At 48.8% G+C, this 140,690-nt stretch overlaps 5 protein-coding genes across 16 annotated transcripts in view; 3 read left to right on the top strand and 2 right to left on the bottom strand.

Moving 5' to 3' along the window:
• Positions 1-2,082: 2,082 nt before the first annotated feature.
• NCOA6 (nuclear receptor coactivator 6) lies at positions 2,083-47,033 on the top strand. Of its 8 annotated transcripts, none has more exons than XR_004359982.1 (17): positions 2,083-2,129; positions 8,663-8,765; positions 13,899-14,050; positions 14,154-14,427; positions 17,266-17,421; positions 17,967-18,089; positions 19,484-19,612; positions 21,277-22,089; positions 24,947-25,093; positions 26,019-27,135; positions 32,874-32,995; positions 33,897-36,893; positions 38,450-38,518; positions 40,412-40,448; positions 43,310-43,458; positions 46,164-46,342; positions 46,436-46,582. XR_004359982.1 is itself a non-coding variant. In XM_032704617.1 (17 exons), the coding sequence occupies exons 5-17, from the start codon at positions 14,193-14,195 to the stop codon at positions 46,277-46,279; spliced, it is 6,210 nt and encodes a 2,069-aa protein (XP_032560508.1). In that variant the 5' UTR covers positions 2,083-2,129; positions 8,663-8,765; positions 11,891-11,999; positions 13,899-14,050; positions 14,154-14,192; the 3' UTR covers positions 46,280-47,033. The 8 variants fall into 8 exon arrangements, 7 of the variants coding, with proteins under 7 accessions (XP_032560508.1, XP_032560506.1, XP_032560509.1 ...); XM_032704617.1 differs by adding an exon at positions 11,891-11,999 and having other exon boundaries at positions 46,164-47,033; XM_032704615.1 differs by having other exon boundaries at positions 46,164-47,033.
• A 2,217-nt stretch (positions 47,034-49,250) lies between these two features.
• Positions 49,251-71,522, bottom strand: TP53INP2 (tumor protein p53 inducible nuclear protein 2). 3 transcript variants are annotated; one of them, XM_032704903.1, is made up of 5 exons: positions 71,305-71,522; positions 66,146-66,302; positions 62,045-62,378; positions 58,510-58,819; positions 49,251-57,022 (listed from the first exon to the last, which is right to left on the bottom strand). In XM_032704903.1, exons 3-5 carry the CDS (start codon positions 62,166-62,168, stop codon positions 56,770-56,772), a joined length of 687 nt encoding a protein of 228 aa, XP_032560794.1. In that variant the 5' UTR covers positions 62,169-62,378; positions 66,146-66,302; positions 71,305-71,522; the 3' UTR covers positions 49,251-56,769. The 3 variants fall into 3 exon arrangements, with proteins under 3 accessions (XP_032560794.1, XP_032560795.1, XP_032560793.1); XM_032704904.1 differs by lacking the exon at positions 66,146-66,302 and having other exon boundaries at positions 58,510-58,639; XM_032704902.1 differs by lacking the exon at positions 66,146-66,302.
• A 30,181-nt stretch (positions 71,523-101,703) lies between these two features.
• PIGU (phosphatidylinositol glycan anchor biosynthesis class U) lies at positions 101,704-123,142 on the top strand. Its single transcript, XM_032705164.1, has 12 exons — positions 101,704-101,851; positions 103,436-103,500; positions 104,780-104,839; positions 105,779-105,841; positions 107,120-107,229; positions 108,874-108,974; positions 110,640-110,737; positions 112,649-112,803; positions 113,277-113,420; positions 114,214-114,338; positions 116,210-116,352; positions 121,476-123,142. The coding sequence occupies exons 1-12, from the start codon at positions 101,722-101,724 to the stop codon at positions 121,587-121,589; spliced, it is 1,308 nt and encodes a 435-aa protein (XP_032561055.1). The 5' UTR covers positions 101,704-101,721; the 3' UTR covers positions 121,590-123,142.
• Positions 123,143-124,716: 1,574 nt separating this feature from the next.
• TLDC2 (TBC/LysM-associated domain containing 2) lies at positions 124,717-127,680 on the top strand. The gene is made up of 6 exons (XM_032704972.1): positions 124,717-124,749; positions 125,518-125,700; positions 126,134-126,286; positions 126,460-126,555; positions 127,119-127,192; positions 127,545-127,680. The coding sequence occupies exons 1-6, from the start codon at positions 124,717-124,719 to the stop codon at positions 127,678-127,680; spliced, it is 675 nt and encodes a 224-aa protein (XP_032560863.1).
• Positions 127,681-131,270: 3,590 nt separating this feature from the next.
• SAMHD1 (SAM and HD domain containing deoxynucleoside triphosphate triphosphohydrolase 1) overlaps positions 131,271-140,690 on the bottom strand; it is a 27,283-nt gene continuing 17,863 nt past the window's right edge. For all 3 annotated transcript variants that reach the window (XM_032704968.1, XM_032704970.1, XM_032704969.1), the window contains 6 exons: positions 139,742-139,857; positions 137,059-137,198; positions 136,171-136,260; positions 134,869-134,973; positions 134,374-134,511; positions 131,271-133,259 (listed from right to left, as the gene is read on the bottom strand). In XM_032704968.1, the coding sequence (XP_032560859.1) occupies positions 133,137-133,259; positions 134,374-134,511; positions 134,869-134,973; positions 136,171-136,260; positions 137,059-137,198; positions 139,742-139,857 (712 nt within the window). In that variant the 3' untranslated portion in view covers positions 131,271-133,136. The remainder of the gene's footprint in view (positions 133,260-134,373; positions 134,512-134,868; positions 134,974-136,170; positions 136,261-137,058; positions 137,199-139,741; positions 139,858-140,690) is intronic.

Raw genomic sequence — 140,690 nt, forward strand, 5'->3', positions numbered from 1 at the left:
GAAGCAGCAGGCTACAAATTGTGAAAGGGATGTCCAAGGCCCCATGCTGCAAACCCCATGAGTGATTAGGCACAGAGAGGTTATCCGTGTGGGACCTCTCAAGCCCAGATCAGAAAGTCACAGCACTTGGATGGCTTGAGCACGTGTTGGTGAGATACCTCAGTACTGCGCTTCCAGTGAAGTTGAGTTTTGGAAAAGAGCATTTTACTCGTTCTTGTTTGCTGTTGTATACAAGACATGCCCAGTATTAATGTACGTAATGCAGACAAAACCATGCAAACCAAGGATCCTGAAGGACAATCTTGTATGACAAGCACAGCAACAGCAGTGGAAAGCATGTGGTTTTTTTGGAAGCAGCACTGATCTCTGTGCCAGTGTGAGGAATGCCTTTGAGGGAAGATCAGGCCGTAGGAGGAAGTTTGGTGCAGCTGGGTTAAGAAGGGTCTCATGAAATAGAGGAAAACATGAAGACAAATGGGGAAGGAAGGTAATTCCTGGGTACCAAAGAAATCTTTTCTCAGTTTCTTTGTGTTTCCAGCTGACTCAGAAGCCAGGAGCAGGGTGAGGCAAAGCCCAGGAATCATCCCTGCTCCAGCAAACGGTTGATCAGAGGTATCAAACATTCTTCTTTATTACTCCTGTGACTGAGCCCCGTCTCCTCTTCTGACACCTCTGAGGGTTGTGGGGGGTTGGGGAAGGGCTTTGCCCTTGTCCCACCAGAGAGGTGCTAGAGGTGGGTCCCTGTCCCAGATACTGCAGAAGACATAAAAAGGCACGAGCAGAACAATCCTTGAGTAAAGGATTCCTCTCTGTCTAACAGCAGGGAGCTTTAGAGCTGCGCATGGGAAGGGAACAGGCAATCTGCCTGCAGCTCTGCCCACACCAACCAGATTTAATTATTAAGATAAGTCCTATACTAACCATGATGTTAATTATTTAGTTTTTGTGGGTTTTATGGAATGCATTTATACGTGAATTGATAAAAGTGTGGGTTTTTTCTGTGTTGCAAGTTATAGTGCCCAATGAGATGTGAATTTGTTGTATTTAGAAGATTTTCCAAAATAAAAAAAAAAGCACTTCCCCTTTTTCATGTCATTTATCTGTCAGTATTCCACATGAAGCCAAGGCTGGGGGGACTGAGAGGGCTGGCTCCAGTTGCACACCCTCTCCCGAAACTCCCTCTCAAGCCGCAAAACCTGCTCAAGTTACCGAACCATACATGGTTTTGCAGGTCCAAAGTCTTTATTTTTCTCATAAAGGCCTTTTGTTTGTTTTCCTACCCTGTAACAAGAATTGCCATGTTTCATTTCTTCCCCAGTGCCAGGCGAGAGCTTTCTGCTCCCAGCAATGACAGACAGCAAAACAGACGCTTCTGACTTTTTATATGAGTTGATCATGTCTCATAATAAAGGTTGTAGGATGAGACAAATGAGGGGGCTGTGTGTCCTGTGGGGATCCCCTCAGCTGTGAACCCTTGTGTGCTGAGGGGCCTTTGTAGGGATCAACCATCACCTACTGGGCACTACAGGCCCTTGGGCCTGTTCATTAATCACATAAATGGACTTTTAATTAAAATTCAGCTTTGTGGCCTTTGCTGAGTTCGTACCAGGTCCCTCTGGCTTTCTCCCCGTGGTAAAACGAAAGTATAATTCACTGATATTCACAGGGTGTAAAGCCTTGGGACGAAATGCTCTGAACTAAAATTCCTCCGAATTAAAAACCTCATTTCCTGGAAATTTCCTATGAAAGCCTTAATTATTATTTTTCCTTAAACATCATCTGGGAAAGACTGTCTCCGTTCCCAGAAGCAGCCGGCGCCCCCGGGGGCTCTCCCGGGGTGCGCGCAGTGCCGGTGCCGGGGGTCCCCTCGGGGCCGTCCTGGTGCCGGTCCTGGTGGCGGTGGAGGTTCCGTTTGCGGTCCCCGTGCCCGTCCCCGTGGCGGTGCCGGCGGTGCCGGTCCCGGTGCCCCCCCCCCGCCGGGCCCCGCGCGCTCGGGCGCAGGCGCGCGCGGGTCACGTGCGAGGCGCAGGCGGCGGAGCGGCGCTGGAGTCCCGGGCCGCGCGCGACCCCCGCCCCGCGCGCCCCCGCGGCCCCGCGCGCGCCCCCGGCGGCGGCGGCGGCGGGCCCAGGTGAGGGGAGGGGAGGGCGGGGCGGGGGTCGCGGCGCGGGCTGGGGTGCGGGGCCGGCGGGGCGGGGGCGGCGGTGTCGGGGCCGGCCCGGCCCGGCCCTGCCCGGGCGCAGCGCAGGCCGAGCCCGCGGCGCGGCAGCGCCTGGAGGGACGCGGAGCGGTGCTGGGCCCGCGCCGCCGCCGCCGGCGCAGTGCCCAGGCCGGGGGTGCCCCGTGTGCCGGGGATGCCCCGTGTGCCGGGGCCGTGCCGGGGCGCTCGGCAGGAGCCTGTCAGCGAGCGGTGGGGCCCGGCCCGGGGCGGCCCGCGGCCTGCAACCCGCCCGGCCGGGGCCGGCCCCGCTCCGCCGGTGCTCGGAGCCCACGGGCTCGGCTCGGCCCGCCGGCCCCGGGGCGGAGCGTGTCCGAGCCGGCAGCGCTGTCAGCCCCGGCAGCTGTGTCGATGCTGGTCGCTCAACCCCGGCCTTTGTGCGGTGTCAGCCGGGCCGCGTTGACGTTTCGCTTTTGTTCGAATTCCTCGGTACCTCTTAAAACAGTCAGAGGAAGACTCTTCACTCATCCCCCGTTTGGTGTCTGCGTTTCTCTAGAAGATCTCAGGATGCTCAGATTTCTTCCAGCTGCGTGGGGAATGGAAGGAGAGAGCTTTTCTGTGGGTCTGGAAGCTGGCAGCAGGTTGTAGCTTCATGAGCTTTGTTTTTCTATGACTCCTCAGCCTCCTGGTAGATACATTTGTGCTCATTCCCCTGATTGAAAACCTTACTAAAACTATTCTCACTGGAATTTTATTAGAGAAAAGACAGTGCCTCTTGTTGGGCTTATAATTATTGTGCGTTGTAGCCTTTCTGGGTTGTTCTTTAGCTAAAGCACCTTTCAGTATTTCCATTATATATATATGTTTATGTATATATTTATGTACATGTGTGCGAAAACAAATCTGACAGAGAACAGATCTGGCATTTTCCAGGAAGGTCACCAACTGTAATAACCACAACTTTTGGATTTAGCAACTCTTTTCCAGTTATAGCAAGTGGTCCCCAGCTTTTCTGTGCATCTTGTGGAGAACGAAACAAAGCTCTTGAGGCATGTTTCCAAAATGGCCAGGTCTGCTGGCCTGGGGACTGCACGCACTGCCTGCAGCAAGGCATCGAGGTGTCTGCTAGGGATTTGTATGCTCTTTAAATATCCTCTGAGCCATGTGGCCTCCTTGGAAAGTTAACCGGCTTTACGAGGAAATGTTTCACAGTAATACTGTGCCCAGATTCTCCTGTGAGAAAAAATGAGATCAGAACTGGAGAGGCTGCACACAGACCTGTCTTCCATTGAGAAATGACATTTTAGTGTTTTAAACCCACAGAAGGACATTCAGTTTGGATTTTGGCTGGAGGATCTCCCAGCAGCCGGTGTCTCCGGAAGACCTGTTCTTCTGTAGTTTTTTTACAACAGGTTTCCAAATGATGCAGTGATTTTACACTTTTCTAGTAAAAAAATAGGTGCTTCCTTAAAATAAGAAACAGCTGTGTGCAGGGAAGCCGGAGCAATCTAGCTTCACCTGTGCATCTCTAAGTGTTGGTGTTTCCATTTTTCAGTGGCTTAAGAAAATACAGACTGTGGAGGTAAATTCTGCTCGACAGCTGTAATACCACTCTTTGTACTGTTTGAGTATGATCCTGACAAAGGTTCCTGCCTTTATGGGAGATGTTAAATGTTTCAATATGATAACTAAACTTTTTAAACAGTTACAGTATATTTTTTCTAATACCATAGCCTAATTTTGTGTGGAAGCTGGCATTACAACCCAGTTACACAGACGCACTGAATTTAACAGGTTTATAGTGGCAAAGGGTTGGAAGAGTTAATGGGGCTGTAACAGTTTGATTGCTTTGGGAATGGTGAAATGGGAGTGTGTTTCAAAATTGTGTGGTCTCTGTTGAGAAACACAAATGCTGTGGTGCAGGGAGGGTGCGAGGGAGCAGGAGGCCTGGTGGTGTGTAGAGCACTGAGCAGCACCCTTGGTGCTGCAAAAGCTGGGTTCAAGCATAAACCTTTTCCTTAAAGTGCAGCTAGAGCAAAATAGATGAGAGAGAATGTGTAGGGCTGGAAAAAGGTAAGGGCCAGCAGTGGAAGGAGAAATAATCCCAGATGAGACAGAGCTGAGGCAGGGAAGACGCTTTTTCAGGCTCTAGGTGAGGGTTTTCCATGTCCAGGTGAGCCTCTCCTTTTCCGCCAGCCAGAGGAGCAACTCACCTTTGCTTTACTGGAGCCATGGATATTTTGTGTCTTGTTTTGACACTCTTACGGGCTCTGCTGTCCCCTCCAGAGTGGGTCACTGATATTCTTCAGCAGGAGCCACTCCTTGCAGGCAACTGAGCATTTCAGCCACATAGTCAGTGTTCCTAAGTTGTCCACATGAAGAGCTGGAGGTTTGGCTCGAGATGATGAAGGAAACTCAGATTGTCTTGTCTCCTGGCTAATTAGAGCGATGCTGCTGGAGTTGAAAGTTCATCTAGTCTTTGGATTGCATAGAAGGATAATAGTGGAAGTCTTCCAGAGGTCCAGGAGCCGGAGATTTTTCTCAGTCCATTGGGCATCCAGTGGAACAGCATCTAGCTGACTGGCACATGCAAAATTGCTGTTGTAATAATTGAAAATAGAAATAAGAACCGAATTTGTCATGTATATGTGGCAGCCCTGAGGTTGTGACATAGTAAATAACCCTTTTTATGCATTTGGGGAAAAAGAAAGGCAAGCAGTGTGTGTCAGAGTGCTGCTGGTTTGGGAGCGGGAGCGAAGGAGGGAGGCATGCAGGGGACTCCGTGGCCTGTGAGAGCCATCGTCTTCTTGGAACCGAGAGGCCAGTTGCCTGTTTCTGCAGCTTGAATGAGTGTCCTGAAGCATAGCCCAGCATAGGGCTTTGGATTGGATTTGTTCGAAAATGGAGAAGTACAGGAGATGAATGATTACTTGTCTAAATAAATTTGTCTTTGTGTAAACCTATAATTTGGGATGGGAAAGTTGCCTATGCTGAGTTACATATGTAGGAGCCCAGGCTTTAGGTTTGATGTATGAAAGGGAATCATCTAGTTATTCCCACCGAAAGATGCATGCTATTGAATTCTCCAAGTCCTATGCAGATCATTTTAATTTTACAATTTTTATTCTTTTAAAAATAAAATGACCTGCCAAGACCATGCAGCTGGTGTGAGATTGTGTTTCTCATCGTGATTTCTGTGTGGTGCTCACAGAGACTGAGTTAAGCCTTTGTGTTCTGCATTCATAGGATCCCAGAATGGTTTGGGTTGGAAGGGACCTTAAAGACCATCTTCTTCCAACCGCTTACCGTGCATGGCAAAGTGTCCTTAAAAGGGTTTTTTGGGAGTGCTCTTCCCATCCCTGGGAGAATGCATTGCTCTCCGGTTCTGTTGTACCTGCGTTTCGTGAGAAGCTGATTACATGGTTCTTAATAGCAGTAGTGACAATAAATAACACTTTTGAAATTTGATTCCTCCAAAAGCCCAGAACAGCACAAAATGAACTGCAAGTTTTTATACAGTCAGGAAACTTTCATCACAATCTTGACTTTAACCAAAGCTGCACCTGCTTCTGTTATATGAAGAGTAGTTTTTTGGAAGGGAAAAATCTCCTTGGTATTGAGTGTCTCATTATCAAAGGAATTATGTGTTTAAGCTCTTTGTTTTAGCCTCAATCCTTTCTTCATCCTTTATATAATTTCAGAATTTAAAAAACTTCAGTGAGATTTCCTAGACATTTATTAGATGTAAGAAGGAATAATGTTGCAGTAAACAGGAGGTGCAGTTTTCGGTCAAACCTTAGTCCAGTACTGGTGATCACAAGAATACCTGGGCTGGTTATGTTGGTGTTTATGGAGCTCAGCAAGAATTTGGTGATAAAGGAGCACCTATGGGGTATGTCAACCCAGAAAGATCTGGTAGGGGTTAAATTCAGCTTTAAATAAAAAGTGAACAGATTGCTACTTGAAAAGGCATTTTTTGTAACTTTGGAAGGCAAGATAAAATACAGTCTCTTGTCAAGGTGCTCCTGATTTTAATTATCATCTCATTTTGTGTGCTGATAGTGGTGATGGATCTTTGTGGAAAGTTAGGTACTGCAATATTCATCTGATGCAAGTGATGGTGTGTTTCTTCCAAATGGAAATATCCTCTAACGTGAGAAATTAGTAACTCCGCTAATGGGAATTCTTTGACCTGTGTAGACTGCAGCTTCCAAGAGAATAGCTAATTCCCACTTAGCTTGTGCCTTAGGAAAAGACTGGCAGCTACCTTGTTTGGTATCTTGGCTGCTGAAAGTGGGAATTTCTACGTGGATAACTTAGCTGTGTTTGAGGCTTGTTCTGGAGTTATCATCTTACTTTTGAGAGAAGTCCCGAGGATCTCAGTAGTCAAATTCTGTTGGAAGAAAAACTAATATCTCAGCTGAGACGTGTCCATTACAGCTTGGCTTGAGTCATGGGCTTTCAACAAACCTCATGAAACTTTAACAAACAGATGTTTCATTAAACCTGCTGTCAGAGTACATCAGGATATCACTGCAAAAGGTGATAAATGTTATAACAAGCTGTAATTTTCTCCTTGTGGAAAACATTTGGCTTTAGATGTTTTATGCTTGAGGGCTACAGGAGTACAGTACTGTGTCAGCATGAGTGAATGAAGCCTGCCTTCCTGGAGACTAACATGTTTTGTTTTCTTGGTGTTTGAGAAATCATTAACGCTAAACAAGTCTTTCTGTAACTGGAATGCTTCACAGGACTGTTTTTATGGATTCCTTGGGGTCTGCTAAGGTGTGCGCTCAGTCTCCAGGTCTCTTACTGTAAGTCAGTTAACTTACTGTAATGAAAGTTGGAGTTAATGAGCCAGTATTGATTGGGTGCTTTCCTTTTAGCAAATTTGGTTTCATCCCAAGTGCGCAGTGGGAATGGAGACAGCAGCAGTTAATTGTTTTTCTTCCCATAGCCCAGGCTGACCATCCTCAGTTTCTCACTGGATCTCGCTAAGGCAGCTGGTCTCTCCCAGTCCCTCTTCTCTGGAGCAGTTGGGTGTCCACAGAGCATCTCATGCCCTCCTCCTGTAATGAGCGCCAGTCAGAAGGGAGAACTGGAGGAACAAAAGCCCCTCAGTTCCTTGCACCAAGGAGTTCAGATGATTTTTCTTCCCTCCAGTTCCCCACCCTTCAGCCAAATGTCCACCTCACCCTACTGTGCTAAGGTGCGGGTGCTCTGCGTGGGGACTGGCTGCTGCACCTCAGAGGCCTCCTTAAAAACAAGGCCTGGCCTTTCTTGGCATGGCTTTGGAGCTAACCAGCCAGTTTGTTATGTGACTCAATTTTAGGCCATCTAAAATAATCCGTGGAACATTGTTTTATAAAAAGGGCGAAAAAATAGAACTAATGGAGTATCTGCTGTAGAATGTGAAAAGCTTTTTTAGTTTTGGATTACACAACGAATTATATTAAAATTTCCTGTTTCAGGTTTTGGTTTTGCTCATCAACTTGGTGTCCGATCACAGTGTTTGGGCAGGTGCATATAGCTGGAAACAGGTCACTGCTTGTGATTTAGTCACTCAGATCTTCAACTTGATGCTACACTTCTTGAATTACAGTGATTATTTAGAAATACAAGAAGATACTAGAGGTTGAAAAGTGTTAGATGACTATTCAAAGTGCTGCAAAGCATATATGATCTCATTTAATGTATTTAATGTAAATCCTCTTTCCTTCCCTCCAAGTTGCTGGGTTGGCAGAAGTGCAAAGGCTATGGCACAATAGGGCTTTTAAAGCAATTTTGCTTTGTTGTCTGGATAGAAGATGGCAAATTTCTGCTTTGTCTTTCTGAGTCGTCCCTCTTCTGCTTCCCCTGGTTGTTTTTGGGCAGTCCCCTTCCCCACTGATGAGCTGGCAGGCACGTAAGCAGAAAATGTGCTTGCAAACCAGCCCTGGACTGTCCCTATAGATCCCGTTGATTTGAGGGACAGGGTTTTGTTGTCGCTGGAGCCACTGGCTTTACTGCTGCGTTTTTATTACCCAGGGAGGCTTGAGTGCAGTTTAAGGAGCCTGTGAACAGGAGCAGGTTCCGGGGATGGATTCCCCTGCACTAACAGTGTCCGTCTGAGGTGGTCGTGTGGGCTCGGAACGTGTTTCTGGAATGAACTTAACCTGAGCCGGTTTAGGCACCTGCTTAGGATGTGCTGAGGGGCATTCTAGTTGTGCTGGTTTCTCTTTTCTGAAGATTAATTTAATCTAGATGTGTTTGTCTTAAGAAACAAATACCTTATTCTAGATAACCAGGCAATTCCATTTTCTGTCTATAATGAAAGGCTGATTTTTTGAGATCCTCAGTTTTGCTGTTAAAATCCAAACATAGTAACATGTGCTTTTTACATTACTAAGGAGAGAATTCGATTTGGTACAAAACTGCATATTAAAAACGGAGGTATTCACCATTATATTTGGTATTTTTTGTTGTTTTGCATCATTGTCTGATGAAATGTGGTGGTTTTCTTTCAGGATTGCGTTTTTGGGAGTTGCTGTTTAACCATGTTTGCCAGTCTGGAATTACCTGAAGACCTGTTTCACACCACAAAATACTAAAGTTGTGGAATTTGTTTTGGTAGGTAAAGTAAGCATATGATGCATCTAAATACTTCTTGTTCTTATACATTCTCCCTTACCTGTGCCACTGGTGGGCCCTTGTCTTCACTGCAGGGCTGCTTCCAGAGCTGCCTTCCCAGTCTGCCATGCAGGGTTAGGGACATTTACCATCAGGTTTGTGGCTCTTTCCAGACCTTCCTCCCAAAGAGAACAATTGAGGTGCATTTGTGGTGCTATACCTCTTTATTACCAGAGTTTGAAATTCCAAATTACTGGAACTACCCCTGGCTAAGTTGTTTCAGAGGAAATTTTACTGCATGTTTAATTATTTTTATTATTTTTAGGTATTCTTTCATGTTACACCAGTGATTCTTAGCCTTATTTAATCTCCTTGTGTGACAAAATTACATTTGCCTAGAATTTGTTTAAAAGTCTTTTTTTTTTGTTTAGAAGGCTATCTTTGCCAGAAACTATGTCATTTTAATCTTTGTGTCGTGGAAGGGTCATGGGTATCTAGGTTTATTACTTGTTCAGATTTAACAATTTAACAGATTGCTATGCTGGCAACAAATTAAACAGTTGTAGGAGGATAATGTGAACAAATCTCCAACAGAAACAGTGTTATGATCAGTGTTTCTGGGTCTTATAGGTACTTTAAATGTAGCCTGTGTGACTGTGTGGAAGTACATGTTATGGATTGAAAGCCGTTCTCTCAGCAGTATTCTGGCAATGCTGAACCTCCTCTGCCTCCATCATGAAAACCTTTACATATTTTTCCCACTGGCACCTAAAACAGAGGAACCAGAAAACATCAAGTGTATTATCCAAGACATGCTGTTTTCCTGATTTTTTTTTTTTCTAATAAGTTGCTTGAAAACCCTTTTCCAGTGAAGGCAGAAGCAAGGAAGGTTCTGTATCCTTTGGAGATTTTGTTGCTACTGCCGTCCAAGACTTTTTCTTCTCACTATCAGTTCTGGGTTCGCCAAGCGATTTGACTGTAACCTCATTTCTTCCTCTTCCTTGTTGCAGCTTTAAATAATGGTTATTGTGGGGATGAGGACTGTTCAGTGCTAACTTGTGCCATCTGCTAGTGAAGGGCTTTTGTCCATCCTTCCTTCTGCTCTCACCCGTCCCAATATCTTGTGTAATTTGGAAGAGTACAGTTAGAAGCGTAGAGCAGGATTTTAGTACTTTTTATTTAATTGGGGTCCCTGAATATTTTTTTGAGAGAGTGCATGTTCTGATATGATATCAGTTGTGAAAGTGTTTATTTTGAATACATATAAACAGCTTGTAAATCAGTAGACTGTGGGACAGGTGATCTTAGAAAGCATTAGTTTGGTTTGTGTGCTTTGTGTCATGTAATATGTAGGAGAAATCAAGGCAAGAGATTTCAAGTTCTGTTTAAGAGACAAATTGACATAAGTTTGGATCATTTGAGTGAATCTTGGGATGAGAATACCAATATATCAGTTGGGTTTTTTTTCCTTTGTGTTTTTTTCACCCTAGAGACCAGCACTTCCATCTGGTGGTGCTGGCACTCCAGAGCCTCCTGGCTTTCCAGTGCTCAGCTGCTCCCCAGTTAGTGACAACTGGCTGTTTCAGATTTTGCTCTAATCCCATCTCTCCCGGGGACTGGACGGGATTTTCCAAGCCTTGCCCAGCTGTGTGGTGCTGGGATTGTTGTGCAGGTGGCCTGTTGATGCCAGGCTGGTGGTGGGGGACAAACTACCTTCGGGGCTTCCCGTGGTGTGCATGGGACCCAGCTGTCCATCAGCCCAGGAGTTGACTGTGACATCTCTCTATCTTGCAGGAATTCTTCCTCTAGAGAGTCTCCGTTTTGCAGGTTTTAGTGGGTCAATTGTTTTATCCGTATGCTGAATGTACCTGGGAGCTCCAGGCTCTAGCAGCCCAAGCTGTGCTCTGCACTCTCAGGTTGGGCACTCTGGTCTTCATGGGCCACCCCCTACCCCCAAACAATACTGCAGGTGCACTTTGGCCATTTGTCTGTTATTTAGCTACTTATCCCCACCTCTCTTACTTCAGTTTAATAGTCAGGCTGTACTGAATAAGACCAACTTCATAATAAATGTCATAACACTTGTTATGCTGCAGTAGCTGGTCCTGGGCCAGGTTCCTGAGTAGATGGTTGCCGTGTGGTAGCACTGGACTTGCTCTGAGTTTCTAGAAACAATTGTATAATGAGAAATGCTGATTTGGAAACTCTGAAGGGGCAGGTGCAAGGACAGGAAGGAGGCCATGTGTGGTCTTTGAAGGGAGGATGATGATCAGAGACTTTTTTGTGCTGCCATGTAAGCATGAATACTTGAGTTCTAGCTTACAGGAACTGTTGAATGACCAGAGTTTTACCTGGGTGTGCTTATGCTGAAAGCATTTTGTATTTATGTGGAAAAGTGTTGAGGGAAGGTACGCACTAATTATGATCATGTACTGGCTCAGGATTTATGGATGTCAACTCTATAACCAGGAGATTACAGAATTTGTTAGGACAAGGGGTGCAGCTGGAATTTATTTGCCCCGAGATGGATGGCGTGCCATGTGCTACCTGAAGACATTGAAAATCATTGCTTTCTCCTGTCATACTTGAGATAAATGATACCTCATAGGAACAGACTAAATTGCATGTGTTTGAGAGGAAGAGAGGACAGATTGATGTAGCAGAGATCCTGAGGAGCATAATGTGAAGAAAAAATGCAAAAGGAGCTATAGCTACATGATCCAGAAGGTAAAATTTAAAGCTCAGTCTTGGTTTGTTTCCTTAACTCACAATATCCTTGCAGTCCTGTGATTCTCTGAGTCAATGAAACAAAGCCTGTGATCCTTCGGGATTTAGCAAACTCTATTCTAATAGTGTTTATGAAGGGCCGTAATTTCAACAAGTTGTGTCAGATTTTGGTACGTTGAGGTGAGGTTGATGAAATCTGGTCTAAGCTGCAGCATTTTCATGGATTCTGCAAAACCATGATTTAAGCAGTCTGGGAGTCTTCTGCTCTTTCACAGAGAAGATGGAGGCTTCAGACACTTCCATTCAAAAAAAGATTGGAAATGTTTATGCTCTTGTAGATAAACTCGTATTTCTTTGGTGTTAGGGATTGTCAGACGTACTCATGTTTCTTGCTGCAGGTGCAACACCCCATCACCTCCAAGTAACTGTGCTTTTTCAACACATAAGAGCCTGTATATTGAGCTGAGATTTCTCTTCCTGAAAAACTTACTCAAGATTTTCAGATAAGTAATGTTCTATGCACTTTTCTTAAAAACACAGTGCTTGTATTTCACAGGCTGCATTCCTTGCACAGAATGGCTGTACTTGATCATTAAAAGTCTGCTTGTGTAGGATTCCCAGCTCCTCTCTCCCTGGAGTCAGTGGATGTGGAATGAAAGATGTAGAAGTGCTCTCCTGCTTGGTGCAAAGCCTGCTTGGATAAGGAAGTTTCCTGTTCAAGAAATTTTGTGTGAAAATCAATTGAAACAGCTTTTCACAGATTCCTATTAATTGTGATTCTCATTTTCTGGGCACCTGACAGGAAACTGAGGGTTTGACTTAATGGAGGTGGCAGATACTCAGAGCTGTAATTTAGATACAGAGCTGACAGCAAGGAGTCTGGGGGAAAAAAAACCCACATTTGCCTGATAATGAATTTTTTTAAATTTATGTCTCTGTTGCCCATCTTTAAAATTTCTATGAGAATAATAGTGTGTGAAAGCAGTATGAAAATACATCAGTGACTGTGAAACATTTTAACTTAATTTCTGTTACAGGATTGCAAAAGAGTTCGTGAGACAAAATTAACTGTATTTTTAGTCTGAGGTTTTGAGTCCTGTAAGGATGAGGGCTGGTGCTGCAGGATGAGAGGGTAACTCTGTGTAAAATAAGGGATTATTCCTTAGTCCTGTTGGCCCATCTGGTGTGAGAGAGGGTTGCAAGGGAGAAAAACCACATATTTTGTAAAATCACAGTGAGTGTGTGCATAGAAACCTGACCAAAAGATGAGGGGATTTTGTGACTTCCAAGTCCTTGATTTTTCCTTTGTAATATTTTCCCTTCAGCCATATTATATGTGTGTGCCAACAGAATAGCGTTGAATCTGAACTTGTCTAACACTGTTAGATTTTTTTATTAGAAAAGGCTGTCAGTAGTATCTACATCTCACCTTTAATCTCCAAGTTGTGGTTTTAATTTGCGTTGGGAACTTGAACCTCTGCCAAAACCCCCGTCTGTATCCTATTCAAGGGTATGTTGTTCCAGACTAAACCTGCTGGGTTGTGCTGAATACCCACAGCTTTGGAATTATGAGGTCTTGACAGTCCTGGCTGGTAAATGGGTTCGGTTTTGACAGTGGTGGTCAGGAACAGGTCTGTTTTTTGGGTTTGGCATCAGCTTTGGCTCTTGGTGTCGATGGTTTGAATCTCTTAGCAGTACCTGCAGAGTGTTGAGTGTTAGAGCAGATGTCTCACCTGGAAAAGGAAGTGCCATAGCCCTTAGAATGGCCTGTGATGGAATGAGAGAATGTGCATCTTAACTAAACATTAGTGGTGTCCACTGTAGGTTTAGGGATAACTTACCATAATTGTACTTCTGTACACGTAACAGCTTAAGTTACTGTCATAATGTCAAAACTTATTGCAAAGTCTAGACATTTTATAAAGTAAAAACCATCAGGTGTGGGACTTGACTTACTGAATTCATTCTTATCCAAGCCTGATATGGCGGCATGGGGAGAGTTGTGTGCTGCCACGGGGGGAGCAGATTTCAGGTTGTAATGTGCAAAAACAGCTGAAAATACCTAAATCTTTACAAACTTCTAGAAAGTAGGCATAGTATGCCTGAGATTTCTCTCAATGTGAGTGAAGTATTTGTCAAATGCTACATTTCTCCTGGTAAAATGTGCTGTGACTGTCCTACAAACTTCGCAATTATTGCACCTTCAATCTCTAACTAAATTCGGTGGTTCTTCTTATCTTTTTATAATTAAACTATTGCTGTGAGTCTTACCATTCCCTGGAAGTTGGGCACTGCAGCATTGGTACTGGGTGCTTGCTTGTCCCCTCTATGAAATGGGGAGGAATGTAATTAATTTTCCTCTGATTTTTTTTCCTTTACCCTCCTTTCTACCTGACTGTCATTTAGATCAACTGGAATACTTCTCAAGTCACGTGCAGCAGGATTCTCTCAGGAAACACTTCTCTTTGTTCTTGTGGAGGAACAATTTGGATGCTGCCATGGCCACCATTTTCAACCTCGCTCAGTTTGTCTCAGAGAGCCCAGCATGGGGTCACCCGGTAGGTTTTTCTGTCAGTGATTGTGTGTGCCATTGAAAGCAGTTGTTAATGTCTTTACATGATTATTATTATACTTATTATAATTCTTTTTTTCCCTTCCAAGCATCATGTTGACAACTGACAGGCTCCCATTGTTGGAACAATGGTTTCGGATGATCTGCCTAACTTAAAAGATACATATGCCTCCTTGTACTCCTCAGCTATGGAAGACTTAGAGGTGGATTTTGATTCAGGACTGGAGGAAGATGAACTGAAACAGGAGGCTGCTCCTGGGGATTCCACGATCTTTGTAGCTTTTAAAGGAAATATAGATGACAGAGACTTTGAGCAGAAGCTGGATACCATACTGGAGAATGTGCCCGGCCTTTTACACATGGGTAATGTACCTTCTTGTCATTTTTCAGCTGTCCCCAAAATACTTATTTATGTAGTCATGGTGCTTGCACAAATAAATAGATTATATTGGGTTTGAGTTACTTAGTTTGTAATGAGATTTGTTGGGATTATTCTTGGTGAATTTGGGAGTTTTCTTCTCAGAAACGCAGACTACAAGTGTCTGCAGTTGTTTTGTTGTTCAGAACTGATCTGGTTAGCGCGTTCATTCATTCCTCTTCAGTTCCTGTATTTTACTTGGGTTTTTTCTCTTTCATTTCTCTCCATTACACATGACTGTGTTATATGAAAGGGAAACCAGACTTATCCACACAGGAGATGTGTTTTGCTGCCCAAACTACCCAATTTAAACCATTGCAGTTCATCTGAGAATGAGTTCACTCTCAGGTACTGTTGGTTGAGGATATAAGTGCCCTTTTGCTGCTACCCTGACCTACCCTGCCTGATTGATTTTTTTCCTGATGGGGGACATGCAATGCTCTCACATACCCCTGTGTGCCCCCCCAGCTCTGGAATCAGCTACGTAGCAAGTTAGTGATAACAGGCTTTTTGGGACATCTTTTACCAGCACATCTAGATCTGGCAAAAGACATTTGTCCACTGTCTGAGCATCTTTGCAAAGGGCTGTAAGCTGATTACTGATAGCTGCTCATTTAGGTAGTCTTGTGTTGTTTTCAACAATATCAAATACCTTTTCAGAAAAATAACCCATTACTTCTGAATAACCAAACTCAATTTCTTTGTCACTTTGTTCTTTCCATTCTGTCCATATAGTCAGCTGGCATCAGTTGTTGGGTCCTTGCTGTTGTTGCTCAGAAGATAGAAAAGCTGGGATAAGACAAAAATACTATGAAGAAATACCGCTGGTTTGAGCTGTATCTTTCAAAAAGTTGAAGTAGATATAAGCTACAGATAGCTACTGGTGTGAAGGGATGTGTGTTAATACTGTAGATGACTTGTGTAGTTTTTGAATGGAAATGACTTTAATTGGTAGCTGCATGGAGTCCTGTTGTTATATGGACCATCTTGCGTGCTGAGTTTGTTATGAATATTAGTGCCAGGATTAATAAACATGAGTCAGACCTCAGCTGAGAAAGCAAATTTTTAAAATCAATGTCAAATTAATTTGAAAATTACCCATGTGACAAGTTATTTAAACTGATTCAGAGCAAAATAGGATATTCTGAATGTGGAGTTAGTAAATAACATGAGGATAGTCTAGGCAGATGCAGTGTTTCAAAAATGAGAAACTAGGGTGCAAATACAAAGAAATACCAAAATTGATAATGCAATTTTTGTGTGTAAAATATTGGAACATTAATAACAGTAAATACAGGATTGTTCAAACCTCCACAAAAGGGGATTTTAAAACTCCTCCTGTCATGTTTCCAGCGAAAACCAGGTTTATAGCTAGAAAGAGGATGAATTTAATAATTCCATTACTGTAGCAGCAGAAGGGCTTGGTGAACTAGTGAAGATCAAGAGATTTCTAAATAGGAATGAGGTATTGGCATTCTTAACCAACATGTTCTTTGGTTAATCTAAAGGTTAGCAAACTTGATAAATCTGATGTTACAGTGGAAGAACTGGCTGCTGAAAATCTGGCCAATGCTTTTGGTTTTCAGAAAGCTTGAAACTGGAAGTTTATAATCCTTTATTAGGAGTATATTTTAATTTTCCTTAAATGCAGTTTGTAGCAATCATTTAGGTAGGTATCACTTTGGATAATACATCCAACATGACTGCCCAACCTTTTTGCTGTTACTTTGAAAACTACTGATCTATGTAGAAACACTCATATGTAGAACAGGTTTTCAGAAAACCTGCAACTACATATTTTGCATGACTTTAATATGCTTTTTGTCAGTGGATTTAACATACTCAGAAAACTAAATAATATAGTAGAAAGTAATGAAATATTGCTAGGACTCTGTTGGCACTGGTCTTGTAAAAAAAAAAAAGATGGTTGCACAAGCATTTGTAGAGCAAATATTTCAAGGATTTCATTCCTGTAGTCAGTTTTTTCCCACATCCATTTGGTTCACGAACAGATTTCCTGTGTCACTGGGCTGGAGCCCCTCTGCTCTGGAGCCAGACTGAGAGAGCTGGGGTGTTCACCTGAGGAAAAGAAGGCTCCAGGAGACCTTAGAGCCCCTTCCAGTGCCTAAAGGGGGGCTCCAGGAGAGCTGGAGAGGGACTTGGGACAAGGGATGGAGTGACAGGACAAGGGGGAATGGCTTCCCACTGCCAGAGGGCAGGGATAGATGGGATATTGGTAAGGAATTCTTTCCTGTGAGGGTGGTGAGGCCCTGGCACAGGTTGCCCAGAGAGGCTGTGCTGCCCCATCCCTGGAAGTGTCCAAGGCCAGGTTGGATGGAGCTTGGAGCAACCTGGGCTAGTGGAAGGTGTCCCTGCCTATGGCAGGTGATGGGACAAAATGAGCTTTAAGGTCCCTTTCAACCCAAACCTAATACGTGTAATTATATGAAGTCTGTTTTAGTGGATATTTTCTTATCTTTCCAAACTAGTATATCCACAGAATATTTCAATTTTTGAGTAATACTACCAAGTGGTTATGTTGGCTATTGCATTGGGTATTATTTGGTTAGGTTTTTTATTGCTAATATTTGGAAAATCCCTGAAGTGGTTTGTCAGCATTGATTGTGTATATCTGTGCAGGAGAAAATCTCCTCTACCTGAGACTAACCACTAACAATTTTCAAAGCCAGTGTTTCAATTTTTTCATCTCTTTTAGCCAAGTTATTTCATCATGCATATTTGAAAACTGCCTTTTCATTGACTCTGACTGTTTTTCTGTTAAGAATCCAACAAGTTAAAAGTGCAAAAAATAGAGCCTTGGAACAGCGTCCGTGTCACCTTCAATATTCCCCGGGAAGCTGCCGAGCGGCTGCGAATCCTGGCTCAGAATAACAACCAACAGCTTCGAGACCTGGGCATTCTCTCAGTTCAGATTGAAGGTACTTCACATGAATTTGCTTCCAAAGATAAAACTTAGGTAGACTCAACAAGCAATTTTGTGTACTTGATTAATGTTGCAAAACTTCCAAGTTCCTACTTTAGTGAAAAGATAGCTCAAGACTTCTTTTTTTTCAAGAAAAACTATAATAAAAATGGAAGCTGAAAATCCTCTGGGCATCAGGAAACCACCTGAAAAATGGTTTTTTGAGTGTTGGCTAGCAAAATGTGCACTGATTTTCTTTCCCTGTTGTTTCATATGAGGTTTTCTTTAAAACGAGTTTTCAGTGGATTTCACAGTTAAAATATCCATTCTGGGCAATTGTCCAAGAGCACCCTCGGAGTGAAACCAAGGACAGGTGTTGCTTGTCATGGCATTTGTTCTTCTTAAAACTGAAATCCAGAAGGGTAGTGTGATGTGTGTCCTAACATATAGGTGAAGTCTGTTCTTCCTTCTTTGGCATTTTTTAAATGTCTTTCTGCAAATGTCTGTTATTCTGCTTTTCTGTCTCTCATTCTGCTCACCCAACCTGCATGTTCCTTTTAGGGGAAGGTGCCATCAACTTGGCTCTGGCTCAGAGCAGAAGCCAGGATGTCCGGATCAACGGGCCACTGGGAGCAAGCAACGCCGTGCGGATGGAAACGGGCTTTCCCGTGCAAGGGGGGCAAGGTAAGCCCCTCAGGGTTTATCTGTGGAGCTTTATACACTTAGGAATTTGTTACTGAGCTAATCATGACATTTCACTGGCTATAGCGACTATTGTTTGCAGAATTCTACTTGCCATTTTAATTAATGTGTTTTGTGCTGTCAAACCATGACCTGCATTATGTAAACTAAATTGTTGGCTGCATTTTGTCCCACAAACATTGGAGTGATTTTGGTGGGGCCAACTGGTTTGTTTTGGGGTTGGTTTTTGTTTTTTTATGGTTTGGTGGTTTGGAGTTTTCTTGGTTTGGCTGGTTGGTCATTTTGTTTGCTACATAAGGCCTGTTAAAGCAGACGAGTCTAGTGTAGAGAATTCACTTGGAAATGGGCACAAAGTCTCACTGTTTGGCTCCCTTCATGGAAATGAGCAAAAGCATTTATTCAATGTACAATAATAAATCCATTAGAATTATGGGAAGGACAGGACACTGTCATTGCTACTCTCTCTTTATTTTCTGATAAACTTTCAAGATCTAGTCATAGAGAAGGAATTTTTGTGAAGAGATGTAGTTTCATTAAACTCTACATTTTATAGCATTGTATATACATAAGGAATTTTTAACTACAAAATTCAGATTTTACAAGGAGTTTTTACGAAGAAAGCTTCTGTATAATTTATTTTAATAGCTGAATCATAAAACTAATTAATTAATATTTTAGTTAATAGGATTTAAAGCAATTTTAAAAAAAAACAGGAGCATTTTTGGTCAGTTTATGTAAAATGCATTTGTGGCTGTTGATGAGAAGACATGGAAAGAACATTGCAACCCTGTAGAAACATGATTAAATGGTAGTGAAATTACTGTGCTTAACAAAGAATGTAAAACATTTAAAGAAGGACTCTACTCTCTGTGTCAATCATGACCTTCCTTTACTGTCTACAGGCCAAACAGTGTAAATATAACAGCAATAACAGGGCAACAGTATCAATCATTTTATAAAATAGCAGTCTGTGGAAGTGAAACATTGAAATTTTTTCTCTCTTGCAACATCTCAGTTACTTTCTAGTTTCAGATTTTGCAAAAATCTGAGTTACACCTATAACTTTGATACAGTCTTGTGACTTGATGACTTCAGTGGCAAGTCAAGCTCACATTATTTCAGTAGTGTTTCCTTTTATATCCTTTTTAAAGGTTTGATGTTTAAGCTTCAGCATGACCTGAACTTGTTTGTTTGATATCAGGGAATCTGAGCTTTTAGACAGAGGTGTGTCCTCAGGTTATTTCAGACAAACAATTCTTGAAGTCTAAATGTTTTATTGACAAATATATATTTTTTTTTTGTTAAAAGAAAAAATCTAAAATTCTCCTCTGTGTAAAAACTGCAAGACTTGATAATTTCTATGTTTATTTTTTAAGGTTTAATAAGAATGAGCAATGCTACAGCTGTCATGATGTCCCAGACTGGAAATGTGCCCTCCTCTATGGTGGCAAGTGGTGCTAGTGCTGAGCTGCAGCCACGAACACCTCGGCCTTCCTCACAGCCAGGTGATAAAACTTAGTCACAGTGCTGACCTGAAAATGTTCTTGTGTTTTTATTCTTCAGCACACAGACTTGAGCGTGTACTCATGTGAGCACTCCAGAATTGTCCTGGAGCATTTTCCCTGCCCTTCTGGGAGCTACTTTCTGAGGAACCCTCTTTGCCCCTATTAATTTGTGAAAACTTTTCAAATAATTTGGATGCCTAATAAGTCACCAGCTTGCTTGGTATTTTATGTTGAGCAGTGGCAGTGGTATTTTTCCATTTGAACCATTGTGACTGAGCTTTATCTTTAGCTAAAGGTAAGAGAAGGATTGGTTCAATGAGGCAGGAATGTTTCTGGTAAGAAGCAAATGCCCCAGACTGAGCACAAACGCTTTTCAGGAGGGACAGGTAGACTAGAAGTTTTAGGATTGGGGATCTGGAGGGTGTGAATATTTAGGGTTTGTTCTTCACAATTCTGATAGTGCAGCTTATTTGCATTTTGGAACTACAGAAAAAAGGGGCAGGTTATTACTTCTTCCTCCATAAAATGATGGCAGTACTTGCCAAGTTCTGTAGAGTTCTTTGTTATTTATTCTTACAGATAGCATAAATGTTTTAAGTATTCTGGGTATATTAGTGTATGATACTACCTTAATTTTTTAACTGTTAGGAATAGCCCTAACAAGTGAATTATACATACAAACTGGAGGATGAGGGGCTGGAGGGCTGCCCTGGGGAAGGGGATCGGGTGGTTTGGGCTGAGGGCAACTGGAACAGGAGCCAGCAGTACCCTGGCAGCCCCAAGGGCCAGCCCTGTCCTGGGGGGCATCAGGCCCAGCATCGCTGGGTGGATGAGGGGGGGTCTGTCCCGCTCTGCTCTGCTCTGGGGCAGCTTCACCTCAGGTCCTGGGGGCAATTTGGGCACCTCAGCACATGAAGAACATCAGAGGGCTCGAGTGTGTCCAGAGAAGGGGGACCAGGATAGGGAAAGGGTTTGAGGGCAGGACTTAGGAGGAGCAGCTGAGGCCACTTGGCCCATTGAGTTCAGAGAAGAGAAGCCGAGGGGTGACCCCGTCACAGTCTGCACCCTCCTCACAGGGGGGCAGCACAGGCAGGGGCTGAGCTCCTCTCTCTGGGGCCAGTGATGGGACACAAGGAGGTGGAATGCAGGTGCATTACGGAAAGTTCAGATGGGATATTAGGAAAAGGTTCCTCACTCAGAGAGTGGTTGGTCCCTGGAACAGGCTCACCAGGGAAGTGGTCACGGCAGCAAGGCTGCCAGAGCTCAAGGAGTGTCTGGACAATGCTCTTAGTCCTGTGGTTAATTCTAGGTGGTCAGCGGGAAGTTGGACTCAGTGGTCCTTATGAGTCCTTTCCAGCTTGAGATATTCTGTGATTCTACAGTTCTAAGTGTGTAGAAGGCTCACATTAAACTGTAGCAACAAGCACTGTGGAACTGTCGTGCTGTATTTTAGACGGTATAAGTTGATAAGACTTGTCTTCCCAGGACTCCCAGACATTTTAAAAACTTCTAAAGCATTGTCTGTTGGAGAAATTGGAAACTGGAGTGCGAGTTTTTATGCAGAGTAAGCAAATGCAAGCAAGCAATTTAGCCTTTCTTGTTTTGGGATGGGTTTTGTATACAGTAGGTTATTTTTTTTTTGCTTTTCTTTGCTATTTTAATAGATGCAATGGACCCACTCTTATCTGGGCTAAATATCCAGCAGCAAAATCATCCATCGGGATCTTTAGCTCCCCAGCTCCATTCAATGCAGTCAGTTCCTGTAAACAGGCAAATGAACTCAGCCAACTTTCAGCAGCTACAGCAGCAGCAGTTGCAGAATCGTCCTCCCCAGCCACATCAGCAGCCACAGCAGGGTATTCGACCTTCATTCACTTCACCAGCACAGGTTCCAGTTCCCCCTGGCTGGAACCAGCTTCCTTCTGGAGCACTTCAGCCTCCTCCAACCCAGGGAGCATTGGGTACATTGACAGTAAACCAGGGTTGGAAAAAGGCCCCGTTGCCTGGACAAATGCAGCAGCAACTTCAAGCAAGACCATCTCTAGCAACAGTACAAACTCCTACTCATCCTCCACCTCCATATCCTTTTGGAAGCCAGCAAGCTTCCCAGGCTCACTCAAACTTTCCCCAGATGAGCAATCCTGGCCAGTTTACTGCTCCTCAAATGAAAAGCCTTCAGGGAGGGCCCTCACGGGTTCCTACGCCACTACAACAACCCCACCTGACCAACAAGTCTCCTGCTTCCTCTCCCTCCTCCTTCCAGCAGGGATCTCCTGCCTCATCTCCAACCGTTAACCAGACGCAGCAGCAGCTGGGACCAAGGCCTCCCCAGAGTAGCACACTTCCCCAGGGATTCCAGCAGCCTGTCACTTCTCCTAGTCGTAATGCTATGGTGCAACAGGGGAATGTACCCCCCAACTTCATGGTGATGCAGCAGCAAAACCAAGGTCCACAAGGTTTACACCCTGGTTTAGGAGGTAAGAAATACTGAGACTTGTATTTTAAAAAGAAAAGAAAAGAAAAATAAAATGTCTAGAACAAAGGTTGCTGTTAGTTCTGAAAAGATCCTGTACAAGACAGAATATAGGCACAGATGGAGTATGAAGTGGGTATGGATGAATTAGCATCAGTATCACTTGGGTTCTCCTCCCTGTCTGTGTCCTGCAGTGTCACAGTGCTGACCTAAGGATAGGCTCTGGGCCCCTGCAGAGTGGAGTTGTTGTGTACAGTTGTTACTGGTCATTACTGACAGTCATCCTCTTGACAGTTCTTCTGTTGCCTTTAAGCAAGCCTGGGATGTTTCAGAGATGATGGAGGGGTTTTGTTTTGGTTTGGTTTGGTTTGTTTTTGTTTTGGTTTGGTTTGTTTTGGGGTTGTTCTTTTTTGGGGCAAGGGGAAGGATTTTTTTGAGAAAGAGTGTAATGGAATCAAACAAACATTTTCTTTCTCTCTTCAGCTTCCTCTGTCACCATTTACATTTTCTACTACAGAAATGAGGTGTTGTTTTGCACCTTCCTTTCTAAGCTGTGGATGTCTCTTCTTGACCCTGTCTTTATTTGTCAACAGTTTATTCCCATTTAAAGAGGAAAGAGCTATTATTACCATGCTGTTCTACTCTCTGCTCTGAAATTAAGAGGTTAAAGGATGTTTTAACTTCTCCTTTGGCTGCGTTGTCTTTAGTTTTCTCTTCAAACCAACGCACTCGCATCTTTTCCTTACTAATTCTAAAGTTCTTCTCTAACAGTGAAGGAATTTCTTTGGTCAGTCCTAAGATCTCTTTTGTGGGTTTTTTTCCCCTTCAACCTCTTGTAATTCTGTGCAGACTTGTCATGCTTCTCTCTGCTCACTCATTTGTTCACCTTTCTCTTGGATGCCTGCTCCCCGGCCCCATACACAAGCTCTTGCTTAAGCCATTGAAAAAATTTCTTTGTGTACTTATTCTTTGTCCACCTACGCATACATAAATATATTCTAGTGTCTTGCATTCTCATGCTGTACGTCTGAAATCTGCCCCAAACCTGTAAGGAACACCTGTTTCTTGTAAAGAACACCTGTTTCTTGGTGTGCTAATCAGGACAAGCTTCTTGTTTGCACTCTTTGTACCATGGGTCTCTTTTGAGTTCAGGTGAATTGTCTCAGTTTCAAGGTTCTCCTTTTAGGATCTGCCAGTGCCCTGTACTTTGTGTTTCTTATCTTGTCTCCATCTGGAAGAAGTTATTAATTGTTTATTATTGTCATATTTCCCTACAATTTTGCCTCACCAGCCATATGTCCCCATCAGGAATCACAGCCATGACCTCTAGGCAATATAATCTTTGCATTCTCCTTCCTTCCTAAGTAAACCTACTACAAACACAACCCTACTTTTTTTGAGTTAAAAATGACACTGCAAATAACTATTAAAATACATTATGTGACCTCACTGTAGATCTTATTGCTTAAATTAGCAATCCTGCTATGAGCTGTACCCTCAGCTGATATAAAAAGACAGGATTCTTTGGTTTCAACAAAGCTATGTTGCTCCCACTTGCTGAGATTTTTTGCCTCACTTCTGTGCATGCTCATTCTTTGCTGCAAGTTATATGTTAGTTAAGTTGTAATTATGGATCCATCTGTTTTTAAGCCATCTTGCATTATGTTAACTAAGTTGTAATTACAGATTTTTTCCTGCTTGCATTTAAAGGTTTGGTGTAGATGAATGCACTCAAACACTTTCCATTTCACACAGTTAATTTAGCAAATCAGAATTTATATCAGATTTTGAATAGACCAGGCTAACACTTTCTTTTTTTCTCAGTTCAAGCGTTCCTATGTGCAAAACTTCCCTAAAAGTTGAGCAGAACTAAAATTAGAGTCCAGTGATGGGGTGTTTCAAGAAGTCTATGTTCCATATTTGCACATGTATCTTATTATTTGACCTGTAGACTTGATTACCTTGAAATATTAATTACAAACCTAAGACCAGATTAATTAACACAAACAGCACAATTAAGTGTGCAAGAAAGCTGTGACTGTGGAAGGAACCAAAATCACATTCTGGCCCTGGGTCATAAGAATAAGGAGAGGGGCAGGGCTGGTTCTAAAAGTCTCAGGCGTTGTCTGTTTGACAGTGAGGTAAAAAGAAGTGGTTCTGTGGAATCCATCCATGCTGTTGCTGATGTTGGCAGGTAGAGGGAAGGTTTTCTCTCCGTCCGAGAGCAGCAGTGATGTTTTGCTGTGCCAGAGTGTGAGTGCTGTGCCAGAGACGGGCCTGACAGAATTCCTTGCTCTTGCAGCAGGAATATCAGGGTTACTTGAATGAGCAGCAGGTCTGGACATGCTGAACCTGGAGGTTCCTCAGCAACTCTGGGATGAGAAGATCTTTTGAATGTGTGTGCACACAGCAGCACTGATAAGGAATGTGTGCCTGGTGTGCTGCTGTCAGAGTTGTTGAGAGGAGCACACTACTGTAACAAAAATGCCGGTTGTTTGTGTATATGGAGTAAGTTAAAGACCTACTAAGAGTTGAGATGAAGTGCAGCAGAAACCAGCACAACTACATTACTTTAATTTCTAGTTTCTAAAAGTCAAACGTGGACTTTTCACCTCTATGTCGTAAGTTTTGTACTTAAATTACAGATTGAAATGAGTCATAGTAATTTGTTAGGCAGGATTATTGCGCAGATAATAACTATAAATGTCTTCAGTGGGTTTTGTATATTGGCAAAAAACACTTTCTGCCTAAACCTGTAACGTGACAGCACAGACTCAAAGGTATTCTCCAATTATAGATTTTCTCTTTTTTTATTTCTTCCTGTTTTCCATATTTACTAATAAGAAAATTCTCCCGTTCAGGAATGCCCAAGCGCCTTCCACCAGGGTTCCCTGCAGGCCAGGCTAACCAGAACTTCCTGCAAGGGCAGGTGCCTTCCACAGCTCCAGGAACACCAGGGAACAGTGGAGCACCACAGCTACAAACCAGCCAGAACGTGCAGCACACAGGTCTGACTGCAATGAGTGTTCCTCAGCTTTTTCCTTCCAGAGCACGGGATGCCTTTACCTGTGTTACACAGATCCCAAACCATAAACTCTTGCCATTAAGAGGGAGTTGCTGACTGGGGCTGCAGCAGCATTCTGTGTGTATTGCTGGATGAGGAAAAGCAAAGCATGAGGCTGCTGTATTTTCTCAAACAACCCAACTATTACTGATGAGGACTGTGGTCCTGGGCTCCAGAAGTAGCTGTTAAGAAACTGAATGAAAGGAGCAAATTTGAAGGCAAGGGGTAATAAAGATTCAACACAAAAGGAATTTCTTGTCCAGAAAAAAAAAAAAAGGAAAATTATCTTAGAAGCACAGTAACAAAATAATCTTGTTCTGCTTTGAAAAAGTTATTTATTAGTTCCTTAGTAAGCTTTGGAAGTCTCCTTACAGTGTGAAAATGAAATGTTTAGTTCACAAATGTCTCCATTTAACAATTCAGTTATTAGTCTTTTGTCTGGATTATGGAAACCCTGATAATGTAATTTCACCAGTATTCCATATGCATTTATTCTTTAACCCATTATAAAGTAACCTCAAGGTTTGAAGCTTATTTTGGTTAGGAATTACTCTACTGACATTATGGAAGATTTTCAAACTTAGGTACAGATAACAACTGAAATTAAGTTTCTATTCTGTCTCCTGCAGTGGGGTACAGGGGAAGGACTAGTCCAAGTTCTTATTTTGAGATGTATGATCTTCTGTTTTGGCAACTAACATGTATCTATAGCATCAAATATCACATTCCAGAACTGCAAATATGTGAGATATTTCAGTTCCTTGGAAAAGGGAGGAAAACAATTCTGGAGTAATTACTCAACATCAAAAGGTGTGAAAACTCTTACGCCAATTAGTCTCTTACTCGTGTTTTCTTTTTATTTTCCTAAGGTGGCCAAGGATCTGGACCTCCTCAAACTCAGATGCAAGCAGCACACGGCCCACCAAATATGATGCAGACCAATCTAATGGGACTTCATGGAAATATGAACAACCAGCAGGCTGGTGCTACTGGGGTACCACAGGTTAACATGGGCAACATGCAGGGACAGCCTCAGCAAGGACCACAGTCCCAGCTTATGGGTATGCATCAGCAAATTGTGTCCTCTCAAGGACAGATGGTGAACATTCAGGCTCAGGGATCACTGAACCCTCAAAACCAGATGATACTTTCGCGAACTCAGCTCATGCCACAAGGCCAAATGATGGTGACACCACAAAACCAAAATCTTGGTCCCTCTCCCCAAAGGATGACCCCACCTAAACAGATGATTCCCCAGCAGGGACAGCAGATGATGTCCACACACAGTCAGATGATGGGACCTCAGGGCCAGGTCTTGCTACAGCAAAACTCGATGATGGAACAGATGATGACCACTCAGATGCAAGGAAATAAACAGCCTTTTAGTACTCAGAACCAGTCCAATGTTATGACGGGGCCAGCTCAACTGATGAGAGGACCAACGCCAAACATGCAAGGAAATATGGTGCAGTTCACTGGGCAGATGATGGCACAGCAAGGCCCCGTGAATGGGAATCCTTCTCAGGTGATGGGAATTCAAGGACAAGTTTTAAGACCCACTGGACCTGGTCCTCACATATCTCAGCAGCTTGGGGACACTACTCCTACAACAAACAACGATGTGAACTTGACACAGATGTTACCTGAGGTTCCTGTGCAGCAGCCAAACATGGTGCCTTCTCATATGCAAGGAATGCAAGGAAACAATGCTTCAGGGAGTCATTTCTCTGGCCATGGGCTGCCTTTCAATCCAGGGTTTAGTGGAACGCCAAATGGGAATCAGGTTTCCTGTGGGCAGAATCCTGTGTTTCCTGTCAATAAAGATGTGACACTCACAAGTCCACTCTTGGTTAACCTTCTCCAAAGCGATATATCAGCAGGACACTTTGGTGTGAACAACAAACAAAATAATCAGAATCCCAGCAAACCAAAGAAGAAGAAGCCTCCAAGGAAGAAGAAAAATAATCAACAGCTAGAACAAACAACGTAGGTTTAACATTACAGTGTTTTTTATAAGGGGCGTGGGGAAGCTCCACAGGCGCCTTATCAATATTTTATCAGCAAGTTACGGGTGAGAAAGGACCTGTATTAATTCATGTTGTAGCAGTTCCTTGCAACAGTTACTCTCAAGAGTCTGTCATTGGAATATTTGTTCAAGATTAAAAATAACATGCAAATATCCAAACTCAATTATAAACCCAATTATACCAGCATTGTTCCTTACGTTTACTAGGTGAAGGAAGTTTAGCATGTGGCCCATGGTGCCACAGCCCTTGGAAGAGGAGGCTGCCTTATTTGAGCAGTCTGACAGCTACTTTCAGAAGAATTAGAAGCCTCCATAAACATGTGTAGTAGAGATTTTTGGGGGTTATTTCCTGAATTATATACATATCCTGACACATTTCCACCTGGAATTGAGCTGGACTTCTCTCTTAGTTGAAGCTGCAGCTAGAATTTAGAGGGAGGAACTTGGTACTTTCTGGGGATGAGGTTAACGAGTCCAAGCAGTGCTGGTCTTCCTGGCCTAGGAGAGATTAGGAAGGAAAAAAAACCACAGCTCTTGAGTGGGAGGAGGCAAATTGATAATACTGGAAGATAATGAATGAATGTGCCTGTTTAGTGGACATACAAGATTGCAGAATCTCTTCTTTCCCCTTTGGCCAGTACATTCTTCCTTGGCCAGCTGTCCTGTAACCATTTGCCATTGACAGTTTGCTAACACCAGCACAGGGTAAATCCTGTTGCTGTCCCATTATTCATCTTAAATGGTGAAGGCAGATACACTATATCTAATTATCCTGATGCTGCAGATGAGCCCCAGAGGCATTGACAGGAATCCACCTGATGGAACTTCTGGGGATTGTTTACAGTTTGCTTTAGGAAAAATGGAAAAATTTAGCACATAAAATTATAACTCAGGAATATCGAAATATCAAAATTAAATTCTTAAAACCAAACAAAAAGGTAGCAATGGCACATTAAGCTCCTAATGTGGCTCTGGTTCCACCAGAATCACTCCTCTGAGTGATTGTTATGTGTCTAGGCTGAAGTTTGTGCTGCCTTTCCCAGGGACACATATACAGTTCAGTGCAGAGAGAAGATGGCATCAAATACTGAGCAACTGCTTAATATTTTAATTTTTCCCTTAGTTATTCAGTGTGTAGCCCCAACCTGCATTTTCTGCACAGTGTCAAGATTCCTTCATGAAGATGGAATTAATAATCTCATGAACACTAATTCTGGACTGAAACAACTCACATCATCTATAGCAAGTGATCTTTTGTGGCAATCATTCATTGGCTTAACTAGTACAAAAATAAAACGCAGAAATGCTGTAAGGTAAAGCAAAGCATGCTAATTTAATAGGCTGTGAAAAAAGCTTTTCAGATACCTGCTGTGTAGTTGTTTACAGTCATGGTATGAGGAGGACACAGTCTCTGGCCAGCTGTGGAAACCTGGGTAAATTAACTTGGCCAGAACCAAGGGACTGGCGTGTGGCTGGTCTTCAGCTTCAGGGGGACTTGGAAACCGTATCATAGACACAAGCTCCTCCAGTCCAAAGAGATTCCAATAAAATAATAGTAACCACTGCTTAGCAAGCTCCTTGCCATGGAAGTGACAGAGGATTCAGAGGAAGCAGAGGAGTTGGCACTGTCTTCTGAAAAGAAAATCCATTAATCATTAAAAAAACCCTTGTTAGGATTTTGTTTTCATTGGCCTTACTGATGAGCACCCAGCCTCAGTGTGGCCTGGGAATATCACTAAATGGATCTATGAAATTCTCTCCTCTGAGTTTACACAGCCCCACAAGACTATTTGCTTATTAAAAAGTTTTCTCAGTAGGAAAGCCTAAATTGCAGCTTTTCTGTTGAACTATGACAACTCAATTCTAGCTCCTAAATAAGGCTCTGAATCAGATTTCAGTGTCATTGACAAAGGAAATACCACTTGGTACTTACTCTATTACTTAAATTTTCAGCTCATGTTGTCTGCCATTGCAGAATGTTGTTCTGATATGAATTAGCATTTTGGTTCTAAATGGACTATATCCTTGCAGAAGCATTAAGAAGGGAGCTGTTCTCACATGTGTTTCTGAGATTAATCTCCAGCAAAAGGAAGGTAACTGCAGTGGAAGCTGGCTGCAATACCCTCCTGCTTCCCTCGCTCTTGGCTTCCCTTGCATTGTTAGGCAAGCTCAGCATTTTCCTGCCTTGGAATTGCTGATTCTTTTAAATCTGAGTTGGATCACTTTCTTTGTCATCAGAAGCAAATATGACGCTTTTCAGCATCTTCTCTGTCATTCTTCCTCAGAAATTTTATAATTCAGAGCAGCAAACCTTGTGTGGAAATGCAGCTAATTTGATAAATGCATTAAATTTTGGAGAAGTAATAAAAGTACCATTAGTAATATGGATTGCAGACTGAGCATATTGGAATGTAAATAGGGTAAGTGATAAGCTATTGAAAGAGTTTATTCAGCTGAGTCTAAAATAGTTTTAAGGGTTTGTTTAATTGAGCAGCTTGGCATTGAAATGAAACTCAGAACGTTCTGGAGAAGTAGGTTGTTTAAAAGTGTTCACCATGTTTGTTCTGAACCTGAAGACTGTAGGTAATGGGATGTAAACTGAGGACCAAGATGCTGGATGAAATGGGATTGCAGATCAAACGCCTTGGTTAATTCTATTAAATCCATGCACAAACAAGCAGCTGTTTAATGTTCCCCTGTGCACAGGCCACGAACATCCTGTGTGCTGCTAGAACAGAACTAACCTGCTGGGTAAGGCCACTGCTGGCATTTGGGTTTGCAGGGCCCAGAGCAGGTGGTGACAGCCCTGCAGGACAAAGAGGCTTTTCTCAACCAGACTCAGAGCGTTTCACCGCAAGTCTGAGGGTGACAGACCCCAGTGGTCTGGGAAGTGGCCCTCCCTCAGCAGCAGAGGACGAGCCTTTCTGTACCACAGGAGCTGTTGCAGAGCACTGGACTGAGCCAGCAAGGTTGGCTCTGCCACATCTGTGCTGTCATTTTATGTTTGCTCGCTTTGTTACAGCAGCTACTGCCTTTTGTGGTTTGGTTGATTTTGTTTGGGTTTTCTTGGGGTTCTCTCTCCACTCTGACAAGGAATTTTGTATCCGAAGGTATTACTTGAGAATGCAGCTGGTGAGCAGAGGGTTTGCTGATGACAATCCAGACTGTACCTGATGTGCAGTTACCTTTTTATATTTTTTTACATTCAGAGCAACAGAAAAGAAGAATAAATGTAGAATATTTTGTCCCTCTCATACAAACCTCATCTTGTTATTAATATTCATAATTGGGGGGGTGTTGATGAGTAGTGGTTGCTAAACATGCCCCGTGAATTTCAGCTACATTCAAATGATGTTTAAATTTTCCAGCAATGACAGCAGCAGTCTCTCCTACCATAACTGCTCTTCTTTGTGAGCAAACCAACCTCGGGTCTGTTTTGCCGGGTTTGCACAGCTGCCTGATCAGATCCATCTGGCAGGAGGTATTTGCTAAGGATCCATCTTGCACCAGTATTGTTTTTAAGGTTAAACTTGCCTGTGCTGTGGTGCTCTGTATCAGCTTTTAGCTGGTCTTTAACTGTTGCATTTTTAATCTCCCACCATTATAAATAAATCATAAATAGCAAAATTGCAAATTTGAGATTGTATTCACAATTTTACGCAGTTCTTTCAGTTCACATGGCTGGTACATGCTCCAAAGGCTGCATCTCCTCTGGGTAATTTTCTTGCCAGAATTTTTGTTCATTTGTGGCTGCTAATATAATGCTCTGGGGCATACCTATCCATTTTGCCAGTTTTCATCAAATTCATTGGTGTAGGCGGGTAAGTCTACACCACCTGCCTCGCAAAAACTGGTGGTGTGCTGGATTAGACACAGGGTTTTACTCCAAATGCTTCCTTGGCAGTCCTTGCCCTCAGCAGCAGTGCTTGGAGCAGCTCTGTGTTTGCCCCATTCCTCACCTTTTGTTCCTCTTGGTTTATGTTCTTCCCAGCTGTGACCCGCGAAACCCAGGGATTTCCAGTCACACACTGCTTTTTGAATATTGATTCGGTAGCTGATAGAATGGTAGGACTGGCCTGGGTCTCTCCATGTCAGCTCTACAGGTACTGGAAACTGTTACTCTCAAGTAAAATTAAATAGGATAGATCTCTCCATCCTTATGTACTTCACATTCTTATTTTGCTGAAGTGTCTTTTTCTGTGGCATTTCTGCATGATTCTGCCTCTCTTAGTTGGAAGTGGACTGACTTTGATGTCTTGAATTTTAGCTTAGAGCTTTTCTTATGTAGATCTCCCCACTACGTTCTTATGCAGATGATAAGCAATTAAGGTCTTCTGCTCTTCATCCCTCTTTATTTTACGTGTCCTGACCATATCGATAGCTATAGAAATTTTGTTTTTTTCTAAATAGGCAAAAACTGTCTTGTTTCAGTGGAATTATTGGGGACCGAATCTGAGCAATTTTAAATTGTCCTAGAGAGTCTCCTGGAGCATCAGGTACCCTGGAAGAAGGACTTGGGGAATGCTGGGGGATGAAAAACTGAATGTGACTGAGCAATGTGCACTCACTCATAGCCCAGAACACCCTGTGTCCTGGGCTCATCCCACAGCGTGGGCAGCAGGTCAGTGGGGCATTCTGCCCCTCTACTCCGCTCAGAGGAGACCCCACCTGCAGTGCTGCCTCCAGCTCTGGGGCACAAGAAGGTTGTGGGGCTGTTGGAGCGAGTCCAGAGGAGGCCATGGAGATGCTCTGAAGGCTGGAACCCCTCTGCTCTGGATACAGACTGAGAGAGCTGGGGGTGTTCACCTGGAGAAGAGAAGGCTCCAGGGAGACCTGAGAGCCCCTTCCAGGGCCTAAAGGGACTCCAGGAGAGCTGGAGAGGGACTTGGGACAAGGGATAGAGGGACAGGACAGGGGAAAATGGCTTCCCACTACCAGAGGACAGGGATAGATGGGATACTGAGACGAATCTTCTCTGTGAGGGTGGGGAGTCCCTGGTTGCCCAGAGCAGCTGTGGCTGCCCCATCCCTGGAAGCGTCCAAGGCCAGGTTGGATGGGGCTTGGAGCAACCTGGGATAGTGCAAGGTGTCCCTGCCTGTGGCAGGGGTTGAAAAAAGATGAGTTTTAAGGTCCCTTCCAAACCAGACCAGTCTGGGGTCACTTATGGAGCCTCAGTCCCACACAGAGGCCTGTGCTCTGGAGAATCACTGGCATATCTGACATGTCAGTGCAGTTTTGCGGTGATGGGATCGGAAGTCTCTGATACCTGAGCAAGTCACTTCTGAAAGAAATGGTGCTACCTTTAAAATTAATTAAAAATGCATCTACCCATAGCACTTGCTTATCTATACAGATGTCATTCTAGCCTGTTTGGCTGGAATAAATATATAGCTATATTATTCGGAATATCCATTGGCATTTTCTTAGTTATAAAACTAGGATTCAAGGTAGAAATAAACGTTTTAAGATCAATAGAACACCAGGCAATTTGTTTCCTTTTCTGTAATATTTTAGGCAGAGGAGGGACTATACACAGACCTGGGATCTGTGTTCCAGTTTGGCATGTTGCATCAGAGGCATTTTAGTGGGTTATTCTAGGTCTGTGGAAAGTGCTAGGAAGTAATTGAGTACTTAGTTATAGAAGCAGAAATCAAACACTGATTTAACTGGATCTTAATTGCAGTTATGTTTCTTTCAGTTCTTCAGAACCACGTCCAGCTGGCCTGGAAGAGAGTGATCAGTCGTCGATATCTGGAGACCAAGGAATGAATTTAGATAAGTCAGGCCCTAAACTCTCAGATTTTGCAAGTAGGCCACCAGGTAGTAGGACTGTTCTGTGGATTATCTAAATGTAATAAGGAGAGCTTTTAATTGATCTTTTAACTGTTCTATTTTATTTGTGCTATCGCACATTCAAATTTAAACCTGTTTTCCTCCTAGTAAGTAATTGGTACCATTGTTTAAGTGTTCTCTTTGAATTAGCTCAAAATGAAGAGGTGGCCAGGTTCTCATGTATCATCTTGCAGGTACCATGCTGAAAACTGCAGAGTTATTCAGCAATAACATAATTGATTAAAAAATTTTGTATTTCTAGCTCTAGCATAGACTGATGTCTTAAAAATTTAGCATTAACCTATAACTGATTTTTCAGAATAAATAGGGGTTGTAGTTGAAATTATCCTTTGCACGTAGAGAGGATTAAATCTAACGTCTGCAGCAGGATTTCTGTTACAAACCACACAAGTGATTCTTAACACTGTTTTTGGCCAAGTAATACATGTCAGGTTCTGCTTTGTACACCAGAAAATGTCAGGTCTGTAGCAGATATACTGGTCCATGACCCTCGGGGGCTGTCAAACTCTGGAGTTGGTTTTAAGGAATATTAATTAATATTAATATTAAAAGTCCAGCTCTGCATTTGTCAGTGAAATGACATGGGCTGTTGCAGAGACTTTTCTGGTGGCATGAATCTGAGTTAATAGCCGATACAACACTAAGAGATCTCCAGTTAAATCCCACACATCATACATTAAGTAAAAATATTTTTATGAATTAAGTAAAATCTTTGGCCATGTTTGCACAGCCTGTTCCGTTAATGTGGCTCTCACACAAGATAAACAGGCTCCAGGCTGTACTTTCTATCCAGTCCTGTTTGTTACTGAAATTCTGCTTCTCCCAGTATTTGGTTGGTTTTAATGAATGTGTCATCCTGTTGTCTTAGGTTATCCATCTCAGGCAGTGGAGCAAAGGCCACTTCAGCAGATGCCGCCTCAGCTCATGCCACACACACAGCAGCCCCAGCCCCAGCAGCAGCAGCAGCAGCAGCCCCAGCCAACACCACAGCCAGCCCAGGCACCCACACAGACGCCGCAGCAGCAGCAGCAGCAGCAGCAGATGATGATGATGCTGATGATGCAGCAGGATCCCAAATCAGTCCGGCTGCCTGTGCCACAGGGAGTTCACCCACCCAGAGGGCCTCTTAACCCAGATGCTCAGCGAATGCCAATGCAGCAGAGTGGGAACATGCCAGTAATGGTGAACCTCCAAGGGCCTGGATCGGTGCCTCCATCTCCTGATAAGCAAAGAATTGCCTTGACGGGCAATCCTCCTCTGGGAAGTAATGCAAGAAAAATGGTTTATCCGGATAATGTACAGAATCCTTCCAGCTCACCCCTCAGAGAGGTTTCATCAGTATCCTCACTTCCAGAAGGAGGTGGAGCTGAGGGCCCCCCAACATCAGGAGCTCAGAATAATTTGACATCTCATTTAGTAGTTTCACAGAACCAATTAATGATGACAGGACCCAAGCCTGGACCATCCCCACTTTCAGCTGCCCAAGGTGCAAGTCCTCAGCAGCAGTCTAGTTCTCTGCCTAGTGCTCTTACACACCATTTTCCAAATGTTGCTGCCCCATCACAAACTTCAAGGCCTAAAACCCCAAACAGAGCAAGCCCGAGGCCATACTATCCTCAGACTCCTAATAACCGTCCACCGAGCACAGAACCCTCAGAAATAAGCTTGTCTCCAGAGAGGCTCAATGCTTCTATAGCTGGTCTTTTCCCTCCCCAAATCAATATTCCTTTACCTCCCAGGCCTAATCTCAATAGAGGATTTGATCAGCAGGGTCTGAATCCCACTACTTTAAAGGCCATTGGACAAGCCCCATCAAATCTAACAATTAACAATCAGTCTGCTTTTACAGCCTCACAGTCACACAAATTGGAAGGTGTGGTCATTAATTCAGGCAAACAAACCAACGCTGGAGGAACAAAGAGAGCAAGTCCAAGCAATAGTCGAAGGTCTAGTCCTGGATCCAGTAGGAAAACTACACCAAGCCCTGGCAGACAGAATTCAAAAGCAGCTAAATTATCATTGACAACTCAACAGAACCCATCTCTCTTGCAGAACATGGAATTACAGAGAAATATGATGGCTGGTCCCTCTTCTTTGCCAACACCTGTGACTACAAGTTTTCAAAATAATCCCATGCAAAGTAACCAGAGTCCTGCAATTTCTGTACCTGCTGTGACTGGCATTCCTGAAGACAATAAGGAGCCCCTAAGTGTACCTCAAGATACTGAGAGCCAAAGTGCACAAGGTGTCCAAGGTAACAAAGACCAGCCCAGTATTGAACTCAAAGGTATCCCTACTCCAGAAATGAAAGTGTTGATTCCAGAAGAACAGTCAAAAAAAGATGGGCAAGGCTTAGACACTAGCAAGCTTCCAGTCATGGAGGAAAGTAAAACCATGGTATCTCCAGCTATGAGGGAGGCCCCAACTTCTTTAAGTCAACTTCTTGACAATTCTGGAGCTCCTAATGTAACCATTAAGCCCCCTGGGCCGACTGGTCTTGAAATGGCACCGATAGTCACCACTGGTGAGGAGCTAAAGAAGATAGCTGTCATTCCACCACTGCAGGATTCATCCTTGAGCAAGGAGCCCTCCAGTTCACTTAACTTGCCTCAAAACAATGAGCCCTGTCCAAATCCAGGGCACCAAGAACTGGGAGAAGTAAACTCAACCATGGCACAGAGTGTTCCACCGGTAATGCAGAGGCCTGTCAACTCTTCTTCTGTTTCAGGTCCTTTAGCCCCCAACCAGATAACAGTTTTTGTGACTTCCAACCCTATTACATCTGCTGCTAATACATCAGCTCCATTGCCATCTCACTTGCAACCTGCATTAGTGTCCACTGTTGTCACAATGCCCAATGTGGGGAGCAAAGTGATGGTTTCAGAGGGACAGTCAGCGGTTCAGTCCAATGCCCGGCCACAGTTCATTACACCTGTTTTTATAAACTCATCCTCAATAATTCAGGTTATGAAGGGCTCTCAGTCCAGCACAATTCCAGCAGCCCCCATGACTTCTAACTCCAGCCTAATGCCTCAGTCAGTCGCAGTTGTTGGTCCTTTGCATATCCCACAGAGTATCAAGTTCTCCTCGGGGCCCACTCCTCCCAGTACATCATCCAGCAGTCCTGTGTCCAGTATTCCCACCAGCAGGTCACTGGTTCTGAATCCCTTGGCATCTCCTGTTCAGCTGCCGCCTTCTGCTACAGCTTCTTCCAGTGTTGCTTCACACTTTCCTGCTCAGCAAGTCAAGGACTTCAGTCCAGAGGAGACTTCCCAAGGTGGTGGGTCGGGTGACCAGAGCTGTCTGCCAGCAGTGCAGTCAGGACCTGTTGTTTCACCTCTGCTTACGAGCAGCCCGGGATCTGGGAACAGACGCAGCCCTGTTTCATCAAGCAAGGGAAAGGGAAAAGTAGACAAGATTGGCCAACTCTTGCTGACTAAAGCATGCAAGAAAGTCACTGGCTCCCTGGAGAAAGGGGAAGAGCAGTACGCTTTGGATGGAGAAGCAGAAGGTCAAGGACTGGAAACATCAGTTCCAAATAGTTTGGGAACAGAGCAACCACCAGCAGAACTAGATAACAAAACTGTAACCCCTCCAGCACACAGTCTTACAAAACAGAGCACTTCTGGGCCTGGCAGCTCGAGCCTCAGCCCCACGGCTCCTGCTCCTGCCTCCACGTCCCCGAGCACACCCACGAGCACTCCTGCCCCCGCCGCACTCCCGGCTGGAGCCCCCCCGGCAGCCCCGGAGCACCCCCGGCCCAGCGGGAACAGCAGTGCCCCCGGCGGGGCCCCGGCCGAGCTCCCCGGGGGCACCGGGGCGGAGGAGAAGGCAGGAGCACCGCAGGAGCTGCTGCCGAGCGCAGGTAAGTGCAGTGCTGCCCGGGGAGGGGAAGAAATGAGATTGCTGCTGTAAATCCCCACATGCTGCTTTCCGTGAACATCATAAAATGTAGGCACTGCAGCCAAGGCTGGCACTTTTTTGTTTCTAATCTCTGAGTGATACACAGGCTGGTATTCACCAAGATTCCAGAAGTTTTATTTCAGTTTCCATTTGCTGCTTAAGTGGGGTATTTGTCATGAACATATGGTGCAAGAACAGAGGAGTAACTTCATGTAAATGTTGGAAGCAGGGAGGAAATGTGGATGCATCAGTAATGACAAATATTTAAGGTGCCTTTTATATTGGTAGATACACTGGTACTCTGCTTTGGTCTTGCCAGAGACTTTTTAAAATTATTTCAATTTATTGATTTAAATATTATATTTTTAATTAATCCTAATAATACTACTTCCCTCTTTGAATAACCTTAATCCTCTAGGGAAATAACTGAATAACCTCCAGAAGAGGAAAAAACCCCAAACCCATATCAAGTCCCCATTTGTCTAGGGAATAACTTAAATAACATTTCAGACAAATTCCTGAAAAAGTGATTAGAATTGCATCTAATATAAAAACATAAAATACCTTCACATATGAGCTCTTTTCTCCTATGTTATTTTGATTTGAACATCTAGCAGACTTTATATATGACATTTTTAATTTATTAAATATGGTGTGAAAATAAACCCATCACTCCTGAAGTGAGCTGAGTGTCTGTTCTGCTTTACAACATGAATTAGACACAGAAGATAAAATCATGGAAAATGAAATCCACAGAAGTCAAGGGAACTGAGAGATTCAGCCTCAGTGTGACTTTCCCTGTGGCTATTGGATGTTTTAGCTGTATGCCACTGGAAAATGAAGCCTTTGAGCTTCAGAGAATGAGTTCTGGTTTTTTAAGGAGAAAAATGGAAGTGTATATTGTTTATTTAAACAGGAATGTTTAACTTTTTGCCTTCCTATTCTCCATAAGTTTATTAGCACATATAAGAGAAGACTAGAAAGCATTAGTGCAGCAAAAATTATTTTTCCATCTTACTTTTTTTACTTGGCAATCTAAGAAATGTGAAGTTGCATCATCTTTTTGCCGAAGAACTTCAAGGGCGACTCTGGAGCATATTTTGCACTTTATTTGAAAGAGTGAGGGCATTGATTCGTTAACAAAGATGCCATTTTCCCCCAGAACTTCTGTTGGAATGAGCATTAAAATGAGAAACTGTTGAATTTTTAGGACTTCTTTTAATTTCTCAATCTGCTGAAAAATCGTTACCTTTAAAAATGTGGTTTATATGCTCAATTTCATCACTTATTCTACTTCGAGAAAACTTGCTGGGGAAAGTTTTGCCAAAGTTTATTTTAAAATGGGAAGATGTGGGGGGGGGGGGGAAGTGGAGGGTAGGTTAAAAATATTGCATTTCTAAATGCCAAAACATAGTCAGCTGGAAGGTAGAGAATTTTGTACCAGTGGCCCAGTCACACCACAAGAATTCCTTTGACTCCCTTTGACAATAATACTTTTTCCCTCCACTTTTATTCTAGCATCCTCTCAACATTTAACACAGAAAAAAAGTTCAGTTGCAACACCAGAAAGTACTGTTCAAAGAACAGGTAAATCTTCCTTCGGAAAACCAGAATAGAGGTGAACTAAACCCTTTATGTTCGGAACTGAAAATGCGTTTATTTGAATGCATATTCAGTTGTCACTAACATGCTGGGTAGTTTGGGGCTTTGGTGGGGGGTTTATTACTATTTGTGCTTTTGGGATTGTTTTTCTTTGCTAGATACATTGTACTTTAGAAGTCTCCAAATCCTTGTGGGAGATTCAGCATGGGATCAAGTAAAACAAGAAAAAATCACTAAAGAAGTTTTTAGATATTCAGTGATAAACTGGAGGGAATGGATTTGTAAAAATATGCTGTGTTTGAGTTTTGAAGTCCTGTTCAGTCCTAATAGGAGTTTTTCTTTTATATTATACCATTTTGAACATATTTCCAAAAGCCATGCTGGGAGTGTGTTTTACAGTTGTAACCTTTTTTTTTCTGTTCATCTTTTAATGCCCCCTCAGCAGTGTTTGTTTCAAGATGGAGCCCTGGCAGATGACTTTTTGGTGTTGCCATCTATTATCATGGTGTTTCACCATCAATTTCTAGGAGTTTTAAAAAAGTAATTCCTAAGATGAGTAGGGAAAATGGATAGATGTGGGCTTGCTTATGGGAAGTGCCGCTCTCCATCCATTTGCCATCTCTAATCTGATTAGAGTTTTCAGAAAGTAAAAATTGTTTTCTTTGACCTTCCACTAAAACAAAGATGGCCATACACTCTGTTGATTCACATCTGACTCATTGCCCCGTGCTGCTCTGGCTGTATTGTAGAGTTCCTGCTGGGGGTAAGCACTGATTCCATCCATTTTTTGCTATTGGATATTCTCCCTGTTCAAATTTTGGTTAGGAAGAAAGGTAATTCTTTCCTTATGTTGCTTAGTCTCTTCTTCCTTTGTTCCCAAGACATCTGTTTTTCCCAGACAGTGCTATATCCATTTATACTGAAGAGGCTGATGTGCCAACACTGCAAATTTATCCTAAGAGGGCAGATATTATCCATTTTTGTACTTTTTTTACACCTTTATTCCTTATGCACACTCTAGGAAACTTTGGGTGCTAAATTGATCTCAAAGGCAAAGCCCCAGTTTGTGCCCCAGTATCCTCGCGGTTTGACTGGGGGGATTGAGCTGGAGCTCACTGAGGGCAGCGTGACAAACCACAGGGAGTTAAGCCATGACATTGCAATGGTAATCCCTAAATCTGTGGCAGTTTCTCACAAGAAGGGCTCTGTTTAGGTATAGATCCTCCCTTTCAACAAAGAATCTGGTGGATATGAGGAGAATTAAAATATGGACAGTTAAAAGACTTGACATTTTATATGCTGAAAAGGAGAGCTGTTTATTGAGGTGAAGACTCCAAAGGAAACCTGACCTGTATGTATGAAATCACTATGAGAGACAGAGAAGGCAGGTCAGACTTCTCTTTATAACATCTCCCCTGAGATTTTCTCCCATTCTGTACAAATATAATTGGGCTTCATAAATTTGTCTTCCTCTGCATTAGAAGATACTGCTGAGAGACAATTGGGTTAAGGCAAAATTTTACATTCACAATAGAGCCAGATGGGTATCTTTTGATTAGTTTAAAACTAATAAAACCTAGAAGTTTCAGAAGAAATTAACTGTCTAAAATGGAAGTTAAAAAAGGAAGAAAAGTATAGCCCTTGTCAGGGAGTTTCTCTACAGTTTTTTTTCTCAGGGTTTTAACTTTTCCCTGTCTTAACTGGTGCAGGCTGTAATCAGACCTGGCCGATATGGTATTTGATATATTGACTTGCTTTGCTTTGAGAGAAGTTTATTCTTCTGACCTAATACCTAGTAGAAAAATGTGAGCTAGTCATGCCTTGTCAGCGGTTATGTACTGCTACAGCAGACTTTAAAATTATCTTTTTCTCTTGTAGAACTTGAGACAAATGCTGCAGTAGTTGCTGGTCAAAGGTAAGGAGATAGTTTGTATAGATTCAGAGTAGATATAGCTTTCGTGGGAGGAAGTCTCTTTCTCTTTGCTTCAATTGCTCAACTTCATTTTCTTGGCCATACCCTTTCTTTCCTGCTAAGAAATCAGGCCAGTTGAGTGTTCCACACCATTGCTGAAATGTAGAACATAAAGTAACTTTTTCCCAAGTCTGTGTTTTTGGCAATGTTTCCTTTCATCCCTTCAGGCCTAGATGTTTCATGTCCTGGAACGGTCTTGGTGGTTCCACAGCAAATCAAAACTGAACCCCCCAAAGCCTATGGTTTAGCATGTGAATTTTTGTTTTCTGAAAGGAAGTCTGTCAGAAGTTTGTTCTTCTCCTGCCTTCATGATTGTTTTCAACAGTTTTTCTCTATTTGCTTGTTGACATTTTGCCAAAACCTGACAAGGTCAGGTAGAAACTTCATGTTGTCCTGGTTAAGACATTCAGTAATTAAAAGATCATATTTCAAATGGTTGTGTTCTGTCAGAAGAAAATGACAGTTTTGAAGATCTCCTTCTGTAAGATTCTAAACACACTTACACTTAGTCTGTAATGATAGACCTTGGTAAGGTTTTTGGCTAAACTGTGTTTTTTGGCTAAGCTGGCACAGCCGACGGGTTTTGGATGCTGCCCTCATCAGTGGAACGACCCCTAAGCCAGGGCAAGAGGTGCAGCCACCCCGCTGGGTTCCTCGGGAGATGAGGCAGTGTCTTCCTTTGTAAGGGAGGGATTGCAGTACACTTCCTTAGATCAGGAATGACTCTGAATGGAATATTTAACTGTATTTACCTTCATCTGGTAAATACAGGTTTGGCATCTTTCAAGTTGTATCAAAGATGAACTGAAATTTCACAGCAAGTTTTCTTCAGGGTAGAATTTTTCTGAAAAGCTGAAGGTGGAACACTTGGCAGTTGAGCAGATTCTCCAAACAAAATGTCCTTGTGTGACCATCTCTAAACTCAGCACATCAAATTACCACAAAGGCATTTTTCTGGGTTTTTCTGATTGATGTTTTTCTGAGCAAGACCAGAAAAGAAGGAAAGTTTGCAGGCAAACTGAGTCTAGTGATGGGTGATACGGTGGGCACCTTTGGGCTCCTGGAGTTAAATACCACATGGGACAAACCTTTATAGAATCACAGATGGTTTGGGTTGGAAGGGTCCTTAAAGCTCATCTCCTTCCAGCCCCCTGCCGTGGGCAGATAAACCTTCCACTATCCCAGGTTGCTCCAAGCCCCGTCCAACCTGGCCCTGGGCACTCCCAGGGATGGGGCAGCCACAGCTTCTCTGGGCAACTTGTGCACCTGTTTCTCCTTGATATCTAATCTAAACCTACTCTCAGTTTAAAACCATTAAAAAACTTTAAAACCTTAGAGGAACCTTGCAACCCACAAAGCACTAGAAATATTTTTACTTGGACTAACTTGATTTCCTCCTGTAAAATGAGGGAAGTGATATGTTGGTTCCTGTGAGACAATCCCAGCTATGGATTTAGTAATTAGAATCTGTAAAAATTACCTGTGCTAACTGAACTTTAGCTGCTGATGCCTGTTTGCTTCCCTCCTCTGCGGGAGGTGACTGCTGATTCAGGTGCCCCCATTCCATAGGAGAAGACCAGTTTTAGACCTGTTTGGGGGATCCAGTTTATAGATTGCACATAGTCCTGCCTTACGGGGAAATAGATTTCAGTCTTTATTTTGTATCAGACAATCCATGTGCCTCCATAGTCTCCTCTGCTATGTGTGTCCTTGCTTGAGAATGTTTGTCTTTCCTTCCATTGGCAAACTTTTATTTCAGATACCTGTTACTTAACCCTACCAATATGTGTCATAGTCTCTCCCCTCAAAGCAGGACTTCCCTGAAGGGTGACACTGCAGTGGGACCTCTGTCACACACAGGTCACCTGCACTGTGTGTTCACTCCAGTCTCTGATTCAGGCAGCCTTTCTTGAAATCCTGCAAGTATCACCCAAAGGGCCTGAAATGAGCTTTCTTTTGCCTTTTCCATTAGCAGAGTAATTTATTTGGTTAATTAATTACCTTTGAATTCACAGGAGATAAGTTTAGCTTAATCTTATGAAACTGCTTAGTCATCAGAAATTGTCTGGCATTAAGGAGAAAACATCCAAAGTTCAGGATAAGTTTACAGATTAAAGAGTGATAAAATAAAAGAGGAGTTTAATAAAAAATGGTAGCACTCCATTTATTGTCTCAGTGGCAAGAAACACAGATTTCCACAGTACCTAAAATTATTTTTTTTATAGCAGAAAAAGCTTTCTCTTGCAAAAAAAAAGTATTTTAACTTCAAGCTCTGAGGCTTGCAGAAAGTTTTAAATAAAGACTTTTTAATATGTGAAGAAATCACTTGGATCAATGAAGTGAGTCCTTTTAGCAAACACAAAAGCTGGCATACTCCCTGAAGAGTTCCTAATTCCTCCTGATGTTCATCTGCAATTTCAACTCTGTATCCCCATACTGCAGCAGTCTCTAATGTAACCTGTTTGCTTTTCCTAGACTTCAGTAATGGTGGCACCTGTGGAAAACAGAGCAGACAATTTATAATGCATCTAATTTCTTGGTCTTCTAATGTTGAAAATATTCTCTTTGAGGACTTCTCAATTCTGTATCCTCTGATAATTTTTGATAGAAATGGACTATACTCTGGCTTACTCAGGTCATTCTTCATCTGATAGAACTTCTGATATCTCTAGCATTTCATATCTCCAGTGCTAATAGTCCGGAACTGACACCTGTGTCGGGCCATCCTCCAGCTTGTCTGACTTGCATAGAAAAACATTATTCTTCTTACACTTCATCAGAAATATTTTGTCCCACTTTATTAGTAATGAGACAAAAGAGAATTGTGAAAAGTCTAAAACTCCAAATAGAAGAAATTCAAGAACAGAGGATTCTGCCGCTTCACAGGAAGCTGTAGAGAACGGGCAGCGCAAGAGATCCTCCCGACCTGCCTCTGCGTCCGGCACGGCAAAAGGTAACGTGCACAGCATCCTCTCTGTGGAGAGGGCAGGACCTGGCCTGCTTCCCCAGATAATGCCCTTGCAGTAGCTGCCTCCTATTGCTGGTTTGCAGCTTGTACACGTTGGGTTCTTTAACTCTAGTTTCAAGGATTTAGCCACAGGTTGGTGTTGAAGCATTTACTGACATCTGCACTGGCAGTAAATCCTGTATGAATTCCCCTCTGTTGCATTTGTGGAACTTGCTCTGCAACACTCACCACCATAGTGCTCAGCACCTTGCCTAGTTGAAGTTGAATTCTCTTGGCAGAAATGTGTGGCCGTTGAAAGGACTGTACTCAGATCAAAAAGTGACATTTTCTTTTTCCTGAAGCCCGAAAGACACAAGATTTAAGTCTTCCCAAGTGCACGGTCAGCTCTTGCCAAATCAAATGCTGAGGTTCAGGCATGCTCTGAAAGCTATCAGGATGGCAGCCTAGAGCATCAGGGAGTGCTGTGTACTAGCACAGAGCCTCAGCTCCTCTTTCCAAGAACACCTGAAATCCTGAAGTTAACCCATGGCATTAGCAGATGCTGACATACCATATTCCTACCCAGGTTACAGTCTTTCACAATTATGCAGCATTTGTGTGATACGCACAGCCCAGTGCCAGGCTGAAGCTAATTCTGTCAGAATCTTGTGTTTAAGGGTCAGAAAAATGCTGATGGACCAAAGTTATGCAAGAAGGTAGAGAGAGACCATCAGGAGGCAACAGTCTACCAATATTTTAAAGATAATACACAGAACAAAGAGGTATTAATATAAAATGATTATAAAAGGAAGTCAAGTTGAATTCAGCAACCATTTCCATACTGGAGATACTAAAGTGTGATGGTAAGAATATTGTGCTTTAAGAGTTTCAGAGAAGCCTTCCAGCTATACGTCATTGTGCAATGACTCCCAAAGATTACACAGGGGATCTTTTTGTTCTGCACTTTTGTGGCTGCTGAATTTAAGTACATTTACTTCTTGTGGCAGGATTGTGCAGAAAAATCTAAGTCTATTGTAAAAATAAATTCTCTTTCATGATTGTGAAGAAAAGTTTGAAAAATGTGAAGCCAATGTAAAATCTCTTTGGTGATACCTGCCTGAGTTTGAGGGGATCTGAAGCATGTGACCTGCCCCACACACTGACTGGATAAACCTAAAGATGACAACCAGTGACACGTCAGATTCTGAAAATGTGGGAACGTGAAAGTGCATCAAATTTAAATAATACCAGAACTCTCGTAGGGGTTGGTGCTGACTGTGTAATTCATTTACCTCTGTGAGTAAAATCCTTGCTTTTAAAACATGCATCTGAATTTGCTGCAGTGTCTCAGGGGTTTGCTGGACATGTGGGTGCAGCTCTCCATGGAGTACCTGGGCTGTGGCTGCCTTATCTCCAGGCTGTAGAGAACAGGAGCCAAACCAGGTGCTCGGTGGCAGAGGGTAGTGAGGTGGCTGTGAAAGTGTGACCTGCCTACAAGTTTGCCACTTGTGCCTACTCTGTTGTACATTTTGGTTAGTGAATCAGAGCTTAATGATTCTGGTTTGGGTGCCCCAGGCCTCAGTGCATTACCTGAATCCTGAGAAACCCCCTAATGCATGGTAACAGGAATGTGGGAGGAGTTACCTCTTGAGACAGAGGCTGTTTAAGGTCATTATAAAAGCAGCAATTAAGAAAAAAACTGAAATACAGCAGGGAGAAAGAGAGCAGACTTTGACAGGTGGGAGTAGGAACTCCCTTGGGAAGCAGGAGGCAGAAGGGTCACTGTGAGAGAAGAGAACACACAGAGAGTCAGCCCTGGTCCATGGTTTTGGGGAGATGTTGGGGATGCTCCCAAGGGACTGGGACAGGGACTGAGCAATGCTGACCCATTCCTTCTCCCAAACACAGAGCTTGGAGCAGCAGCAAGGGTGGTAACAGCTAGTGCTGAAGCTACTTCAAAGCCAGCCTTGCTGCTTGGAGGGGCTCCAGGTTGTAGTCGTGCCTGTGGAGGTCTTTCACTCCTGGAATTGGTACTATAGTGCTATTTTTTCCCTTTCTGGAGTACTTTTCCAGCAAGGACTGTTTCAGCATTTACTGTAGCTTCAAGTTTGTTAAATTTTGAAATTTTGATTGTTTATTCAAATACCATGTGTAACAGCCATGTACTGCTACTGTTCTGGTTTTAAGTGGACTTGGAAATTTTTTCCCTTTTGACTCTTAAAATATACACAGCTGCAATAGCTTTTGGAAAACATTTTAAAGAGCCAAAGAGACATTGCCAACATTTTAAATCACGTTTTTTAAAAAAATCTAAAGATGCAAATGCCCTTGGTCCTTACTCTTTTTTTGTTTTGAAATGGGATCATAGTGCCTTGGTAAGTGCACTGGCCATGTCACCTGCTGTCACCGTGGCTCTGCAGGTGTTAATATTTGTGTCTCTCTGCATAAGCGGTGTTCCTGTGACTCAGTGTACACTGAAGAGACTTGTTTTTCAATGACTTTCCAAAAACTCAGACAACCAGGTTCTTAACTTGCATGGCAGGCTCCAAAACACTTTCCCTAGCTGACGTGTGGCACCATCTCCGTGGTGCCTGGGGCTGACGGACGCAGGTGGTGCCCAAGGCTGTGCTTCCTTCTGAGAAAAGGCCCAGCAAGCTGTGGCACGTGGGGAACTGAACTTAGTTAAAAATATCTGGCTCTTCTTTTGAAAGCTGTTATATTAGGACTTCATAAATGTCAGACTCCCAGCACTCGTGCCTGGAGCAGCGCGGGGACCGTGGTGTGTGGGGCTGCCGATGCTGTCGGGGCGATGGGTCCAGTTGTGTGACAGCAGCTGAGGAGTCAGTCCCAGTGCTGGGAAATCCTGGTCTCCAGAGGTTTCCACTCTGGTGTGAGTTTGGAAGAATAACAGGGCAATCTGTGCACCTCTGGGGAATGGCTTACCGACTCCGTATCCATGCTTTTTTTCTTCTCTTGATTTCAGAAACGAGTGCCAGTGCAATGCAGTCAAAAAGAAGAAAATCCAAGTAAATTACTGCATGGAAACATGAGACTTGTAAATGAGTGTGAATTTGCCAATAGCAATTTTGAGCTGTGATTTTTCTTTTTTAAATAAAATTCTGTACAGTAAGTCATTTTAATATTATACTGTTCCCAATAAATGACTTTTTTTTCTAAAAAACAGATAAATAGTTATAAAAACTGAGTTCTTCTAAAACCCCCTGGACTTACAAAGTGAAGTCCAGGATTAGCACATTAAGGTTATGTGTTTGTATGAAACGGATGGGGAGGGGAAGACAATTGTAAATTTATTTGTTTTCACTTTTCATAAACAATTTAGAATACAGGGTTGTCATTTTTAGGTATTAAAATAATGTATTGTGCTGTTGTTTAAGTACTGTATGTGAATAGCAGTCTGAGGGTTTATAAACCACATCTTGTTTGGAAATGTAAATAATTTTATTATATAGTAGATCTGATGTATTTGTTGTAGAAATGGACCAGTGAAACAAAAAATAAATTTAAGGGTTTGTATAATGTGGAATCCCTCATGCTCTAAATAAATGTTATTGTCCTATAAATTGGGTTGAATTATTATTAGCAACAGGAGCAACATCATTCCAAACAGAAGGATTGAAGGGATTATTTAGAGCTCTGGTCCTGCAAGCTCCTTATATGGAGCTTTAGAAAGGAATTTGTTTAACCACAAACAAATTAACTGATGCAGCTGTTCCTGCGAAGCAAGGAAATACGGGAGGGCCACCCTGCCCCCCGGGATCTGTGCAGGGAGCACCGGGCGAGGAGGCTCCCACAAAGAGCTGCTCAGCAGGGAACAGGCAGGGGAAGGGCCTCGTTCCATGGGGTGAGGGCTGCGTTTATCTGGTAACACTGCTGCCATCAGTGGTGCCCGGTGGGGTTGTGCTGCCGCGGAAAGTAGGTCAGGCTTGATGTTCCCAGGAGAACCAGGAGCCGGGCTGTGCAGATTGCTCGTGGCTTTGTGCACAAATACTTTCACCTTTTCTCTTTCTTACTGAATTTTAAAAATACATATCTCAAAAGGCCGATTAAATATAAACTGTCATTAAATATAAGTTGTCAGTTTTCATAATGACAAATTGCCTATTGGTGTACAAGGTAATAGTCACTGAAGCCAATGTCACATAATCGCAGAATCATTTAGGTTGGAAAAACCATCTAAGACCATCTGTTACCCCAGCACTGCCAAGGCCACCCCTAAACCATGTCCCCAAGTGCCCACATGTTTTTTAAACCCCTCCAGAGATGATGACTCCCACCACTGCCCTGGGCAGCCTGTTCCTGTGCCTGACCACCATTTCCATGCCTGAGTGGGGAGCAGCTCTGCAGTGGGAGCCCTGGAGGAGAGCTGAGCCTGGCTGTGTGCAGGGAGGGCTGTGCTGTGCGGGCAGGATTGGCAGCCTGTGGGTAAGGGAAGTGATTGTTCCCCTTTTCTTGGCACTTGTTAGACTCCAGGTAGAATATTATCACCTGGTTTCCACCACCACACACCCACATACAGAAGAAAGATGTTGCTAAAGTAGAGGGGACACACGAGAGGGCCATGAGGATGGCCAGGGGCTTCATCACTCTTTCATGTCTTGGAGAAGATGCAGCTGGGCTCTTACAGAGGTGGATGCTGGGAGGAAAGGACACCACTAGAATAAACAGAAGGAGAGGATGTTCTGACTGGATAGAACAAAATATTCCCCGGGGATGTGGTGGTGGATCTCTCTCAGGTGAATTTCAAACTTTGGCTGAACAAAGCCCTGTACAACATGATATGAATTCTGTATTTACCCTGCTGTGTGCAGGATGTTGGACTGGACCTCCCAAGGTCCATCCATCCCAAATAACCCCATGCATTGTCTCCCACTGCTGAATTTGGTTTTCCAGTGAGAAAGCTTGTCAAAACTCACTCCTGCCTATTTTTCACTCCCAATTCCTAACAATTCCTTGAAGTGCTTCTCCCAGCTACTGGGATATCAAGTGTGTGACATCTGGAGCACCCCTTGCCTTGGCTCTGCTGGAGGAACTGGAGCAGCTGTTGGGCTGGGCAAGCCCCGTCCCACCCCTGCCCCAAGCTGCTCAAGGCTGTGTCTGCTCCCATCTTTGGTATCTCCAAGGATGGAGACTCCTCAACCTCTCAACCTGCTTCTGTGGCCAACCACTCTAGAAGTTTCTAGAAGAAAAAAAAAAAACATTTTCTTGTGTTTAAATGACATTTCTCTTTCTTTTTTTTTACTTCAATTTATGCCTCTCACCCTGCCCCAGGCTGAGAATGTTCTGGCTGTCTTCTGTACTTCCCCCATCAGGAATCTGCACACATGAGCAGGATGTTCCTGAACCTTCTCCAGACTGAGCAGTTCCAGCTCTCAGCCTCTCATCTGCTGGATGTTCCAAGCCCCTAATCACCTTGGAGGCATCTCTGCCTCTCAGTGGGTGGTGAAAACGTCTCACTCTGCAGGGTATGTGCTTGGAGAAACAGATGATGCTGCAGGGATCAGCTCATCTGGGATTCTGTGCTTTCCCAGGGCAAACCGCATATGCTTTAGCTCTGTCCATCGCCTACTGAGTTGTAGGGTTTGGGAATGTGGAAGGGAAAAAAATCGCCTCCACCGCCTCAGCCTGTGCCATCCCCTCTCCTGCGCATCCCTATCTTCAAAGGGGACATTCTTCTGTTACCTCTCTCTTACAGAATTGACTTTTAAAAGCTTTTTTACAAAAACAGAGCTTTTTGGAGACAGATTTACTTTCAGGCTTTAAAAGGAATACACATAAAATAGAGTTTAAATAGATTTTTTTTATTATTTCTTGTGATTTTTCTTTATATTAGATTTCTTTTCTCAGTCAAGAGACAGCATTACAACCTAACAACCAAAACCAGGTTACATACACACAGGCACAACTACACAACGTATCCCAGGCAGTCGTGTCCTTCACTCTGTTGACACACAGCAAATGTTGGACACACTGTGTAGTGTCCTACGAGGAGGAGACGCCCTTTCCCTACTAACCTTGCTCACACCGACTGAACACATAACACACGAAAAGGGCGGATTTTGTTAGCTTTGAGTTTCGGACGAGGTTTCAGTCCTACAGCATAGGTGATGTAGAAAAATGTGGACCTTGTTTTTGCCTCTTCTCCAAGGTCCAGAGTGGCAGCTGGGCCCCAGTTAAGGCATTCAGCAGAGCCTGGTGATGGAGAGCTGCTTGACGGCCACGTGCCCGCTCTGCCCCAGGCTGGCAGTGGGCGCAGGGCGGCTGGGGATGGGAACATTCTCTGATGCATTTTAGGGAAGGCTTAAGCAACCTTTTCCAACATTTCTCTTGAAACACCGGCTGTGGAACATGCCGGCTGTTCTGGTGCTCGTCCTTCCTGCTGCTACTGCTCTTGCTCTCCATGCATGGCTCAGTGAGGAACTGGGGTTTAGGCTGAGCTTTTCAAAGCTGCTAAAAGATTTAGCATCCAAAATGCTAAATGCTTTTTAGCTAAAAAAAAAATAATAATCTGAATGTTTTTAGGGGTAATCATTCTGTTGAGCTTCTCTGAAAAGTCTTCACAGCAACTTTAAAAACAACACAGAAACACAGAAATATCAAAAACTGACTCCCCAGTCACCTCTTGCATAGGACTTGTAACTGCAGTTCAGTGATTTATTCAAGTTCTGTAATTGTGTTAAAAAAAGATGACAAACCATGAAAAAGGGTGAAGGCACATGTACAGTCAGTCCAGCATAGGGATGGATAATGTGCAGGGATGAGTTTTACAAGCAGAATACTTGGGGTTGATACATACAGACAGAATATTGCAGTGCTCGGTGGCTCTGTACAAGAACAGTCCTGATACAAGAGAAAATTTTACTAGTTTACTGTTAGACCTTGTGCTGTCCCCTCATCGCTCGACTTCCTGAAGCATAAGGCTGAGGATAAGATTTCGGTGAGATTTGGGCACAGCTGCTCCCAGCTTCCCCAACAAGGAAACATGAGGTGAATGTGAAAGAGCAGAGGAATTTTGGGCTCCCTGTGCAACCCATTTTTATGTTACACTTAGAACTTACTGTGCTGTTTCCCCCTCCATTTGCAAGGAATAAAATCTTCCCCACATACAGGTAATGAAATAGGATCAGAGTGGAAGGCAGAAGGATTTTCAGGTTTAGCTGTAACAGAACCAAAGCTTTGCAGCAGCTTTCATGCTCTGGGACATGGGGTCGCATACCTGTATCTCTGGGGTTGGGAAAGCAACCCCCTTGGCAGCCCAGGAGGCTCTGAATGACTGTACGGGGGACACGCCTGGGTGTCACCGCTCTGCACAGAAGAATTGAAAAGAGAATCACATGTAAGAGCCATCTTTGCTATTAAATGGAGCCGCTCATCCTCGTCATCCTCATCCCTTTAAGGAAAGTTGTGGGTTTAGTTAATGACACAGACTCTTTTAAGAAGCAAAAAGAAAAGCTGGTGGAAGACACATCAATGGATGGCAGGGAAGGGGGAGACCTCCTGCCCAAGCTATGTCTGGCTGTCCAGAGCCCATGGCTGCTAAGTACTCCCACCACTGGGGTCCTGGAGACAAGTGGAGGAGAAAGTGGCATCTCTGACAGGTTTGAGGACACCTCTCACCAAAGGAGGGACTTACCAGCCAGGCAGAGCCTCTCCCACTGCTGCATTCAGCTTCTTCCTACAGCCACATTCAGGTGACCTGTGGCAGCCACTCCGATCATGAGAATGGGATGAGGATGGAGCCCATGAGGATGATGGGAAATTACTGACTTTGTATTGAGCATATCTGAGAGAAACAGGCAGAAATAGAAAGCTCCACCCTAAAGAAGACAAGCCCTAAGAGGATCAGCCCCAACTAAGGCCCGTTAATGTCCCCAGAAGGTCTGATAGGTGGGTCTGACCATGGCAGATCCCCGGGATGGAGAGGCTGCCAGTGCCGTGGGTGTCTGTCCTCAGATTCCAGTCCCTGTAAGCAGCTGTGCTGAGGAGGTCACCAGACACAGTCCTGTGGTGGAGAAGGACTTGGTGGGAAGCTCTGAGAACTTGGGGACAATTGTGGGTTGCTGGCACATCCCTCCTGCCACCAGCATTTCTGAGTGCAGACAGCAAAGGAGCAGCAAACTTGAGGCATATCCAAGTCGCTTGTGGGAATGGTGGTGGCTGACAATCTCTGGTGGCTCGAGAGTCCCCGTGGCACCAGCTGGGCACAGATGGCTTCTTATTTTTACCTGGACACTCAGCGACCGTCACCACCCATTCCCAGACCAGCGGGGCTCAGTGTTGCCTTCTGGCAGATGCTGAAAACCATTTCGCTTGACTTGAGGTGACCTATCACTTCTTACTGTCCGTTTCCTAATTATTAGATGTGTAATCTCTGGGGACTCAATTGTTTTTCAATAAATTCACATGACATTTACTTTCCACTTTATGCAGGGCACTGGAATTTATACTGGTCCTCCACAGGAGTGACTGCAAAGCTGTGGGAGTCAAGCTTATAACCTCACTGTAGTTTTTTTTCATATTTTTTTTTTTCTGACTGATATGATAAGACATCTAAGTGGGTATTTTTCTCCCCACTGGGGTTGGATGGAAGAGGAAAAGGTATCGGTATGATGTAAAATTATTGATTAGAAACATGCCTAAAGAGAGAAAATTCCCACAGCGGTCTTTGGGATGAGCCAAGCATTTATGTTATCCATGATGAGAAAGAAACGCCAACTCCCATGAAAAGAATTGTTTTCCTCCCAGACGAAGCTTTTGCAGCAGAGGTTTTTGGAAAGCAGATTTGTGAGTGGAGATTGCAGCACTCACACAGGTGAGGAAGGCCTCTGCCGCTACTCCCTTAGCAGCCCCCCTACAGCCTTGTAGCACAAGCAACAGCCAAAATCCGGGGTGAGGACTTTGTTGTGGCTGCCAGTGAGTGTCCTGCATGTGCCGTGGCCTCCAGTCTGGCCTTGACCGGTGCAGGAAGCACAGCTATGGGAAGGTGGGGGGCACGGGGGTGTCCTGACGCATCTCAAGAGCCGGCACTTCTGCAGGAGGGCCACCCCTCCCGCTTCTGTCCTGCTGGCTGGGGGAGCCTCGCCACACATCGGGTTCATCCATTGCACGAGTACCAGGGCAGCCAGACCAAAACAACTCAACTGAGATGCAAATCTTGCTTGGAGAAGATTCCTACACCATGGGGGCTTCAATGGTGGTGGAAAGATCCTTCCCACTGTAGAGGGTGTGCTGCTTCCACAAGCTCCAGCCAGCACTGACAGCACCGCTCTCCCAGCTGCCCGTCCGTGCCCATTCCTCACTGCAATTCCAGAACAGGGCTGCAAAGCTGCTGCTGTGGCTGGACCCATCTCACCTGTCTGAACCCCAGCACTGCCATGCTGCCCAGAAAAGCTGGCATTTATTGAACAGAGATTTGCCCAGGCCTCTCCACCAGGAATTCTTCCTTTTTTTATGCTTTCAGTGCAAGAAATACAAAAATTTCTTCCCTCAAATCCACCTGTCACCTACATCACCATTTTTCCAGGTGATTGTTCCAATGGCTTCCCCCATCCTGGCTGTCTCCTGATCCCAGTGATGTCGTAGGAGTCAGGCCAGAACGTCCAGCTCTGCTGCACTTCCCAAATCCTTGGAGGTTCAGTGCTGAAAATCTGTACCTGGCTGTTCACAGAAAAGTCCAAAAAGGGACAAGCCACATTCTAGCAACTATTAGGTGAATTCTCAGGACATGAATAAACAAAGAGGGGCTGCTGCCCAGCAATGGCCTCACCATGAGGGGTCACAGCTTCTTTTCCACACCAGAGTGTCAGAGCACCAAACCCTGCAGTTCCTCCAACACAGCCTGGGCAGCCTCTCACCACCATGTTCTGCCACAGGCCCCATCCCTGCAACATCCCTCACAGACCAAACCAAACCCCACATCCTAGCAGAGAAGCCTGGAAAAAAGACATTTTTAAAGACCCCAGCAGATTGGTTTGTCCCTGAGTCCATGCTGTAGTTTCCCCCTACAAAAGTAAAGAAAAGAAAGCAAAATCATCCCAGTTGTCCCAGCAGGACCAGCCCAAGGGCTCCCTGTGAGCACCTTCCCATCAGGAGCACCACCCAACTCATCACAACACTGGGTGCAAAAAAAAACCCCAACCAACAAACCCCTAAAAAACTCAACCCCACATACTGAACATCCACACCAGGTCGTGAAGTATCTACACATGCCACAGGTGCACACACCAAAGTTCTCAGTTTTTAAGCACCTTTCATTTGTTTTAAGATTCGAGGAGACAAATAACCTCAATGAAAAGGAATTTTCTTGTTCTGGCAACAATGGGAAGGAGGTCTTACTGCTGGGCAAGAGCCCAGGTTGAACACCCTTCTGCCACAGCACAGGGAGGGTGGGTCACACTAGGGAGTGACAGTCGTCTTGCAGGGGGTTGGCAGGTGAGTGTTAGGTGTTAATACACAACAAGTGTGCAAACAACAGAGGGGGGTTGCAGGAGCAGAGGTTTGCTGTGGTACATGCACTCTGCTAACCTGCTTGGACTCTGGTTTAACCTCTTCATGAAAACATTAATAATTTATTAATCCTTTATAAACATACTCTGGATATAAAGTGTGATAATAGTTCTGCTTCATGTCCTGTGCTTGCTGGGCACAGCATGAGGAAAGACACCTCAGACTGGCATGGAAAGAAGAAAGGAAAAGAACAGTTTGCATTCGCTTCTGAAAACCAGCATCACCTGTTGGAAATGGGTGCCTGGGGGCTGGGTGTCAGTGTCAGTGCCATGGCTGCCCCAAGCTCCCCAGGAACATGGCCAAGAGGTTCTGGTTCACAACAGATGAGCAGGACACAGAGAAGGATTTCGATGAGGGATTTCTCCTGGGGTACCATTTCCATACAGACCAGTGGGCACAGGAAAGCCTGGTAGGTGAGACAGGGCAGGATCTGCCCTGAGCTCACTGCTGCCTGTTCCTCTGGGAGCTGTGGAGGGTAATGTGGTCGCAACCAGCCTCTGATTTCTGGAGTGCTCTGGAGGAACTGGCGGCAACTTGAATGTGCAGGAGGAGAATTTGCAGTGGAGAACAGGCTGGGGGGCAGGACGCTGCGTGGCTTCTCCACTTCTTGATGTGTATTTGGGCTGGAGAGAAAATGATTCCTCTAATGGTTCTGCCTGGTGGCCACAGAGCAGATCATCCAGCAACATGGGAAGAGCGGGATAGGGAAGGCAGCACCTCATCGGACATCCGGGAGCTCGGGCTCAGCCCCTGCTTGTCATCACAAGCACCTTTGCCAGAGTCCCTGCACATGCCATGCTCCTGGTTCACACCAGGCATCACTTCAGGGGGAAGAAAAGGCATTTAGTGTGAAGCCCAGGAAGCCAAAGGGGGTATACATTCCCCTCCAGTCAGTGTCTTCACCAAGAAGATACTAGAGGTGGGACAGGGCGATCTCCAGTGTGGTCTCAGGCTCAGCAACGGACGGAGGTTGCCAGGAGGCCCAAGGAGTGTGGGACAATGCCGAGGGCAGGGGGTAACATCGACTTCCCCAGCTCTGTGCTTTTAAGAACACTACGTCATCGGAGTGGAGGAGAAACGCTGCAGGTGAGCAGCAGCATCCGGCTCCTGTGGGCCAGGCTCCCCAACCCAGAGCCTGGACCAGTTTGTTTTTAATCTCTTTAAAAGAATTAATAACTACCAGCTGTCTGAAGTTGGGCTTACCACAATTCCTTCAGCAGAGGTCCCCAGCTAATATTAAGGGATGTAACATGGTGAATGGAAGAAACTCCTGTGAAATCAGAATTTTTGGGGGGGTTGTAAGGTTTTTTTCAGAGGGTAGGAATTCAGGCTGTGAGCTGGCCACAAGCCGGATACTTTCCCAGGGCACAAGGTGTAAAACCTGTCCCTAAAGGGAGGGAGCTGGGGGCGATCAGCAAATTTCTGCTGGGTTTAGAGCCATCTCAGCTGGTGCTGGAGCCAGTGAAAAGTCTAGACCATGTTCTTCCAAAGGCAGAATGAATCTGTCACAGGGAGGGGAGGGATTTGCATTAAAAATCAACGTTTTCTACAACAGGATTTGGCCCTTCATGGGAAAGGATGCAATTTTTAGCAGGGATGGGGAAAGAAGATGCACCTGTTACAGTTCCTGTTACAGCAATCCTCTCATTCAGGCCTGCCCCATCCTGACCCTTTGCAGCCACTCCTAGACCCATCTTTGTCCTTACTTCGGCCTCTTCCCTCCGGCCTCTTCTTCAGCATCTCTTCACCACCACCATCAACATGCTTTCGCCACCTCAGGGAAGCTGTGCAGATCCCTGCCTCTGCTCCCCTCCCAGGGTTTGACACTAGGCAGCCGATGTTCCTTGGCTTAACAGTGCCTCTTCCAAGTATAAAGGTATGGAGGGAAATATATATACACACACATATACAGGCGCATCTGTAGGGAAAGAGGTGTGGCTGGGGCAGGCGAGTGGCTCCAGGAGGAAGGGCTCGCTCGGGTGGAGCCACCAGCCACGGTGATGCCACCACTGCCCTGGGCTGGCCACCCCTCCCAGCACAGTGGCCAAGGGCTCCAGCATGGCGCTGGGATGGTGCTTTGATTCCTGAGATTGCTTTTAAGGTTAATTTAAAAAAAACACCGTGACGCATCAGGAGCCACCTGGCTGACCCGGCCACAAAGGTTCCACCAGTGCTTCCCACCACGAGCCCCTTCAGGACCTGCAGTGGGGGTTTATCATGGTAAAAACGTAACTAAGAAGTCAAGGAGGGAGGGGAGTATTTGCTGGTTGTGCAGGGCGGAAGCATTACTTAGTGTCATTGACGAGATTTTCCTAAAAATCCCAGATCTCGTGGCTTTGTTTCTCTTTTCACCTTTGCTCGGTGTCTCTGTGACATCCCAGCCTGGCTGTACATGGAGTCATGATGCGGTGAGGAAAGGCACTGTTGTCACAGGCTTGTCAGGACAAACAGGCTTTGCCATGGATTTCGGGAACAGGTGATTTCCCAGGGAATACCGATTTCCTGTGTGAAGGCTGGTGAGGCTGTGAGGGTGGGGGGGTCAGCATGGCCCTCCATGCTGGCAGCTCCAGAGGTTGCTGGCCCAGCTGGCATAGAGGGTGAGGGGTGAGGGGAGCAGTGAGGGCAGGTGGAGGAAGATGAGGAGTGTGGGCCAGGCGTGCGGGAGTGGGGGGCGTGGAGTGGAACTGCAGCCAGTGTCACCGGTGTCCGTGGGGGCCGGCACTCCCGGGGGCCGGTGTCAGGGGGTGAGGGCCCCCTCGGCGGGGCAGCGGCAGCGCAGCCGTCCCGGCGAGGTCAGTAGTTGCAGTGGCGCTGGCAGGGCTGGTGCACAAAGGCCCCAGGGAGCTGCTTGGCACGGCGGGGCGGGCGCTGCCGGGCGCGGTTCTGCCGCTGCAGTGCCTTCTGGCCCAGCCGGTGCCGCTCCGCCAGTTGCTTGGCCCGCTGCACCCGCTGCGCCTGCCCCACCTTGTCCAGGATGGCCGCCTTCACCGCCAGGGACCGGCCGTGGTGCACCATGTGCCGCTCCAGCCGCGGCTCCGGCACCTCCCTGCAGAGAGAGGGGCCGTCAGCGGCGCTGGCATCGCCCTCACCCTCCCCACCAAGAAGGGCACCGAGGGCACCAACCCCCTCCCCACACACTGTGCCCTGGGATGGGCCGGGCACCTCCTGCCTCAACAGCCTCCCGAGGGCAGGGATGCTCCAGCACAGGCAGGCTCTGGGACACCTGGACAAATCCAGACACCACCAGGAACGGGGTGTTCCCACAGCCCCCTACCGTAGCTAAGTCCCTTGAGCCTGGTCTGTCTCCATTCCACTGTGACCTCTTTTGTCCCCTGGCTAGTCCTGAGTTCCCTTTGGCCATTCTCTGCCCCCTCCATCACTGAAGAGCCTCTAAAGCTCTGGAGATCAAGCTGTGGCTCTCAGGGAGACTTTGGAAAGAGAAGTCCTGGAGGAATGGTGTCACTTAGCCAGGAGCAGTGTCCCCTAATCAGGAATGGTGTTCCCTAGCCAAGAACGGCATCCCCTAACTATGAATGATGTCCCCTAGCCAGGAACAGTGTCCCCTGACAGGAATGGTGTCCCCTAGCCCAGGGTGAAGTTTACTCTGAATTCTTACTCCTCCCCTGTCCCAGTGAGGGGCTCTTGGGGGAGATGCTGGAGGGCTGGGACTGGGGGGCAGCAGGGACCCCATGGCATGGTGGGAGCCGGGGCTCAGCCAGCAGTGGCAGGGCTGAGAACGTGCACAGTTCAGGTTTTCCCTGCACACTGGAGGCAGCCCTGGGGAAGGACAGAGCTCCAGGCTGTGGTCCCAGGAATGCGTGGGGAGGACTCCAGCCCACAGGCCTTGGGAAGTAGCAGGCAGCAGGGCCATTTGGGGCATTTCTGTTTATTTTCCTCCTGTGCTAAGCTGTAGCTTGGGGCAAGAAGCTGGTGGGATATCCCTGTGCTGGGCCAGCATGGGGTCAGAAGTGGGATCGAGGGGGGCTTCAGCACCTTCCTGCCTGGGGGAGCCAGGGGTCTTCAGGGGACCACTGTGCCCAAAGGCCACCCTGTCCTATTGGATTTGCTTTGCTTGGGCCATACCTATGGAAAACAACGATGTAAGCCCAACCTGGCAACCCCCTAGACTGGTGATGTGGTGACAGGCGGTATTAGCACAGGTGGCATCAGCATGAGTGGCATCAGCCACACCAGGAGACCCTGCTTGGGGCAGGGGACACACCCCTCTCCTGCCACAGCCCGGTGCCAAGCTCACGGTCCTGCACCCACGGCCATCCAAACACGCCGCTGAGACCTCCTCAGCAGAGGATTTTGGGACACAGGGGCTGCCAGCCTTGTATGGCATCTGGCCAGATGTGTAGAGTACTCCCTTGAGATGGGGCATGGGGACACTGATGTCCTCCACCGCTCCACTCTGTCCATGGGACACGCTCTCGGGTGTACGAGGGGATTTGGGATGCCAGGGCTGACCCCGGTCCCTCAGTAGGTGCTGGGGCTGCCAGTCCCTCACAAACACCCTCAAAGTGCACTCACCCGGCAGCATCGTCCTCGGGGCCCTCCCCATCCACCTCGAGGGTGCTGGTGACATAGACGGACATGCTGGGGTGCTCGATGAGCAGGTCCTCCATGGGGCTGCTCCCCACGCCGTCAGGGCCGGGCTCCTCTGCAGTAAAACAGGGGGGAGGGGTGACAAACCAACTCTCGTCCATCAAGCAGGGACCGGCCGGAGCCGGGGAAGCGGCTGGTGGTGGTGGCGGACCAGAGGGCGTCGGGCGGGGCCGCGCCGAGCGCCCGGTACCGCCAGCACCCCCTCGCCGGGCTGGGCCGGGGCGGGCACGGCTGCCTGGGGGTGGGGGTGCAGAGCCATGCGGGGCGAGCGGGGACACACACACATACCATGTACAGTGGGGAGGGGAGGGGGGAGAGAAAGGGGCATCGTTAGTGCAAGAGACACCCCACCGCCACCGCCAGAGACGGGCGCGGCCCCGCGGGGAGGGACACGTCAGCCGTGCCCCCCCCCAACCAGCACCTACCGCTGCCGAGGGCCCCGGCTTCAGCATGGAAAGGAGCCTGGTTAGGCAAGTTGAACCAAAAAGTGGGAGAACCAGCAGGGTTTACTGCAGCAATGGGTTTTTTTCCTTGTCAAAAGGAAGAAAGTTCAGGCAGCAAGAAACGCTGCTTTTGCCTTTTCGGATGGCACCTGAGCCATGCCGTGCTGTGCCGCTCCAGAGGAACGCCAGCATGCCTGCGCCCACAAACACCACCCAGCACTTTGCAAACATGGAAACCAAGTACACACAGAGGGGTGTCCACACCTTTTCTCTGGAAGAAATCACAGGAATAAATTCTTCAGCAAAGGTTTTCGCTGTGCCTTCAACTTCAGTCCCTTAGAGGCCAAATTTTGGGTGCCTGATACGGGAGCTGACCCCCCACCCCTCCAATGGCCAGCCTTCCATGCTTTCCCTTCCTCATCTCTACCTGGCAAAAGCACTTGGGCTGCTGCTTTCCTGGGCTGCTTGTGCTTGGAATTATTGGTGGTGTAATGGGAGGGGAGCCTGCACCTTAGGCTAGGTGAACCCATTCCCAGACTCATCAGGGGGATTTGAGGGAACTGGTGTCAGTGAGGGGGGAGGCAGTGCAATATCTATATGGATGCATGTGACCCTGTGACTGGGGGAGGGAGCATGAGGAATCAAAGGTGAATGTGTTCTTGCGTGGAGAAATGCAGTGCATGAGCATGAGCATGGTATTCCCAGCTCTGTGCATCTCCAGCCCCTTCCTTAGCTGATGCCCCAGCCCAGGGCTCAGGACAGGTCACAACTGGCCTTGCAAACATGGGAGTGTCTTTCTCTAGGTCAGTGGATATCAGGCTATTAATAGTTGTTGACATGATGGGCTGTAGATTATTTGTCGGCCTGGAGACAGCCATCAAGCCCAGCTGGAGCATCCCCAGTCCAGCAGCACTCCCACAGCAGGGGTCTGTGGGCACAGGGGTAGGGGACTCAGTGCAGCCTCTCCAGGGCTCCCTGTTCCCATCCTTTGCCAACCTGGGTTTTAACGTCACAAGCAATTTTTCAGGATCCTCAAATCCCTGGGGATATACTCCCAGCCATATCCTGGGAAATGCTCTTGGCTCCCTCCCTGGGTCCTGAGCAGAGCCAGGCTGGGCAAGGGGGTGAAAGGAGCATCGGAAATGTTCCTGGAAGATCTGGGTAATTTGGGTGCATTTTGGGGTAATGATCAGGCTGAGAGGGATCGAATTTGGAGGCACCCTAAACTGCTGGGAGGGAGCCAGGCTGGGAACTGCTGCTGGCCACCACGGCTCCAAAGGGAAGGATGGGGCTGGAGCCTCCACATTTCACTTTTAAAGTGCTTCACATAACTCCAGCCTCAGAAACGGGGCTGAAAGAATCTGGTCCCTCACTGCTCAGGGATTGCTGTGGGAACAGAAGGCAATGGAATTAGCAGTGGGATCGTCGCAAGCAGACACGCTGCTGGAAGCCAGCGCTGCACCAAGAGCCCAGCCATGTCACTGGGAAAAAAAATGGGACTCTGTTTTGTACCAGAGTCAACCCTTGGTCCCCTCGGAGCCAGCTGCAGTCTCGGACCCAGGGATCAGGGCACAGGCCAGTGTTTCTCCGGCTGGGGAAACTCCTGGCTCCTTCTGGCATGCTTTAGGCATGCTGCAGCCGCTGCCAGCTGGCCCAGACTCCTGGCAGCTGCACACCCGCTGCTCCAGGGACGTCCTTGCAACCAGCCCCCTCCCATGTCACTGCTGTGACCCACTCCAGACAGTCAGCTGAGAGCCCAGAGGACAGGGAACCCTGCACAGCTGCCCATGCCCACACCACCCATCACCTCCACCAGCTCTCCATAGTGCTCCCTCCCACGAGGCACAGAGATCCCTGTCCCCCATCCCAGGCTTGTTCCTGCTCTGGTCCCCTCTCCAGGGGATATGGGGGAGAACTCTAATGAACAACTCCCATCACAAAAACAAGCATGGTGGGGACAGGCAGGGAACATCTGCTCAGAGGACTGCTGCCTGCAAGAGAGAGGGAGGACAAAACCCTCCTCCTAAACCCCCTTGGCTGGGGCACCACAGCTAACAGAGCACAGGCACCACGAGCTCCTGCACAGGCAGGCGAGTTTGTCTATGGTCAATGCTGGATTTGGAATGAAAAGGTCATAAAAATATCATTGTAATTGGCTGAGTCACTAATGCCACAACAAACTCCAAGGTCTGCGTGGAGCTGGAGAAGCTCCGCACAGGAGGAATTCAATTCATCTGGTTGGTGTCAAACAGGGCTCTGGACGGTTGTCACCATCCCTGGGAAGGGGGAGCCCTGTGGGTTCTCTAGATACAGGGACCTGGTGCCAAACATCCCTTGTGCTTGGCATGGGCACTGGGAATGAGTTGGGAAGAAAACTCCTTTGGAACTGAGATTTGCTCCCCTCAGATGACCCAAACATAGCCAGATCACTGGTGGCACATCCCCAGCTGGGACAGCCCTGCCACCTATCCTCTCATGGGGACAACCCTGGTGTCCCACCAGTTCCTGCTTTGCTTTCAGCAGAGGCAGAGCAGGGAGCAGCTGAGCCTGGCTCCTCCTGGAAAAGTGCTGGCCAGGGCACAGCTCAGCTGCAGCCGGTGGGTAGAGCCTGCAAGGGCTGGGTTCTCCACCCCACCGAGCCCTGGCAGGCAGGATCACATCAAAACTCTGGATAATCTCCCTGGCTGGTGCCATGCCAGGGTCCCATCCTGGCACAGAGACACCTGGACGATCCCGAGCAGCTGCAGCCCCAGCCAGGGATGCTGACACTGCTCCCACACTGGTGGAAAGTCAGGAATCATCACTGGGAAAAAGGAGGAGCAGGTCAGGGGCTGCTGCAGTGACCACAGGGCTGGGCACCATGGACAGGGCAAGGGGACCAGGGGAGAAAGGATGAAGGGCAGAGCTGATCCCATGTGGTGTGAGCTCATCTGCTGACATCTCAAGGGGTTTGCCCTGCTCTGCAAAGACAAAGTTCAATGGAGGCTGTGGGAAGCCAGTCCTGCTGCTTTCCTCACCTGCAAGATCAATTACGAGCCAGCCATCCTCCTCCTCTTCCTCCTCGACAAAGGGTTTGGGCTCCTCTAGGCCCTCTGGCGCATTGCTGTCACTGAAGAAGAGGCTGGTGAGACGCTGAAACATGGTGGGGAGTGGTCCAGTGGGATGGACAGTGAGTTAGAGCTTCTGCTGGGCACCAGCTTCCAGGCACAGAGATGGGAGTGATGTGCAGGGAGGGGAAAAACAGCCCTCGAGGTCTTGTTGGTGGCGGAGCCGCTTTGCTGCCAGAGGAATCAAAGTTAAGTGGTGTGTAGTGCAATTGTGAGATTCTTCACTTGGCTTCAGTGCAAAGGTCTGTAAAAGGAGAAATAAAGGAATAATGGATTAGAACTGGCTGGCAATATGGTCCTCCTGTATCCCAGGAGCTTGGACGGGCCTGAGGGGATGGCAAAAAGGAGGCTCTGGCACTGATCTGTTCCATGGGCTGTCCCAGATGGTGGCACCTCCATCAGGCACGGTGTCTGAAAGCAGCAGTGAAAGGCTGGGTGCCTGTGCTCTGGAGCCTCCACCAGCATCGAGCCCCATATCGTGTCCCCTTCCTCACGGGCGGGGTCTCCCAGGGGATCCACCAGAGCTGGCAGGGACAGAGCCAAACACTGTCCCCAAGTCAGGTGAACATGCTGAGGCCCTCACAGCAGGCAGGGTGAGGACAGCGTTATCATAGAATCACAGAATGGCTTGGATTGGAAGGGACCTTAAAGACCATCCTGTTCCAACTCCCTTTGTTATGGGCAGGGACACCTTCCACTAGACCAGGTTGCTCCAAGCCCTGTCCAACCTGACCTTGAACACTTCCAGGGATGGGGCAGCCACAGATTCTCTGGGCAACCCTTGCCAGGGCCTCACCACCCTCACAGGGAACAATTTCTTCCCAATATCCCACCTAATCCTGCCCCCTGTCAGTTGGAAGCCATTGCCCCTTGCCCAAAGTCCTTCTCCAACTCTGTTGGAGCCCCTTCAGGCACTGGAAGGAGCTCCAAGGTCTCCCTGGAGCCTTCTCTTCTCTGGGTGAACACCCCCAGCTCTCTCAGCCTGGCTCCAGAGCAGAGGGGCTCCAGCCCTCAGAGCATCTCCATGGCCTCCTCCAGACTTGCTCCAATAGCCCCACATCCTTCTAGCGCACCAGAGCTGGAGGCAGCACTGCAGGTGGGGTCTCACCTGAGCAGAGCAGAGGGGCAGAATCCCCCTCTCACCTGCTGCCCACGCTGTGGGATGAGCCCAGGATGCTGTTGGCACTCTGGGCTGCCAGCACACACTGTTGGCTCATGTCCAGCCTGTCATTCCAGCCCCTAGTGAGTCTCTGCCCCATCTATGCTCATCGTTGTTTTACCCCTGGGGAAGCACGTCTCCCTTGGTGGGGGCAGAGGTCAGCACTCACTAACTTCATTAATGACTGCCAAGCTTCTGGCAAGGCACAGGGACAGCAGCCACAAGGTGCAGACTGTTATTTGTGTGGACAAAATACCTTCTGGTCCAGAGACATTAAAGGGCATTAAAATGCCATCAGGAGCTCCATGAAGGGAGAGGAGCGAGTGGGGTGCTGCCATGCTGGGCACGCTCACATGGGTGCATTCAGAGGGTAAATCCCCAGTTCATGGCTCTGTCGACCAAGGGGCCATGGAGCCTGTGAGTGTTCCTCCACCCTGGTGAAGCCCTACCTGCTCTAAGCAGTGTGGAAAAGGAAGGGTGCAGGGAGGCACAACGCGTCCATACATATCCCAGTCCTCCAGCAGCCCAAGTTTTAGCTCAGACCTGTCTCCCAGTGAAGTGGCTTCTCCAGTCCCAGCATCCTGGGAAGGTGGCTGGCCTGGGCACTCTCTGAAGTTCTGGGGCTCAGGCATCATTCATCCCTGTGGGATGGCTGTGCCTTTTGCTGTCTCTCAGGTGGCTTGGTAGGTACAACATCTGCTCCACAAGGCAGAAAATGAGAAATCAAGGGAGCCTTACCCCTGGATGGGATCCCCTGGGCATCATGGGCTCTGCTCTCTGACACCCCCAGGTGCAGAAGGGAGTGGTGGAGCAGCCCTGAAGCACACAGCTCTCCCTCCCCGGCATGGCCAGGGCAGCAGTATGACAGTACCTGTCCCCTTGAGCAGCTTGCAAGCCCCAGGTGACTTGGTTGCCCCAGAGGCACAGGGCAGACCATGGGCTACAGCTGTACCCAGCTCCAGATCCCAGTGCTCAGAAGTCCGGCCCAGCTTCCCAGTCTCTCTGGGATGGCTCATGGAGCATCTCACCAGGATGAATCAGAGGTCAGGGAGGACTCCCTACTCTGTGTCCTTAGAGGGTCCCTGGCTTCCCCTGAAGGCACTGAACAGGGAGGTTTTGGGCACTGAGACATGACAAGAGTTGTTTCTCTGACTGCAGCCTGAGCCCTCACCTCCCAGCCCCCATCACAGCCACGACTGTGGCAAGGCCTCAGCTATTCTGTTATCCTCCAGTGCTCATGATTGAGTTACCCAGACACTCCCTTTACCACCACATCATTAAAGCATAATAGTATAAGTTAGGGAAACAACGGGAAGAGGGGCTGACACCCAGCTGGGCACTGAGCGAACCCGGCCCATTGGGCTCCCTCGTGTGCTCCACACTGAGGGAATGGGATTCCCCTCCCACGGGATGTCCATGTGCACCCATCCTCCTCTGGGCCAGGCTGGCAAAGGGCACCAGGGTTGGCCCTGAGGGCTGTGGCATACAGCCACAGCTTCATCACATGTCAGCTCTGTCTAGAAACCTGGCATCTGCCTGAGCACTTGCCTATTCAGTAAATAGCTTTTAATATTATATTAATGTTATTTATTTAAGAAGTTTATTAAATATCAAAGAGTGGCAGAAACCCCACAGCTCCCAGGTACCCGCTGGTGATGTCTCAGGGCCTCCTGCTGTTTTCTCCTCCCCAGCTCCCCAGGCAGGAGGGAACAGGGCAGCTTGTGGCAGGCACAGAGGCCATGAGGGGCTCCAGTCGCCCAAGGCTCTGGCCCAGTGTGAGGCCAGGAGGGGGTTGCTATGCTTATTGAGCTGGGGCATTCCAAGGCTGGCAGAACTGCCGAGCCAAAGCTGACCCAGTGTCATGAGGCAGGTCCTCAGGGTGACACACTGGGGCTGGGGACAGCAGGGTCCCTTGTGCTGTACCCCAAGCCCTCCATGCTGGGAGGACACTGTCAATGCTCTTGGCCTGCCTCATGCAATTTTCAGTCTTTCCCCCTGCCTAGATGTGGATGTCACCCAACAGCAGAGCTGGGGACAAGAGCTGGCACATGGTGACAGGGGAGGGCAGCAACTCCAGTTTGGCTTCCAGGGAAAGGTCACCCAGAAAAGCACCCAAGCAGCTACCATAGGCCAGGGGCTGAGCCAGGCAAGGATTCTCCCTGTTGCCTCAGCAAAGCCAGTCTGGCATGTCTTGCTGCCAGGCTTGGCACCACCAGAGTGCTCCCTTCACTCTGTGGGCTTGGTACATCCTCCAGCAAGCTCAAAGCCAAATGACCAATGACACAGTCAAAACCTTTTAGTTTTCTTTCATTAAAACATGACAACAGCTTTAACTGGACAGTAAAAAGACTGTTCCCTCTTTGCCCCCTCAGGAAGACCTTAGAGCATTTGCTGCTTAAAGACTGGTCCCCAAAAAATCAGAGGGTGCAGGCAATGGGCCAGTCAGGAGCTAAGGTGTCTGGACTTCCCAGGTACCCACCCTAACCCAGAGGTAACCTGCCTTTTCTGAAGACACAGCAGACACTATTATTTTCAATTGTCCTCTCTCCCAAATTTAACTCCATTTTCCTTCTCTCAATAATTAAAGAGCCTGGGACCACGCTCCCATCACTCACAGTCAGCGCTGTGATAAGGGGTCAGCAGGGGCTGTCCTGCTCTAGAGGAATCCCACAGCACTACAGAGGGTTAGGCAAAGGGCAGGGAGCTGCAGGCAGAGCACAGGGGCTCATGGGTAGCTGTGATAGCTCTGGGGGAAGCAGGAAAGAGTTAAAAACTGCCCCAAGAGCAAAATTTGATCATTTTAAAGGATCATTCCCCAAAGAATTCAAGTAAGCCACCAGCTATCACCCTACCTGAGCCAGGGAGCGTGGGGTGGCCTTGAACCCCTCACCGGTGCAAGGGGGTCCATGCTGTACCGTGGAGCATGGGTGGGCTACAGTGGCAGAGTCAGCCCCATGGTGGTGCCCAGGGAGCTGTGGAGGGCTCCTGACAGAGCCCTCAAGATCAAACCTGCAGGGTGGAGGCAGGAGTGAGATCTTGGCAGGCAAGGGCCAAAATGAGAGTTAATCCTCCCCCTCACTTTATCCTGTCTGCTCTGAAAAACTTAGGTTAAAGAGGCAGGATGAGGTTCTGATCTCAGAAACTCTCAGCAAGTTTGTGGATGACACCAAACTGTGTGGTGCAGTTGATTGAGTAGAAGGAAGGGATGAGGCATCCTGAGGGACCTGGGCAGGCAGAAGGAGCGAGCTCATGTGAACCTCATGCAGTTCAACCAGGCCAAGTGCAAAGTCCTGTATCTGGGTCAGGGCAACCCCCAGCATGAGCACAGGTTGAGGGCTGGGTGGGTTGAGAGCAGCCCTGGGGAGAGGGACCTGGGAGTCCTGGTGGGTGACAAATTGGGTGTGACTTGGCCATATGTGCTGGTACCCAAAAACGAGTCATGTCCTGGGCTCATCCCACACTGTGGGCAGCAGGTGAGTGTGGGATTCTGCTCCTCTGCTCTGCTCAGGTGAGACCCCACCTGCAGTGCTGCCTCCAGCTCTGGGGGCCCAGCGCAGGAACGACATGGAGCTGCTGAAGAGAGTCCAGGGAAATGCTCTGAGGGCTGGAGCCCCTCTGCTCTGGAGCCAGGCTGAGGGAGCTGGGGGTGTTCACCTGGAGAAAAAAACACTCCAGAGAGACCTTAGAGCCCCTTCCAGTGCCTAAAAGGGCTCCAAGAGGGCTGGAGAGGGACTTGGGACAAGGGATGGAAGGACAAGGGGGAATGACTTCCGACTGACAGGGGACAGGGTTAGGTGGGATATTGGGAAGAAGTTCTTCCCTGTGACGGTCGTGAGGCCCAGGCTCAGGTTGCCCAGAGAAGCTGTGGTTGCCCCATCCCTGGAAGTGTTCAAGGCCAGGTTGGATGGGGCTTGGAGCAACTTGGTCTAGTGGAAGGTGTCCCTGCCCATTGGCAGGGAGTTGGAACAGGATGGTCTTTAAGGTCCCTTCCAACTGAAACCATTCTGTGAGTCTGCGCTCTCCCAGCCACCCGAGAAGGGAGCAGCTTCTGGCCAATGTGATCAGGGCATCATGCTTCAGCTGCTCCAGACCCTCTCTGCAAGCCACCAAGAACATCAGCTCCTCCATCAGCTCATCATGGAGCGCTGTGACTTCTTCAGCCTTTCACAAGGTAAAAGACTTCTTGGCCACCTGCTACCCAGACAATGAGATTGCCATATGCCATCTCAGTCTCAGCAGGTTCCACAGGCACTTCTCTGTGTGGCTGGGACAGCCCACAGCCATCAGCAGATCAAGCTCTGAAGTTTCTCCAGGTATTTGGAAAGCCTCTGCTTTCCCTGTGGGAAATGTTTGCCCCATTTACACCAGGGGAACTGGGGCCGGCAGCCTCACAGGAACTGCAGCGCAGGAGGGACCCGAATGTGTCCCTGCCAGGGGATTTAAGTCACTGCTGTGCCTTGTCACCAGGCACAGGTGGTGCCCACATAAGCAGTTTGGACCAGGAGGTGGCTTTTCTGCCTGGAGAAGGTGTGTCCCAGGTGTCCTCCCACTTGGGACACAAGGGGACTGCCCATGCACCACATCCTTGGGGCTCCAGAAACCACACACCCACCTCCTGTCTCCTGCCTCCTGCCAGAGCCACCACCACAGGACAGCTGTCATCCTTCCTAGGCTTCCACAAACTTCCTTACTTGGCATGACAACTCCATCCCAGCCACTGCCAGATGAGGGGACAGCCCACAGGTGACACTCACTTGGGGACAGATGAGTTTCTAAATGAATGTTTATCAGAATCCTTCCACAAAGTCCAACAGCTTTTACAATAAGCCAGAAAGTATTAAATATTAAAAGTTAAAGTAGGAGTAAGGAAACCACAATGCATCAAGTTATTCTTTCCCCTTCAGAAACCTCAACACGGTAATTAGTTTTCTGAGTCACCATTGCTGCAAATAACCCCAGGAGCTAAGAATAGGCAACAGGAGCAGCAGTAAAGCCCCGGGATGCGCCCGGAGCTTGCCAGGGTGGGAGCTGCAGCGTCGCAGGACTGGCAGCTCTTAAAAGTCACAGTCTGCAAGAACAACAGCAACTCCCCTTGGAAATGGCAACAGGCTCCCTGAAACTTTCCATAAATACTTGGCGGCGGGAGGGATGCTGCTGCCAGGCGGCAGGAGCGGTCCTTCCTTGGCAGAGCTAAGAATACCCCACGCAGTCATCCCGGCAGGCGGTGGAGGTATAAATCAGGTGCCTTCCTCCAACCCACTTGGGAAATGAGATTTTCAACTCATTTTACCTAAATTAGACGAGTGTTTCACAGGCTCTCTGTGCTGGATGCATCAAAGTCCTAAACCTGGCACAGAAACACAGAACAAAGAAAGGAGTGCAGCACCTGGACAGCTTAGGGGGCTCTGCTCATCACCCCCAAAAATGACTGGTGCATCATCCCTGTACTGTCCTCTATCCATCCCTATCAAGAGAGGAACCAGAGTGGACAAGGGCCTGCCTGGGACAGTTTGGCAGGGCTGGATTAATTGTGGGACACTGGTCCCACAACAATTGTGCTGCAGCTCCGACTGATCCCCTTGCTTTGCCAGCAGCCTCATTAAGGGGGTTCCCCTGGGGGGAGCCCTGGACACAGGGGCAGAGCTGCACCCCAAGGCTGCTGCCAGCATGGAAAAACCAGAGGCTGATTCACAGCTAGATCCTCTTCTGCAGCAGATCAGGGGAGTGGAGAGGTGAGAAAGCAGAGAGCAGTTAGAAAAATCCCCAAAAAACCTCTTAATCATGAGACTCTTCTTAATAATGGCAGACCAAGCCAGCACCTGAAAGGGCTTTCCTAAGCCAGTCCAGGAGCTCAGTGGGGACTGGAGTCCCCACATGCTCCTCCAGACCACACTTGAAGGAGGGGGACCCTGCACAACTGGGAGAATATGTTTTTTCTGGAGCTGGTGTCCCCATCTGTCAGTGTTCAGCAGGATCTGAGCAACCAGGAAATTTTAGATTTGCCATGAGCTGTCCCACGAAACTTTAGAAGTTTCCTCTCTAGGATGCACAAGGTGAAGCATCCGGAGGAGCACCAGGAGGGGAGCAGCCCAACGTTACACCCTCATAAATCACAGAGGCTGAACTACCTGGCACATTGGACTTTGACACCACAGAAGCCCCAAGCTCCCCACCATTTCCCCCAAGCCCACTTGGGCCCCCCCTTGCTGGAGCAGGGCTCACTGTGCCGTCAGCACTAAAAACCTCTTAGATACAACTTCACATTGCAGGTTTTTCCAGTCTTGCTACAACCAGGTGCTATCGGTTTATTATCCAGCGGAAAAACTTTCATTATGCTTTTCCCTTTGTGTTCAGCCAGATAAGCACCAGTTTCATGCAACAGGTTCCTAACGGTGACAGTGAGCTACAGCAGACAGCTTTTGTCTTTTTTTGTTGTGTGTTCGTTTGGGGTTTTTTTGGGGGGGGGAGGACGAAAAATAAAAGGAGAGGAAAGATTTATTTTAGAGTAAAAAAAAATAGTTCTTGGCACTTTGTAGACTAAACCCAGTGGGAAAGCAGGTCCAGCACAGTCCTGTACCAGAGCCCAACACCTGCTTTTGGGAGGGTTTCTGGGATGGTTTCCTATCCCAGCAAAACCTTGGCCAAATGAGTGACAGCACTTGGCACCTGCCCAGCTCAGCCCTCGCTGGTGCAGCTTCAGCACTGCGTGTTGCTGGGCCCAAGAGAGACACTTAAAACCAGTATTTTGGGATTCCAGGGTGCCAGTGCCTTTGCTCAGGCACTCTGGGAAGGGCTGTAGCTCCACTGTACTCAAGACATATGTATGAAAGAATTAAAAAAGCAATAATGTACTTTTTAACACATTTCTACAGTTACACTCCACAGAATCCAAGCTTTAACACAATGAGCCCCCTTGGATGGAAACAGGAGTAGTTCCCAGGCCAGGCTCAGTTGAGCTGAGGCAAGAGCCATTAAACCCAGAGGAAAGTTGCCCATTTAGGATTTATGTCATTTTTTAGCTGTCCCAAAGCAGGTGGTCTTAGGGCAGCAATAACAGAAGGATGTGGTACCTGATGGACTCCTGGGCTCAGCATCCTGAGATGTGGTGGAGCTGCCCCACAGCACAGACGTCAGCATGACACTGCCAGCACCCTTCCCCTGCCACACATGGCCCCTTCCCAGGAATCACAATTAAACTCAATAAAAATATGAAAGCACACATCTGAATCTCATTAAAGCCAGTGGGATTTATGAAGGAAAGCAAGATCTAAAGATGGAGGGATTCCAAAGCACCAAGGATTTGCTGGAAATCAGTTAAACAGATAATACATTTCTGTATTCTAGATTTGCATATATTTACATTCTTTACATGTATTTATTTTATATAGTATATTATATACACTATATTTTATATAGTATATAATATATACTATATAGTACAGGAAGGTGTCCCTGCCCATGGCAGGGGGTTAGAACGTGATGATCCTTAAGGTCCTTCCCAACCCAAAACCATTCTGTATATTTTATATGTTTGCATATATTTATATTACATTTATAATTATACATTCACATTCTTTTTCCAAAAAGTCAAACAGCCTCTAAACAACACGGGGGGGGATACACCCATGTTTCCTGCTGGGAAAGAGCCACAGCTGCGACTGGCACGGGAAGGACACGCGGGGCCACCCACGCGTGGCCATTGCGGGTACCTCCCACGTGCCTCCATGTCCCCCCCGGGCCCGGCGGGGTCACCGCGGGACGGGGGGGGGGGGGACAGTTATGACGTCTCAATGTCATATGCAAATGAGAAACGTCACTGCAGCGCAGCCAATGGGAGCGCGGAACGGCCGCGAGTCTTAATCCGGTGATGAAGAAACAAACAACAGGCGGGGGGGGACGCGGCGCCGGGGGGTCCCGGGGACACCCGCCCTTAGGGTGCCCCTTGCCCGCACGGGCAGAGAGCCCGCTGAGCCCCAACCCCGCGGCCCGACCCCCGTCCCGCGGGACTCACCGGTGGTGGCGGTGTCGGGGCGGCGGGAGGCGCTGAGGTAGAGCCGGTGCCGTGCGCTGGCGATGCTGTTCGGTGCCGGTGCCGGTGCCGGTGCCGGTGCCGGTGCCGGTGCCGGTATCGGTGTCGGTGTCGGTATCGGTGTCGGTGGGTGCCGAGCAGACCCCCCGGTTGTGCCGCGCACCCGCCGCTCCCCCGCACAAATCGGGACCTTCCCACAGCTGAGCGTGACGTCACAAAGCGGCCCCGCCCCCTCTCGCCCGCAGCCAATGGGGGGGCGCCGCCGGAGGGCGGGGCCGGCGGGGCCCGGCCCGGGTGGGGACGGGGGGACACGGGAGGGCAGCCCGGGCGCCTCCGAGCCACGGGGCCCAGAGTAGGGCACAGCCCGCGGGAAGGGGGCGGCAAGGGGCTGGAGACCCCCGGCGTGCGGGAGGAGAGGGGAAGGGCTGGGGCCCCCGGGGCCGCTGGCGGGGAGAGGGGCTCGGGGAGCGGGGGCAGGGAGGAGATGGACGAAAAATAAGAGCTGAAGCCATAAGAGCCCCGATGGCGCCCAGCCCCGCCCGCAGCGCCCCGAGGACGCGCGTGTGGAGGACAGGAAGGCTGCGGGGGATGCGCTGACCCTGCCGAAGGGACGGGACGGAGTCTCGAGGCTTCTCGGACACCCGCTTCCCTTCTCCTGCTGCACTGAGGGAGCCTCATACAAAGAGAAACTTTGGTGGGACACAAATGAGGGGGTTGGGGGTGAGTGAGGGGCTGAACCCCCTGGGTGGGGTACACGGTCATTACCCCACCTGCGAGAAGAGCAGAGGTCTGGGGGGACCTGCCTACCAGGAACATCCCAGGGGTGTCACAGCCCCCCAGGATGCTCAGCAGCACCAGGTTTGCCTTTGTCCTCAGCACAGGGACCAAGGGTTTGGTTTGACTTTGTGCCAGGTTTGTCACATGGCAGGAAATTGTCCATATAAAGATAGAACATTTATTAAAACAGTCATTAATGGAGCAGTTTGGGTGTCTGAGTCATGCATGGAACAGTTAGGACTCATCTGGCATCACAGGTGAGAATTCCCCATTGCAAATTCACAAGAGGCAGAATTTAATTGTGTCTTATTCAACCCGAGGTCACAAATTAAATAACACTTAGTCTCCTGTAATTGAAGGATCTTGCGGAAGAGTGTAAACCATTTCGGGAGGAGAGCTGCCACCCTGTAGAGCTCCTATCCCACCTTGCAGGGAGGAGAGCAGAAGCCCATGATGCTTGAAACAGTCCTAAGCAGAAAATTTGGGATGTCCATGGAGGGTATTTTGAGCTGGCCTCGGCAGTTTCAGTTAATGGAGGTGCCCAGCACCATTGGGCACGGGGGGGAGGATCTACAGGAGACACCCAGAAGTCACAGCATAATCACACTTGACCCCCAGCCTGGTCCCTGCCTGAAGCCAACAGCTCCTGCTGCCCACGGGGGTTCATTTTACTGCTTTTACTACATGGCTTACAACATGGCTCCTGCTGGCTGCAGCAGGAGTGCAGAAATTAACGTTTAATCCCAATGCTGGAGAGGAGTGGATATAAATAAATGCAGTAGAATGAATCTTGTTAGGGTGAAACATGTCCCAGGGTAAATTGCCCCCATTTGTGCTGGTGTATGCCTTAAAGGGCTGGTTTAATGGGATGGCCCTCTCTTCCTTTCCACTGGTGTGGGAAGCGCTTCGGTCTCTGCTGCACCCTGCCCTGGGCTTTTACTGCAAAAAAGGAGAGGCAGCCCCCTCCCAGGCAGCGTGCAGCCCCAGTGATTTATTGCTGGGGGAAGAAGCTGCACACCCGATAAAGCAGAGGAGTGAACTTCTCACCATCCTGGGACCACCAGCACAGGCTGCCAGTCCCTGCAGGGCCCGGCCGGGGGGCTGTGGTCGGGGAGCTTCAGTGCTGGGTGGCAGCTGTACCGAGGCAGTGGAAATTACTTTAATCTTGCCAGTGCAGGGCACAGTGGGCAGGAAGCTGTGATGGCCCAGCCCTCACGTGCCTACAAGCCTGCAGTGGCCGGGCTGCCGGGCTGCCATGCTGAGTGCACATCACCCCGGCCAGGGTCAGCGAGGGGAGCCTGCGGGGCTTGGAGCAACCCCCTTCTCAGTCCCTAGAGACAGCAGTGTCTGCTGACACTGAGTAAGGGAAAGGAAACCAGAATGACTGCTCTGTGGCACCCCGGGATAGGATGCAGGGACATAGGGCATGACCTGGCTTTGACTCCTGGAGGGCCCTGACCATCGGGTTGCTGGGAAAGTCACACCGTGGTGAGTTGAGCTGCAAGGCCTGAGGTGGCTGAGCCTGGAGAGGCCAAGCAGGCAGCTGACTGCACCTCACCTGCCCTCAGGTAATGGGGAGTTATCTGGGGCCTTGGTGTGTCACAGCATGAGTCTACCCCAGCAGGTGACTTGGGCTCTGCTACTCAGACCTGTAACTGGCGGCACTCTGTGAATTTGGGTGACTCTTGAAAATAGGAAGGCGATCACGTTGGCTTCTGCTTCACCCAGGAGGTTTTGGGAAGCAGTGCTAATAGCTCCTGGCAAGGTACAGTGCCAGCATGAAACGCACGTGCTTCATTTCACCCAACAAATGGCATGCAAAGCAGGCAGGGCACTCATAGAATGGTTTGGGTTGGAAGGGACCTTGAAGATCATCTAGTCCCAACACCCACTTACCTGTCCTTTATAAAACAAAAATGCTGGGTCCAGCTACCCAAAACTTCTAAAAGAATAAGAGGTCAGGAAATAATAGTATGAATGGATCTTTGCAAAGCCCTTCAAGAACATGTCTCCAGCATTTGGTATTAACTGAGAAGAGGGCCCCAGGATGTCCCTCCAGTCCCAGCTGCCTGCTCTGGTTTCCCTGCAGGTCCTCAGGGTGACCTTGCTGCACCCTGAACAGATGCTGCTCCTGACATCCCTGAAATAAGTTTTCCCTAAGCCTAGGATGCTCTGCCCCAGCCATTCCTCCTAGTGATGCTGGAATCACCAGGCAACTGCTGAGTACCATAAATCACAGAATCATGGAATCAACCAAGTTGGAAAAGACCTCCGAGATCATCAAGTCCAACCCTTGATCCAACCCTGCCGTGGTTCCCAGACCATGGCACTGAGGCCACATCCAGTCTCACCTTAAACACCTCCAGGGACGTTGACTCCACCCCTCCCTGGGCAGCCCATTCCAATGCCTGATCACTCTCTCTGGAAAAAATTGCTTCCTAATATTCAACCTAAACCTCCCCTGGCACAGCTCAAGACCGAGCCCTCTTGTCCTACTGCTGGTTCCTGGGAGAAGAGCTCCACCTCCACCTGGCTCCCCCCTCCTGTCAGGGAGTTGCAGAGAGTCAGGAGGTCTCCCCTGAGCCTCCTCCTCTCCAGACTCAACAGCTCCAGCTCCCTCAGCCTCTCCTCACAGCACTTGTGCTCCAGTCCCTTCCCCAGTCTCGTTGCTCTTCTCTGCACCTGCTCCAGCCCCTCCATGTCCTTCCTGAGCTGAGGGCCCAGAGCTGGACACAGCACTCCAGGGGTGGCCTCACCAGTGCTGAGTCCAGGGCAAGAATCACTGCCCTGCTCCTGCTGCCACACTGTTCCTGAGCCAGGCCAGGATCCATTGGCCCTCTTGGCCACCTGGGCACACTGCTGGCTCATGTTCAGCTTCCTGTCAATCCACACTCCCAGCTCCCTTTCTGCCTGGCTGCTCTCCAGCCACTCTGTCCCCAGCCCTTGGGGCTGCAAGGGGCTGTTGTGACCAAAGTGCTGGACCCGGCACTTGGCCTGCTTGAACCTCATCCCCTTGGAATCAGCCCAACTCTCCAGCTTCCAGGTCCCTCTGCAGAGCCCTCCTGCCTTCCAGCAGATCGACACTCCCCCCCAACTTGGTGTCATCTGCAGATTTAGTAATGGTGGACTCAATCCCCTCATCTAAATCCTCAGTAAAGATATTAAACAGAACTGGGCCCAACTCTGATCCCTGGGGGACACCATTAGTGACCGGATCCCAACTGGATGCAGCATCGTTCCCCACCACTCTCTGGGCCCAGCCATCCAGCCATTTCCTAACCCAGCACAAAGTGCACCTGTCCAAGCCTTTTCCAGGAGTGTGCCATGGGAGACGGTGTCCAAGGCTTTGCTGAAGTCCAGGGAGACACATCCACAGCCTTCCCCTCATCCACCAGGCAGGTCACCTGATCATAAAAGGAGATCATGTTGGTCAGACAGGACCTGCCCTTCCTAAACCCGCGTTGGCTGGGTCTGATCCCTTGTCCATCCTGTAGGTGCTGTGTGATTGCACTTAGAATGATCTGCTCCATAACCTTGCCAGGCACTGAGCTCAGGCTGACGGGCCTGGAGTTTCCTGGGTCCTCCTTCCGGCCCTTTTTGTGGATGGGCATGACATTCGCCAACTTCCAATCATCTGGGACCTCCCCAGTGAGCCAGGACTGTTGGTAAATGATGGAGAGAGGCTTGGCGAGCTCTTCCGCCAGCTCCCTCATCACCCTTGGGTGGATCCTGTCTGGTCCCATAGACTTGTGAGGATCCAAGTGGCTCAGCAGGTCACTGGCTGTTCCCTCCTGGATTACAGGGGGGCTGTTCAGCTTCCTGTCTCTGTCTACCAGCTCCAGAGGCCACTTGTCCTGAGGACAACCTGTCTTACTGTTGAAAACTGAAGGTGTTAAATACCTCAGCCTTCTCCTCATCTTTGGTGACTCTGTTCCCCCCCATGTCCAACAAAGCATGGAGGTTTTCCCTGCCCCTCCTTGTGCTATTGATGTATCTGTAGAAGCACTTCTTGTAATCCCTGACAGAAATGGCAAGATTGCAGAAGCATTTCCCAGCTGTGGCCCCCTATGTCCTGGGGCTATGGGTCAGCAGTTCTCAGGGTTCCCAGGTGCCTTCAGGCCAAGTGTGAGCCACAGGGCTTGCTGCCACACTGTGAGCTGTGTACTCATTATCTGGGGCTGGGAAGAGCAGTTAATGAAGAAGTACGGGTGCAGTGTACAGAGACAGTCCTTAAACACACGCTTTGTGCCAAACAGAAAGAAAAGGAGCAGAAGCTGCTCCTTCTACTTCCCTCTCCCAGACATTCCCATCCCACTGCAAGCCCTCATGGTGCCCACTCCAGGCCCCAGGAACGTGTCCAGAAACCCTGCCCCCTGCCCAGCTCCAGTGGAGTGGAATGGGAGGTGCCACTAATCACCCACACCTCCACTTCATATCCTCAGGTGGCTGTTTTCAAGCTGCTTGTCCCTTGGGATGGATTTGCCTGGGAGCTCCTGCCTGAAGTTGTTTTATTGTGTCCTAGATCAAGAAAACCCAATATAAGCTGTTTCACAGCACTAAAAATCCTCATTGCTCTCCTTGGGAGCAGCTCTGGCCCCTTGAGTGGTGGCACTGGGGACAGGATGTGCACCTTACTTAAACTGGGAAAAACTACCAGACCCTGAGAACCCTTAGTGGAGTCTTGCTGGGGTTTGGTGGCCAGAGGAAGGTCCATCAGGCACAGGCCCAGCATGGCCTTTCCCAACTGCCTTGCCCTCCACAGATGCCCAAGACCTGGCTGGCTCGGGTGGGCTCCATCCCAGGTCCACAGGACTCCACAGCTGTGTCTCTCTTCCCTCTTCCCTTCTCTCTGCTGGCAGGGAGACATAAGCATGTCTGGCCAGACATGCATCCAGGTGAACAGCTCAGTTCAGTCCCTGCAGGAGCCAGGGCTGTGCGGATGTGTTGTGGCTCAAGTGGTTTGTAAATTGGGGTTGTTACCACCTTTGGTCACTTGCTGCCTGGTGGCCGGGACCCCCCTGCTGCCAGCACTGTGCTTTGCAGCCTCCTCCTGCCAGCACTGGCTCTCAGCCCCCAGATGGTCTCAGAGACTTTTGTCAACCCACCTACACCACACTTGAGAATAGCTGTGAGGCTCCTTGGGCTCTGTGAGGAGCCAGGCACTCAGGGAACCTGTGATTATTTCAAGGCTGGGGACAGTTCCTCCCTTGGGGGCATCTGTGGGATGGGGACAGGTATGTGCTCTGCAGTGGGCAGGAGCTGCAGAGGCTGAACAGGAGACAATAGCCTGAGCAAGGTGTGGAGGGGATAGATGCCGATCACACCTACGGGGAAAGCACAGCCCTAGAGCCCCACAAAACCTCCTTGTGCCACCCTTAGATGCCCACAGCCTACATAGCACCCAAGGGTGTGGGGGAGAGACAGGGGCCTGGCTCCCCAGTTGCTCTGGGAGCAGGCAGCGTGCAGGCTTCACACTGCACTTTCATCCCAGAGGAACTGCCCATCACCTGAGATGGGCATGGTCCATCACATGAAGAGCCTGGGATTTGCCCAGGGCTCTGAGTGTGGCTTTCCACCAGTGAAGGAGCATGGAGGAGTTTACCTAGAGCAAATAACCGTGAGAGCACTCAGGAATGACCATAGCCAGGAGGTGACCTCACTGGAAAGAAATCTGGGTGTTATATTTACACTTCTCTGACAAAAAGACCTATTTCCCAAAGATAAACATGGGATGGAGGTTTTGCATTTGTTGCATAAAAAATGGACTTGTTTCTATATTTAGTATTTGGGTCACCAGCAGCTTTCTGCCAGGAGACACCAAAACATCTTTGGAAAACAGGGCTGCAAACCGGCTCTGGGCCAGGCAGCGGTGTCCGGTCGGGAAGGCTGCCCAGGCAGGCAGATACGTGGGGATGTGATCAGGGGAAGGATTGGCTGCCTCCTGCAGCAGCGGCCGGGGGGGCAGGGTGCCCGTCCCGGCTGGGGACACTGCAGAGCTCCCTGCCACGGGCAGCCCCGTGACCCCGGCCCGGCAGTGCTCTGACTCAGAGCACCCTGCACTGACACCTCCTTGTTTTCCACAAGCTCCTCGTTTGGCTTGGGGACAGAAGGAAATAGCAGCTGGTGAGATGAGCCCAGTAATTTGACCCCAGGCGATTTTGGGGTGTGTGTCTCAGTATGGAGTAAGCTTGGCCTGGGAGCAGCAGCCAGGACCACTGCCTGTGCAGCAAGAGGATGGTGTGGGACTGGACAGGGCAGCACCCTGTCACCCCCTGCCACTGCCACCCCCTGGCACCTCTGCCAGAGCCCAGCAGTGGGAGCAGGTAGCTGTCACGGAAAGGGAGAGCAGGCAAAGGTTTGCACTCCCCCTGCCTGCACTGCAGAAGGAAGGAGTGGGGGACCCACCTGCTGCCCCATTAGCAGCCACTGGCCACAGAGCATCTCATCCTTAGCAGTAGCTCATGATGATCCCCTCAAATGTGACTGATGCCCAACTTCTACCTTCAACACCATGCCAAGAGGAGGTATCTGCCCACCCTGCTGCCCCCTCCCCTCCACTGCCAGGAAGTGGCTGGTCCTTCCTGCTCCCTGATCCGGGCAGATTTCACATCCTGCAAGGCTTGCCCTTCCTTGCACAGGCTGTATCCCTGGGTCCCAGCAGCAGCACCCCAAAAGGCTTCATGCCACAAGCCATAGGGATAGTGTGTGCTCCATAGAGGTGGGATGTGCTCCATAGTGGTAGGGTGCTCTCCATAGGGGTGGGATGTGCTTCACGGGGATGGGATGTCCTCCAGAGTGTGGTGTGCTCTCCATGGGGAGGGTGTTCTACATGGGGGAGTTGTTCTCCATGGAGAGGAGTGTGAGCTCTATAGGGTGGGTGTGCACTGAGGGTGGTGTCCCAGAGGGCACATCATGGTGTGGAGACAAGGAATGGACCCCAGCTCAAAGCTTGCTCTTCCTATGGTCCTACTGACTCCAGCCAGGCTGGACAGGGACCCTGGAGGCCCTTGGGAGCCTGACGACTACAGAGTCCCCACGGGGGCTTCAGTGATAACATGGACTTGCAGCTTCTATAAATCATTTTCTGGAAACTCAGCATCTTCTGTCTTGGTGTCTGCAGCAGCGGATGCACTTCTCTCATGTGGACATCTCCAGGGAGGTGGACAGGGCCTTCTGCCTGCCCCACAGCAGCTGGATTTTCCTGGGTTTGGATTACACATGTCTCTGACTCCTCTGCGTGCTCCTGGGTTGGAAGTGACCCCCACACAGGTGCCATGAGGTGGCCAGGATTCCACCCGGTCAGCAGCACTTTATTCAAGAGTGTTCCCAAATACCCCTCAAGTCCATGTGTCCCAAAAGTAGGATGAGCGTCTGAATCAGCATTCAGGGCCTCTTTAAGGTGAAGGTTAAATACTGCCTAAGCTGATCCCAGGCTAGTAGGAGTCCAAGTCTGGCCACTCCTGATTCACTGGAGGTGCTGCAGCCCACTAGCTCAGGGTAGGTCAAGCTGTGGTGCCGCTGGGGCCCCATGTGGGTCTGGGTTGGGTAAACCAAGCAACCCAGAAACTGCCACCTCCCACACGAGACGGTTTCTGCCTCTTTTGACTCCTGCCACATATTTGTCTTGTGCAAGATGTGGTCTTGGCAGTCAGTCCTGCTGGAGAGCCCCAGGGTCCACCCAGGTTGGAGAGGCTCAGCCCTTCATGGCAAGGGTGAAAAATTAAGGGTTGAACCTGAATAAAAGAGCCACCATTTGATCGCCCAGCCAGGCCTCCCACAGTTCAGTGCAGATTTGCTCCTGTTTGAGCTGGAATCCCAGGAATGCACACCTTGAACTGTGAGCCTGTATGAGCTGAGGCACATGGCAGCGACGACCATGAAGGACTTCATCCTCATCTTCATCTGCTCACAGTCCCATATATTTGCACCAATTTATTTTAAATCTCTCTCTAGGACAGAGGCAGGAACTTCCTACACTCAAATGCAATTTGCTCAGAGGACAACTATAAGCAAATAAAATGAAACCTGGGTCTTCCATTTCAGGGGATGGGAAAATTCAGGGGAGAAAATCACTCTTCCTTGGCTGCCTCACCTTGATTGCTCAGCTAAGGCTTGTCAGAGAGTGGTCAGGGCAGAGTGACCCAGGTGGACCAGTTCTCTTGCATTTTCCTGGTGCCATCCAGACATGCCCCTTTCCTTTGATCCTTGTACCTCACGATACAGGGCCACACCAACCTTCCCTAGCAGCCAGTGTTTGCAGGGGACAACGCTGCTGGCCACCACCATGGTGACATGGGCTGGTTCTGGTGTGGAGACAAGGCTGCTCCCTTGGGCTTTCCTCCTGATGCCCATGCTCCCATCAAAGCTTCACCATGAGCATCTTCATCCCAGAAGATCTGAGTAAAGTGGGGAAAAGCGAACTCATCACCCTCTGCCGAGTTCTCTGTCCCACCGTTTGGGTTTGTCACATTGTGGAGAGACAGGGCTCCCCAGAGCATCCCGGGAAGGGCCAGAAATATTGTGTCAGCAATGGCTGGTGGGAGCAGCTTTGGGATGGCCATGCTGTGCTCAGCTGCCCTGGCCAGGCCACCAGTACCAGCTCTGCTCTACTTTCCCTTTCCTCATGAGTGAGTTTTCACCAATCTAAGTTGTTTGTGCTGGACTAGGATCCCTAAGGCAAGGAGAGGTTTATCCAGCGCTCAGTGTGACCCTCAGTCTTGGAGGGTCTGTTCCAGGCAGTGTCTCAGCTGGACTGATGGCTGTCCTTGTGCTGAGTCACTGTGACTCTTCTCATGTCTTCAGACTATGAGGTGCTGGCCAGGAGAAAGTCAGAGTCTGAGCCCCCCCACTCTCTGTCCCTGGGGTATCAGAGGCAGCCACTCAGGGACCTGTGCTCTGCAGCTGCCCCAGGGCAAGCAGAGACCTCAGTGCTGCTGCAACCCCAAGTCCTGGCCAGGCCTGGCTCTCCCTGGGGAACAGGGACTGGCTGTCTCCAACTTTTTCCAAGCGGTCCCCTGGTCCATGATGCTGGGAGTATTCCTGCCGCACGGGGATCCTTCTGCCCATTTGGTACTTTGGCTCAGAGTCTCTCCCCGAAGAGACCCTTGCTCTTGGGACCCTGTAGAGCAGCTCCTTCTCTCCTTCTTGGAGCAAGATTGTAAAACCAGGTGTGAAAAATGGAGATGAGGAACCTGGGGAGCTGATGAGGAGCCTGAAGCAAGTCCACCAGTTTCCACATGGCATCTCTCCAAGGGAGGGACCTTCTTCCTCTTTGATCTCCCGTGCCTGGAAAGGGCTATGGTAGCACTAGGCAAAGTCTTTGGAATCTCGAAGCACAGACAGCACAGCACCCAGGAGTGTGATGCCAGACCAAGAGACCTCCCCTGCCTGCTGCTCACAGGGAAATGGAGTGGCTTTGAGAAGCATGAGGTGGGTGCTGCAGGTGCCTGGCACCACTGCTATGCCCCCCACTTTGCCCAGTGCCAGCCCCAGACTGCAGGGACCCTGAGGCTGTGCAGCATGTACAGGGCAGGAAGACTCTGCAGCCTCCTCTAAGCTGCCTCCAGCAGCACCAGAGCTTGCTTCCAGGTATCACCCTGGAGTGAAACCCAAGAGAGCTCCCAATAAAGGAGGGCAGCTATAAATGTCCTGCCCTGTGTAGGTTTCGCTATATTGAGGGGAGGAAAGGAACACTAAAGTCTCCTCTTAATCCGCAGTCTGGTTTTGTGCTGAGACGATGAGAACAGATCCCCTGTGACCGTGCCCAGGGTGCCTCCCCTGCGCTCCAGCGCGTGTGTGGACACCGGCGTGCGCACACCCCTGCACACAGCATGTCCCTAGCACACCCCTCCATGTCCTCCCTACTACCGATCCACCCCCTTGACCTGAAAAACACACCACCACTGAGGTTAAAATTAGCTTTGGGCTATTTCCAGCCAGGTCAGCAACTCTGCTTGGGGGCAATACCAGTTGTGTTTTATGTCTGGATGCACCACAGTTCCAGCCCTGGTTGGAGAAGGAGCGCAGTGCAAAATGTGGGACCGTGGCTCGAGCCAGCCAGTCACAGAACAGGCCTCTGGAAAGAGGGGCTGGAACCCGGCTGCAAAGAGCCAGGTTGCATTTTCTGTGCACCTGGGGATGCTCGGGATTTCTGGTTATTCCCTTGGGCTGAGCCATGGTCCCATTCACGGGACTGGGGAGGCACCACAGTGCACAGCCACATTAGGGCCATTGTGGAAAAACTTCCCACCCCATCCATGGGAAGTTTGCATCTGGTGCCCAACAGGAGATGAGCTTATAGACACTGGGCTTCAGTGCCTGCAGGTCCCACATGAATCTGGACAGGTGAAGAACATTCAGGGCCAGCAGGGTCCTAGTCTCATCCCAGCTCTCATTCTCCTCCTGCTGCCCCTCTCCCACAGGCACCAAACCCCCACCACATTGCAGCCTCTGCCTTCTGCATGGCCAGGAGCGAGTCCCTCCCCACAGGGCTGTGCTTCATGTGCAGCAGGCTCCTGAAAGCCTGAGGACAAGCCACCTCCACATGCCAGCAGTCATGGTTGGGCAGGATTAATGGCCATGTTTGTTCCAGGTGCTGCCAAGGTGCCTGGTTGTGCTGACAGGGTACCCTTAGTCATCCCAGCACAGGGGCAAGGTCCTGCTGTAGTGGGGTGCTGGGTGAGCCAGGCTCTGCCAGAGCTGGCCAGGCATGGCAGGCTGGGACCAAGGTCACCCTAAAGGACATGGGAGACAGTGGCTCTGCCCTTCCATGAGCCCTGGGCTGACCTCAGAGGGTGTAGCCCGTCTCACCTTGCAAGGCTGGAGTGGAGGTAAATATCTTCGAGCTTGGTGACAGTGGACTGAAAGCCCTCAAGGACTCTGTGGCATTTCAAAAATCCTCCCCCAGGCGACTGGTTCGAGGCAGAGTGCCACTGTGTATACCTTGGCACCTCACTGAAGGGCTGTGTCACCATCCCCCAGAGCCAGGAGAGGAATTAGGATCGCAGTGACATCGGAGATGGGACTCTGAATTTGAGAAGAGGACAAGAGGAAAGTTTTTCCTTTGCTCTTTGGGCACCTTTGACACAGAGGGGAGTTTTAAAATACACACAATCCCTGGTCACCCCATGCCTCTGGGTTACATTATCTGGGTCCTGGATGCAGATCAAGCATGGAGTGTGGTGGGAGATGCATGGCAATCCCTCCCCAGATCAGGCTTGGTGGTAGGACAGGTCTGGTATAATTTGCAGAAGCCCTGCACTGGCTGTGCCCGACCCCACTTCAGAGCGTGGTGGCCCCACTCCCCTTGACCTCAGGAGCCGTGGCTGTGGTTCAAAACTGCAGAGAGCTCTGTAACAGGGACAGCACAGCGAACTCCCAAGGCAGGGAAGCTCCCCCAGCACTTGGGTCGCCACACTGCTCTGTCCCATTACAGCAGTGGCAAGAAGACCTGTCACACTGGCACGGGATGCTGGGGACACGTGTCCCTGTCACTTTGCTCCTCAAACGGTGGGTGGCCTGCCCCAGCACGGCACTTTCCAAGGAGCTGACCTTAAAAAGAGCAAAACACAGGCTGTTCTGAAGGTTTCTGTTCTCAGGCATTTCCATCGGGTCTTGGCAAGCACCCTGGTCCTGCCAGCCAAGCTCTCCCACCGGGAGGGTAGCTGTCACTGAGCCCAACCACAGCAGCCTTATAAGGACCCATCACTGACACTGCCTTTGGATCCCTCTGCTCTCTCCAGGATGCACATGGACATGAAACCCTCAAGACCCACCCAAGGCGGAAGATGACCCAGCACCTTCTCCCATTCTCTCACACATGAAGCCCAGGTTTTTGCTTCTCTGAAAGTCTCACTGGAAGGAAGGAGAGTTAGCAAAGGCCTTTCATGGTTTCTAGGCTTAGCTGCTCCATCAAAACACCTTAAAAAACAATTTTCCTACCTTTTTTTGAATATTAATGAAGAAACCAAAAAGCTGATTTGCCTGCCTTCTCTTCAATGCCCTTGCTTTGGGAACCTGAGGATCCCAAAAATGGAAAGGCTTTGACCTGTGATAGAGCAGAGCACAAGAGCAAAAAGGGGCCCTAAGTCAGCACATGGCCCAAAAATAGAAGCAGGGTTATCTGAAAAATGCACTAAATATAGACAAAAGTGCTTTGGGGCCCAGCTGCAGCTGGGCCAGCAGGGCACAGAGCTCAGTGTCACTGCAGGCAGATGGGCTTTTTAAAGGCCCAGCTGAAGTGCTCAGAACAGGTTCGTGTCCTCCCTCGGCTGGTACAGCCCCACGTCATTCTGCCCTGGCTCTCAGGGCACTCAGAAAGTGAGGGACCAAAATTCTCATCCCTGCGGGTGCTCCCAGGGTGAGGAGGAGGCAGCAAGCCCAGCCCAGTGCGAGGCAGAGTGCTGCTGTGTACACCTTGGCACCTTGCTGAAGAACTGTGTCACCCTCCCCCGGAGCCAGGAGAGGAATTGGGATCGCAGGGACATTAGGAATGTGTCCCCTGTGCAAGAAACTTCCACAGCGGATCTGCACTGGCTTTTGGAAGGCACAGGTACAGGTGATCCCTCTGGGAGTGAGGTCAACCAGGCTCCCATGGCCACCAGATCACTCACCTGGAACTTCACAACTGACTTTGTTGTTGGTTTAAGCCAGAGGGGAAGGTGCAGGCAGGGCTCCTTTCATCCAAGGCAGGTCATTCCGCTCTGTTTTACAGCGTAGTGGGAAAACTTCCATTTTTCCAGCACTTTACAACCCTGTAAAAGCCTAATCTTTCCCTCTGCCCTGCTCTATGTGCAATACTGACCTGCTGCAGAAGCTTTCAGGATAGGGGGTCCAGGCAGCCGTAAGCCCAGCATCATCCATCAGCTCAAGCAGCACTGCTGCCTCTGGCACTACGCAGAGGTGTCCCCAGTGGGTCTTTCCTTGCCCAGGGTGGGGCATTAAAGCCAGGTCCAGAAGGGAATTTTTCCTCCTGCAGCCTGCCAGACCCCTTGACCTGACAGATACACCACTTCCCCATCTGCTGCCCTTCGAGGTGCAGGAGTGACTGACCTGTCTGGGCACACATGTTCCAAGGAGGACAGGCACGGTCCAGAGGAGCAGAGGAGAGCACCAGTGGGCAGCAGGAGAGAAGGAAGGGAATTTTGCCCATGCAGTCCTCAGGCACTGGAAGACTGCTCTCCCAGGAGATCTCCAGAGCTCTGGGTGAACACCAAAGAGGATCCATCAGCTCTGCATGTTTCTAAGATTTGGTGATTTTTGGTCACCAGCTACTGGGATTTTAAAAAATCCTCCCCTGAGCCTGAGGACCAGCAGAAGGAAGCTGATAAAATGTGTCCTACAGGGCCAAGCCTTGTATCATGGTTTGAAACTAGTCAGACCATGACACCTTGCTATTTTTTTGAAATGAGATAGGAAAGTTTCTTCGGAAAAGGTCCAAGATCCTTTGAAGTTCTTGCGGCTCACTGCCTGCACCTTGAGTAAGCCCTGGCAGCCTGGTACCCTCCCCCGCTGATGCTTGTGACAGATCCAAGATGCCAAGGGACAGCCTCACCTGTAGCAGTGGGATCTCTTTTGGGAACAAAGCCATGCCTGGAGCACACAGCTGCCTTCATCACATGATGCTCACAGATGCACAATCCATGGATTTTTAGGCAAATGCACACTTTGCCAGGCATGTCTGACGCAGCCAGCTCAGAGCATGGGGCACGGGAAGAGGTGCCACTCCCTACAGACTGTCCTCAGGAGCCAAGGTGCTTCCCCAGCATTTCTGCTCCCGACTCACATCAGCCCTCCCTGACCTCCAGCCACAGCCACATTGTTTCAGTCACCGAGGAAGCTGGTTTTGTAACACCAGAAACACAAACACACCTCCAGGACCTGTGCCCAGATGTCCCCCGACGCCCTAGGCCTTTTGAATGACTTCTTTCATAAAAACAGTGTCATGGTAGGGTGCAGATAAGCTCTGACAAACAGTGTCAGGTGTTCCTGTCCTCCCCTGTCCTTCATGGGACCGCAGCACCCCATCATTATAGCTGAGACCAGGAAGGGGCTGGAAGGGGAGGCCAGCACAGGGAGTTGCCCCATGGGCATGCAGGGCAGGTTGCTGGCTGGTGGAGGAGGAGAACTCATAATATGGAGGAGGAACAGGATGGGGAACTGCTGCCATTGGTAACCACAGGGACTCATGGCCCCTGCAAGACTTTTCCCTTCCTCTCCCAGGAGTGGGGTCACCCACTGCAGGAAGGGCAGCTGGAGATGGACCGAGCAGCAGCACTTTGTGGGACTCAGGGCTGACAGTGCTCCAGCGGGCGTGGATGGCTCTGCCCACCTGCCCACAAGCAGTGACCTGGGCAGGCAGAGGGACCAGAGGCAGAGCCTCCTCCGTGCACCATCCACTTCTCAAAGTTACAGGGCTGGATTCTGCCTTGCTGAGGGCACCATGACCCTCATCCAGCAAAGTACGATGCACGCTGGTGTTCAGAGACAGCTGGGCTGAATCCAGGCAGTAATGGGAATAACTTTCCCCACGCCATTCCTCTCCTACACTGCCACCTGGGCAGCAGCACTGGTGTGGGATTGTGCCCAAACACCCAGGGTGGGCAGCTCTGCATCATCCCTTCCCAGGCAGGCAATATTCCTGGGAAATAAAACTTCAATAAGTGTTTTCCCTGGTCTCATCCAAATTAAAGCAATGAGAGCAGGGCAGCAGCAGAAAAAACATGTCCAGGAGCACTGCTGCTTTTCTGGTTACAAACCTCTTCACCTTAGAACCATCACACACATGGATGAAAGCTTTTCCTGCAAACCCTATTTTTTTCCCAGTTGCATAATTTGTATGTATATATAACTTGGGTCATTAAAGAACCCCTCTTACTTCCTGCTCTTCTGCAACTGGAGGCCGCCAGAGGGGTGATGCAAGAGGTGGCTGCAATTGCAGTGGCACAGCACCAGCACCAGCTCCACTCTCCTGCCCCAGTGCCCAGCATATGGTGCAAGGTGGGATTTACTGAACTGGTGTGAAGGAAAGCTGGAGACAGAGTTTGGGAGGTGGGGCAGATGTGGAAAAGCAACAGAGAGGATGGAAACCATTCTTTTGGTTACCATAAAGTACTTTAGATGTGCCTAGCTCAGCATCCCAAACACTGCAAATGGGATGGAGCCAGAATATTATCACTCCACCCCTGGGGATGGCATCAGTGGGGCTGGTTCAAGAGGTGGCCATTATAGAAAAGCACTCACGGACATGCTCCTCCTTAGGAGGATCCTTCCAAAGGCAGAGGGACTCCAACTGGTCCTGTACCTCTCATAATCAGAAAGCTAAAGACAGTGTTTCTCTCGCCACCTCTTTCTGACAGAAAGCTGAAGAAATAAAGCTGGAGCAGAACAAAGATGAATGAATCTGCCCAGTACACAGATGGCACCAATACCCCCTGCCCTGATGACCTGGGGTGGAGGAAAGCAACCAGGTCCGTGCCTGGGCCAGGGTCCCCTCCACACCCACCCACAGCGGGTGGCACCACCAGGGCACGGCCAGGGATGTGCTGGGTTCATGTGGCAGCAAGGACCATGTCCAGCAGACCTTCCTGCTGCCTCCTGCCTTTGGATGTGCAGGCAGATGAGCCAGGGCGGGCACTGGCACAAACACCAGGGAGCACCCTGAGGACAAAACCCAGGGAAGGCTGGCCTGAGCAATCCAGCTGGGCAAGTAGAGTCAGAGGTGGCAAGAAACAGGAGAGACAGGTTTGGGAGAGAGGCAGCACCTCCTCCGAGCTTCCTCCAAACACCCCACACAGCCTAGACTGGTCCTTCCACGGTCAGATTGCTTGGACCTGCATCCTTGTTGTGACCATCAAACCCACCAGGGCCCTACGGCTGCCTGGGGAGACCAGCAAAGCAAGAGGTGCGGTGGGTGGGAGGCAGAGCAGGAGATTCCCAGGGTCTGCCTGTCCGTCCTCCCTTCCATCTCGCCCAGCACAGCCCTGACCTGCTGTCAGGTGGGATGAGTCTGTTGGTGTGCAGGTGGGAGGGCACACAGGTCCCAGGATGGTGGAGGGCAGTTCCCAGCTTGCACTCACCCTCCCATGGGCCCCTTGGACCATCGTGGTTACAGTGGGAGGTATGTGGATGGTCTCTGGAGCACAGCACCGCAGCAGTGGAGGTGCTGGGGTGGCACCTACACAGCCTGGAACAAGCCCCACCTAAGGAGGGCTGCAAGGCCCAGCCCCACAGGGGCTGATGCTGCACTCCCCCCTGCACCCCAAGGTCCCTCCCTGAGAAAAGGAATGGTTATCATGGGTAGAGGCAGTCAGTGGGTGCACCCCAATGTGTCAGGGACAGGGTCCACCTCAGAGGGACGGGGTGCACCTCAACTGCACAGGGTGCACCCCAGTTCTCTCACCCTTTACAAGGCAGGACACAGGGTGAGGGGTTTGGCCAGAGCAGGGCTGGAGTATAGGAGTTCTGGATTCAGGAATGCTCTGGCATGGCAGTGACAGGGAGGACATGACCTTCCAGATGCTGACTATAAACACCCCATTGCTTTCTCAGAGATCATAGCTCAGAGCTGGGGACCCCCAACACTCCTGACCACAGGATGGGGAGAGCATGGGGATGTGGTTGGCAGCTCAGGCAACGCGTGACGAGCACGAGGAAAGGTCCCCGGGGCAGCCAACAGCCAAGTCATGCACCACAGGACAGGCTGGGCGTGGACTTGAAAGAGCCTGATGCCACAGGATGGAACAGCTGGGGGGTGACTCCTCCGGGAGGGCCGAACACAATGCTGAGCACCCAGCAGCCATGCTGAGCATCCAGAGCAACGACGGAGTCACAGCTGGGCAGGTTATGCATCATGGAGGCTTCATGCATGACCACAAATGGCCCCAGGTTGAGGCACAGGGAGGCAGGACCAGAGGCTGAGTCACTGTCAGGTCTGAGCACCACGGTCCCCAGCACCAGCCACCGGCTCCCTTCCAACCCTGCTCCCCAGAGCATTGCCCAGTGCCTCCTGCCACACTATCCCATCTTGCCTGAACTTCTGCCCTCTCCCTGGGAAGGCCTGTCCCCCTTCTTTTCATCCTGACACCCTTCACCTGTAACAGGAGGCTCATCCCTACTGAGCTGGTGCCATAGGGAGAACTCCAGGAGCGCTCAGGGTTGGCAGGACCTGTGCCTGGGCAGGGTCACCCTCAGCCCTGACAGGAGTCAGCCCTCACTGCTCTCCTGGTATCAGGAGATGGAGATGGGAGTTCTCTGCTCAGATGACCCATCTCTGTCCCAGCCCACCTGGCATGGGACACAATGGTGCCAGCACCTCCTGCCCTGCTCAGCCAGTGATATGGGCTGTGCTTGAGCTGAACGCTCCCGGGCGGTTTGCTCATGGCCACCACCTCGAACCAGGGCTTGAGGAAGGCAGGGATTTTTTTTTTTAAACCCTAAAAGCTGGGGAGCATCTTGATGAGGCCTTACGTGAGGCAGGAACATCCTGAGCTGCATCTGCTGCCAGGGAAGGAAATGTGGCTCTGCCCCTGCTCGCGGAGTCCAGTGAGGTTTGTCACACGAGGTGGATGTTTGCTGCTTGGAGGTTGTGCTGTCGGCTGGGGAAGCCCAGCTGGGGAAGCCCAGCTGATGCAACCTATGCCAGAGGGAAGGGAGCTCCTCACAGCACAGGAGCACTGCACAAACCATGGTCCCAATGCCCCCAGGACCACCCATCACCTGGGAGCTGAGGTCACTGGGGCTCTGACAGGTCAGGGTGGAAGGAGAGATTGTCCCAGCCAGACCCTGAGCTGCAAACTTTTCTAATTAAAATATTCAACATATTTTCAAGCTCCTCCTCCTCCAGGAGGGAAGAGGCAGAGTGGGCAAGGGAAGAGTCTCTAGTGAAGGACCAGTTATATGGGAACATAGTTTTGGGGAGCCTCCCTTGCTCCTCATCCCCAGAGGGGACAGAAACGGGGCAGAGAGTGAGGGTAACTGAGGGGTGGGCAGCAGTGCCTTCGTGAAGGTCTGCAGCAGGATGGCCGTGCCTGAGGTAGTTTCAAAGACCAGTTCAGGGGTCCAATGTGGCCACATGATTTCCCAGCTGATGGACTAAGTAAGAAGTTGAGGTTGGATATTAGGAAAAATTTCTTCACAGAAAGGATGGTCAGGAATTGGAACAGGCTGCCAGGGCAGTGGTAGGGTCACTATCCCTGGAAGTGTTTAAAAAACATGCGGATGTGGCACTTGGAGACATGGTTTACAGGTGGACCTGGCAGTGCTGGGTTAATAGTTGGGCTGGATGATCTTAGAGGTCTTTTCCAGCAATTCTATGACTCTTTCTTGGACATTCTGCACCCACCTGGGGTCATAGCAGAGTGCTGAAGCAGGCAACTGCTAGCTGGCAGTGTCTGGCCACACCACCCAGCAGCTGATGGACCGAAATGGGGCTTCTGTAACCCCTGGTATAGTTTTGGAACCTCTTTCTTGAGGGCAGCCTGCCCACAGCCACTGCCACAGACAGATCTCCGCAGTGTCCTGTCCGAGCTGGTGGGATCAGCACCCTGCCTGCTGCCTGTCCTTGGGCAGTGATGGAAGTCCTTTATCTCATATAACAGTGGTTACACTCACCATCCACACAAACTTGATGCATCTTTTGTGCAGGGCTCAAGACGCCCTTTGCTCTGGGCACGTCCTCTCGCTTCACACTGGGAGGGAAAGCTGTGCTGCACAGAGCTGCCATGGCCGAAGCCCTGGGGTTGAAGAGGGGATGGGGGGAAGAGGGGATGCACCATGCAGAGAGGACATTTGCTGTCCCTGCAGTCCACATGTTTTTCTTTCTTTCTCCAGTACAGACCCATGTGAGCTGTGGGTTCCTCCACGCTGGATGCACTGAGAGCTGCTGCCAGGGATCAGGGCTCATTTTCCAGGAACAGGCATGAACCAGTCACCCTGTTTGACTTGGTGGCCTTTCCTTTTCTATGACAATCTTCCAATTGTCTGTCCCAGAAAATGATCCTTGTTTTTAGTTATTGGCTCCCAGGCAGAGGGAACCAGGGGATTAGGACTGTGGAGCTGGTTTCAGGGTCTGAAGATTCATTCACATCTGACTTGGGCCAAGCATCTTCAACTCTCCCTACTTCGGTTTTCTATTTGGGGAAGAAAACAGACCCTTCCACTCATCTGTTTCAACAGGGAGTGTGTCAGTGCAATCTCTAATAGTGCTAAAAATGACTATTCTTGTAATGCCATGAAAACTGTACAAAATGATCGTTGAGACCCCATTGTACCCACTGAGGGGGAATGCCATTAATAGGACATTTGGGCTAACTTTAGTTGTAAAACTTGGCTAAAAAGGACAATCCTCAGTAGCTCCTTCCAGAGAGAATCATGGGCTCACAGAATGGTTTGAGTTGGACTTTACAGGCCATCTCATTCCATCCCCCTGCCATGGGCAGGGACACTTTCCACTAGACTAGGTTGCTCCAAGCCCTGTCCAATCTAGCCTTGAACACTTCCAGGAATGAGGCAGCCACAGCTACTCTAGAAAACCTGTGCCTCACCACCCTCAAGATAACAAAATCCTCTTTGCAACAGGAGAAGTCTGTTCCCTGCAGGCATCTCTCTGTATGCAGGAAGTGTCCTCTTCCCTGGGGAGCTGATAGAGGGCCCAAGGCTGGTGGACAGTACAGCCCTCGCTCCCTGTGCAGTACAGATGAGGCACAGAGGCCTGTAGGCCCCTCCCACCCGTGCCCATCCCATCTTCATCTCGCAGATGACCAGTCTCTACCCCACACACCCAGCTGTCCCCTCTGTCACAGCCTGGCAGCCCCCAATAGTTCAACCCAGTGGGAATGTGGAAAGACAACTGCAGAGCAAGCCATGCCTTGATTTTCCTTTAATCTGGTTTTACACATCCCCTCTTTGCTCCTCAGACAGGACTCGATCCCAGCAACTGCAGCTGAAACCCCAGATGGCAACATGACCCTTTCCAGTAACCAGTCCTTAAATTTACTTTCTGTGGGGAAATCCCAGGAACTAACAGTGTCCTGTAATACAAATGAATTTCCACAGAACTGAAGGATTAGGAAGAGGAGTACTTCTAGATGTCATCCAGGGTCACCAAATGATGGAAGTGACAAGCCTGCACTTCCTGGAGCTGGTCTTGGCTTTGCTGCATTGGTTTGGACCAGGATCAAGCTTTCCACAAGTTTGGTTGATGTTTTGGGGGGGAGATTGCCGCTCACCTGACTTTAAATCTTTTATCTCATCATTTAGTCCATTCCCTCCCATCCCTTCTGAGGATTAGCTGGAAAAATATTGATCCAGACACTGCTTCCAGCTTAGCACCAGCTTTCCAAGTCAGCACTGGTTCCTGCTCTAAGAGCAGCACTGCTGCCTTCTGGTACACAGCAGGGACGGACAGAGAACGTGCCACAGGATGAACATGCAATTCCATTACTTTAAACCAAGAAATATGTTCACTATCACTAAAGCTGCTCATGAGGTGGATTCTATATTCCTGCTGCCTTTATTTCCAAGGAATACAGAATCAAAATTCATACTTCAGTGGTTTAAAGTATCACTAAGGTTTTACAGGAGAAGAAGATTGGCAAGATTTGACCCATGAGAGCCCACAGGCTCTGGCCCTCATTTCCTATGGCCCTCCAGCCGCCTCCAGTGGCTGCCAGAGCCCACACAGCAGGAAACCTGTGCCACCCGCAGTGCATAGCACCGTACAACACCACACAACTTTTTTACATGTTCCTGGCGAAAGATAAGGAAAAAGAACAAACCCTCAGGCACCTCCACTGCAGTGCCCTGAGGTTGGACCAGGCAAAAGAGGCTGATGCCAGGAAAAGACAGGTCTGCAGGAGGACCTGATGTTCCAGGAATGCTCAGCAGCTGCAAAAGGCTGCTCAAGTGCGCTACAGGACCAATACATCCCTCTGCACAAATCCCTCCTGTGGCCAAGGGCCCAGTTGGCTGGGGGGGTAGAGGTCCCCTCCACTGGACACTTTGGTGTGCAAGCTGGACCCTGAGCCTGAGGGAATTTCAGCCCAGGAACACTGCATGAGCAGGGAAGGAGTGCAGGGTGGGGATTTGTTACTCAGAAATGCTCATAGGGCTTCTCTGCATCTGGCTCTTGCCTGAAAACACACACTGGCCTTAAAAACTAAGAAATCTAATTACATGTTTGAGAAAAACTCTCTGCTCTAGCAGTCCCCGCAGCACACAAAGGCATGGTACAGTTCAGCAGCCGCCAGCCAAAGGTCAGCTTTTTGTTCTTAAAACACACCGACACTCCTGCATGACCATACAGGGAGAGGGAGCATCCATCACACAATCCTGTGGCTTTATCCTGCTATCAGCAAAGGCTGAAGCAAAAGGAAGGAGCCACGTGTGTCAGAACAACAGAGTGTGCTAGCACCAGTGCCTGCCAGCGAGAGCTGTGCCAGGCCTGGGGCGCGGGAGGTTCCCAGGAAGGCACAGTGCCCGGCCCTGCTCCCAGAGGCAGTGAGTGACCAGGGGTGCCCTGCAGGAAATCTGCCTGAGGAAGCCATGCTTTGTCTTTCTCCACTTTCCCTGTCTGGCTGTCCCCAGCAGCTCCTCCTTGGCTGGGACAGCGCAGAGCTGGGGAACCCAAGCAGAATTCACAGATCTGGCTCCCACTGGTCTCCCACAGAGGAAAATGTGGCAATGAAAGAGAGTGTGATTTACAGGGCTGCTGTTCAGAACCCACTTTGCCTCTCCAGTCTCTCCTTCTCCAGCTGTCACAGACCTGTGTGGTTTTCTTTTACTTGAAAAGGAGGAAGGAAATGGAGCTGCAGGCTGTGAATGCTCAGCCTGTGTCCTTGGGATACTGTACCTAACCCAACCTTTTGGTATAAAAGTCTTGAAAGCCAATATTCTACTTGATTGGAACAAAACTTACATGTTTGCTATAAACTGGTGAATCTAAAAGATGCACAAAGCTGTTCAGTTGGAAAAAAATTGTCCACAATACTGCAGATCTGGCTGTACTTTCGTTGCCACATTAGAATTGCTATTAGGCTCTTTGATACACTGTAATCACAGATATGCAGGAGTCAAAGTGCTAAATGTACTTAGCAGAGCAAAGACAAAGTGTTTGCCCTCAGCAGGGAGAGGGGAGGGAATCGATAGCAACATGTTTGATTAGTTTCATTAGGCAGGTTAATCTGCCACCAGGATGCAACCAATGTCATGTGATCCCGTTGTCTGGGAAAGCATTAACAGCTTCAGGGCTTATCTAGATACAACAATTAGAGCAGCAACCTAAAAAAATGCTGAAGTGACAGTTAATAATAAAATTTGTGATCCCCAGAGAGCTCTTGAGAAATCACTTTCTAATCAAGCTCAGTCACTGCACTGCTTCTGGCTCTGGGAGCGAGGGACTCTGGAGATGGAAAAGGGACAGGGAGTGCACTGCCCCTTCCCTTCGTTGAAAGCTTTTCCAGCACCCTCTTTGCTGGCTTCCATAGTCATCCACAGCTGTCACACTCCTTTTATTCCTTTATAAATATTCCTTCTTTTTTGATTTTTTTTTTAAAGGACAAGATATTGGGTATCTTGCGGCAGCTCAGCTCTTTGTTCCTTTCTGAATGGGCCATTCTAGCCAGAATTTGCCCTAAATCTTGAAAAAAAGGTTTTGAGCTGTCCTTGGCTAGATTCACTCTGGATTTCAAGCTCCTGATGACATGTGGCAGTTGTGTTTGCAGTAATCCCTCTATATGAAGTGCTCCAGTTGGTCTAAGCTCCAGGTAGTTATTATGGCAATGACATATTAACAAAGCCTTGTTCCAAGTACAGCTTTGTAAAGACTAGAGCACAACATTTAAGTTGCTTTTATTTTTGTCTGCAGTCCAAAAATTTGCAGAGCCTGAGCCTCTTCAGTCTTTGAAGGACTAATCAGTGAAGGTGGCTATGTGGTTCTGATCCTCCTGACACCAGGAACCGGTGGGCAGCTGGCAATGGAAAAGCTTCACACCATTCTTATTAACTTTTTTGTCGGTGGCTCCATGCAAAGAAGGGGAGACAAATAATTCCATTCACAGCTGGGTTTCTCTCTGCTAACTATCCTCCTCAGCCTGGATAGTGTGAATGTCTTGAAAACGTGATACTTTTGCCCACTGAAATTCCCCACTAGAGAAGTATCCATCTTTTTTTTCCTGAACCACCTGGTTCAGTGGTGCTTTAGGAGCAGTGCTGATTTAGGAGCTCTGGTTTACCTGTTCCCTGCCTCTAGGCTTCATGATTGAGGCTAAGTGAAGGATTTGAAAGGTGCTATGTAAAATGGGCCCCTGCATAGCGGGATTTTTCCTAGCTGAGGGAGACCAACGAGGTGAGGTTAGTGGGGTCAGCACTTTTACACCGGTAAAGAAAAAATCAAACCTTGATTTCCTGGAACGTCTGTGCAAATGTAACTGTTTGAATGCCTGCGCTTCCTCCCCACGCGATGTCTGGAGCAGCAGTCACACAGACTGTATCTCCAGCAGATCCCTGTCGGGGATGGCTCTGCATAAAGCAGAGGATGTGACGCTGCTCCAGACACACAGCCCGGGAGCAGGGAGCCAGCTGCTCTGGACTCCCTCCACCACACTGCAACGGCTGTAAGGGCTCACACGCTGTCCCCTGCTCTGTGACAGGCCACTGCTGAAGTGCATGGCTGTCAGGCAGCTTCCCATGGAAACATTGCTCTCCAGGAAGGCAGAGCTCCAGGGTCACTGGTATAAGCCACCAGCCTCACTGCTGAATGTTGCAGACAACCCACTGCAGCAAATGGCCAAACTTGAGACACTTGCATTCTCTTTCCCAACACTTAACGATCTCCTTCTGGCTGGACTGTTCCCAAAGCTGAAAGGAGACAGAACAACTACAAATAATTCATTCAAACCTTGCTGCCAGCAGCAAACACCCCACCTGGAATTCCCCACTGCAGTGGGGATGCTTGTGCTCCAGCATATTGCTGCAGTTGGAAGAGGTGAACTAGATACTATGGCACAGGTCTGGCACGGAAAATGACCCTGATCCTGCAACCGGCAATGCACCTGGAAATGATCATGTGAGAAGAGAACAGAAATACAGAGGAAGGTGGAGGGGAGAGACCTGGGCAAGCACTAGTTTGCGAAGTCTTGGTAATGCACAGATAGACCCCTTTTCACTTCTTTCCCATCTGATTGCACAGCAGATTCCTGATGGAGGTAAACAAGTTGGGTTAGATTTGACTGGGAAAAGCTGACAAGCTTCCAGGTGGACAGCGCGTTCTCTGAGTTCCCTAATCTGCCTATTCCCATTCCTCATGTCGAGTGAACAAAGCAAAGGAAAAAGACATCTAGTTTTAACAATTGCTTTTCCATCCATCACCCCCTGTTGGCTTCAATTCTTTCACTGAGTCCCTTGCAAATGAAGCAAATTATGTTGGTTTGGAAATGTGTATTGTCAGCTTGGCAGTGCACACATCCCGTATGGTCCCTCCGCTCCTCCTTTCTCTTCTCCTTCCCTCTAGCCCAGCTGGTGGACACCCTGACACGGCAGGGGGGCTCTGCAATGGGTCTGTGGCCCTGATAAGCGCAGGACATGTGACCAATCACAATGCAGGCTGTTACAGACTGTACTTGGCTGCTCGGCCAGTGGGCATCAAAGATTGTTCTCAAACCTTCCAGTTGAGTAATTCTATGGGAAAATAAAGTCCTGCTGAAATACTGACCTGTTAAACCAGGGACCTGTGAACTCAGCTCATCTGAAGTGCTTCTCATCATATTAAAAAAGACCAGTGGTCTGCAAGACTATATTTACCCTCTGGTCTGCCCTCAGCCTTGCCAAGAAAGGTGCAAAACAGATCACTCTGTCAGGCAGATACTCTCAGGGTGAGAGGTGAAACCAACAACCAGATCCACAAACCTTTACAAATCTGATATGAATAACCATCACTGCAACCCAGCACAGGATTTTCACAGGGACCTGCCCGGCAGAAGGGTGCCAGGTCCATCATGATGTTATTACTGGGAGCTGATCACACACCCAGGGGGTGCAGCCCTGAGTAGGCCAAGTGGAATGACAGCAAAGCCCACGCCAGCTGATGGGACAGCCCATTTTTAAGATGCTGCTGTCAAGGAGAGTAGTTTAGACAATGCCCAAAAGCTGATCAGTGCTGTTTGTCAGACCTTTTTGATTCCTCTTGCCTAACTTCAGCTGTCTAGAGCTTTGGTGTTCAGCTCATGTCATCAGTTCATCCCTTCCCCACCTAGGAGGGATGTCTGAAGTCAGTTTTTAGCTCTCTGGACAAGCCCATCTCTCCCTCGTGTAGATGATGAGCTTCCACTAGATGATTAGTTAGCTAAGTTAGGTGGCAGAAATTAAAGTTTTCCTCTTTGGCTATTTTTTTTAACATTGCCATTTAAAACTCACTCTCGAAAATGTTCAAAGCAGAAATACAATCTTTCTAAGGGCTGAGAAAAGCTGTTTTCCTTTCTTACAAAGAAATTTGTCTTTCATGTAAAGGAAGTTCCTGGCACATGAAGCCACTCAGAGAAATCTGAAGTGCAGTTTATTTTCTCCTCTCTCTGAAGTTAAAGAAGAAAAGCTGATCACTAAGGCTCCATTTTTGATCCAGACCACTGCTAACCTCCATAGAAGACCACAAACCTCATGCTGTCTTCTGTCAGTCAGCAGCAGAAAGATACCTACAGCACTGCTAGGAAAATCTTTTGTTTTCCAAGTTAGTAAATAAAAGGCAAGCACCTTTCTCCCAGCGATTTATAAAAACAGCAATACCCTTCAATTTAACAGCAGCTTTTACCCGTGAATGCTGAAGAAAAGAAGTAATGAGAACTCATGTAGCCCATACAAATTAAAGTCATATGAATTTTTTCATTGGCAAAACCAAAAGCTGGCGGGTGTTCTAGCCAATAAACTCCAACAGAAGACAACTTGGAAAAGAAGAGGAAAAAGCAACTCTAGTATTTATAAATAAAGGACCCCAGGATGTGAGATAGATTATGTAAATGTGGACTTCACAGGAAAACCAAAACCAGTGAGGACTTGCAATAACTACGTTGCAAATACTGCTGTGCAAGGTCTGTAGAAGAGGAGAACACAGTGTAGCACTGAAGAGGTTGTCTGTAAGGAAACAAATCATGACAGCTTGGCCAAAATAAATGGTGGGTGAAAATTATAAAATTATCCCTCTGGGACATGGGGATGAGGTGGGATAGATCCCACAGAAATAGGAAGCATCTCTGAGCTATGTAAGCCATTGCATGGGGCCCTGATGAGATCTCAGAATAATACACACAGTTGTGGTCTCCCACATGTAAAAAGACTGCATTAGATTGGAAGAGCTGCAAGGAAGGACTGTAGAGTGCCTCAGGAATCAGAACAACTATTTTGTACAATGAAGCTAGCAAGGGAGTGGCTTGTTTACCCAAAAAAATATCACTATTGCATAATTCCAGCAGGGCACACAAAAAGTGCCCAAACCAGCATCTGTTTGCAGGAACAAAGATGAATCATCCCTGAATTGGCTCAGCCTTAAACAGAGTGTTTCATGAAATTCTGTGATGCAACATTCTCAGGTTGTATTCATCACCTAAATGATCAGCGTGGGTCCCCCACAGAGGCAACGCAATCAGTGAAGTGCAGGAGCTTCCAGCACCAGCTCCCAACCGCCTTTCTGGCTCCATTAGATCTGTACTTTTTTGTTAGGCAACAAAGGCTGGAGGCTGCAAGGCAGGCAGTGTGAAGGTCCCGTCAGAGCTGCATTTGCTGCTCCCTGTGTAGACCAAGAACCACGTCAGCGCCCCTCTGTTGTACTGCTGGTGGTACCACAGCAGGAGGTACTCAAACTGCAGCTGGTTAAACTGCTCCCAGACCTCAGTACATTAAGCCCTCTGTGCATGGTCCTACCAGATCACTTGCAGAGCCATGGAATTTCAGGAAGAAAGGACAGCAGGTAAAACCCCCAGTGCTGCAAAAACTACCATCGGTTTAGGGTAAACACCAGGACACAGGAGATCAGATTTATGCCCCTGAGAAAAAAAAGTAAAATACTGCATGAACCAAGCAAGCCAAAGTTTCCTCAGAGTTTTCTGGTTTGTATCCTTCCAGCTTGCTGATGGGAGTCTCTGTTCAGCTCAGTATCATTCTCTGATAGCTCTGAGACCTCTTCTCTGTTCTGTTATCGTCCCTCCCTGCCCCTTCACTGCTGCTCAGAAAGCAGCCGACTGTGCTGCCTGACTTGGAGTACCCAGCATTGCACAGCACACGCTGCCAGATCTCAAACTACTGCCTGTTCAAAACCCACCCCAGTTTAGGTCTCTTTAACCTTTCCCTGATTTTCACGAGGCTTGTAGGAACTCTGAGGATTTTAAAGATCTGCTTCCGTGTTTCATTTGGCTGAAAGTGGCTCCAGAAGTTCCTGCCAGACAAAAGGCAGCACCACAGTGTGTGCGTGTGCTTACTGCAACTCCTTAAAGGCCAGCTCTGACCCCCCAAACCAGTGTCAGTCTGTAGACAGATAAGCAGACACTGGCACTGAACCCTCTCATATTTGCCTTACACATTTGATGCTTTGAGGGGGTTGAATACGTGAGGAACTTCTCTCTGCTGCCAGCCCCAGGATCTCCTCCTGGAAAAACACTGGAGTAAACCTATGCTCCAGAAAGAATATTTGCATTTGTCATGAATTATTCTTTGACCTTTCTCTTCAGTTGGCTTTGCACTTCAATTAAACACAGAACAACTGTAGTCGCATGATTTCACATCCGATTCCTGCTGCTGTTGGAGATTATCTCAGTCTTCCCAGGGCTGCATCAGATGGTGCTGGAAAGCACATGGCATAGCCCAGACTGGCAAAATCAGCATCTCAGAGCAGTGCAGCTTTTGCCACAGAACTGTATGTCAATTATTCAACAAAGCAGGCAACAGCTGTTAATTCCTTTGGATAAGAACTGTCACTAGGAGAGCAATCAGCGTTGGAAAAAAAAGCATTTCTGATCCGAAAACTCAAGAGAACATTGTTAACAGCTGCAAAGAAAAAGAATCAGCATTTCTGGCTTTCTATTTAGAGGTGCCTGCACAGATAAATTAACTTGAATGAATACACCCTGATTTATGAAAGGATGTTCCAAGCCTGGTCAGCCCTGCAGCCATCAGGTCCCAGGGCCAGCCAGTGGCATGCCCACAGGAAATCAGCTTTACCAGCACAACCCATGCCTTCGTGCAGCAGCCTGGGAGCAAAGGAGTTGCCCCATGACAGACTGAACACTGAAGTTCCCCTTATGGCTTCAGGACCAGAGCTGTTGTCCTGTGGCAGTGGATGGGACCTCACTTGAGGAAAGCCCTGCAAAGGCAGCAGCTGAACCCCAGCAAGGGAGTGAGCACAGTAGGAGACACTGCTTGGACCATCTGAAGCTGGTTTTGTATCATGAAGGGATTCATGCTGTTCTAAGCAGCCGTGATCTTAGTCCAGAAAGTGCGTGTGACTTACCACCTAAACCCACCAGTCTCTCCAGCCCCTGTATGCTGGGTCACCCAGACCTTTAGGGACCATATCACAGAGGCATTCAGCCTTTCTCCATTTCTGCAGGTGGGTACAACTCTACACTACAGCTCTGAAGCTGCATAAATCCAGTGCAAATGTTGTGACTTGGACATTATCAAGCTCTTTTCAATGGCAACTCCGGTACACTCAGCAAATCCTATTTTTAAATACATGAAAAATTGTTATCTTCACATACCATATGAAATGTGTTTTCATTCTGTCCCTCAATCTTTTAAGAGACTATCACATCTTCCTTCCATTTGTCTTCACCCAGATGGAGAGTTGTGAAGGCTATTCTGTGCAAGTTTGTTTGAACGGGTTGTACATACCCAGGGATGAGGATGGAGAAACAGTTGTTGGAGAACAGCAGGAAAGTACAGCTGGGAAGGTAGTGTGTGAAAGTCTGCGCAGAGCTCTGGAGCTGTTGAAACCACAGGACTGAGAGTCTCAGTGTGCCAAGAGCCCGCTGAAACCCCGCACGGCGCAGCACCCGCTGCCTCACAACTACCCGCGGCCGACACGGCCAAGGAGCGGGGCAGCTACGGCGGGCACAGGCCATGACCCCGTGAAACACCCGGGGAAATGAAGAACAGTACGGGGGGCTTTCCATACAGCTCAGAAGCCACCGAACCTCTCCGTCCGAGCCCGGCCCAGTCCGCAGCCCCCGCCCAGCTGGGCAGGCTGGGGAGCAACACGGGCGCAGGGCTCACGGGGGGCAGCGCCGCCACCCAGAGGCACCTCGGACCCACGGGCGGGAGGAACGTGCCGGGAGGAGCCTGATGGCACTCGAGGACAGACACACGACTGTGCTGTGGCTGAGGAGCGGCGGTCCCGTGCGGCAGCGCTGGGCAAGGCTGGCGGGAGCGAGACCGCCGCCTAGCCTGCCCCGCTGACCGCGGCCTTCGCGTTCCGGCTAAGTTGACCCCCCCCGCAGCCGCCGTAGCCCCGGGTGGTGCCGGGAGGTTGGCGGCGCGAGGGCTGCCGGGACATGTAGTCTGCCAGGCGGGCCGGTGCGTTGGCGGCGCGTTCCCCGGCACCGCCCGGGAACTACAGGCGGCGGGAGCGGCGGGGCGCGCGCAGGGATGGCGGCCCCCTTGGTGCTGGCGGTGGTGGCGGCTGTCACGGTCCGCGCCGCGCTCTTCCGCTCCAGCCTCGCCGCCTTCATCGCCGAGCGCGTCGAGGTGGCGTCCCCGCTGAACGCCTGGAAGCGAGGTGAGCCCTGGCGAGCCCCCGCGGAGGGGCCGGGGCGGCCAGACCCCCGCGCCGGGAGGGCAGGGCCTGGCCCCGGCCGGGCGCCGCGCTGGGAGCGGCTCCGCGGTGACAGCGCCGGGCTGTGCCTCGGGCAGGGCCGAGCCCCGCGCGTCCGGGCCCGAACCGGAGCTGCAGAGAATGGCCCCGGGTAGTCGTGCCCGGGAACAGCCGGTGCGAGGGGCGGGAGGGGCGCGGGGCCTGCGGCGGGCCGGAGCTGCGCTGGGCACACGTGGACACAGCAGTTGTGTCACGCGTGTACACAAAGGGAGGCGAGATAAATCCGGCACTGAGCGTGTAGTTCCAGCAGCCTCGGCCGAGCCCGTGTGGTTGGGCTGTGTCTGCAGAACACTGTCTCGCGGTGTGAGTGCCACTGCACGGCTCCCGGTTCGCGCAGGGCTACTGTCGTTTTCCGTGTTCAGTTTGTGGCCCCGCACGTTGTTACCAACACAATTCAAATTCTCTTCTGAAGGCTGAGATACAGTGCAATTGGGGCTCTTCAGCGACATTCGTGTCTGTAGCATCAGAGCTCATTGGGAACCTAAATTTATTTAAAAGACAGCCCTTTTGAGAAAATAATACCCAGCTATTATACAGGTAAAAGTATTTGCAGTTCTGGGGTGGAAAAGAGTGGCCCGGAGTAATAAAGGTCAAAAGTACAAATACATTTGACGACCTGAGGCCTCTGCTACTCTGTATGAAGCACATCACACAATCAAATTTTTTAATCTTGCCTTAGACCATCTAGGTAGTAAGGAGAACACTTAAGGTCACTTCAAAGTTTGGGCTATCACCACACGGGGAGTTTGTGGCAGACAGAATCCACTTGTCCAGCATTTCACTGAACTGAGGCCTTTTATTGCTTCCTGCAGTCTCCTGCCTTTTCCCTCTGAGCAAATGAACCCGTTTCCTTTGGCTCCTTTCACTGCATACACTGCTCAGCCCCAGGAAACCTTTGTGCTCAGGAAGGTGAAGATCCTATGGAAAAGCATGCAAATGCATTGCAGGGCAAGCTGTAATTCCGTGATCTTGAAGAAGCCAAATTAAGGCTATAAACTGTACTTTCAACAAGGAATTTTCAACAACAGTTAAACCTTTCAGCATTGCGTGATGATACGTGTTAATTTCTGTTCTTCCATTGTAATTTTGGACATTTTAGGCCTCTCTACATCTAATTAGGCAGAACAGTTCAAATTCTATATTATGTTGTGGTTTGTTCTCTTAGAATTAAGTATGTATATGTCACCAAATAGGTGACTTAAAATCAGGCAATATCATACATGGGATTTATATAGAGTTCAGTGTAAAAGATTTCACCTACAACATTTTTAGCTGAAACAAATAAATAGGTTATGAGTGCCCATGCAGGAATGTGCATGGGAGAGAATCAGTTCTAGTTGGCTGTTGGCTCTGTGAGGTTTAGTGTCATCCATTCAGTGTGAGATTCTTACAAGTGTGGGTGTTTTAAAAGCTAAGGTTTTACCATCATGAGATCTGTCCCTTCCCACATTACAGGGTTCTAATGCAGGTGTTTTGTCTGTGTTTCAGTGGTCGAAGGATTGGCTCTGCTGGATTTAGGGGTCTCGCCGTATTCTGGAGCTATTTTTCATGAGGTTGGTTTGCATGCTTTGTTTTAAATGTGATGTTCAAGTGTCACGTGTCTTAGTATTGCAGCTTGCAACCTGTCTTGTCCCAGAGGCTTTAGAGAACCTCAGCTCATGTAGTTGTTGTGCAATAGTTGTAATGACCAGCATGAGGAAATACAGTTAATCACAGACTGCAGGTGATAGATATCACAATATTTGTTACTGCATATAGAAAGTGTGAGGCAGGGGAGCTCTGTAATAAGTGAAATATTCTGTTCACATCCAGATGTTTCTGTCGGCAGAAGCTGGAGCAGGGAGACAGTGTCACTGTGAGTCTGCTACTGAGTACTGGGTAACAGTAGCTGGAGTTTCTGCATTTGCAGAAGTATTAAGACTAGCACAAGCATGCAGTTTATTTATTCCTCATCTTGAAAGTGCCTCATTTCTAATGAGGAATGAAGCATTTTAACTTAAGCACCTGTGGGGCTTTGTGCGCTCAAGTGATCTTATTGACATGAAGGTACACTCACAGGTCGTGTCACCTAGGGTGAGGCAGGTACTTTGTATCCCTCTGAAAACTGGTTTCTTTTCAATAAATTCTCCTTCTCTAGGTACGGTTTTCTCCCAGACTGTGAAATACTTTCCCATGCTTATTTAGACATTATTTATAAAGTATTTTAAAAGAAATCTATTGTCTCACGGTGAAGACTGAATTTACAGCATGTAAATACAGTACTTCCAGATTAAGCTTTTGTGCAATAGGAATAATTCAGAAACATGCTTTTCCTCTTACCCTAGAAGGGAAAAGCTGTGGGAGCAAGAGAATGATAGGACTGTAATCCTACTGCTTTATGTTTTCAACATCTTTCTTATTTTTGCATTACAAAACACTCATCTAAACAACAGGCTCAACAGTGAAACCAGCTGTGTAGGAAATCTTTCAAAAGTACCTGCAGACATCCTGAAAAAAAATAGATTCTGTAGGAAAAAAGCCACTTTCTAAAGCTGGTTTTTGTATACTTTCTGTTGTAAGTCTCTCACTAGTAGCAGAATTGAAAAGTTGGAATAGAGTACAATTTTCAAAGTTGATGGTGTCTTTAATAAAGTGTATTGAGGACTCTGCAAGGAATAAGGCCAGTAAATGTGCTTTGATTAATCACTTAGCTCTGAAGTACCAATGTTGGAGAAGAGGCCAAAGAAAATTACTTTTGGCAGTGTCTTGCAGTACTAGGTTTTTCTCGTCAAATTAATGTTGTATTTTATCTGGACAGTATTTGACATGGATTTCCCTTCTGTTCTCTTTTAGACCCCTCTGATAATCTATCTCTTTCACTTCATGATTGAATATGCTGAACTGGTGTTCATGGTAAGTGCTCCTGGAAAGCTCCTCTTGAAAGGCCCCTTTCAGGGAAATGCTGTGTGATTTCAGTCCTGCAGGAATCGGGGACCTTCAGCTTCTCTGCAGCTCATATTCCTGCTGAGCTCTGATTTAATTAGAAAGGCAGCTTTGCCTATACAAACCCACTATTCAGGCTTTTCACTTCTTGCACGTATTCCTTCTTTTTTGTGAGTTCTTGCTTAGATAAGTATCCTCACAGAGGGATAGGAAGGTGTCATTTCAGATTTCAAAGGTTACCTCTTACAGGTAACAAAATACTTTGTCCCCCCAGCCTAATCCTTACACTGCTGCTTCTCACTAAACCCACTGCCAAACCCCAGGCCTGCAAAAAGCATAAATGGGTTCATCCTCCAACTGTCTCTTGTAAATTGTTCTCCTAGTTCTGCATAATTCAGGACAGAAATCCTATAGCTGGCTGCACATGGCACCCAGTGGAGCCTCTGTCCCCAGGTCCATGCCAGGCAGGGCTCATGCAGAGATAACAGCCTTCTGCCCTGGGCTAGTGCTGGTTGTTCAGATGACTGTGCTGCTGCCTCGGAAGTTTAGGACAGCTCAAGGCGCTGCTGGATTAATGACCAGAGGGGTTTAACCAGCTGAGCACTCCCCAGCGTTGCCTGTGCTCTAACTAGACCAGTGATTCTCTCTATTACCCTCACTTGCTTCAATTTCTTTCCTCTTAATTCCCCATTCTCTTGTTTTGAAAATATTTGGTACAGTTCATGCCTGCAAGGTGAACCCGTGGTGTGTGAGGGCACTGTACAAATCAGCAATCCAGTGTTTTTAAAGCTTGTGTTTTCTTCCCATGACCTGAGTCAGATTAACCTCCTTATTCACTACTGACCAATATCGTTTTCTTTATTTGTTTATTTTGCTTACAATCAGTCTGTCTATCCCTTGCTTTTTTAGGTAACTGATGTGCTAACTGCTGTTGCCCTTTACTTGGCCATCCAGGACTTCAACAAAGTTGTGGTAAGCTGACTTCCCAGTGTTGCTGGTCCTCTTCTCCCAGCAAATATCTTGTACCAAAGAAAACACATGCCAGAGGATGCAGTATCAAGTCCTTGTTGCAGTAAATCTGGTCATATTTTAATGATAAACAAACATGAGGACTCAATGTGGTAAACAACTGAGGTATTTTAAGTTTTGTTGTGGCACTATTACAGTATGGAATACACACTGCATGTGAATGATGATCACAGTAGTGTACAATCTTCTACAGCCTGAATGTTTTACCTTGGAGAGGGTCTCTTTGCACAGAGCATGAGGTAATACACAGACTAGAAATGTGTAAAGGAAGAAATAAAAACGTCCAAGGATGCGTCCAAGGGTCATTCTAACGAGCATGGTGAGACTCTAACATCAAGTATTACTCGTTCCCTTCAAATTACAAGTACGTGTATTTGGAGGTGAGTGATTACTCCCAACTCTCTCTCATAAGTAGCTCAAAGAACATTTTGTGTAAGCAATACTGTGCTCTCTGCAATTCCAGAGGGGCAGGGGTTCACTATCAGCATCAACAGGGAGGCTACATTTTCTACAGCATCTGTGTGGTCTCTCATCCAGCTATGTGCTTGTTCCTTGTCCTCTGACTTTGAGGTTGAAGAAATAACTCACAGTAGAACTGCAGACATGTAAAAATCTCACATGTGAGTTACTTTGCTTGTTGAGAATTTATTGCCAGCATCTCTCTCTTTCTGTCTCACCATGACATAGTTCCGTAGGTTCATATTTCAGATTTCTCTTTTGTCTCCATGGAGAGCCTCAGAGAACAAGATAGATGAAAGAGAGATTTAGTCTAGAGATATCCATCTTCAAAATAATAAAGACTGCATACTTCTGAATCTTGGGGTTTCAGTGGCTTGTGTGTTGAACTATGGATTTAAAAAGTCAGCTTTTCATTAGAGATCCAGACTGGCATTAGGAAGATTGAGAGTGTTCAACTCTGATGTGGTGAATTCATTGTCAGCTGACACAGGTAATTAAGGGAGTTCAAATAAGTAGACATTATCTGCTTTCTCTTGAGTCTCATTTCAGTTGTTAAGTATTTGGGAAAGGAGAGGGTGTTTTGCTCTGTTTGTACAACTCCTCTCATAACTAGAGTTTTGGCTCACAGCTGGGGCTCAGATATGCTCTACAGTAATAGAAACCCCATGTAATTGGCTGAGTAATATGAGATAGAATTACACAAGTAATATGAAACCGTGATTTTCCTCTCCTGACAGTCTTTGATCATTCTTCCTTGTTCAGTTCAAAAAGCAGAAGCTCCTAATAGAGCTGGATAAATATGCACCAGATGTGGCTGAGCTCGTCCAGACACCCATGGAGATGCACTACATCCCCCTCAAGGTAGCACTATTGTAAGTATTGCTCTTGTAGGCTGCAGTGGGCTGCTTTGGTTCCTCAGCTCCCTTTGGGTTTTATTTTTCTCATTTGCGGCTTCAACATTAGTTGAAGGTTGGGGGTTTTTTCCCCAGAAATTCTGAATTTCCTATTGGCCCTGAATACTCAGCTAGAAAGTGAAAAGCAGATGCATTTGCACGTTTGTTGCCAGCAAGTAAATTTACTCAGGCCCTCCAAGACAGGGTGAGCAGCATAAGGTCATTAATTTGGTAGCAAGAATGTTGTATCTGCACAGATCACATCCCCACTTACTTTGCCTGTATACTAATGTTATCAAAATTGATTCTGTGCCTTCCAAATGGTGTCTTTTCAGAAAAATTAGGAGAATTTTTGAGCAGTTGGACAAAATGCATGCTGAATATCACAACCTGAATATCCCAAATTCCTTATTACAGTTCAAAGATATTTTCAGGTTGTCATCTTATTAATTTCATGTCTTGGTGTTCCTCTGTATACTAAACATTTTTTTATTTCAGAAGACTTCAACTAAAATAAATCATATACAAGCAAGATACCTACTGTTAAAGAATTTTTTTTAATTGGTATTTTGACACAGAGAAATTATTTGAATTATTCTGTGTCAGAGAGAGTTCTCCATTAGATAAGTTTTTTTTTTCTCATTTTCTTATGAATTTTTTAAATGTCAAATTCCCCATGGCAAGAAGGGTAGAGTGGGTAAATTGCAGTCTGTTTTGCTCATTACCACCGCAAAGCTGGCATTAAATTGTACCTGTCCTGCTGTAGGCTGGCCCTGTAAAAACACTGAAAAAGACAGACTGAAGCTCAGAGAAGTAGGAAAATACAAAGAGATAATTAGGAAATCATCAGCCCTGTCTACTCACTCTGATGATTAATTTAGTTATTACCAAAGCTGATGGGTACATTAGGGTTATTGTATTAGCTTATTGTATTGGTAGTCCTTCCAAACTTTTTTCTGTGCTCTGAACCTAGTTAAATGAAATTATTGTAATTCTCATTTCCAAAGGGAGCTGGCATCCTTGCCAACTGAAGTGTGGCTGCATTCTGGAGGGTAAAGGTGTTCAGAGTTTGCTGTCTTTCTATAATTCCTGTTGAAATGTGCTAAACTTGCATAGCTGGCGGGTTTTGTGCTCACATCAGGCCACAGTGAATATAAATGATTGCTCTGCCACAGCAAGAGACTGGTGCGCTTGGGTTGGGAGAAACTCTGCTCGTGTCTCCGAATTCGTTTCCGTCTTACCTTCTTATACTTCTGCAGAATAGATGTGAGTAGCATGAAAAGTTTGCTTTGGACCCAGTAATCCTAGATCTGGCTGAATAAATGTACAGTGTTTCTGGAAAGCAAAAAACACTTTTGGTAGTTGTTTTCTAGGCTGGAACTTGCATTTTGGAGATCTTCCCAACTCTCCTTTCTGCAGTAGCCTCCCTGTGGCCACTGTGTCCAGGGCTGCAATCCAAAGGTCTGGTTTTTCCTCCAGATTGAGGAACCTGTTCAGCTGAGTTAATTTGCTGATGAGAGGATCCCAACAACTGTAAATAAAATGCATCTGTTTTTTCTTTGAACACCTCTTTAATTAGATGCTGTCTCCTTTGCATGTAACCTGAGCTTTGCTCTTTTTCAGCTACCTGTTAAACCCCTACTCTGTGATGTCTTGCGTGGCAAAGTCCACCTGCGCCATCAACAACTCTGTAATTGCATTCTTCATTTTAGCTACAATAAAAGGTAACACAATGAATAAAAGAGGGTTCTTTATGACTTTCTAGGAAGATTATAAATGTAGCAAAAATTAAATCCAGGTGGAACTTTACAGATAAGATTGCTACAAGGATCTCAGTAAAACACAGCAGAAACAGGACTGGAGCAAAGTCAAAGTTCCACCTGAATCCTGAGATTAAGAGACTGTTATTTGGCTTTCACTCACAGTTGTAAATATGGTTTGAAATGAACTAATTGAACTTTGGGGAAACAGAAGAGTAACCAAAGGCCCATACCAGCACAGCTGAATAGATTATGTCAGAATAACCGTTTCATTCGTCTCGTGCATAATGCCAGCTTTCTGTTTCTTTTATGACTCTCCAGTGCTAAAATCTTTTAGCATATGTGATTTGTACCAGTCACCTAATTTTGGGAGTTCTCTGCTGGATAGAGGAAAGGTCACTCTGATCTCATCTCCAGCAGGGCCCAGACCCAGCCACTGAGAAAAAAAGCTGATATAGATGGTTTTTATTAGTGTTTCCAAAAGGAAGTTTTCCTGTAATTATTGGGTAGCTGAGTCAGGAGGGACTTCCATTTTAAAAGTATTTGCAATAGCAAACAAGTAGGGTCTGTTTAGTTAAACTGATTTTTTAACTGTTCACTGATACCCTAAGACCAATACTTTGGTCATAGACAAAACTGTAGTAACTGTCTCTTGTGGTTTCTCCCTGACTGGGAATGTGGCCACCTGGGCTTTAAAGTGGACAAAGAGGATATCAGGTTATGACTGATTTCTGGGAATCAATTCTATAGATCTGTGCAGAATTGAACACTCGATAAAGTAGAGGATGGGGAGGTTTCTGTCAGGAGAGTGTAGTTGCAGAGTGGAGAAGGCTCATCGGCAGATAACCCTCTTCTTTCTCTTTCAAAGGTGAAACAGAGAGAAGCTCTCCGAGTGTGTGATGTCAGGCTGGCAGTTGGGCCAGTGCACTGAGTCAGGGTTCTTGCTGTCTAAGCTGCATTATTACAGAGGCCTTCCATCTAGTCTATAGCTATAACCAGGCTTGTATTTTTGTTGTTTAACCTGAGACCTTTTGGACTTGATTTCTCATGTTGACAGGTGGGAAATGTAAGTACTCAGCATTGAGCTCAGTCTAAGACACCTCAAATAAAGCTGCTTCAGTAAAGGCATTCATATTTTTGAGACCACTTGGAAAAGCTGTGCTAATCCTTTCTGTGCCTCAGTTTTGGCTAATGCCACTTCATTCCTTCAGCTGCAGACTTTCACTTGCTCTCTGGCTCAGAGCTTTGCTGAGGCCCTGACACATTCTGGTGTTGGGGTTATCCAGCATGCCCAGCGTAACAGCTCTTACATGCAGAGATGACATTAACAGCAGCCAACAATGGTCTCTATATAGACTGAGTTACGTTAATGTCTTTCGGTATGTGAATGCCAGGAGATACAAACCAGTCAGTGGTTCCTTCATGTGGAATCAGTCATTCTCCATTCAAAATGTAGTTAACAAGAGGACACCCTCCAGGATACATTCTGCTAAAAACTCCTTTAAGTAGTGTGCTGATATTTGTGAATCCCCTGTAGCGGGTTATGTATTTCTTCCCATTTGGACTTCCTGTCTGTATGGCTGTTTATAGTAGAAGTTCCTTACAAATGAACATTTTTTGTCTTTGCAGGTAGTGCCTTCCTCAGTGCTGTGTTCCTGGCCTTAGCAACATACCAGTCAGTCTACCCTCTCACACTGTTTGCTCCAGCCCTTCTTTACCTTCTGCAGGTAGATGATTTCTAACTGCTGGTACCCATTGTCTTCTTGTAGCTGTTCAGGGACAGTCCTTGGCTACTGAGAGGGGAGTCAGGCAAATGCAGAGTTTCAGAAAAAGTGACTATCCTCAAGCCATGGCAAGCTGGAAACCTTAATGGGAATGCCTGTGAGTGGAGAGAAGGGAGCAGTAAGTCACCTACAGAACTTGCCCAAAATAAGTCCTGTTCTTTGTGTCATGTGAATAGCAATAAGGGGTTTAGAGTTGGAGAAGTTCCGTTGCACTGACATGGATTACTGAGCTGTGTTAGTGTGAGGAACTGTGTGTTTGAATTACTCAAACTCAGAAATGCTGATTTGGGGTTTAGTGGTAAAAGGCATGTGCTTGTGAAAGGGACTGGTTGTTCTCTCTCCCTCTCCATTAACAGGACCTCTGAATTCCAGCGGGGCTGACCTTGCTAATTTTATTCTGCTGTGGGAGCAGGTGAGCCTGTGACCACCAGCAAAGACTCAGCCTGCTTCACAAGTCACTTTGAGATCATTTTTATTATTTTTACCCTTCTGAAATCCTGCTGTTGTGTGCTTCACCAGTCTTTCTTGGTTGCTTCTGATGATGATTTTTATAGCTAATCTTAACTACGGTTCAGTACAGCATATTCTTAAATCTCTGAGCTTCCAAACAGAATGAGAGCCAGTTCTAGTTCATTTGCTTTCTCTGTCTAGCTGACATGAATGTCTCTTACTATTTTTCAGAAATTTTGTTATTATTACTCTTTGCAAGACAGGAACTTCTGTCGAGTCAGTGTTGCTTTTTTAGTTTGGTAATTTTTAAGAGAATTTGCTTTATGTATTTTACATTTTGGTCTCATTTGTTCTCTTTTAACTTTATTCAAAGTAAATTGGGAGTAAAGTACAAGCATTATACATCGCATTCACAAGTAACAAGTGCTTTGATATGTGATTGCCTAATTTGCAACTTTTAAAGGCAATCATGCCTTTTATCTAAATTTGTAAATGAACTTTCCTGCATTCTTTGTGCAGAACTAAATCACTTTTCTCCAGCACTTCCCAATCTGTCCTGCCAGAAATTGTTGGTAAACTTGCTTGCATTGTTCCAGCAAGTGACGTTAGACATGCTGTGACTGAGAAAGCAGAGCGTGCTTTGCACAGAGCCCACAGCAGTTAGGACAGGCTCTCTACACATCTCCTGCCATTGCAAACCCCAGTACCCAGTGGAAAAGCCACATCACTGCCTGGAGCTGCAGAACTCTGAGTGATTACCAAAGATGTTTGCCCCTCTGTATTTCTGTGCAAACACATTCAGGGGACCTGTTGGAATGAGGTACTTGTGTGTCATGTTATGTGACAAGGGCTTGTGGTTGACTTGTGACGAGGACATGTGGCAGTGGCAGGACTGCAGCAGTTGTCTTTGAGGAAGCAACCTTTCAGAGGGGCTCCTTGGTGCATAGGAACCCACTGGATGTCCTCTTTCCCTGATGTTAGCAGAGCAGGGTGGTGGAGACCTGGCACCACAGGATGGTGGGTTATGGAGCAGGGCTTTCAGTCAGCCAGTTGAGTGGGCTCATGCAGTAGAAGACAGGCAGCAGTGCAGTATTGCAGACATGTCAGATACAAGTGTAGCTCTGAGCTGTGTGTAAATTGTACACAGGATGCATGAGACATGACTGGAAGGAGAAATGACCAGCTTTGCTGCTGTAATTTCAAGCACAGTTCTGGAAACACGTGCAGTGTGTATGAGTTAATTGGCCAGAGTGAAGAACATCAAGCAAATTATACTTGAGAGCTGCTCCTTCCAGTGCCATAGTGCCAGTGTTTGATGCTTTCTATCATCGGTTTAAGATGATGTGAACACTCAGGCTTTCTTGTGACTCTCCACCTGACAAGATGCTTCTGTTTCACTTCCAGCGTCAGTTCATACCCATCAAACTGAAAAGCAAAAGCTTCTGGCTCTACACCATGCAGTATGCATCCCTCTACCTCTGCAGCCTTGTAGTGATCATCTGCCTCTCCTTCTTCCTCCTCAACTCCTGGGATTTTATCCCATCTGTTTATGGGTTTATGTGAGTATAAGGATTCTTACTGGTAGTGTTGTTTCTTGTGCATCACACATGGGTGCCCCACTGCCTGACCCAAGAAGTGTGGGATCTGTGATTTACTGGCAATGCAAGAAAAGAAAGAATATGTAAAGGAGAGCAGCCAACTTCTGTTAATTAACAGCAAAAATTAAAGACAGGAGGTGTTTTCCACTGAGTTGATTGGAAATGGGTTTCACTGTTGAGCTACCGTGGCTGTGAAATTTTCATCTCTGGAGAAATGTCTGTTTTGGGATGTTTTAAATCCTGCTGGGGCATTGGGAAGAATTCACCAGTAGGATTTAAACCTGCTCTCCACGTTTTGTCACCCCTTTGTTTTCTCTTCCATAGGTTTACAATTTAGGTCCTTCATCCAGTAGCATAAAATGATTAATTAATGTAACAGAAGCAGGGCGGTGGAAAACAACCATTTAAAAATTTACCTTGACTTTTCTTTTCAGCCTTTCTGTTCCAGATCTGACACCCAATATTGGCCTTTTCTGGTACTTCTTTGCAGAGATGTTTGAACACTTCAGTCTTTTCTTCGTATGTGTGTTTCAAATCAATGTGTTCTTCTACACCATTCCCTTGGCAATAAAGCTAAAGTAAGTATGAGTGTGTTTCTCTGCTACTTTTATTACTCTTAAGTTGTCCAGTGGAACCTTACAATGCTAGAATCAGATGTCTCTATCTACGAACCTGAAAAAGATTTTTAACAGGGTCTGCCCTCCTCATTTCTCGTAGTTTCAGTTTCTGTTCCTCTTAAATAGACTTGGGCTCTGCAATGCCAAAATGTTGCAAGCATCAAAAGAGAGAGCAGAAATTGAGGCTGTAGAGGTGCCTGCTCCTTGCCAGCATAAACCAGTGTAGTCAGAAAGCAAGAACTCCTGACTGGAACCTTGAGTTCTTTATTGTCAGAAAAAGGTGAAAATTTGGGGACTCTCCTAGCTGACTGCACTGACAACGTTAGCCTTCTTTCTGCTAAAAACAGCCATTAACACACCTGGACTTTCAGTGAACGGCATGATGGTGTACCAGCAAGATAACTCTGGGATTCTCCAAATCACTGTCAGAGGGGAAGTGCTGATTGCATTTGGTGAATAAGACAGAGCTGGGGAGAAGCGGCGCAGGTGACCGATAGTATAAATGTGTGTTGGGTGAGGCCCACGGTTTCTGGGTGAGGGCAGTGGGCCTCCCTGACACTGCTGCTCTGCAGAGCAGCTCCGTCTGCCCCACTCAGCACTCGGAGTCTTGTCTGGAGAGAACAGGGATGCGAGAACCACAGTCTCCTCTATGGGAGGTGTGCTCCCACAGCACATCTGTGCCCTTGCTCGTACTTATTTTCAATTTCCAGAGACCTACTGCAGCCTCTTACCCTTTGTTTCTTTTCCCTTCCAGGGAACACCCTGTGTTCTTCATGTTTGTCCAGATTGCCATCATTTCTATCTTCAAGTCCTATCCCACTGTGGGAGACGTTGCACTGTACATGGCCTTCCTTCCAGTCTGGAGCCACCTTTACAGATGTAAGTCCTTTGTGCTTGGTTATTCCTTATCTGGAATGGGAAAGGGCCTGCAAAATAATTGTCACCACTAAACCAAACCAGGCCCTTGCCCACAGGCTCTCATGGCCTCCTTGGGATGTCTGGAAGGAGGCTTGATTTTTTTTTTTTCAGGTAATACAGTCCCTAACATGTCTTTAGGACTAGGGTTGAAATTGGTCAAGGAGTACCTTATCTTCTAAGGGTAGTGAGGAGTACTCCTTACTTCTGCTAAGGAGTGCCTTATGAGTACCTTATCTTCCCCCTCTCTCCAACTTGCTCTGGAGATTAACTTTTTTATAAGAGCCTTTCACAATCCTGTACAATGGACATGGCTTATTTGAAGTGCATCCATCATCCACGTTTCACTCCCACTTAAGGTTGTGTGATTTGAACAGTGCTCCTGCAATTGGTGAGTCCCTCAGCCTTAAAATGCTGCACCTTGCATCTGCTTTTTTGCTTGGAATGAAAGTAACTGAACTATTCCAAGCAGTTGTCCAGTTTTTCTTAAATGCTGCTTAAAGACCCTTTTTAACTCTTGAAATCACCAGAGAGCTTCCTGAGGATTTTCAGGCTCAGTCTATAGAACCTGCTACCCTGGGGAGATTTGGAAATGCTGTGTTTTTCCTGGTGTTTCATGCTTAAACCAACTGCTTTGACCGACCCTGCCAGGTTGTCCAGGCCTTTTACTGCAGCCTTCTCCAAGCCAGGCCAAGTGTGTTCATGGACAGCTCACCTGCCTGTTGTAGGAGATATAATCAGGAGTCAGGAGACTTTGGAGATCTTCTGCTCTGTAGGTTTCAGATTCAGGAGAGCTGAGGCCAAAGCAGCTGTGATCAGACAGGGCAGGAAGCCCCAGGCTGCCCCTGAACGCGTTGCAGTTGTAGCAGGTGATGTACTTTTGAGAAGTCCTCACTCAATGTACTTCAGTTGCACATTCCAAGCATCCAGTGAGAGAGGCAGTCATCTGTCACATGCTTCCACCCCAGAGAGTGTGAACAGACCTACTGATCAAGAAGTTTAAAAGAGGTGTAAACATGTTTGGATGTGACAGTGCTCTTAAAAACATCAGCAGCCTTCAGCTGCAGAGTGATGGGGAGTCTTCAGTCTCTTTCAGGGGCATTGACTGAGCTGTAGCCAAGCACCAGCAGCACAAATGCCAGGATGGATTACAACACTGCTGCCAAAGGATAGGCATAAGCAGTTCACAGAAAACAAAATCTCCTCTGGCCTAGTAGTTCCCAGCTCTTTCAGACAAAGTCGCACTTGGTTTTTGTCCATCTGACATACTCGGGCAGACTGGTGGATTCTGGCCGCACTTGCACCTCCCAAGGTCGTGCTTGTGAACGCATTTGGCCTTTAGGAGTTTCCTCCTTTTATGGAGCTTTAATTTCCTTGCCAAGTCCCAAGGAAATCTCTGTTTTCCTATGGCCCACGGGTTCATTTTTTATCTTTGTCATCAGCTTGATGAGGCTGGGGATTGACATGCTCTGCTCTCCGAAGTGTGATGCTGCTGGAAAGGCCTCTCTCCATTCTGCTGGTTACTGCAGTGTAGACACCAAAAAGCCAAAATATCCAAGGAAGAGTGTTTGGAAGCAGGACCTAGAAGGAAAGAGCTACAAGGGAGGATTTCATACTGAAGCAAAGGCAGAAGTATTTATTTTAAAGAGAAATATAGTGGATTTCTTATAAAAGGTAGCTAGGAAGTTATTAAAGCAAACTGTGAAAGATTACTGGAGAGAAGTATGTGTTGACAAGCGCCTCTCACCCCTTGCACACACTCTAAGTACACTCTGTTTGTGTGAACATGGCTGATCCAGAATACATCATTTTAACAGCTTGGTTTTCTTTTGCAGTCCTCCGGAACATCTTCATCCTGTCATGTGTGCTCATTTTCTGCTCCTTCCTGTTCCCCGTTCTGTGGCATCTGTGGATTTATGCAGGAAGTGCCAACTCCAATTTTTATTATGCCATCACGTTGACTTTCAACATAGGGCAGGTCAGTAGAGCGAGGCAGTCGAGGCTGCACTGCAGGCAGGGCGCTGGATGGGGTGGCCTGTCAGCAGCAGTGCATTCTGCAGGATGCAGTGGCTGCCTCTCTCTGTGGTCCTGCATAGCAGCTTCCTGGCTCTCCTCCTGGAATTTGCCTGCTCCTCACCCTCTGGCACACTAATGGGAAAGAGTTCTGGTGGTATATGAACTACAGTTTAACAGTCCACCCAGACTGTGCTGCAGGTTCCATGCTCTGTTGCTGATAGCAGATGAAGAGCATCTCAGTATGGCAGAACACAGCACACGTGAATGGAGAAGGGGAGTAAGAGGGGAAATGGAAAAGTCTCGGGGCAGCAGCAGTGGGGCCAGAAAACAGGCAAATGAGAGCAGCCCATGCACAGGGACGTGGCACCAGCTGTGGGCTTAGGGGCATGTATAGGGTCGCAGTGATGCCAGGGCTTGCCCTCCCTGCCTTTCTTGAGGCCGTGCTGAATACATGACTGCCACTGGCTTTAGGCACCACTGAAGGATGGAATTGAGTGTACACAGGTGCTACAACCTTTTGTAAGTCCTTCCTCTATGCTGTTTGCCATGTCCCTGAGCCCTGGGACAGTTTCACATATGGGTGAGCAGAATGTTCATTTCACGTTAAAGTTGCCTTTATTTTGAATGTGCCTCAGCCATTTATGCTTGTCTGCTTCTCTTAAAGCCAGGGGAGCAGTTTGGCCAGGGGCTGAAAATCACCTACTTGTACATCCCAACCCCTTGATAAATGGAGAAGACACCCATTTGGTAAAAGCCAAAAGAGACTCCAAGGGGTGAGAAGGAGAATAGAGATACTGCTGAGAGGGGCTGATAGGAAATCGGGAGTGGTTCATTAACTCCTAACTACGTCTTGCTATGGAATGAAAGGAATAGTAAAACTTTAATTAGAGATGCCAGTTGTCAATATTCTAAGCGGATTTTATTTCCTACCTGAGGAAGTCATAGCAGATCCTGCAAGGTCTTGTGCTCTGTGTAAATGCAAACTTGGCAAACATATCTTTTCTGATTTCCTGGTGAGAAAGACCTATCCCTCATCCCCACCAACCTCAGCTCTTTTTTTTTCCCATTCAGACATCTGCAGAGACGTTTAGTTAAAAGTAAAATCACCTGCACTGACAGAGCCTGTCAGCGGTTCAGCAAAGCAAGCAGGGTATGGCTGTTTCCCTCTCCCTGGGCACCTCTGCCCTGCTCTGTCTGTTCTCCTTCACACTTTCTCCCCTGATCTCAGCAGTCTGCAGCCCTGTTTCTCTTTCCCTCAGTCTCCGCCTGGTCCTCCATCCCCTCCTGTCCTGCCATTGAGCCTCTGCAGCAGCTGCTGGTTTTCTGTGCTGTACTGCACAGTAACCCAGGCAGGCTCTGCCTGTCCCTCCCTCCATGCCCTGAACACTGCCTCATACTTCAGGTGACATAGTGCCACAGCAATGCTTTAAGTGGCATCTGGACACTAGGACAATGACTGCCAGCTCGGGCTGGCACTGAAGAGGTTTTCCACTCTAGTTATGTGCTCCTGTGTCCAAATGGAAGAGGGCAGTAGTCCTAGGGAAGGGTCACACTGCAAGAGGCTAAGTGACAAATGGCACTACTGAGCCAGGTCCCTGCCCAGCCCAGCCTGCCACAGCAGAGATGACCGCTTTAGAAAAACCACTGACACCCACTCCTGTAATCCCAGGGCTCCCAGGCAAGGCAGCAGACCCACACTGGGCTTCAGTACAGAAGCTGTACTGGTTTGGGGCAGAGCAGCTGGAAAAGGACCTGGGGGTGCTGATCAACAGCAGCTGCACATGAGCCCAGTGGGCAAGAAGGCCAATGGCACGTGGCCTGCACCAGCCATAGTGTGGCCAGCAGGACCAGGGTAGTGATTGTCCCCCTGTGCTGGGCACAGGTGAGGCATCACAAATCCTGGGCTCAGTTCTGGGCCCCTCCTGACAGGAGGTTGTAGCCAGGTGGGGGGGCTCTTCTCCCAGGGGACAAGTGACAGGACAAGAGGAAACAACCTCAAGTTGCAGCAGGAGAGGTTTAGATTGGATATTAGGAAAAAGTTCTTCACTGAAACTGTGGTCTGGCACTGGAACAGGCTGCCCAGGGCAGCGATGCAGTCACCATCCCTGGAACCATTCAGAAGCCATGTGGGTATGGCACTTGGGGACATGGGTTAGTGGTGAACCTGGCAGTGCTGGTTTAGCATTTGGACTCAATGATCTTGGAGGTCTTTTCCAACCTTAGTGATTCCATGATTCTGTGAAAGTGGGGCTGAGGAGGGGAGGAGGACCCATGTGATTTCCATGTCAGGTTTCCATGTTCAGTGTGGTTCTCTGGCACCTCGGTTGTGATTTCACACTACTGTGCCGCCTCAGGTGGCAATGCCAGCCTGAGGTGCACCCTCCTCCTGGGATGTGCCAACATCTGTATGTGTGGCAGCAGGCTCAGACCTGGATCAGGAGAATCCAGGGGACAGTCAGCTCTGTTCAGCACTCAAAGGGAGGCAGTGTGCAAACAAACACAGGGTCAGCTGCCCCACAGAGAGGGCTTTAGAGCAGAGGGGCAGGGAGGAGATGCAACAGTGATGGGGGTGGAAGAAGGGCTTTGACCTGGTGGTGCTCCTGGATTTTGTACTGTGAAGCCACAGCCTTGAATTCCAGCTCTTCTCTTCACCCCTCGGCCTGGTAAGTGTTATTTGTTAAACTGTTAAAACTCCTGTTGGCTAAGGCTGACCTAGGGAGCTGTGGAATTCCTTCTGCTGCCTGCACACTTCCTACCCTTTCAGAGTAGAAATGGTAGCTGTCCAGCCTGGATAAGAGAAGGCTTCAGGGAGATCTTAGAGACCCTTTCAGGGCCTAAAGGGGCTCCAAGAGTGCTGGAGGGGGACTTTGGACAAGAGCCTGGAGGGACAGGACAAGGGGGGATGGCTTCTCACTACGAAAGGACAGGGTTAGATGGCATACTTGGAAGGAATTCTTCCCTGTGAGGGTGGTGAGGCCCTGGTACAGGTTACCCAGAGAAGCTGTGGCTGCCCCATTCCTGGAAGTGTCCAAGGCCAGGTTGGACAGAACTTGGAGCAACCTGGGATAGTGGAAAGTGTCCCTACCTATGGCAGGGGGAGGAAAGAAATTGCACGTCATTGTGCTAATGAATGCATTTGTGCTAATAACAGCATTAAGTCCTCATATTGTCCAAACACAGCTCAGCAGACAGGAGTTACAGAGTATTCTGAGTTGAAAGGGACCCACAAGGATGATCGAGTCCAGCTCTTAAGTGAATGGCCCATATGGGGATCAAGCTTGACCTCAACCTTTGCGTTATTAGCACCCTGCTCTAACTAGCTGAGCACGTCTCAGGCTCATGATCCTTGAGGTCTCTTCCAACCCAAACCATCTGTGGATTCTATGGTAAAGAGTCATAATTGAGAAGTTTTGGTAGCCAGCAGCAGCAGAAGACTCAGCATTTGGGTTGAACTGCACAACAGTTCAACCAGGAAGGTTGTGGAACAGATCATCTCAAGTGTGATCACACAGCACATACAGGACAACCAAGGGATTAGACAGCCAGCACGGGTTTAGGAAGGACAGGTCCTGCCTGACCAACCTGATCTCCTTTTATGACCAGGTCATCCATCTAGTGGATGAGGGAAAGGCTGTGGATGTGTCTGCCTGGACTTAGCAAAGCTTTTGGTACTGTCTCCCACAGCATTCTCCTGGAGAAGCTGCAACCTAGGACTTGGACAGGGGCACTCTGTGCTGGGTTAAGAACTGGCTTACGGCCAGGCCCAGAGGGTGGTGGGGAATGGTGCTGCATCAAGTCAACATCCAGTCACTAGTGGTGTTCCCCAGGGCTCAGAATTGGGTCCAGTCCTGTTTAATATCTTTATTGACCATCTGGATGAGGGAATCGAGGGCAACTTCAGTAAATTCGTGGGTGACACCAGTTGGGTTGGAATGTCGATCTGCTGGAGGGCAGGAAGGCTGCAGAGGGATCTGGACAGGCTGGATCAATGGGCCAAGACCAGCAGTGTGGGAGTCAACAAGGCCAACTGCCAGGTCCTGCTCTTGGGTCACAACAACCCCCTGCAGTGCTCCAGGCTGGGGAAGAGTGGCTGGAAAGTGCCCGTTGGGAAAGGACTTGGAGGTGCTGATTGACAGCAGCTGCACATGAGCCCAGATGGCCAAGAAGGCCAAGGGCATGTGGCCTGTACCAGCCATAGTGTGGCCACAGGAGCAGGGCAGTGATTGTCCCCCTGTGCTGGGCACTGCTGAGGTTCCTCGAGTGCTGTGTCCAGTTCTGGGCCCCTCAGTTCAGAAGGACATGGAGGTCCAGAGAAAGGAACAGAGCTGGGGAAGGGGCTGGAGCACCAGGAGTGGCTGCGGGAGCTGAGGTTGTTTAGCCTGGAGAAAAGGAGGCTCAGGGAGGACCTTATCACTCCCTATGACTCCCTGACAGGAGAGGGGGAGCCAGGGCGGGGTCAGGCTCTGCTCCTAGGGAACAAGGGACAGGACAAGGGGATGCAGTTGTGTCGGGGGAGTTCAGGTTGGACATCAGAAGGAATTTCTTCATGGAAAGGATGTTAAGGCATTGGAAGGGGCTGCCCAGGGTGGTGGAGTCCCTGCCCCTGGAGGTGTCCAAGGAATGACTGGACGTGGCACTCAGTGCTCTGGACTGGGTGACAAGGTGGGCATCGGGCACAGGGTGGACTTAATGATCTCAGAGGTCTTTTCCAACCTTACTGATTCTGTGACAGCATGGAAGGCTGTATGGAAGGAGTCCTGTGGGTGCAGTGAGATGACCTGTGCAGTTGTGGCACAGCTGGACCTGCCATTGTTGTATATTTTGGCCAGTTTATGAAGCTGCTGTCTCCTTAGCAGAAATGTCTGTGAGAACACACCAATAGCAGACAATTAGTTTGAGTCTCCCTTGGCTTAACACTGTGAGGGGTGGACATGGTGTTCCCAGGGTTGCAGTTGCTCCTCTGGTGGAGCTTGCTGGACAGCCTAGGAACTGCTTACACCACTTACAGGGTCTGTCACCAACATGTGTCCCTCTTTATTCTTGGTCTGAAGCACTACTGATGTGTTTGAACATCTCACTCCACAGATCCTGCTCATCTCGGATTATTTCTATGCCTTCCTCCGGCGTGAATACTACCTCACTCATGGACTGCACTTGACAAGGCAGGATGGGACAGAGGCCATGCTGGTTTTGAAATAAGGATTGTGCCCACCTTTCCCTGGGACATGGACTACTATGAGGAACATGCAAAGCTTTGGGTATGTGGGGTGGGTGGGGAAGGTTCCCTGAATGAGGTCTGACTTTGGGGATGATACCTACTGAAAGAAAGGGCTGAGGTTCTGGGAATGTCCTGCTGAGCTGTGGGCTCAGCATAGAGACTGTAAGAGCTGCAGTGCCTCCGTTGGAGCATCTCCCTCCCCTCAGCTGTGCTTTCCACTGTGACCTCAGCCATTAGCTCTGGGCAGCCCAGCAGGAACTGGAGTGTCTGAGCTAAACCCATGGGGGTCCAGGAGGAGCTCAGACTGTGAACTGTTTACTTTTCCATCACTGCTTCTTGGAGATGTTTGCTTCTCTTGGAACCTTCCCCTTCACTGCTTTGACTAGTAAAACTCAGCTTGGCACGAGGCAATCTCTAGGTACGTGGTGCCTGAGCCCTGGCTGCAGAAGCCATTTCTTGGTGGTCCCACTGCTGTGGGATCTGGGAAAATCCCACGTGCTCAGGCACAGTGGGTGCTGTGAAAGAGATGGGTGACCAAGGATGATGACCTCTTGGAAGGAGGACAGATGGAGCTGCTGCCACAGGTGGTAACCTTGGCACTCAAACACTAGTGAGAACTGGAGTTGGGGTGGAAGCAGAAGCCGGGGGGAGGGTGCTGGGTAACTGCTCTATCCCATTGGAGCAACACAGACATTTCCATGTTAGGACCATGCACAGAGGCATTGCAGGTCTCAGAAGAAATACTTCTGAGGAGATAGACTCCCACTGCTCCCAGTTTCTGTCGGGTGACAAAGCCTGGCAGTGCCAGGCTCACACTGTGCTGCTGTGGTTGCTCAGGGCAGCAGCCTGGATTAGGGACCAGTGGGGATCACAATCTCCCTGTAAGGCCTCAGACCAAATGCAGGAGGAGCCTCAGTCACTGCTGTTATTGTTGGGCTCCTCATGTTCCACAGCTGCTTAACACTAGTGGATGTGCCCTTCTCTTGTCCCCTCTTGCCATGGGCTCACGGCTGTGTGTGGAGGCTCCCTGAAATCAGCCTCTCTTGGTCCCCCCTGCTCCCCTCTCTGTGCTCAGACCTGCTCACCTTGGAGCTGCTGCTGCTCACCCCTGAATGTGGCCCTCTGGGGTGCAGCTGCCAGGCTCTGCTGGCTGTGGTGGCACCAGGATGTGACCGCAGTGTGACAGCCACCTGCAGTGTCCCACTGATCCCAAGGGACATCTGAAGGGTTGGGAATGTGACATGGAAACCGCAGCTGGTACCAAGCAGCTGAGATGGATGTGCCCAGGCAGGTGTGTAAACATCTTTCTTTCTGGACAATTAACACTTTTGCCTTACTGCACTGCTGTCAGCGCTTGGGGGGGGTGGAGCCAAGCCCAGCTCAGCCCCCAAGCTCAGCTCAGGTCCCGAGCTCAGCCCCAGGCGGGGCAGCCCCAGCAGCAGCCTAAGGGCACAGGGAGGGGCAAAGGGAGCCTGGGCTGCTGAGCTGCCGGCAGGGCATGGCAAGGAGCATAATAAACTGTGCAAGTTTTGAACACCTTGTGTGCTCTGTGGTTACAGGAGGGAGCTAGAGGGTGGGTGGGGGCTCTGAGAGGCACGTGGAGGGGTCAGGAGGGGTCTTGAAAGCAAATACAGGACTTGGGAGGGAAAACAAAGTGACCAAAAAGCACACAGAGGTCTCTAGGCCAGGCTGAAACCTGCCGGCTTTAGGGAAGGCCAGATATATACAGGTGACCTAACAGCAGTGTAAGAGAAAAGGAGAGGGTGACTTAGCTGGAGCTATGGAAGGGTGCCTATTTTACAGCCCCCTCTTCCCACAAAGCCAAAAATAATTCACCATCAGGAGGGAGACGATGCTGGGAGGCAGCAGGACTGACCCAAGGCCTGCAGGCAGCATCTCCATCCTCTGCAGCCCCATTCCTGGTCCCCCCAGCCCCCTGGGCTGGGTCTGTCTGGGTCTCCCTGGGGAGCAAGCCCCAAAGCTGGACTCAGAAGCGCTCCTGAGGAAGGTGATGGGGTGAGTTCTGGGGCAGGGGAGGAGCAAGGGGCAGAGGCATGACATTGGCATGAGCATGGACAGAGCAGGGGAATAGACAGGGGAAGGGCGATAGGCCAGGAGCATGGTCAAGGATAGGGAAAAGGAAAGGGCGGGAACGGGAATGGGCAGGGCAATGGTCAAGGACAGGGACATAATCAGAGGCAGAGGTTTGGAAACATGGGGACAGGGGCAGAGGGATGTGGCAGGAGCAGGGTAAAGGGCAAGGCTGCTGTCAAAGCCTGGTGAGGACAATGGAGCTGACACCCACCGGGACTGACAGGAGTACAATGGGCCCTGCCGTGGAGATGAGGAGCAACCCCAAATTGCCTGCAGTGGGCCCAGGGCCTGGGCCTGGCATTGCAGTCATCATGCCACCATGCAGGGCACACAGAAAATCCTTCACTGGCATAAGTGGAGTACTGTTTTGGTTGTACCCCCAGGCTCACAACTGTATTGACTGTTCTGGGGGGTGGCATCAGTGGGAAGGGACTGCACCAGGGCACTGCACCTCCTTCCTGGTCTGCAGGAGCTTCTTCAGCGGCACCTGAGGTAGGAGGGTGCCTCAACCAGGGGTTCCCTCCCTCATCTGCTGAGTCCTGGCTCTCCCCGGGGCTCTGGCTCCATAGGATGTCAGCACAGACTGGATCTCCTTGTGCCACCATGGCCTCCAAGCAGGTGTTGGCAGTTGCTACAACCATTGCAACAGTCGTGTTGCAAAGAACAACACATGCACCACCTTCCTGTTGATGCCAAAATAAGGACTCCCGTGTGGCCTGGGGGCTCCCTGCTTGGCTCCAGGTGACAGTGGGGGCACAAAGGAGGTGATGGCCATCAGCCACCAAGCACTTGGCTGGAGGGGGACGCCTGCCCACCCATCCCAGCACCACACAGGACCTGGCTCTGCAGGGGTCAGCTCCTGGACCCCCATGAGCCAGGACAGGCTGCTGGGATCCGCACCCATCTGTGTCACGCACAGATGGCCGGGGAGGGGCCAGCGCGGTGAACATTAGCCCCAGGGCAGTGTCTGGGGCTCCTCAGCAGAGCAGCTCCAGGGCCCCGGCAGCACCTGCAATGAGGGGGCTCCAAGTCCGCTACCACCTCCTGGTAAGTCCATCGTGTTGGGGTCCCACACGGCAATGTAGGAGCTGGCAATGAGCTGGGAGCAGTGCTGGGAGGCACCAGCTAGACTGGACGCATGGCTGGACAGATGGACAGGGGCTGCCCTGGGGAGGTGCAGTGGGTGATGGGCACACATGGGACCTGCCTCTGTAGCCACTCTGCCCCCCAAGGATCCAGGCACTCTGGGGGCAGGAGATCCTCTGCCACCCAGTGTTGCCCTTGCTCATCCCTTTTGTCCCCTCAGGGCGATCAGCAGGGAATTGCTGCCCACTCACCCTTGGGCACGGACTGCACCCACAGTCAAACTGAGCATGTGGCTGGGAGAGACACTTGTCACCAGCTGCGACCAAGACCAAGGCACATCCCTGAACCCATCCACACTTTGGGGTCAGCCTAGCAGTGGGCAAGGAGGGAAAAGGTCATGCTTTGCCCCTTCTGCTGGAGTTGAAGTGGGACTGAAGTTGTTGAAGCCTCCCCTGCCTTCCCTTCCTCTTCCCTCCTCGGGTGGCCGCATGCCCTTGAACTTCTGTGTGCAGCAGTGGCACGGCCTGGCAGAGTGCCAGGTGTGGCCCGGCATGGCACAGCAGAGCTGTGGGGAGCAGAGGCTGCCAGGGGCAGGAGGTTCAGCCTAGTGGACTCTGGACCCCTTCGCCCAGCCCCTGGACAGAGGATGGGAGACACCCCAAGCAGTGCAGGGTCGGGAGATGCTGCTCTCTTGGGCCCACAGGGACATTCAACTCCACCTGCCCTCAGCCCGACCAGGACAAGGAGCTGCCCATGGGATGTGAGGAGCCACCTGTGGGATGTGAGGAGCCAGCCAGAGAGGGGCAGCTGGGCTGGGAGGGAGCCCCAGCAGCAGCCCCAGCCCTGGAGGAGCCATGCAGGCTGGTGCTGAGCACACCGAGCAGCATCCTGCAGGACAGGGAGATCCATGAGGTGAGGGACACTTGCCAGCATGGGCACCCACCATCACACTCATCTCCCCTGTGTCACACAGCCATGGCCACTGTCCTTCCAGGAACTGGTCCAGTGTGAGGCCAGATGGGTGATAATCCCCCTGTCCTTTGGGAATAGTCATCTTAACAGCACCTCAACATCACCTGTTGGGGGTGGGGAGAAGGATGCCTGGGGAGCCATTTCAGAAGGGTTTTCAGAGTGCGGATGCTTGGGGAAACATGCTAGGAGCCTGCTGGGTAGTTTGAGAGCTTGAGGAGACCCTTTGGGAGCACGTTTAGGAGGAGGGTGCTTGGGGACCCCCCTTGCAGGATGTTTGGATGCTTGACGAGCTCTCTCAAGAGGATACTCGGGGCGGGGGGGGAGGATGCTCAACAGCAGCCTGTCAGCCCCGACTGAGCCCACTCTGCCTCAGCTGGGCCCCCACCTGCCCCCCCGGCTGACACAGCAGCCCTGGCTCCTGCAGTACTCCACCAGGCGGGATGGCTTCAGCCTGCAGACGCTGTACCGGCGCGGGGGCCAGCCGGGGTCCCCGGCCCTGCTGCTCGTCAGGGACACGGAGGCGCAGGTACGCCCGGGCCCTCCTCTCCCAGCTGCCCCACGGCACCGGGGGCAGCAAACCTGGCGGCACCCGGGACCTGGCCACATCCTCGCTGCTGGAGGCAGGATGGGGGACACGTCCTGGCACTGGGGAGCCCCACCGAGCACTGTGCCATGAGCCTCCCCTTCTGCTCCCCCCAGGCCTTCGGTGCCTTCTCCTCCAGCGCCATTCGCTGCAGCAGTGGCTTCTACGGGTCAGGGGAGACCTTCCTCTTCTCCTTCTCCCCGGAGCTGAAGGTGGGAGCTGTGGGCCACCCCAGTGTGGGGGGGCTGGCGATGCCCCTGGGACTCAGCCACGCCTGGGGGGCCCGACGGTGCTGGGGAGGGGTCTGTGGGGTGGCATGGCTGTGCTTGGTCCCCTCAGTTTTTCCGGGGCTGGGGGGAGAAGGCGAATCCCAGGCAGTGCGCAGGGGGGGCTCAGGGAAAGGGACTCTGCCAGGCTGGGGGCCACCAGGGACCCTCTGCATAGCAGGACAGTCACAGCCCAGCACTGAGTTGGCGGGATGTGGAGGCAGCTCAGCCACATCTGCCTGCTCTGGTGGGACTCTGTATGTGTGATGGGGCATCAGTGGTGGCAGCTGTCCCCTGGTGGGGCCCCCGGGGCTGCTGGGAGGGACGGACCAGCAGCAGGACGGTGCCGATAGGCTCGGCCAGGTCTTCCTCTGCAAAAGTGGGACACGGCCATGCTGGGCAGAGCCAGCTTGGCTCAGCAGCTCCCAGCTGTTCCTCACGGGACAGGGACAGGAATGGGGACACTGTGCCCCAGCCCACGATCCCCACTGACTGCTGTCCCCATGCAGGTGTTCAGGTGGACAGGCAGGAACAACTTCTTCGTGAAAGGGGATGTGGACCTGCTGATGGTCGGCGGGGGCAGGTAGGAGCTGCACTGGCAACTTCAGCCACCCACAGGGCCACCAGCCCTGATGGCCACAAGAGCCCTGTGGAGCTGAGTCTTGTGGTGGTGGTTTGAACCCCAAAACGCTGGCACAGATTGTCCAGCGGCACTGGCCGTCTCATTGCCTGGCTTTGCTCCCTGCCCCCTCCCTGCCTGTGGGCACGATGGCATCCCTGGTGCGGCTACTTGTCCTGTCTCATGCCCATTTTGGGGGACAGGGGATGGGGCCAGGAGGTGGCTGATCCCCCAGGAGGTGGCCTGGGACGCCTCCAGACATGGAGGAGGCAGGAGTGGGGACTCTCAGCCAACTGTACCGTTGGCACATTCCCAGCGGCAGGTTTGGGCTGTGGTTGGACGGGGACCTGCACCGCGGGGGCAGCCGCCGCTGCGAGACCTTAGACAACGAGACCCTCTCGTCCCGGGAGGAGTTCTGCGTCCAGGACCTGGAACTGTGGGGTCTGGCCTGACCCCACCAACCACGCCTGGGGGCAAAGGTGGCACTGGGGGGATGCTTTGACACCGACGTCTCGTGCACAGCTGTTCCCTGCCAGGACCCGCCGAGCCTGTGGGACGGTGCCAGCCTCGCTCCTGCCTCCCTCCCCCCAGCATCCCCATGTCATGTGCCAGCAGCCGGTGGGGGCAGCATGATGGGGACGGGCTGCAGTGGGGTCTCAGCCCTGCAGTGCTGCTGCCACCGTGCGGGGCTGCCCAGGGTGGCTGCAGGAGCGGCCCCACCACGGCTCCACACAGCTGCCTGGCTGGGATGGGGGCACACGGTGGCCCAAGGCACCGCAGGGCAGAAGATGGAGGAGCAACCTTCGAGAGTGGCACGATGCCGGCAGGACCGGGCACACCCAGGAACTGGCAGGGCTGGCAGGCAGCACAGTCACCACTCCTCAATAAACAGGCAGAGCTGCGCCCACAGCCTCATCCTTGCCCTGGAAACAACGAATGGCACCGTGAAGGTGTGCAGAGCCCGTGGTGGGGAGCAGTCCCAGCCCAGGCCACAGCAAACAGGGGGTCAGCCTGAGGCACTGCTTCAGGGGGGTGCAGGGATCCATCCCCCCTCTGGCAGAGTCTACTGTCTCCATCCACCCCATCACCCCATGAGGACGAGGGTTTCCAGGCTATGCTGGGCATCCCAGCCTGACCTGCTCCCACCAGGGAAGGGTGACAAGAGCCCTTCTGGACCCCTTCCCACCCAGAGCTCCATGACCTGTTGCCTCTTGCCTGGCTGACTGGGTTTAGCTTCTCACTCCTGGATGCTGGCCGAACTCTCCTCCGCCATCCCTGTCTCAGCAGCAGGACCAGCCCCACAGGATTCCAGGCAGGGGTGGTTCATGGGGCTCCATGGCAGGGCAAGGGCCTGCCTGGTTTGACCACATTTGATGTATTTATTGTAGGAGCACAACTGGATGCTGAGCTGAAGTATCACCCCATGACCTCACCTGGTGATCCCATGATCTCACCTCAGCTCCTTCCCCTAAACCCGCAATTTTGTGAAGCCTGGATCCCACTGAGCCCCAGGCTGCAGCACTTTACACATCCACCCACCCTCCCTACCCCACTTGTACCTGCGTTGAACCTCACCAGGCATTTCCCTGCTGATTCCATCTCCCACAGCCCACCCATGCCACCTCTCCAGCAGCTGACACCTACTTCTTGCAGCACACATCCACACAGGCTGTGGGAGATTGAAGGAGAAACAGGTAAGAATGGATTTAAGCCAAGGACAGGACAGACAGAAGATGAAGCCAGTGCAGGACACAGCAGACAATGCATCAACCAGTCCTGTTTTAAACATAACCCTTTCATACCCCCTTTCTGCCTACTCCTTTGTTCCTCCCTCCTCCTCCACTTTCAGAATCCCACCGAACCCCTCCACCCTCCCCAGGGTTACAGTCTGACCTGTGGTGAAGTTCCAGTTGCCTGTAGTCTCTTGAGAACCCACCAGACAGTTGGAGCAAGGTTTGTCTTCCTCCCTTTCTGAATCCTCACAGATAAAAAAAAATGGATGGTTCTCCTGCTGCCCACACCGTTCCCAAGGCACTGTGCCACTGGTCAGGTCCAACCTCATCACCTCCCTTACCCCATGACCACAAGGGTTGGCTGCTTGTTCACAGCTGCTCTGACCAGGTGTCCTTAGGGGAGCAGACCTTGCGCCCCCATGCTCCCTGAACGGCCTCGACACTCCAAGTGGATGTGCCTGGAGGCCACTGCAGCCCTTCAGGGAACCCAGCTGGGGGCACGAGCCCTGTGCCCTGGTGCCACCCAACACTGCCCAGCACCATCCGCCCGGACCTCACACACGTGTCCTCCTCACCCCTTGAGATGCCACGTCTGCTGCTGCCGACGGCCCGTGAGCAGGGCTGGGGCACACAGACTCACAAATGCCTCCCACACCCCAGGGCTGGCAGGCTGTGGCCTCCATCTTCAGCCCAGGGAGAAGAGAAGGAACATCTTCTCTGCCCTGTAGAAGCTGCTGCTGCTGTGGCAGCAGCAGAGAAGGCACCAAAGATGCAAGCCATCACCAAAGACTGGAGAAAGGCTCCAATAAATTACCTTGCCCACCCAGGAAGACATCAGGACCCATTCCCATTCCAGGCCTCTCAGCACTGCCTAATCCCTCACCAACACATAGCCCCTGACTTCAGGCCCATTTCACATTTCTGCCAATAGTGCTGGGGAGGATCACAGGCTGGGTGAGGTTGGAGGCACTTCTGGAGGTCACCTTGCCCAGTCCCTGCTCCCTCAGGGCCACCCAGAGCCGGCTGCCCAGGATGTGCCCAGGCGGCTTTTGAGTCCCTCCACAGATGGAGACTCCACCACCTCCCTGAGCACCTGCACCAGTGCTCAGCCACCCTCGCAGTGGAAAAGTGTGTCCTGATGCTCAGAGGGCCCCTCCTGTGTGTCAGTTTGTGCCCATGGCCCCTGGGTCTGTTCCTGGGCACTGCTGAGCAGAGCCTGGCCCCGTCCTTTCTGCACCCTCCCTCCAGGTATTTATCCACACAGATGAGATCCCCTGAGCCTGCTCTGCTCCAGGCTGGGCAGTCCCAGCTCTCTCAGCCTCTCCTCATGGCAGAGATGCTCCAGTCCCTCCATCACCTTCATGGCCCTGTGCTGGACTCTCTCCAGTCTGTCCCAGTCTCTTGTACTGGGCAGCCCAGCTCTGGGCCCAGCACTCCAGGGGTGGCCTCAGCAGTGCAGAGCAGAGGGGAAGGGTTCTCTACCGGCTGCCAATACTCAGCCTAAGGCAGCCCACAACGCCACTGGAACACTTGGCTGCAAGAGCAAAGTTGTTGCACCTTTGTTGGCTCGTGGTCCTTTCCTCCAGGCTGCCTCACAGGTGGGTGCCCTCGGCACATCCTGGTGAAGGAGGGTGACCCTCCCCACGTTCAGGACTTTGCACTTCCCCTTGGTGATCTTCACAAGGTTCCTGTCAGCCCCTTTCTCCAGCCTGCTGAGATCCCTCTGGATGCAGCACATCCCTCTGGTGCACCAGCCCTTCCTCTCCATCTGGTGTCACCTGCAAATTCGCTGAGGGTTGTTGACCCTGTCCCTCAGCAATGGAGCTCTGGGCCTGGGCCCAGCACCAACCCCTGGGGTACCCCACTGTTACTGGCTTCCAACCAGACCTGTGCCACTGAGCCCACCCTCTGAGCCCAGCCCTGCAGGCAGGTTTCAGTTCACCCCCCTCACCCACTGCTGTCCCCTCAGCCTCCAGCCCAGCCATTTCAGCACAGGTGACCAGGATGGTCAAGCACGACTTCACCTTCTCCCACACAACAGCTGGAGAAGCATCTAAAAAGCTTCCCTGACCCCTGGAAGGATGCTGAGGCCAGAGACTGGCCTGCTCTCCCAGCTGTGGGCACGGCCATGTGGCTGTACAAGAAGAGGTGGGATCCTCCCCACAGCCCCTCCCAGCCCTGCTGCACTGTGAGGAGACAGGAACCAAGAACCCATCCCTTCAAGAGGGAGTGTCTTCCACAGGAATACTTCTGGCTCTTTATAACGGCACAGTAAGACCATTTTTAATAAAGTTCACACACTGCAATTCTTTAAAAGAATAGTAAAACCATCGTTTATAAATTTATTCTTCAGAGAGGCTCAGTTGAACACACTGGGAAAAGAAAAGCTCTCAGAACTTAACATTAGGTATAAATTTTGGGGTTAACATAAACAAAAGATATTTCCCAAGTATAAAGTGCACCTTTTGAAACAGATTCAAAACAAACCCAAGCAACAATAACAAAACTATATTATTCTGGACAATATTTGATTTTATGCAGACAAAGGGCATAAATGCCTTCACTCTATGATATTGTTGTTTGAAGCATAATAAGCTCTTTAAAAGCCTTTAAAGAGGCCACAAGCCCTTGTAACAGTTACCTGGTTCACCTGCAGATCTGAAGTACTGTTAGAGACAGGAACAGTAGACCATACACATAAGCACAGGCACGTAAGAAAGCAGCAGAGTGCACAACAACTTCTGGTTATTTCAACAAACAAAATCTGAGTAAGTACATGGATGCTGATTCTACTTCCCTCTGCCTAATGGCATCAGTTCCCCAGATAAAAAGGGCAAAGGAGACATGACTAGAGTTCTGCAGGTCACTCATAGCACCTTCCCACTGGGCTAGTTTTCAGAACCTACCCTGTCCACCCACCTCTGACTGCCCAAACTGAACACTCAACGCTTTTCTCCCCATTCCAGACAACAACTCCACAGCTTGTTCTAATTTCTGAGCATTACTGAACCTTTCTTCATGTTTTTAGTTTTGAGGGCAGACTTTTTTGAGCTTTTAGGTTTCATTTAATGAAAGCAGCCTTCCTTTAGACCTGAGTAAAAGATGAGAGGAAAAAGGTGTTCCTCGGTCACTTGTTCAACGGGACAGACATTCAGCAACATTCACACCAGTGATGCTAGTACAGAAAAACTGTCAGAACCCTCACAGGTCTACAGGGGGGGAAAAATGACACAGGGACAGCCATTCAGGAGAACAAGGCAGGGACACAGGAACGGAGGGATTCCTGAAGAGCCTGTCTGCCTAGTACAGTGTAATCCCAAACAAGGTGCCCTTGGTGCAGGATGGCAGAGCTGGCGCAGCCTCCGGCTAAGCACTGCCCACCTGTGCTCACCTAGACAGCTCAGCACTCCTGCAACCACTCACACCATGGACGTTTTGAGCAGGTTTTGCAGTTCCGACAGTAAAAATATAACATTCAGTGTATCAAAAATACACAATAAAACTATAAAAGACTGCATGGCACTGCAATGCATTGTTACTTCAATAAAATCTGTGGTCACTCTTATAGCAAATGTCCTGCATCTCCATCAGCTTTTTGAATATCAGAAAAATAATCTTTGATTATCAAAAAACATCCCCTCTCCCATCTTTTTTTTTTAAAGGAAATTTGTTTTGCTATTCTTGAAGATGCCATCCTTGGTTATTTTTTCTTTACCTCACCATGTTTTCAGAAGCTTACTTATCCCTCTCTTCCCCAGGTTCCAAAAAAACCCCAATCCCCAAAGAACCCCCATCAAATCTGAGCTGGGATTTTTTCTGCTAGCTCATGCAATAGCACAGTCAGCTAAAGAAGGGATCAGGACTAGACGGAACAGTAAAATCTTGTGGTAACAATGAATTGCAATTTTTAAAGTTACTCTTCCTACACAGTGCCAATACATGAAAAAATAAATGAGAATTGAGTTTACTCAGTTGTAATAAGTTGGTTTTTTAAAGTCTATTTGTAATATGCACTTTGTTTAAGTATGTACATTAAAACATACTGTATTGTAAAATGCATTTCTGCATCGTTCCATGAATCCTTCCAGTCCACCCAAATGGCTTTTAGAAGAGTTGCTACTCAGGTTTGCTCATCTTCTGAGGAAGTAGACTGAAGAGTGCCAAAAAGAAACATGTTACTCATTAAAAGGAAGCCTTTGTTTGCAGCTGGGTTCTGAGGCTCTCCTGTGTTCATCATCTCTCACATTATTCCAGGTTTTCTTCATTGGAGTTAGATGTGGGGCAACAACATCACCATCCTAGTAATACAAGTCAGGAAACATTAATGATGTTTGCTTTCCATTCTAAAGCAGAGGAAAAGCAGCTCAGTCTCGGGCCTAATAGAAAAAATCAATACAAGGTCCCAGAAGCAACAAACACTGAGGACTGTGTGTCTCAGAGACAGAAAATGCTGTAGTCAGCAGCGGCCCATCTGAGAAGCCACCACCATTGGCAGTCCAGCTCTTCCTAAATTATTAGCAGCAAACCTGGCAGACCAACAGGCTGTATCCCAGGCAAACAATCATTAGTTTAAGTGTCTCCTCTGACTTCACCACAGCACCTCATTTAGACTGTTGCAATCGACCCACCCTGGGTGCTGGGATCTGCCTTGCACTGTCTAAAGCAGACAAGGTTGGTACAGCAGGTCTGAGGCAGGAGGGTTCATCTTTGCCAGATACAGACATTAATCTGTGGTCAGGCACTGCCAACACAGACAATCAGCTCTCTAAGCTCAGAAATAAGCTGGTAAGAAGCCCTTTGCTATGCTCTGCAACATGACAGGGCCTACAAGATGGATGAACTGAACTAGAAGAATATGCTTACAGGACACACCCACACTCTACAATGAGAAAAAGTTTGTTGCTTGATTCATTTGTAAAAAGCTCTTCTGAAATTAGCTGCTCTGAAAAGACAGATGCCAGTAGAACGACATAAGAATGAGCCTTAAACAGAGTTATCCATGCCTGGAGCTGGGGCTCCAGCACGTAAGAACACTCATCCTCTGGGGGGTCTCATGTCAGAGGATGCAGCTCTTTTCCCCAGAGGACACCCACAGGCAAGGCCAGGTTGGAAGGAGCTCTGAGCAACCTGGTCTAGTGGAAGGTGTCCCTGCCCACAGCAGGGGGGTTGGAACTAGATGATCTTCAAGGTCTCCCTCCAACCCAAACCCTTCCATGATTCTATGGCACTTGCAGGTGTCTCTAGCACTGCTTCAGTGAAACCAAAGAACCTTCAGATGGGAGCCATGATAAAACCAGGAGTTAGGTCAGTGCCACAAAGGCAAGGCCTAAACGCCAAAGTTACTAATGAAAAAGCAAGCTTATGGACAAAGATGAAGAGCTCTAAACAAGCAAAATAAGAAGTGAATGTTACCTGTGGTTTGGTGAAATCATTCTGCATACACCACTGAATAAAGTACTGTTTTGCAGCTGAAATAATATGTGGATCCTGACTTTTGTAATAAACCCGGATAACCTGCTCCGTAAATGTTATGGGTAAAAACTTGGAAACCTTTGGAATAAAACAGAAACAAGCTTTAGTATTTCTTGGAATTGAGAGTCCACTGAACTTCAATTTTTTCATCTGAATACAAAAGGAAAACAGTAAGAAACATCCCTCTACAATCCATGAGCTTCATCCAAAACAATGGTGTTTTTCTAACTCCCAGTCTATTCCAATTAAATACTGTTCATATGCAAAGGCTGTCAGGATTCCAGACTGTCATCGTACAACACATGACCTGCAAGGCCATGGATTCCACCACCTCTTCACAATCTGTGCAAGAACAACCACGCAGGACTGTAACCACTTCCCTCACAATCTGTGAAGATGCTTTTCAGAAGCCAGCTGAGAAAAATAAAAGACTACCTGTTCTTTACTGATATTGACTGCCTTGGAAGGATCAGCCTTGCAATAGAAGTGAACCTTATCAATGGGATTCTGTTCTTTCATTCCATAATCCATGTTGATAACCTTGTGTGTAAAACACAGAAAACAGCACTTGTTAATGTTTGTCTTTAGTTTTCTCACAATAAATACAAAAGGCTGCACTATATATGCCTGAAAATGACAGCAATCAAATAGAACAGTAACTAACAAATTATTACTTAATAAAACAATCTCATATTTGTATATTGTATCTTTACTTCCATCACCTCTTGCTCTGAAGCTGCCAGGTGAATATTCACACTTAAGAGTTCCCAGCTGCTCTCTGAAACATTCCAGTTCCCAACACTGGACCAGTACTGGTCCCTTGCCAGTCCAGAACACACAACCTCCAGAGGAAGCAGCAGAGCTCACGACTATAAACATGAGGTTTAGACATTATTATTATTTACATCTGCCTGGGATACCAACAGTTCAGTGGTTGGCAGGGAGGTGCCCACTTCTCCACAACTTCAGTTTGTGGGCCAAGGAAAGCCCAGGCAAATACTTTAAAGCTCCATAAAGTGCGACAATTTTATCCGGTGAAGGGAACCTTCAATGCAAGGGAGCTTTAGGAGCGAATCGTGCTGCACTCTATGGAAAAACATTCGCCAGCCCTTCCCAGAATTAACCAAGAGCAGGGATTAAGCTAGTGATACTTGCAGCTCTCGCTCACTACACAGCTCTCTCCTGTGTCTCAGGCTCTCTGCTTCCCCCCAGTGCTGGCTGCAGACCGAGCTGTGGCAGCAGGGTGCTTCCTGCAGCAAATCCCAGCAGTGCCTGCCCTGCAGGCTGCAATACCAGAAGCCTGGAGTCACTGTGCCTGTTTTCCTCCCACTGGGGCCAGCAGGTGACTTGCCCTGGTGACCAACAGCAGTGGTCCCCGGGTTGCTGCCATTGACACCCCCGTGCCAAACCCCTCAGGATTCCTCACTGCTCTTTTGCAGAGCAAGGACAGTCACAGGAGAACAAATCTGTCACCGGGAGCAGTCCCCAGATGACAGCCCAGTGAGGTGAGGCTGCCCACTGCCTCTGCCTCAGGCCCTCCCACCACAGCAAACCTCCCCTGGAGAAGCTTGTTGCTCTCAGACCCTTAAGTTGAACCAGGACAGCAGCTACAAGGCACCCTGTGGGTTTGTTCTTTCACTACAAAGGCACTGAAATGTGTCTCCAGTCTTCATTGGGTACACAAGGCCCTCTGTGATTGAGAAGTTTCTACTAGAACCCGCTCTGAGAGGTATTTACGTCAACTATGAAATTCTCAGCCTTTAGCTCCACATCTGGAGGATCCTTCTCCGGCTTAGAATTTGCAATACTTTCTGCCAGGTTATTATTCTGCAAGAAACAAAACCAAAAGATGAGCTCGATTACATTTATGCACTCTCAGGTCTAGATAAAGGCAACGAAACACAGGACACAACATATCACTAAACTAAATCTTTTAATTCCTCACAGCTTGACAGACTGTTCTTGCAGCCATCTGGTTGTTCAAATCCCTGTATACCTTAACCATAAGTTTTGTACCAGTTTTTAGAAACAAATGAAGTTTATACAATTGAGAAGACACATTCTGCCAGCCTGTGGAGGAAGAGTTTAACACCTGATGATGGGGCAGGGGGAGAACAAGAGTGAGACGTCCAGGATGCTGAAGCGTGAAAGCAGAAGATATATACCTTCAACCAACTGTTTGCAATTAAGTTCTCCAAAGCTGAATACTAAATGTTTTTACTGAACTTTCTTTTTTTTTTTAATGAAGGGTGGCAGGATCTCACTCTCTAATAAAGCTGTTATATCTATACAGTGAAATACACAGAAAAACCCAAGAGACAGACAAGATCAGTAAGGTCATTGATTACTATAAAAAAACCAAAAACCCAACACAAAAACCCCCACAAAAAGACCAGAAGCAGCGAGCTCCTATGCAAACTTTGGAGGGGATGGTGATCTACTCCAAAAGCTGAAACCCACAAAGGGGGGTTTGTTTGGTTTTGGACACAAAGGAATACTCCCTGATGACGCCTGGGCCAAGCAGAGGAGCACCGTGTGACGGAGACAGAGAAAAATGGATGGTCAGCAATTCTGAGAACATTTTTACAGGGACAGAATTCAGAACCTTCCACCAAAGGACATTACCTCTACAATTTCCTTCTTTGTTTCAGGTCGAGTCTCTCCTAAAAACTTGTATAATTCACGTCGTTCTATTTTACGCAAAATTTCTCGTGCCTCCTCCAGTTCTGGATGACTTGAGTGCAGAATTTCCAGGTAGATACTGTCTGCCAAAGTTGCATTGATTTTTGTTAAGTATGTTTACAATCCAGTGTCACAGCAAAATGCAGGGACAAAGGTTAAGGCAACACGAAAAACTGCTCCTGCTGGTTCAGGAAAGACATTTTCAGGGAATAACTGAACTAAGTCAGACAATGAAAAGTCACAATATCATCTTAATTATCATCAGATTCACAATGGTTGTTGGTGGAAAAACTAGCTCAATTCTCACCCTTGCAATATATTTTGTTACTTCACTAGAAGTTACTTTCTCTTCTTATTGAGCCAGTCTTGTTCAGCAGAATATCCTAAACCCAAGCACTAAGTGGTTCAGGACACGGATACTCTGTCTTGTAAAAAAATAAAGAACTGTCATTAAAGTTTCAGACTTTCTCAGACTTCGGATGCCAGCATCGAAGTCTCCCCTCCTGTCCCCACATGAGAGTGACATGCACAGTGAGTTTCCCACCATCAATCCGAGCACCAAGACAGCGGTTTCTTTTGATGTGGCTTCTGAGCAGAAAGGTTATTTCTGGCTGTCCCAGAGACTGCTGCTGCCAGGATGCTGCTTGCTTCTCACAACCACCACACTGCTCTGTGGCTGTTCACATTCCCTGGCCAGGAACACCTGGGCAGCCTCGACACATGCTGCAAGCACAGCCCAGCAACACCCACCTAGAGCCGAAACTGGCCTAGGGAGCTCCCAAGAGAAGCAACCTATGAGCCATGCACCAAAACACCATGAGGATTGTTTTCACAGGCAAGGTCAACCAAAGTCAGGAACTTCTCCACGAGGAACCACAGACCAGGTCTCTTCAGACAGAGGATAGATAATGCAGGAGAAATAAGAGGTCCATGAACACCTCTCCTGCGCAGAAGCAGTAGTGACAAGGAACAATTTGCTGTCTCAGCCTTTACTAGAACTATGATCTACTGACAAATCAGGAGCCAGCACATTAAAAACCAACAGTGGTTCTTCATCCACCATGGAAGAAAGCTAGGGAGCTTTTTGCTGCAGAACCTGATAGAGGTTCATAATTTGCAAAGGTCCACAAGGTAAGTGGACAGTTTCACAGGAGCATCACTCACCACCATGGACTGCTGAAACAAGCCTCTCAGGAGCCCCCAGGCTGCAACCACTAGAAGCAGGAAAGGAAGTGCCTTGGTTTAAGAGGAGGAGAACAGACTTGTCCTTCATGGTCACTGTTACATCTGGTGGTAGTACATTCCTCACATCACTCTCCTTGCTGTTGGCACATTCCTCACATCACTCTCCTTGCTGTTGGCACATTCCTCACATCACTCTCCTTGCTGTTCAACCCTCCTGGTTGAACAGGACAGTCCCGGCAAGCAGTTCCTTGCTGTGGCAGACAGGACATAGTCCTGGTCTCCTTGCCCTGAACTGTGCCCCTCACCAGGTACTGCAGGTAAGCAGGCAGTTACAGCAGGACCCTGGTGCTGACCTGCCAGCACAGCTGATCTTACAGACCAGCCAGCCCACAGTAACAGATTCCAGCCCATGAAGAACTTCATTTCAGTTCTTTCCTTTCTGCCCAGCCTTCCACAGCCCAGCACTACAATTCATGCTTTCCAATAGCTACTGCCCCTTAAAGCCAGCCCCTTCTCCTGCTCTGAGCAGAGGTATGCAGTGACAGAGGGGATATGCAGCTCCTCACCTCAGTACAACGCAGCAGCACTGTGGTCAGGCTGCAGATGGCTGTGGCAGATGAAGGACTGCCAGCAGAAGGCCTTCAGTATGACAAAGGCTAAGACACGCAGGATCCTTTGCAACAGTGCTTTCAGGCTCTGTCACCTCGTCCATGGACCAAAGATGGAAGTTCTTGAGTCTCCCTGTTGGCCAGCCAAGGCTTGGTGATGGAACCTCAGAAAAGCTGCCTTGCAACTCAGGAAAGATGCCTTGGGAGTCCTCATGAGCTGTAGCTTGACAGGTGCTGCAAGAGCTGCCACTACTCAGAGCACTCCTGACCAGGGCCTGCAGCATCCTCTGCCCTGCAGCCACCCCCACACCCCGTGCAGCAGGGTCTGCCTGCCCATGCTGGCCTCCACCGCCTGCTGCAGCTCCCAACATCAACCAGAGCAGCACTGGTGGCCTCACAGCACACACCAGGAGGAGCAGGCAGGCAGGGTAGCAACGTCTCAAGCAAATCAAATCAGACCCCATGGGTGCCCTTGGGAACAGCTTCATGCCACAACACACATCCAGTACCACTCCACCTGACAGAGCTGGATGTTGTATCACTTAGAGCTGACTTATATCCCACCTGTGACAAGTGTAACAAACTCAGGGCACAGGCAGGACCTTCTGACAACACTGCTGAATTTGAACTTATGCAGAACATAAAGTTGCTGCTTCTCTCTCAACACGGAACTAATTAAAACTAGAAGGTCTTGCTCTCCCAGTAAGATATGGGAGCACAGGCACTGGATGGCCCAGGCCTGACCCACCTTCTGTGCAAAAAAGCTGTAAAAACAGCATTTTAACAAGTACTCGTGTTCTTTTACTTTAAAAAAAATGTTTGAGATCTCACACCAGTTAGCTTAGTGTAGGCTTCCATGTCCTCCATTGCTGTAGAAATCCGATAGATTTTTCCTCCAGAGCCTCTTATTTCAAAATATTTATCTGCTTTTTGAAAGGCTTCTGTAATCCTAGTTTGAGACAAAATTAAGACTTTAGGATAACATTGTTTTGAAACACCTCATTGCTCAAGAGTCAAAAGAGAAACAAATTAGTATGTTATAAACAGAAGACAACAGACAAAACCTGCATCCCCAGCACACAGCAGATGCTGATCACACAGCAACATCTCCTGTTTCTGTGCTGTCATCGCACATTTCAACAGAGATTTACCGGGAACAGGCTGAGAGCAGACCATAACCTTTAGAAGAATGATCAAGTTCACTCTGTTCTGCTTCAGACTGAGTTTAACACAGCTGAGACAATTGCAGAACCCTGCAAGACAGTGACATGGCCACTCAGCTGCAGCGAGGCTGCCTCACACACAACCTTATCCTCGCACAGACACCTTGCTCCAAGAGCTAGCAGAGAGGATACAAAGCACTGTAAAGGAAAAGCATCACAAACATGGTGTTTTCAGGTGGGAAAAAGTTATGTTCTAAAGATCAAGTTCTTCCAGAGTTCCCTGTGCCTCACTGTCATTTCCAGCATGGACATTCTTTTGGAAAGGCTGTTATAATTATGGGAAGCCAAGGACTAAATTTCTAAACTAAAAAATATGTTTTACTCATCATATTTAGTTACTGTCAAACCTGAGCATTTTTAGTCTGAGTTTTAGAAGATCCTTAAACCAGAAGCTGAAGTTTAAAAAATGAAACAGTCCAAATCACTCTTGTACTGTGCTATTCTTAACATTCCTTTTTTCCAAAATCAGCAGATGGTAACCTGGCAGACAAGATCCTAATGAAAATATATTTTGGGATACGAGTATTTCTGATTTTCAAGAAAAGTAAAGAGAATAATG

The sequence above is a fragment of the Chiroxiphia lanceolata genome, chromosome 17 (assembly GCF_009829145.1).
Source record: "Chiroxiphia lanceolata isolate bChiLan1 chromosome 17, bChiLan1.pri, whole genome shotgun sequence".
Classification (NCBI taxonomy): Eukaryota; Metazoa; Chordata; class Aves; order Passeriformes; family Pipridae; genus Chiroxiphia; species Chiroxiphia lanceolata.

Bases quoted from the DNA above. Each gene is read 5' to 3' on its own strand.
- NCOA6 (XM_032704617.1), top strand. From the start codon at position 14,193: ATGGTTTCGGATGATCTGCCTAACTTAAAAGATACATATGCCTCCTTG. The intron at 25,094-26,018 runs GTCTGACTGCAA...TATTTTCCTAAG, and splicing joins CCAGAACGTGCAGCACACAG to GTGGCCAAGGATCTGGACCT. The intron at 43,459-46,163 runs GTAACGTGCACA...TTCTTTTGAAAG, and splicing joins TGCGTCCGGCACGGCAAAAG to CTGTTATATTAGGACTTCAT.
- TP53INP2 (XM_032704902.1), bottom strand. From the start codon at position 62,168: ATGTTTCAGCGTCTCACCAGCCTCTTCTTCAGTGACAGCAATGCGCCA. The intron at 58,820-62,044 runs GTGAGGAAAGCA...CCCCACCCCCAG, and splicing joins GCTCGTAATTGATCTTGCAG to GCAGCCGTGCCCGCCCCGGC. The intron at 57,023-58,509 runs GTGAGTGCACTT...CTCTCTCTGCAG, and splicing joins CCCGAGGACGATGCTGCCGG to GGAGGTGCCGGAGCCGCGGC.
- PIGU (XM_032705164.1), top strand. From the start codon at position 101,722: ATGGCGGCCCCCTTGGTGCTGGCGGTGGTGGCGGCTGTCACGGTCCGC. The intron at 103,501-104,779 runs GTTGGTTTGCAT...GTTCTCTTTTAG, and splicing joins CTGGAGCTATTTTTCATGAG to ACCCCTCTGATAATCTATCT. The intron at 105,842-107,119 runs GTAAGCTGACTT...TTCCTTGTTCAG, and splicing joins AGGACTTCAACAAAGTTGTG to TTCAAAAAGCAGAAGCTCCT.
- TLDC2 (XM_032704972.1), top strand. From the start codon at position 124,717: ATGAGGGGGCTCCAAGTCCGCTACCACCTCCTG. The intron at 125,701-126,133 runs GTGAGGGACACT...ACTCTGCCTCAG, and splicing joins AGGACAGGGAGATCCATGAG to CTGGGCCCCCACCTGCCCCC. The intron at 126,287-126,459 runs GTACGCCCGGGC...TGCTCCCCCCAG, and splicing joins TCAGGGACACGGAGGCGCAG to GCCTTCGGTGCCTTCTCCTC.